This window comes from Pogoniulus pusillus, chromosome 11, assembly GCF_015220805.1.
Source record: "Pogoniulus pusillus isolate bPogPus1 chromosome 11, bPogPus1.pri, whole genome shotgun sequence".
Lineage (NCBI taxonomy): Eukaryota > Metazoa > Chordata > Aves > Piciformes > Lybiidae > Pogoniulus > Pogoniulus pusillus.
In genome coordinates, this window is record NC_087274.1 from 12,633,243 (window position 1) to 12,774,003 (window position 140,761).

The following is a 140,761-nucleotide window of genomic DNA, read 5'->3' on the forward strand; positions in this document are numbered from 1 at the left end:
AAAACCCACTTGGATGTGTTCCTGTGTGAACTGGTCTAGGGGTCCTGCTCTGGCAGGGGGGTTGGACTGGATGAGCTTTGGAGGCCCCTTCCAGCCCCTGACATTCTGTGATTCTGTCCTGTCACCACAGGTCTTTTTACAAAGTCCCTCTGCAGCTCTCCTGAAGGCCCTTTCAAATCCTGGCAGGCTGCTCTAAGCTCTCCCTGGAGCCTTCTCTTCTCCAGGCTGAGCGACCCTAACTCTCAATCTGTCTTCACAGGAGAGGTGCTCTAACCCTTGGATCATTTTTGTGCCCTCTTCTATGGACCCACTCCTAACAGTTCCATGTCATTGCTGTGTTGAGGGCTCCACAGCTGCTCTCAGTCCCCCATTTGGGCTCTCACAAGACCATTGACTTAGTAAAACCCACTTCTAGCCAAAAAAAAATCAGTTGCTGCAGGGTGCAGCCAACTTATTTCCCAGATCTTCATCCAAACAGCTCTTTCTGAAGTCTCAGGCTGGAACATGTCCCAGGCAGACAGTTGCTTGTTGCTTGGTGGTTTGGGTGTTTTTTTTTTGTGTGTGTGTGTCTGTAGCAAGAAGAAACATCATTTTTTAAGCCATGCAAACGAGGAACAAGATCCATGTATAAAATAAACAGACAGCCCATTTTTCACCTGTAATTGTTTCTTTGCCACATTAATAAAAAGATGGTGTGTATTATGGCTAATGAATATGCAAATGAGAGATGATTAATAACTCATTTGGAGAGAAATGGGAAGATTCATTTGCCTTCTGCAATTCCTCTGTGCTTCCCATCCTCTCTTCAGTGTCCTTGCAGCTCCTGACTCTTCATGCCTGAAGCCCTTTGCCACAACAAAACAGGAGACACATCATTGCCTGTATTAAACTCAAGGCCATGCCCAAAGCATTTGGGTTTTGTTACCTCTCTGAGGGCACCTGCGTGGTGCATGGAATAAATCTGCACCCACCCAAACACACTTGGGTTAAACAACTAAGCCTAGATGGAAAGGTGTAGGATCTGCATCCCAGATGGATAAATAAACCCCCTTGCCAAGGTGTCCTCCCATGGGAGAGCCATGGGGTGTGAACATGGGCAGGGCAAAGGCTTTTCATTGAAAAGCTCCTTTGATAGATGCTTTTTCCCATCCTCTGTGAGGTCTATGAGCAATAGACAATATAATAGGATTTGGGATTTAAGCTGGATGGTTTCTCTAGAAAATGTCTGATGGTGAAACATTTCCCTCTCTCCCCTCACCCATTGAACAAAGTCATGGAATAGTTTAGGTTGGAAGGGACCTCCAAAGCTCATCCAGTCCAATCCTCTCTGCAGACAGCAGGGACATCCTTCACTAGATCAGGTTGCTCAGACTTGTTGAGCCTCACCTGGAATATCTCCAGGGATGGAGCCTCAACTATCTCCCTGGGCAACCTGTTCCAGTGTTCCACCACCCTTATGGTGCAGAACATCCTCCTGACAACCAATCTAAATCTGATCTGCTCTCATTTCAAACCATTGCCTTTCTGTAAGCACCCTTCAGGTACTAGAAGGAGTCAATTAGGCCTCCCCAGAGCCTTCTCCAAGATGAACAATCCCACCTCCCTCATCCTGTCCTTGTAGCAGAGCTGTTCCATTTTTGTGGCCCTCCCCTGGACCTGCTCCATCAGGTCCATGTCCTTCCTGTGTTGAGGGCTCCAGAGCTGGATGCAGTACTGCAGGTTAGGTCTCACCACAACAAAGTGCCTCCTGTCCATGCTGCCTGTCCTGCACAAGTCACTTTCAACATTGTTCTATACTCTCTGACTCCACAACTTCAATATGGATCCCACCAAAACTCTTTGCCCTCAAAGGACTGATTGCCTGAGAGCTGCAGGTGAGATTTGTCTGAGCCCCTGGCATGCAGATTGCTTCCCTGGAGCACCAGGTTGCATTCACTGGGCAGCTGAAAAGCCAAAGGGGTGTCCAGCTCCAAGTGGACCCTGTCCTGCTCACTATCATCTCAGTGAGTTCTTCTCAATGCTGATCAATATCTAGAGGGTGAAGGGCAAGGCAATGGGGTCAGACTCTTAGTGACAGGACAAGGGGTGGAGGACATAAACTGGAACCCAGGAGGTTCCATCTGGACAGAAGGAGAAACTTCTTGGTTGTGAGGGTGCTGGAGCCCTGGAGCAGGCTGCACAGAGAGGTTGTGGAGTCTTCTTGTGTGGAGAGATTCAACCCCAGCTGGGCATTGTGTTTCTGGGCAAGCTGCTGTGGGTGCCCTGCTTTAGCAGAGGGGTTGGACTGTATGATCTCCACAGGTCCATCCAGGTTGGTCCTTCCAGCTCCTACCATACTGAGATGCTGTGATAGCAACACGTCCAGGGCTTGACATAGGAATCATCACAGGGATCAGGACTCACACAAACTGCTCTCCTCTGCAACACAGGGCAGCAAGAACCAATAAAGGCTATTTTGGGAGCCACACTGTTAAGCTGGGATGTAGCAGAAGTGGGCAAAGTCCTTTAGCTTGTGGTCTACAGAGAGAAGCCAAACTCCTCTGAGCATCAGTATATGTTGCTAGCTTCCCGTGCCTAGGTGGCCTCACAGAGCATTGCAGAGCTGCACAGGGCAGTGGGAACTGCCCCTCCAGGCTGTGGGCAGGACTCTCTGCCCCAACATTCCTGTTTCTCCAGAGTTTGTGGCAGGGGGCAGTGGTTGCCAATCAGAATCAAACATTCACACTGAGAATGCCCTGACTTGCTTGGTACACAGCAGTCAGGTGCAGGTGGTGGGGCCAAAGGGGTTGGCTTTGGTTGCACTGCAGTTTGGTGGCTTACACTGGGCTTATTCCTAGTAGTAGCACTATTGTAATGATTGTTAAGAATTATGATAATACTGATGATGATAAAATAACAATAATATAACAACTATAAGACTAAAAGCAATATAACAATGAACTAAAGGTAAATCAATAATAAATCAATAGTTACAGGTCAATAATGATAGTCTAGATGACTGGATAGGGCTGGGTGCTAGGTTGGACTGGATGATCTTGGAGGTCTCTTCCAACCTGGTTGATTCTATGATTCTTTACCTTTGGTAATAATAATGATGAGAATCATAATAATAGCAGTGGAAACCATAATGATAAAATAGTAATAGGAATAATAATAACGATAATAATAATGATATATCAATAGTAGTAATAATAATGATAATAATTATTATTATAAAATAATAGCAATAATAGTTTTAATAATAGTAATAATAGTTGCTACTATTATTATCATCATCATTTCAGTTTTGCGCATGGGTTGACTCTGCAGAGACAAGTGAGTTGGTGAGGGTCTTCAACTTCTTCCTTGGGACACACAAACCGTGTCTGAGCAGCCTTTCAAGGACCTTGCAGTAGTGCCTTTGAATGCTCTTTCTGCACCCTGAGCTCGACTAGCAGGGCACACACACCCTCTCGTGGCAGCAGCTTGACCTACAAAGAGCCCAGCTTCTGTCTTTAGACAAGCTTGATCACAGACTCAGAGAATGGTTTAGGTTGGAAGGGACCTTCCCACCCAGCTCCATCCATAATGGATGAGGCTTCAAATGCCCGGGAGAAGTCAGCAGCTGCAAATCCCTGCTCCTGTGCTGCTGGCGAAGGAAGCAAGCAATCAAAGCAAGGGAAGGAAACAGGTCTTTTGTCCATCCCCTTTTCAAGGGAGATTCCCTTTGAGAGGGGAGGGAAATTGATTCTAATAAATAAACAAATGGATTTGTGTAGTGGTTGAGCTCTGTGCCATGCTCACTCCCTCCATGTGTGCTTTCTTCAGTGAGCTCTGCTCCTGTGCATCAAGGGCAGATGTTTTTATATCCTGTAGGACATTTTTATATCCTGAATAGCTGAGAGAGTTGAGGTTGTTCAGCCTGGAAAAAGAAGGCTTCTGAAAGACCTTAGAGCAGCCTTCCAGTATATAAAGTACTGCAGAAGGGAGATTCAAACTAGATGTTAGGAAAGGGTTCTTTATAGTGAGGGTGGTGAGACACTGGCACAGGTTGCCCAGGGAGGCTGTGGCTGCTACCTCCCTGGAGGTGTTCAAGGCCAGGTTGGATGAGGCCTCGAGTGACCTGTTCTAGTGGAAGGTGTCCCTGCCTATGGCAGGGGGTTGGAACTGGATGAGCTTTAAGGTCACTCACAATCAAAACCATTCTATGATTCTATAATAAAGGAGGCTACAGGAAAGATGAGGAGAGACATTCTACAAGTGACAGGATGAGAGGGGCTAGACTGAAGCTGAGGAGGGCAGATTGAGACTAGAGACAAGGAAGAAATTCTTGACACTGAGGGTGGTGAGACACTGGCACAGGTTGCCCAGGGAGGCTGTAGATGTCCCATCCCTGGAGGTGATCAAGTGAGACCTTGAGCAACCTGGGCTAGTGGGAGGTGTCCCTGCCCATGGAACTGGATGACCTTGAAGCTTCCTTCCATCCCAAACCATTCTGTGACTTGATAATGTTTAATTGGAGCATGCAGCATGACCTCTCTCATATGTAAATGCCTTCAGCCTTCTGAGCAGAGCAACCTTCAATGTCACAGACTGAATCCAGGGAAGGTCTAATTTCCTGGGTGAACCTGGGCACAGACAAAACTGAGAGGCAGAGCTGGCTGCACCTTCCCCATCAAAAGGGAAATCTGGCTGGAGACATGTCACTGAAAAATTAAATGCCTTTTGCAGGCAAAAACAAAACCACACAATAAACCAAAAAATCCCCAACCAACCAAAGCCACAAGAACCCAAACATGATCATTTGTTCCAATTCTCCATTAAAAGCAAGAATGTTCCTTAAAGTAAATGGCAGTTGCAGAAAAGCAGCTGCTTGGTTTGTTTTCTGTAACCAAAAGCAGAAGATGGGTCTGGGGGGAGGGGGGAAGGGGGGGGAGGTTTGGAAAACCAAGCTGCTTTGGTCAGTCAAGCACAAACAAAAGGAAATGCTTGCAAGGACTAAAATTAATGTTCTCTGAACTTCCCAGAGTATAAAGAAAAGAAACGACTCAGTTGATTGAACTCAGCATCTGAGGGGCTTGTTGCTGCCTCAGATGCTGAGTGGTTGCTGCCTGCAGCATCCCCAACCTCAGGCAGCCCCTTCCTGCTCCTGGTGTGCTGTAGCCTCAGCAGGGTGGGATCGTGGCTCTGCCTCAGCAGGGCTGGGGGGTGGCAGCTTTGCCTCAGCAGGGCTAACTCATGAGCCCTGGCCTTGAAGGACCCCATCAGTAAGTTTGTTCAGCATGGAGAAGAGGAGGACCAGGGAAGACCTCATTGCTTTCTACAACTACCTGAAAGGAGGTTGCAGCCAGATAGGGTTGGTCCCAGGCATGCAGGAACAGAACATGAGGACGCAGCCTCAAGCTGTGCCAGGGCAGGACTTCAGAGATTACCTATCCCTGCTCCCCTGCCCTGGGCAGGGTTGCCTCTCAATTAGGCTTGGCTGCCCAAGGGTTCACCCAATCTGGCCTTCAACACCTTCAGGGAGGGGGCAGCCACAACAACTCTGGGCAACCTACTCCAGAGTCTCACCACCCTCATATTGGAGAACCTGGAGGTAAAAGATGATGTCCCTTATTATCAGGGTCTAAAGCCTCACAGCGACCTGTGGGATAAAGTGTAGAGGACTTCCTGAGTGTCTGCCTCTCTATGGAGAGGCCAAAATGTCAGGCATTGGAACAGGCTGCCCAGGGAGGTGGTGAAGTCACCATTCCTGGAGGGGCTTCAAAGATGTGTAGGTGTGGTGCTGAGAGGCCTAGCAGTGCTGTGTTAACAAATGGATTTGATCTTAAAAGATCCAACCAAAACAATTCTATGATTCTATGTCTTTGTCTCCCAAAAAAAGACATTTGATGTCTTCTCAGGGTTGGTCTCTTCTGCTAGGCACCCAGAGACAGAACAAGGGCACACAGTCTCAAGCTGTGCCAGGGCAGGTTCAGGCTGGGTGTTAGGAAGAAGTTCTTGACAGCAAGAGTGATTGGCATTGGAATGGGCTGCTTGGGGAGGTGGTGGAGTCACCATCCCTGGAGGTGTTTAAGAGGTGGCTGGATGAGGCCATGGTTTAGTTAATTAGAAGAACTGAGTGATAGGTTGGACTCAATGATCTCAGAGGTCTTTTCCACCCTGTGATTCTGTGACCAAAGCTACCTCTGGGCAGTAATCATCTCATGCAGATATTGGATCTGAAGCCCTTCCAAGCTGTCACCCAGCACTATGTGTATGGGGACCATTTGCTTTGCTGCTGGGTGCAAGAGGGACCCTGGAAGCCCCAAGCCCACCCTGGCCACAGCTCCACACTGGAGAAGAGGCTCTGCAAAAGCCATTTGTGATCACTTTGTATTTTCCTATTTACCTGGACCTGTGTTTCCACCTCACTGCTCTGTCTTTCCAAGGCTGATTGAGCAGATCACTCTGAGAGACATTTCCCTGGCTGACTCAGAGTGTTTCAGCCATTAGGAAAAGCAAAAGAACAGTAAGCAGATCAAGATATCTCCCTGGATCTTGGGTTCCCTCCTTGAGTTTTCAATTTGGACCAACAAAGCATCATCCAGAACCCAAACTCTTCCCTTGTTAATGTCCCTTTGCTGAATCAGGTTCTCAAGCAATCAATTAGCAAAGGAATAATTAAACCAATGACTTAGGGCAAAATGCTGTGTCCACAGGAAGGTCTCTGCTGTGTGACTCACAGGGCATTAATTCAGCCCTGGTTGTCTTAATGGGGTCCGACCTCCTGCCCCACGTCCAGCAACAATGAAGTGTGAATTAATCCAGCGTATTTCACGCACTGTCAACTCCTCCCATCCTGAGGCAGCACAGACCCCCAAAAGGTCAGCCCAGCTCTGTGGGGAGAGCAGATGTGGATGGTGTCGGCTTTACTGCAGCCCCTGGAAAGGGCTGAGGTGTGCTGCATGGGGCGCCCCAAGGCTCTTCCAGCACCAGGCAAAGCCTGGGACCTTCTCCCCTGCACAGTCCTGGGCTTTTTAACTCAACACCAAGACATATGGGCCCTGGCAGGGGAAAACTGTCATCAGCCTTCCCAGCACTTAGCTTGCCTTGACCTGTCCTCCCTGAAGGTCTGCAGGACCAAACATGGGCTGCTTCTTGGATACCCTTTACCACACCACCCAGGACTTCACATCTGAGGGATGAGTGAGCAGCACCAATCCCTTTGCTCTACGCCTCACAGCCATCACAGGAGGAGAGAGGTCCAGAGCTCGTATTCCCAGACCCTAGAAAACCTACATCTTGGAGGACACTGGTTCCATGGTCCTTTCTGAGCAGCAGGTTCACTCAGCCTGGTTGGAAGGATGCTTCAAAGGAAAGGATGGATGCAAACTCTGTTACCCATCCCTCCAGGTTTCCTCTGCTCAGAATCGAATCCAGGCTGGCAACATGTCTGTGCTCCTGCACTTTGAGAGGAGCTTTAATTAAGAGGTAAAATTATTAAAGCTGCAAGTTATTATAGCCTCAGGACCCCCAGCCCAGTGATATGAAGCAGATGGTCCAGGGGCAGGCAAAAGCCCTTTAATAAAGAAGCGTTTGCAATTCATGAGCATTAATTATGTCCACTTCTCTCATTTTCAAATGTTCTGCCTGTCAGCCCTGGTATTGTGTGGAAAGCAAGCATGATGAATTAGGCAAACCCCTTCTGGTTCAAGACATATTTCTTTGTGTGACCAAAATTAAAAGTATTATCTCCCAGAAGATAGAGGCAGTAGAATATTTAAGCACTTGGGGTAGCCCCAACACTTCTGCAGCCTTTTTTTCCTTTCCACTCCCTCAGCTTCCTTTTTTTAGGGGTCTGAAGGCACTGCTGGGATTTGGCCATCCCCAGGAGGCAGCAAGGCATGCATCATCTCAGTGTTTGGGATGTTGACTGAGGGCACTGAGGTGCTCCAAACAGCTGTTTAACGGAGAACTGGTGCCACCTTGGGCAAGTCACTTACCCTCTAGCTTCAGCCCCTGCTCACCCCAGCTATTATTTAGCATAAAACTGGAGCCCATTGTCTGTGTTCGGCTCTTGTCTGGGGCCAAACTACAGCAATTGCTCTGTCACCTGATGACCCCTCCCCAGCACAGCAAAGGGACTTGGAAAAAGAAAATATGTGGGCTGAGATGCAAAAAGGGTTTAATGAGACAGGGAAATGAACACCAATATGAAGCACATAAAGTCACACTCAGCACAGTGAGTCACACTAAACAGGAAAGAAGAGGGCAGGAGAAGGAAGAAGAACAGGTTCAGAGGGAACCAGAGCAAGAGCAGGAGCTCACAGCCTCAGCAAACTTGCACCTCTATGCCCAGTGTGATGTTTCTGGTCTGGGATACTGCTGTAGTCAATCTGTACCTGAAAGGGGCTGACAGAAATGATGGGGAGGGACTTTTGACAAAGGCTTGGGGTGCTAGGATGAGAGGCAATGGCTTTGAGCTGGAGGAGAGCAGATTCAGATGGAGATGAGGAAGAAATTCTTTCCAGTGAGGGTGGGGAGATACTGGAACAGGTTACCCAGGGAGGCTGTGGATGTCCCCACTCTGAAGGTGTTCCAAGCCACGTTGGATGGGGGCTTGAGCAACCTGGGCTAGTGGGAAGTGTCCCTGCTCACGGCAGGGGGGTTGGAACTGGATGATCTTGAAGCTCCCTTCCAACCCAACTTATTCAAGGACTCTAAAACTCAGATCAGCTGCCCTGGCTGATTCCAAGCTGCTAATGGCCTGCAGACCATGGCTGGGGCTCTGCCCTGGCAAAACCAGGACACCCAGTAAACCAAAGGGTGACCCCACTGAATTCCCTGCTCAGCTGCAGATTGCCATCAGCGCTGACACAGTTCCTCACCTGACTTCTGTGAGTGTGAAGTGCCACACTTGCAGCACCTGCTTGCCAGATGCTCTGTCCTGCCACCAGATCCCTGTCACTTCAATGGGACCTTGCACAGCTGCAGGCAGCTCTGCCAGTTCAAGCAATGCTGGGCTGAGGAAACCAAGGCGACAGCACAAGGTACAGCAGATGGGAGGCTAAAAGCCCTGCCTGGACCTCTTAAATCCCCACTCACAGTCATGATACCCACCTACTCTGGGTGGCAAAACAGCTGAAGGCTACAGGCAAAGCACCTGAGTGCTGTTAGGAATGGGCAACATCCAGGATCCAAAGATATGGACAGTCCTGGCACATCAGGGAGTCCTAATAAGCCACAGGAAAATGACAGCCTGTCTTACTCTTGTCTTTTGCTTTAGAATCCTGAAATCGTTTAGGTTGGAAGGGATCTTCAAAACTCATCCAGTACAACCCCCTGCAGTCAGCAGGGACATCTGCAACTAGCACAGGTTGCTCGCAGCCCCAGTCAACCTGACCTGCAATGGTGCCAGCCATGGGCATCCCCCACCTCTCTGGCCAATCTGGGACAGGCTCTCACCACATTCAGGATCAAACACTTCTCCTTTCTTTCCTGGCACAATCTCCCTCTTGGAGTTTCAAGCCATCACTCCTTGTCCTGTCAAAACAAGCCCTGTTCAGAAGTCTCTACCCAGCTTTCTGCTCAGCCTCTTGAAGCACTGCAAGGCCACCAGAAGGTCTCCTTGGAGCCTTCTCTTCTCCAGTCTCAACAAACCCAACTCTCCCAGCCTGGCCTCACAGCAGAGCCCTTGCAGCCCTGCCAGCATTGCTGTGGCCTCCTCTGGCCCTGCTCCAACAGGTCCCTGTCTGTGCTGTGCTGAGGACTCCAGAGCTGCCCCAGCACTGCAGGGGGGGTCTCAGCAGAGCACAGCAGAGGGGCAGAGCCACCTCTTTTTCATCCATTTCTCCCCTCATCTCTTTTTCATCTTGATCACTTGAAGCATTAAGACCACTTAAAACACAGCAGCAAACAATTCCTCCTCCCACCCTCAGCAAAGACATTTTCCATTCTGTGGCTCCAGTTCATAGCTCAAAACCTCTCCTTGCATTTTCCTGGGTACAAAGAGTTTTTCCATGCAGGAGAGGCCTCATGCCATGCCTGATATTACAAGGCTGGTGGGAAAGGATGAGGGATATTAACTTGCTCAGATTGCTCCCAGCCCTGGAGGGCATTAGATAACCCAGTCTGACCTTACAGCATGAAGCTGCCTGCCCTGCCAGTAATGGCTTCACCCCCACACAGCCTCGTTCAAAGGTGACATCGTTTACATTCAGAGAGATTTATTGGCACTTCCTTTTGCCCTGATTTAAGCCCCATTGTGGGATCATTTCATTTCTCCAGGCATTAGTCAGAGAAGCTCAAGACTGGAGGAAATAGTCTGCCCAAGTCCCCCATGGAGTCCCAGCAAGGGCTGAGCACCAGGCTTTGGGAGGGCACAAATCCATTCTGAAAATGGACCAATTCATCCCCAAAAGTGATCCCCCACACTGTGCCGACCACTGCTATGCACCAGCCTGAGCTGGTCTGTGAAGGGAATTCACAGCCTAGAGCCAGAAAGTTGATGCTTTAAAGTAAAATTGGTCCTGCCTGGGAACCCTTAATGCATAATAAGCAAAACCAAATGGTGGGGGTTGGCTTTATTCAGCCAGCCCAGAAGAGGAGGAGGATGCTGCGGGTGCTTGCTCTGTGCAGCGATGGCTCATTGGGTGGCTCATGCCTTGGTGCCTCTGCGCTGGTCTGGAGCATGAGTCTGCAGAAGAGAGGTGAGAGGGGACTTTAGCAATGTTTATAAATATGTGAAGGGTAGGGGCAAGAATAAGGGGCCAGGCTCTTTTCAGTGGTGTCCTGTGATAAGAAAGGGGCAAGGGACACCAACTGGAAGCCAGAAGGTTCCATCTGAACAGAAGGTACTGGAGGCCTGGAGCAGGCTACCCAGAGAGGTTGCAGAGTCTCCTTCTCTAGAGACTTTCAAAACTGGCCTGGATGTGTCCCTGTGTGCCCTGCCTAGGTGACCCTGCCTGGGCAGGGGACCTAGACTAGATGTAGTGGTCTCAAGGGACAAGTCCAGCCTTCCACCATGCAGCACAGGCTGGCAGGTACACACTGCTCCTACCCCTGCTTTGAAGTGAGGAAACCAACAGTAGTCTTGCCTTGCCCCAGGACATGGCCTTGCACAGAGCTGCCTTTAGCTTGGCTTTGTCAAACTCAGTCTCAGGCCTCTGTCGATGTGAACATGAGGAGCTCATGAGGAGCTCTCTCAGCACAGGAGGTCCCTAGGAGGCTGAACTCACCGCAGCCTGCTCTGAGTTCTGTAGGAGCCTACTGCCCTCTCCTGCAGGATCAGGGATTTTGTTCGTTTGCCTGTCCAGCTTCACGGGGGACTGGTTTTGCTTCATGATTTCATTTGGCTGTGATTTATTTATAGGTATGCTCATAAAATATGCAGCCTCTCTCTGAAACCTCTGTCCACATGAATGCTTGCAGGGAGTGGAATCATTGCCCTGTTTGCTGCTGGGCAGGAACAACCCCAGAAGTAACACTCCCTGTACCAGGACATTCAGGCATGCAGCACTTTGGGACTAACAGAAAATGTCATTCTTGTGTCCCCATCCCATCTCTGGCCACATCTGGATGCTTCTGATCCCTCCCTGCCAGAAGAAATGCAGCTGGTGCCACCATCTGGGCTCAAAGCACTTTGGACACTGTTGTCACTGCATGAAGACATCTCAGCATGATGACAGTTGTCCTTATGTGGTCCCAAGGCTTGCTCTGAGCCCCCTCAGGAAAAGAGAAGTTACTCACCTCTTCTCAGGAAATTTGGTGAGTGCACTTTTCTCTAGTGACCACCAAAACGTTGTGTTATTGGCTCAGGGGCATCCCAAATGGGCCTGAGGGGCAGGTGTGGGAAATACCTAACACAGACCAAAATGGCCATGAGATGAACCTGCTAGGAGCACCCAGGCAGAGCTCAGCCTTGATGCTTGCTGCCTGCTCTCTCCTGGGAGGGATCAGCCCCACAGCAATCCATTGAAGGCCGCTGAATAGACTCAGAAAAGCACCTAACAGAACATAGCCAGCAGACACCCAGGGCCCAAGGCAGACTTGATGCCCATCCCAGTGCCTGATACACCAAGCCAGGCTTGAGGGATGTGGCCCAGGATGACAATGCATTCTTGGAGAAGAACCTACAGACCAGGCAGAGCTCTCCTAGAAGACTGAAGTCAGCCCAACCCTTCCCAAATCAAGGACCAAAGCATAGACCTGCTGGGGATAAATGAAATACACAGAATCCTGGCATGGAAGGGGTTGGAAGGCAGCTCTGGGCATCATCCAGTCCAAGTCCCCTGCTAAAGCAGGGGCACACACAGCAGCTTGCCCACGATCACAATGCCCAGCTTGGGTTGAAAGCTCTCTACACAAGGAAAGATTGGGCAGCCTGCTCCAGGGCTCCAGCACCCTCACACCCAAGAATTTTCTCCTCCTGTTGAGATAGAATCTCCTGGGCTCCAGTATGTTCCCATTGCCCTTTGTCCTGGCACTGGATGCCACTGACAAGAGTTCGCCCCCATTTTCTTGGCCCACACTTTTTAGCTGTTGCTGAGCATTACTCAGATCCCCTCTGGGGCTGTTCTTCTGCAGGCTCTCAGCCCCAGGGCTCTCAGCCTTTGTTCCTCACGGAGCTGCTCCAGGCACCACAGCATCTTTGCAGCCTCTGCTGGACTCTCTCCAATAGTTCCCTGTCTCTCTTGAACTGGGGAGCCCAGAACTGGACCCAGAACTCTGAATGTGGCCTTACTAAGGCAAAGTAGAGAGGGAGGAGAATCTGCCTTGACCTGCAACAGTTACCCCCTGCCACCAGTGTGTTACTTACACACAGTGGTTGCCCTGAACATAGCTGCACTTGCAGTGACCTCTTGACACAGTTATCTCTCAGTTGCTTTGCCATGAGCCTGCTCAGCGTGTAAGGCCACAGTTCTGCTTTCCTAGCATGACACAGAGGCAGAGGGAGCCTCAGATCCCCAACACACACTCAAAGCAACCCCTACCCCCCCCTATTTTTGCAAAGTGAAACACCAACATACTTCATGCCAGCTCACTGCCAGATTCAGTCAGTTCCTGGGTCAGGCACACAAAAGGCTGCATAGGGCAGTGGGAAATTACACCCTGCAGAGCTTTAACAACCGTCTGAGCTGGGATCTTTCTGCTCCACCTGCTCCTTGGCTGCAAAGGGGTCAGGTGCAGCTCCACCAGCATGTCTGAGGGCACTGGGGCAAGGCTGGGATGCCCCTGGGCTCAGGAGGGATCTCTCATTAGGTGGGAATCAGAAAGAAGAAAATAAAAATTAGACACTGAACACAAGGAGAGGGAGGTGGAAGATAATTCATTACCCCAGTTTACTCCCAGCCCTATTAAGCATTCTCTAGCCCCTTGGTGTGGGCAGGAGGAAGCCCTGCCCTGCACCAGGGCAGATGGGCTCAGCTCCAAATCACCCCCAGATGCTTCATGGTCCATTAGAGGCAAGCGAGGCACAAGGCAGAGGGGTTAAAGATTACACCAAGGGCCAGGCCAGGGACACAGCAGGGAACTCCTCTGCTCATCTATATCATAGACACTAATTTGGTTTAATTGACTTCAAAGGCTTTCCCCTAGGCTGGGGCATAGAGGGCTGGGATCTATTTTGGTCTCAGAAGAGGTTTGAAAGGGGGCAGAGGCCTTTCTCTTGAAAGCATCCCAGAGAGAGAGCTTTGGGGGTTGATTATTTTCGGTTTTATTTTCACAAGGGCTGTCTCCAAAGGCAGATAAGAGGGAGCCCTGGGAAATGAAAGCCAGAACAAAAAAAGTATATTTGAAAGGAAACACCACTGGCCAAGACTGAAATGAAGCAGTTAAAGCACTCTAAAATAAAGCCTCTTTCCCACCCGATGCCTTCAGAGCAGCAATAAAAACCATCCTGCAAAGCACTGGCCACAGGTTCCCCTAGGAAGGCCTTCTGGGGAAAGATAAAGATGTTCAATTGTCTCCCAGGAAGAAAACAAACCAGGGACAACTCTGTGCTTTGATCCTTTCATCAGCCCAGGAGAAAGAGGCTTGTTAGTGCTGGGAGGCTTAGGGAGAAAGTAAACCCCAGCGAAGAGACACAGGACTGGGGTCAGGGAGCCATGGATGAAAGGGAAGTCTTGGAGTGTAACCATAGAATCATAGAATCATAGAATCAACCAGGTTGGAAGAGACCTCCAAGATCAGCCAGTCCAACCTAGCACCCAGCCCTGTCCAGTCAACCAGACCATGGCACTAAGTGCCTTATTCAGTCTTTTCTTGAGGACCTCCAGGGACGGTGCCTCCACCACCACCCTGGGCAGCCCATTCCAATGGGAAATCACTCTCTCATCAATTTACTCCTTCCAGTACTGTGCATGAGGCACAGCCCAAGGTCCCCAAAAGCTCCACCAGCTCCCAGCACAGCTCTGAGCATCTTTCTGCAAGTATGGGCAATCACAGCTGCCTTTTCTCCATCCCACTCCAGGGGAGGGGTAACCCCTCCTTGAGTAGAGGCAACACCAGACACAGTGAGATCCAAGGTTTGTGAAACCACAACAGAAACAGCCCCTGCAGGAACACGCCCAGAATGGTAGGATTTCAACTCCAGCATGGTCCACCTTTGGCTGACATCAGGTTTAGACCCACTGAACACTCCTGGGTGTCTCTGCAGCATCTCACAAAATCACAGAAACATAGAGGCTGGAAAAGACCTCCAGAGATCATCCAATCCAACCCCCCTGCCAAGCAGGATTACCTATGGTAGCTCACACAGGAATGCATCCAGGCAGTTCTTGAGAGTCTCCAGAGAAGGAAACTCCACAACCTCTCTGGGCAGTCTGTTCCAGGGCTCTGTCATCCTCACTTTAAAGAAGTTTCTCCTCGTGTTGAGGTGAAACCTTCTGTGTTCCAGTTTGAAGCTGTTGTTCTTTGTCTTATTGCTGCTGACCACTGAAAAAAGATTGGTCTCGTCCACTTGATACCCACCCCTCAGATATGTGCACACATTGTTCAGATCTCCTCTCAGTCTTCTCTTCTCCAGACTAAACAGTTCCAGGGCTCAGTATCTCTTTATAGGGGAGATGCTCAAGTCCTCTCGAGCATTTCAGACACCTCCTGACTTCAGTGCTTGCAGACACTGACTCAGCACTCAGCACTTGACCTAAACCAGCATCTGCTGACCACAGCTCGTCCCCACGATGGGAGAGGGGAGCTGCAGCAGAGGAAACACTCCATAAATCACCACGTTCAGGGAAGCATCAATAATCATGTTAAATAATTACGGAGGAAGAAGTTGACCAAGTGAGAACCGGAGGGCTGCAGGGTCAGTGCTGGAGGGCACAGATGGGAGGGAATGGTGCCGAGGGCAGGCTGGAGGATAAGGATGGCAGAGGGATGGGAGGCCTCAGGGGATGGGTAATGGGATGCAAAGAAAAAAGTGTGGCTAGATTCTGAAAGCAGGCTGAGACTACTCCAGTCTAGTCCTGAATGGGTGTAAAGAGACATTCACTAACCATATCCCAGCTCCAACCCAGATGGGAAAAATCCAGTCCTCAGTGTCTGGGAAAGCGTGACAGGGCAGGTGTGGAGAGGATGGGTTAAGGCAAAGCCCAGTGGTAGTGGTGTCAGAACATTTGTTTCAATTAACCTCATTAAAAAGTAGAGATAAAACCTGCTCAAATCATAAAATAATCCAAGACCATTGAGTCCAGCCATCAGCCTCACACCGCCACCACCACTAAACCACGGCCTGAAGTGAATGGAACATCTCCCACCTCTCTGGGCAGCCCAGGCCAGGCTCTCACCACCTTCAGCATCAACAGTTTCCCCTTCTCTCCAGCCCCAATCGTAGAATCGTAAAGTCATACCATGGTTTAGGGTGGAAGGGACCTCAAAGTCCATCCAGTTCCAAACCCCCACCATAGGCAGGGACACCTCCCACTAGAACAGGTCGCTCAAGGCCTCATCCAACCTGGCCTTGAACATCTCCAGGCAGGGAGCAGCCACAGCCTCCCTGGGCAACCTGTGCCAGTGTCTCACCACCCTCACTGCAAACAACTTCTTCCTAACATCCAGTTTCAATCTCCCCTCTGCCAGTTTAAAACTATTACTCCTCACCCTGTCACTACAAGACCTTGTCAATAGTCCCTCCCCAGCCCTCCTGTAGCCCCCTTCAGATACTGGAAGGCTGCTCCGAGGTGTCCTGGAAGCCTTCTCTTCTCCAGGCTGCAGAGCCCAAACTCTCATAGCCTGTCCTCATACCAGAGCTGTTGCAGCCCTCTGAGCATCTTGGTGGCCTCCTCTGGACTGGCTCCAACAGTTCCATGTCCTTCTTGTGCTGGAGGCTCCAGAGCTGCACACAGGACTGCAGGTGGGGTCTGAGGAGAGCAGAGCCAAGGGGCAGAATCCCCTCCCTTGCCCTGTGCCACACTGCTCTTGCTGCAGCCCAGCACAGGGTTGTGTCTGGGCTGCACTCACACTGCAGGCTCCTGTAGAGCTTTTCATCACCCCAGACCCCCAGGGCCTTTTCCTCAGGGCTGCTCTCAGCCATTTGCCACCCAGCCTGGAGCTGTGCTTGGGATTGCACCGACCCAGGCCTTGTTGAATGTCATGAGGTTGGCCTGGGCACACCTCTTCAGCTTGTCCAGGTCCCTCTGGGTGGCATCCCTGCCCTCTAGCAAGTCGACTGTGCCACACAGCTTGGTGCCATCTGCAAACTTGCTGAGGCTGCACTCGATTCCTCTGTCCATATCGCTGACAAAGATGCTAAACCGCACTGGTGCCAGCGCTGACTCCTCTTTGAGTTCCATCACTCCTTGTCCTGCCACAGCAAGCCCTGCTCAAAACTCTGGCCCCAGCTTTCTTCTCAGCACTGAAGGGCAGCAGTACGGTCCCCCGGAGCCTGTCCCTGCCCGCAGCCGGGTGCCCGTCGCGGTCCCGCCGCTACCTTGCGGCCACCAGGGGGCAGCGGCGGAGCGCGCCCGGCGCCAGGGCTCGGTTCGGCGCCGCGGCCGGAGCCCTGCGTGTCCCCCGCCTCTTCCGGAGCGGCGCGGAAGGGCGGAACCGAGGCAGGAAAGCGCCAAAGCGCCCGTCCGAGACTGCCAAGGGGGCTTTGGTGTGGGGACCGAGCGTGGCTGGCAGCTCCAGACCAGCAGTCGGTGGCGCAGCCACAGCTGAGAGCTGGGCAACGGCGCTGAGCTTCTGCAGCCCGACGGAGTCACCGCGAAGTGCTGAGGGGGCCACATCTCGGCGTCCCATCCAGCATGGTGGGGGGTGGAAGGCGCCTCTGAACATCACCGAGTCCGACCCCCCCAGCTGGACAGGGTCAGCCAGAGCAGGGCGACTCTGGTGCAACTCAGTGGCATTTCCCCTTTGGACTCTTTCCAAAGGGATTCAGACCTTAGGTTGCTGCCACTTCAGAGGTCATCTTGCTTGCGTTGCCTTCAGAAGTGCATCCCCATGGCCACGCAGCACTGAGATGCTGACAGAGGAACCCCTTGAGGTGTTGGCAGAGGCATCTGGCCAGGCTGGATCGGGACTGTCAGTTGTAGGAGGATAACAATGCCGAGTGCCGGGCCCTGCACTTGAGTCACACCAGCCCCATCTGAGTGCTCCAGGCTTGGGGCAGAGTGCCTGCAAAGTGCCCAGTAGGGAGCAGCCTGGAGGTGCTGGTCAGCAGTGGCTGGAGATGAGCCAGTGTGTACCCAGGCTGCCGAGAAGGCCACCAGCACCCTGGTCTGGATCAGCAATTGTGTGACCAGCAGGACCAGGGAAGTAGTTGTCCTCCTGTACCAGGCACTGGTGAGGCCAAACCTTGAGTACTGGGTTCATTTTTGGAGCCCTGACTCCCAAGATTGAGGTGCTGGAGTGGGTCCAGAGAAGGGCAACGTAGCTGGTGAAGGGTCTGGAGAAAGGGCTGGTGAGGGGACTGGGGTTGTTTAGGCTGGAGAAGAGGCTGAGGCGAGACCTCATTGTGCTCTACAGCTCCCTGCAAAGAGGTGGCAGTGAGGTGGGGGTTGGTCTCTTTTTCCTAGTATCAGATGATAGAGAGGAGATGTCCTGAAATTGTTCCAGGGGAGGTTTAGGCTGGAGATGAGGAAAAATTTCTGTGCTGCAAGAGTGGTCAGGGATTGGCAGAGGCTGCCCAGGGAGGTGATGGAGTCACCATTCCTAGAAGTGACCTTTAGTTTTCCTGTAAGAGGGGGGAAAAGCCCACCTGTGTTCCTGCCTGGTCCTCAGAAGGGAAATCCACATCTACTTAGCCAGCTATGCAGTGCTAAGCCTGGCAGGACCCAGGAGAAGCATGTGTCCCAGTGCTGCAGCTCACAAGGGCACGAATGCTGCCTCAGCAAGTGAGATATCCTCTTAGGCTTAGTCACAGCTCAGCAGAATGAGAGGGCTGGAGCTCAGTTGGAAGACCATGACCTGGAGCCCCAGCCATCAAGGCAGATGCCAGCAGGGTCACACCACTCTGCCCAGGCGGAGGAGACATGAGCCAACTCCTGCTCTTTTCCTTTGGGATGTGGCAGGGTTGAGGGCTTTGGGATGTGGCCTGTTGTTGATAACTGGCCTCGACAGACAGCCTTGCAAGGGCCATTGTGCTCCTGCCAGCAGCAGTTGCTTCATCAGCTCGGGTATTTAATAGCCAAATGAGAGCGCGAGCGGAAGTGTGGCTGCTTCCGTGCCAGCCATGAATGCTGCACACACTGCACACAATGTGCTAATCCTCCAGCCCCAGCTGCACCCCCAGGCTCTGGCTGTTTGGGTGCACAGGGCTGAAAGCCTTCTGCTGTTTGTGCTGGGTGGCAGAGCTGGCCAGATCCCCACAGGGCAGCTGATGCTGACCTGAACCATCCTTTGCACAGGAGATGGAGATGGGACAAGTGCAGTCGTGCCAGCTGCTGTCTGGCCGTTGTCTTTGGGCTTGGTGGACACCTCATGGGAGCATTGTTGGACAGAGGCAGAAAGATGAACAGGCACTAGCACTACAGCATGAGGAGCTGAGCTCAGTTCCTGGCCCCAGCATCACGTCTAGTACAGTCTTGCCTCTCTGACACAGGTACATCTGCCATGCAGACAGCCCAGAGACAGCCCAGAGACAGCCCAGAGCCTCTCAGCAGCATGAATTGCCCCACAAATTTGCTCCAAGTCATAAAATCCCAGAATGGTTTGGGATGGAAGAGATCTTCAAAGCCCATCTAGTCCAACATCCCTGCAGGCAGCAGTGAAAAGTGTAACTAGAGTAGGTTGCTCACAGCCCCAGTCAACACAACCTGCAATGGTGCCAGCCATGGGGCATCTACCACCTCTCTGGGTAACCTGGGCCAGGCTCTCACCACCCCCAAGATCAAACATTTCTCCCTTCCCTCCAGTCTGAATCTCCCTCTTTTAGTTTCAAACGATCCCCTTTTGTCCTCTCACAACAGGCCCTGCTCAAAACTCTGTCCCCAGCTTTCTGCTCAGCCCCTTGAAGCCCTGAAGGCCTCCCTGGAGCCTTCCCTTCTCCAGGCTGAACAACCCCACCACAGAAACCTTCCATGCAATGGCCACAGAAGCAGATTGGAGGAACTCAAGCTGGTTCTCAACACCACCACCCCCCCCCCAAAATGCCCAAAAAAGCAGAAGCAATTGAGTTATTCTGACTTTTATTTCATTGCTTCTTAGTCCACACAGTTGGTATAAAACCAGAAAAGCAAAGCAGGGGAAAAAAAAAAAGAAAGGAAAGAAAAAAAGGAAATAACTAAAAAAAACAAAAAAAACCAAAAACAGAGCCCCAAAGTGAAACAAAGACAACAACAGCAACACAGTGCCTGGAGTCCTCAGAGGGCAGCCTGGGGACTGTGCAGGTGCCCATTTAATTCATGGCCAGACACATCAGACACACAGACAGAGGACAGACACCTCGCTCCGGCAGCAAACACCACAGAGGGATTCTCGCCTGGAGCTCTTTCTGCTCCTCTTGAGCACGGAGAAAAGGGGCAGGGCGAGGGGAAAGTGGAGGGGAGAATAAAGGACCTCAGTTATAAATGCTTTATTAAAAATAATAGTAAGAGCAAATCTAAGTACAAAAAGCAGTTAGGAGCTCATTTATGTTACACAGAGTTATTTCTCGCCTCTAGCTTTTGTCGTTTGCCTGGCGGCTGTTAAGTGGATTTCCAGTGAAGAAGGTTAAATGGCTTTAGCACTATAAGGAATGGTAAATAGATAGCACCATTTCATACATCTGGTATTGGATTTCATAGCTATACTTGGGCCTGCTTCTTTCTCAGCTGTAGTTTAGCTCCACGGCAAGGAGGAAACACACTTCGCGTTGCCCCAGCAGCTTGGCACGGCATGGCACGGCATGGCACGGCTCGGCACGCACCCCCCCCGCCAGCCCCACAGAGAATCACAGCCCGTGTGGGTGAAGGGGTGGGGAAGGACAACAGCCCACGCTGGGCTGCAATCCCACCTAAGTGATTTAAAAGCCCAAATTCCCAGCGGGTGTGGCGCAAGGCAGTGGGATTTAGGCAGCTTTAAGTCATTTAGGCAGTAGGGGCAATCAAAAGCCTCCGCTCCGAAATCCTTCAAACCTTTGGGAAGTGTCTCCCGTCAGGTCTGGACGCGCACTTCCATTACCAAAGGTCACAGCATGTGGCAGGAGCAAGGCCCAACCCTTCAGCCGGTGTAAACAGGCGTCGCTCCCGTTTACACCGGCCCGAAACCAGTCAGAACTGGGCGTTTCTGACGGCTCCATGCGGGCTGGGACGGGGAAGGAGAGTTCAGGTCCAAGAGGATTTGTTTTTTTGCATGAGAGGAAAAGAAAATCATCACCGCGCTCTCGTTACGCTTGTTAGGAGCAATAGTTCCTTAGGCACTTGCTTTAGGCTTTAAAACATAGCGTAGGGTCAACAGAAGCAAACAGTACTATGTACATATATGTAAAAAGTGTTATAAATAGGTTTTTTTTAAACCATAGATACTATATACATCTTCAATTAACAGCTAACCCTTTGAGTGTTTCCTTTTCTTGCAGGGAAGGGGAGGGGGAGGTCGTTCTGGGTTTGGGTTCTGGGTTTATTCCTCTTTTTGGGGGGGGGGTTCTTTTTTGTTATTTTTTTGGTTGTTGTTGGTTTGTTTCTTTGTTTGTTTGTTTCTGGTTAATTTTCTTCTCTGTTTTCTCGTCTATTTTCCCTCGCCTCCATCTCCTCCTCGGACGCCGTCGTCAGTGCCCTGGTGACGCTGAGCTGCCTCCGCGCGGCCTCACTCGCGCTTCCGGAGGATGACGTAGATGATGCCGCTGGCGAGGGCCAAGGGGAAGGCCAGCCATGCCAGGATGTAGGCAAAGCCATAGGAGGTGTTTTCCGAGGCTTGGTGCCAGTCCGTGTGCCTCACTGTGAAGATGGCGGCGCCGCTCATCACGCAGAGTCCTGCCGGGGGAAGCACAGGTGGGGAAAGGGTTAGGATCATCACAGGATGTTAGGAGCTGGAAGGGACCTCTGGAGAACTTCGAGTCCAGCCGCCTTGCCAGAGCAGGGCCAGAGAATCACAGTATCACAGTATCATCAGGGTGGGAAGAGACCTCACAGATCATCAAGTCCAACCCTTTACCACAGAGCTCAAGGCTAGACCATGGCACCAAGTGCCACGTCCAACCTTGCCTTGAACAGCCCCAGGGACGGCGACTCCACCACCTCCCCGGGCAGCCCATTCCAGTGTCCAATGACTCTCTCAGTGAAGAACTTTCTCCTCACCTCCAGCCTAAATCTCCCCTGGCGCAGCCTGAGGCTGTGTCCTCTCGTTCTGGTGCTGGCCACCTGAGAGAAGAGAGCAACCTCCCCTGGCCACAACCACCCCTCAGGTAGTTGTAGACAGCAATAAGGTCACCCCTGAGCCTCCTCTTCTCCAGGCTAACCAATCCCAGCTCCCTCAGCCTCTCCTCGAATCTAGAGCAGGTCGCACAGAAACACGTCCAGACAGGGCTTGAAAGTCTCCACAAACTCTCTGGGCAGCCTGTTCCAGTGCTGCAGGACCCTTAAAGTCAAGAAGTTCTTCCTCATGTTGAGGTGGATCTTCCTGTGCTGCAGTTTCCATCCATTGCCCCTTGTCCTGTCCCAGGGCACAAATGAGCAGAGGCTGTCTCTGTCCCTTCTTTCCTAACCCCCAGCCCTCAGATATTTATAGACACTGATTAGATCCCCTCTCAGTCTTCTCCTTTCCAGACTAAAAGCCCCAAATCATTTTGGTTGGAGAAGACTTTCATCAGCCAGTCCAACCATTCTAACTCTGCCAAGGCTGGAGCTAAACCACGTCCCTCAGCACCACGTCTCTGTGTCTTTGAGGCACCTCCATGCATGGGGCTTCAGCCACCTCTCTGGGCAGACTGCTCCAGTTCTTTGAGAACCCTTTCAGTGAAGAAGTTTCTTCTAGTGTCCAATCTAAGCCTCCCCTGTGCATCTTGAGGCCATTTCTCTTGTTCTGTGTGAGAAAAGACCAACCCCCACAAATCATAGAATGGAATTGTTTTGGTTGGAGAAGACCTTCAAGATCATCCTGTCCAAACATTGTCCAACTCTCCCAAGGCTGCTGCTGAACCATGTCCCTCAGTACCACATCTCTGCCTCTTTTAAACACTTCCAGGGATGGGGATTCAACCAGCTCCCTGGACAGCCTGTCCCAGTCTTTGAGAACCCTTTCAGGGAGGAAGCTTCTTCTAACATCCAACCTAAACCTCACCTGGTGCAACTTGAGGCCATTTCCTCTTTTCCTAGCCCACAAGCAGGTTCCTGATGGGAACTCAGAGCCAGAGAGGATAATAACCCACCACCAGCATGGGAAACTGATTTTATTGTTGGCCTCTTGTATCTCATCTCCTGGAAGACTAGGGAGCGACTGGGGGTGTATGATGCTGGGAGCTCTGTCCTGGCTGTGGGTGAGTGGGAATATCTCTGCCAGGGTCAGCAAGTAAAGCAGGACCTCCTGGACCAAGTGAAGATGGAACCCCAGGGCCAAGCAAAGCTAAAGCCCACGGGGCAATCAAAGCTGGAGGCTCTTGACTAAGCAAAGCCAGAGCCCATGGGGCAAGCAAAGCAGGAGCCCTTGGAGCAAACAAAGTAGGAGCCCTTGGGTCAAGAAAGAAAAAGAGCTCTTGAAGCATTCCAAGCAGGAACCCCTGGAGCTGGAGCCCCTGGGGCAAGCAAAGCCAACATCACCTGGGCTAATCCATTCACAAGGCAAGCACTGGCCATGCCTCAGCTCCAGCTCCTGCTCCAAACCCACCCCACTCCCTTGGCTGGCTTATTTAAAACTCACACTGTAGCCTGAACAGCGCTACCAGAGCTGCTGCAAGAGGTCAGACACAAACTTCATTTCTTTCAAGGTTCAGAACTTTACCTTCTGCCCAGGCAACATAGCTGGGGACTATGGATGGTCTGGCCAGGCAGGTCTGTGCCCTGCCATCTCCTGTCAGCCTCCAGGGCTGAGTACCTCAACTACAAACCCTGCTCCCTGCAAGCCCCACTGTGCTTGTGGCTTGTCCCTCTTCCCCCGCTCCTGTTGTCCACCCTCTCCAGCCATGGCTTCCCCCAAGGGCTGTGGAGCCAAACCCAGCTCCGGTGAGCCACGTTTAAGCTTTGTTGCAAACCCAACCCATCAGCATTAGGCACTGGCCAGGGCTAACACAAAGCCACCTCTATTCCTGCCCTAAAACAAGCTCTTTCAGTCCAGCCCAGCACTCCTATTATACAGTGGTGGGGCTGTTGTTGGAGCCGAGTTCCAAACCTCCTGCATGGACCTCAGGACCACCTACATTTAAGCAGGGTGATATTTGAGCTGCAATTCCACTTGACACTGCTGCTTTTGTTCTGGCAAAGTGCAGAAGTGGGAACACGTTTCAGCAGGGCGCCGCTGCTGCACTTTCCATTCTCTGAGCACGGGAGCCAACTCCCACTGCCCCAGCCCATGCAAAGGCAGCACAACAATGGCCCTGGCCCAGGCTGGGGGGACAGGGCACAGGCGTCTGGCCACGCTGGTCACCTACAGATGGCAGAAAATACAGCAGTGATTGTCCTCCTGAGGAATGTGGCAGAGTGGAGGCGATGGGTTTAAGTCTGCTTCTGGAGCGTCTGCACTGGGTTGGGTCTGAGGATGTGCTCAGGAGGTGGAGGACTGCCTGTAGTCATGGACTGCCTGAAGTAAAGGGTAGCCTGCAGTCAAGGGCAGCCTGCAGCCAGGGACAGCCTGAAGTCAAGTGTAGCCTGCAGTCAAGGGCAGGCTGCAGTCAAGGACAGCTTGCAGGCAGAGACAGCCTGCAGTCAAGGGCAGGCTGCAGTCAAAGACAGCTTGCAGGCAGGGAAAACCTGCAGTCAAGGGCAGCCTGCAGCCAAGGGCAGCTTCTTTGCAACTTGCACCAAAAATACATCAGCAGGTGTGGGGCCCTGCACCTGGGGAGGAATAGCTCCCTGCACCACTATGGACAGGAGGGTGACTTCCTCTGCACAGGAAGACCTGGGAGTGCACGTGAATGAGTCTACCAGGAGCCAACAGTGTGCCCTCATGGCCAAGAAGGCAAAGAGTGTGGCCAGCAGGTTGAGGGACATTCTCCTCTCCTTCTGCTGTGCCCTGAAGCCACATCTGGAGTCAATTCTGGGCTCCACAGGTCAAGAGAGACCGGAAACTACTAAATAGGGTCCAGTGGAGGCTACAGAGGTGCTAAGGGGCCTGAAGCATCTCTGTAAGGGGACAGGCTGAGAGCCCTGGGGCTGTTAAGCCTGCAGAAGAGCAGCCTCAGAGGGGATCTGAGCAATGCTCAGCAAGAGCTCAAGGGTGAGGGGTAAGAGGCTGGGGCCAGACTCTTTGTCGGTGGTGCCCAATGCTGGGACAAGTGGCAATGGGCACAAAGTGGAACCCAGGAGGTTCTGTCTGAACAGGAGGAGAAACTTCTTGCTTGTGAGGGTGCTGGAGCCCTAGAGCAGGCTGCCCAGAGAGGTTGTGGAGTCTCCTTCTCTGGAGAGCTTCCAACACCAGATGGACATTGTGCTCCTGAGCAAGCTGCTGTGTGTGCCCCTGCTTTGTCATGACTGGATGATCCCCAGCGGGGCCTTCCAGCGCCACCATGCTGGGGTTCCATGATCTCCAGTTTAGATGGAGAGTACACTCTAGTCTTGCTTTGACTCCAGGAGGGCAAATGCTACCTAAAATCTCTTCCTGCTGATCAGCATTTGCTGCCCCAGCCCTGTAGATGAAGCAGGCTGGGTGCTGGTGCATGCCTGAGGTCTATTTCCAAGGCAGGGCTTTGAAAAAGGCTGTGGGACGTATGGAAGAGCCACAGCCTTTGATGCTCAGCCTACTCTCCACCCCACAACAACAGCAGCTCTAGGGTGGGGGGGATGAAAGAAAAGGGGGAAGAGTGCTGCTGAAGCTGGAGAGTGGGGTCAAGTTGGGTCAAACCGTAAGAGGCCTGAACCAGCATCCCTCCCATGCTGGACTTGCACAGCTATGAGAATTACTTGTGGATGTGATGGACCCACCGAGGTTGGAGGGGAGCTGTTGAAGGCCTTTTGATGACTTCATGACTGCTGAGCTGCCATCAGAGGAACATCAGCTGAGGATTCACTGTGCCCTGTCACTGCACAACATCCCCAACTGACCTCCTCTCCCTAGCTTGTTGAGCTACAGAGGAAATCATAGCAGGCAACAGCTCCTGCCCTTCCTGCTGGCTCTCAGGGCACTGCTGCCCACTTCTGCCACCCAGCAGTACCCAGTGGTTCTGCCCCTGGCACCCACTGGCACAGGTCCAGCAATGCTGGTGGGTAGGCTCCAAAATTGGAGACTCTCAGCTTTGCCAAGCTGCATGAGCCTAAGAGGAGTTTCAGGGCAACTTCTGGAAGAGCCTTCTCATCCCATCTCAGAAGGATGGAGGTCCTCTCCAGCTCTGCTGGAGCTGAGCATAAAGACAGATCTGCAGACCTGCAGCAGAGCTCCATGGTGCCAGGGCATTGCAGGGCATGGATGAACTGCAGAGCCCAAAGGACACAAGAATTTCCTCCAGTGGCTCTAGACAGTGGTGGCCTTCCACAGCAAGCTGCGAGCAGACCACATCAGGTTCAGCTGCTTTGACCAGAGCCCTCCACACCTCTAAGTGGGATCTCCAGTGCTGTCATTCTGTCCACTTTCCTACCAACAACCCTGAAACTTAGAGTCAAAGACCACAGCTGCCCTGAGCCCATTCCTCCAGCCTTAGCTAGGGAAAACAGCAAGGATGGTCATCCCTGCCCAGCTCTGCATGGCCCATTCAGATCTAAACCACAATGCCATAAGGAAGCCTCATGGAGATCAGGTCATACTTTTCCTGTCCTTCATGCTGGCTGAGGATGAATTTGAGCCCAGCCTCAGGTCCAACAAGAAAAGAGACAGTAGGTCTGTGGCCTGATGCTGCACCCCCTTAGGGCACAGCACAGACAGGAGGGTTGCAGTCTCATCTTCTCTTCCTCTGCAAATGAGGATTCCCCAGCAGTCACTCAGGAGAGAGAAACCTGCTGCTGGCAGATCTATTAGACAAGCTCTCAGGCAGATAACTGCATTATTAATGCCAATTTCCCCTCCTTGTCTCCGGGGCTGTAATGGGTTTCTACACATCCATCTTTCCGAGACAGTGAACTGATCTGAACTCACCACCTGCATCGTGACCAAGCAGCAGATACACTTAGGATAGCTTTCATGCCACACTTGCTAAGGCAGGTTAGCTCAAGGCTTTTCCAAGCTTGTGTGGAGGCCAGATGCTTAAAGGATGCCCAGAACCTTCATCTAAAGTCAGTGGATGAGTTTTCCCACTGATTCAGTGGCAGGACCTAGGGTGGCTTTCAGGTTAACACCTACATGATCGGTCTCCTCCCCGGACAGGCAGAACTGAGCCAGAACCTTGTTGCAGGATTTTGTTTTTCTAGTCTGGATGCTTGCAGATCTTCTCCACTGCTTTCACAGATGGAAAGGTAAATGGAGCCAGTGGCTTTACAGCATCTATATTTGGGAGAACCATGACGTAGGACATCAACCTTGGCTCATTGCCAGTGCAGAGTTCTTTAAGAGTTAAAATTAGTAGCTGAGAGGTCACAGCCAGCTGGCTCACCCTGCAGCTCCAGCGGCTCTTTGCTGCTGTGGAAAGCACCAGGCCCCCTCTTGCTAGGTTTATAAACAATCATTGGGTCCTCTTTCACCCAAAGAGGTTCTTCACTACTTCCCCCCACCCTGCCAGCAGTTGTGGGAACCTTGCCCAGCCCAGCAAATGTGGATCCAGAACCAGCATAACCACCCTGCACCCTCAGCACCCCACATCAAGCCGTGGGATGATCAGGCAGAGCCCTCAGCCTGGCAGCCCCCGTGCATGCCCTGCCTGTCCCACCACCCAGAACCACCAGCACAGCTTTGCCTCCAGCTAGGTGGGTCTGGCACCCTGCCTCTCCACAGCCTTCCTGGCTGAGGCAGTGTCCCTCTTACGCCTTCCACGATGCAGTGGCAGGGCTTGTATGTGGATTCACAGATCCATTGAGTTGGAAGTGACCCACAAAGGTCATCTTGTCTGAGACCCCCTGCAGTCAGCAGGGACCTTGGAAACTAGATCAGGCTGCTCAAGGCCACACACAGCTAATATGCCCTGACAGATGGATCCCATGCTGAGGTGGGATACATCCTGCCCTGACACTGCACAACAGACCAAACTGACCTTGTGCATCTCTTCTTGCCCTTACCTCCACTCCCAAGTTTCCCTGAGCCACAGAGAGAGTTGTAGTGCAGACCAGCCCCTGCCCTCCTTGGCTGTCAGGGCACTGCTGCCCACTTCTGCCCAGCAGTGTCAGACCTCAACAGACCCAAATTATTCATCCCACTTCCCCACCGCTAAGCCCCGCAGGAGACAAAGGAGTGGCCCTCCTGCTCTCAGGACCCAAGAGTGTGCTGCTTTGCACTGTGACACAAAAAGCCTTTCCCCCATCCATCACCCCTCACTTACCAGCAAGGATTTGGAAGAATGCAGTGATGTAAAACCGCCCTCCCTTGGTGAGTGTGAAGAGCTGGCAGAAGAACCAGAACAGGGACAAGACGCTGAAGATGACCGAGAGGATCATCATCGCTTGGACAGACTGCAGCCATTCTGGGGAAAGAAAGACAGGCAGACACCTCAGTGCTGGCACCACAGGCAGCGAGTGCCCCCTGCCCCATAGCCTTGGCAGCATCCCCTGTGCCACCATCCCACCCTTGTGTTTCCGAATAGCTGGGGGATGCAGCTGCCGACGAGGTCCTCAGCACAGGCACGATGCTGTTTCAGATGGAGGATGTGTCTGTGCATGGAGCAGGGTGCTGGGATAGAACAAGTGGCAGGACCAGGACCTTTCTCAGGGAGCAAGGACAATAAAATATTATCTGAAGCCTGCAGAATCACAGAATGGGTTGGGTTGGAAGGGATCTTCAAGATCATCCAGTTCCAACCCCCTGCCATGGGCAGGGACACCTGTCACCAGCAGAGGTTGCTCAAGGCTCCATCCAACCTGGCCTTGAACACCTGCAGGGAGAGAGCATCCACAGCCTCCCTGGGCAACCTGTGCCAGTGTCTCACCACTCCCACTGCCAAGAATTTCTTACTAATCTCCAGTCTCAATTTGCCCTCCTCCAGCTTCAGTCTATTCCCCCTCATCACAAGAAGCCTTTGCAGAAAGTCTCTGCCCAGCTTTCTTGTAAGCCTCCTTCGGGTACTGAAGGGACAAGCTTTAAGGCAGAGCTTCTCCCCCAGCTTCATCTCAGGGTGCTGAGTTGCAGCAGAAACACAAAAGCCACTAGTAACAAGCCTGAGCCACCCAGCCGAGAGGTAAAACAAATACACAGGGAGTGAGAAACCTTCTGCCCTTGTGAAGTCAAAGCTTTAGTGAAGAGCCTACCCCAGCTGCCAAATGCAGCTGCTTCCCAGAGCAGACCAGTTAAACCAGCCTCTGCATGAGTCACTGCCCAGCTATTTCCAGGCTCCGTGGGTGTGTAACTCCCCATGTTAAAAAACACCACCAAAAAGCCAACCAACAAACATAAACAAATAAACAAGCAAACTGCTGCCCCATCCCATGAGCTGCTGGAGCTTGACAGAGAGAGGCAGAGCCCTCACGGCGCCCCAGGATGGGGCCATGCTCACAAATATCTCCACCTTAGCCTTTCCATATAAAGTTAGAGCTCAAAATGAGGATTTGCAGCCATCCTTGAGAGGTCTTTAAGGATGCAGCATGGATTAATTCACCACAAAAGCTAGAGAGGGCTTGGTAGGGGTAAAGTGAGGCACAAACCACCCGGTGAGAGGCAGAACAAAAACCATGCTTTGTGCTGGATCCTTGGACAGGGGAGAATTAGGGAGCTTTGAGGTCCAAATCTGATGTTCCTGACACAGTTTTGTTCCCACAAGCTTCACTCCCCTGATGCAAGAAACAGCAAAGAGCTGCAGTGCAGCTCAACTTCCAAAGCAAGCAGGCTTCAACCTGGCAACCTTCAGCACCTGGTGTGGAAATGAGGCCATTTGGCACTACCCAGGGCAGTGTCTGCTCCGAAAGAAAGCATCACACTTCCCTACCAAGCCCTCACAAGCTGCACTTGCTGAGGGTGGAATTTGAACTGGAGTGCAAGGTGTAGCCCTGAGCTGGGCCAGCAGTGATGATCCAGGCCTCCCAGCAAAGCCATCCCTGCCTCTAGGAAAGCTGGGGAGGAACTTTTTAGGATGTCAGGGAGTGATAGGAGTGGAGGGAATGGAACAAAGCTAGAAATGGAGAGATTTAGACTGCATGTTAGGAGGAAGTTCTTCAGCATAAGGGTGGTGAGACCCTGGTGCCGGTTGCCCAGGGAGGTGATGGAACACCTGGAGGTGTCTAAGGCCAGGCTGGATGAGGCTATAGACAGCCTGATCTAGTGTGAGGTGTCCCTGCCCATGGCAGGGGGGTTGGAAATGGATGATCTTTGTGGTCCCTTCCAACCCTGATTGGTTCAATGATTCTACAGTCTCACAGAGCAGAGCTCTGAGCCTGCTCACATCCAGCCCTTTACTGACTCTTATTGGTCTCCTTTGTGAAAACAAGGGGCAGGATCCCCAGCTCAGCATTCAGAGACCCACAAGTGATAGGATGAGAGGATATAGCCACAAGTTGTGCCAAGGGAGGTTTAGAGGTCTGACATTAGGTAGAACTCTTCCCCAAAAGGGTTGTCAAGACCTGCCCTAAGCTGCCCAGGGCATTGATGGAGTCCCCATTCCTAGAGAGGTTCCAAAGCTGTGTAGATGTGGTGCTGAGGAACATGGTTTAGTGGTGACCTGACAGTGCTGGGTTAGTGGTTGGACTCTATGATCTGAAAGGTTTCTCTCAACCTAAATGGTTCACAGGGTCACAGAATCCCAGGTTGGGAGGGACCACAGAGATCCTTTGGCCACATCTATCCAGATCATAGTCCAGTTGAAATGAGCTGGCCCAGCAATGTCAAGCTGAGTTAAAACTCTCCAGTGCAGAGAAATCCACCACTTCCCTTGGGAGATGATTCCAGTGTCCAACTGTTCTAATGGGGACACATTTTCTTCTGTGGGAATGTCCCCAGCAGCAACTTGTCCCCATCACCCCTTGGTCTATTCCATGAGACTCCTTGTCCAAAGGGACGCTCCATCTTCTTGGTAGACACTCTTTGAGTGCTGCTCCAGGCAATAAGGTCTCCCCCAAGCCTTCTCTTCTCCAGGCTGAACAAATCCAGCTCTCAGCCTTTCTTCCTATGGCAGCTCTCCCACGATTCCATGACTCTTAAGTGCAAGTTGCTCTACTCCCATTAAACCCAAGCCCAGATGCCATCAAACTTCAGCTTTATAAGGCCAGGTAATTGCCTTTAATTCATTAGAAACCAGCACTAGAACTGCAGATGGGCTTGCTGCCTCCTCAACCCCACATGCTTTCAACATCATCTCTATTAGCTGTGTCCTACCTCCAGGCTTTGCAAACTGAAGTGAGTTCCTCCTCACCCTGCCCCAGGCAGGTCCAGCCCCATGAGCTGTTCTGCAGGGCTGTCATCACTGTTTACTCCCAGGCTGTTATTTGTGGTTTCTCCTGGGCAGCCAAGTCAGTTATTCCTTTTTTTTATTGTTGGGTTTTTTTTTTTCCTTTCTTCCTGCATCTCTTCAGCTCTGTGTTTATATCTTTGTTCTTCAGGAGGAGGAAGAAGAGGAAATGGAGTAGAGAGGACAGATAACACCCTGCATGCTGTTTCCGGAGAGGACCCACGGGGAGCATTTTTAGAGCCCTCGTAGGCAGTCAGAAACAAAGTAAAGGCTTTTACAGAACTCATTTGAGAATTTCCCTGAGCTCTACAAGCCCCAAATGTGCTCAGGCCACCACTTGAAAAGTGCAAGAAAAAGCCTTCAGCCCTGGGCTTCTGAAGCCCACATATCACTGTCCTAAAGCATAACAGGAAAGGAACCTAGAGCAGATACTGAACTTTAGAGTAGAAATTGAAACCTGAAGCAGAAATTGCAGCTGAACCCCTGTCAGAAAGGCTGGGGCTAACCCAACCCCTTCTCACCAAAGCCCCAGCAGGCTTCTTTGGAGGGAGGTTTTATACGCAGATATTTGGTACAGCTGAGCATGATAGATGGGACTGACAGAAGCATGCCCTTGACCAGGAGGTGGGTAGGTTCAGACTGGACATGAGGAGGAAGTTCTTCACCATCAGAGTGGTGTGGTGAGAGCCTGGAATGGGTTGCCCAGAGAGGTGGTTGAGGCTCCATCCCTGGAGGTGTTTAAGGCCAGGCTGGATGCGGTTCTGGCCAGCCTGATCTAGGGTAGGGTGTCCCTAGAACAGGGAACAGGCTGCTCAGGGGGGTTGTGGAGTCTCCCTCTTTGGAGATACTCAAAACCCACCTGGATGTGTTCCTGTGTGATCTGGTCTAGGTGATTCTGCTCTGGCAGGGGAGTTGGACTGGATGAGCTTTGGAGGTCCCTTCCAGCCCCTGACATTCTGTGATTCTGTCATCTACTGGCCCAGCAAAAGACATATCCTGAGCAGAGTGCTTCCAAAGCAGACACTTGGGCTTGAAGATCTGATGAAGAACTTGAATCCAACTTGTATCCTCATCTTTGATGCAGATGAGTCCCAGTCACAAACACTGGGGCTTGCCATGAATTTAAACCTTGACAGCAAACATCCCTTAAGAAGGTTGAAAAGAGCTGAAGATGCATAAATAGTAACTCTGATGTGTCACGATTCTGGGGCTGAACTTAAGCCCCACCACTTGAAGTGAACATCTCTGTTGAAGAGAACAGCATCATGGCTCATCAGGCACACCCAGCAGAGCTGCTGAGCTCCTCTAGGGAAAAAAAAAAACATTGCTCCATGACATTGCAGTTTTCTTCTGCTTTGGTCCCAGACCTCCTACCAGCACAGGGTAAAACCTTCTCCATTCACAATCTCAGTTGCTGGATGCTCAAGCTGAGAGAAGCAAATTTGCACCCAGTGTTTGCTCCTTTTCTGTCCTCCTATGTCCACTGCCTGCAGAGGACCATAGGGTGCTGGACTGAGGTATTCCTGAAAGTACCACCAGAAAAGGGAGACTTTAAGGAGCTACAAAGGTATTTGTAAGGGCCAGGGGATGAGTAGGTGGGAAACACCAGGGCTGTGAGGAGACAGTGAATGAACATAGTGGGTCCTGCCCAAGACTTCGTGGTCCTCTTTTGTAGCATCCTTCACAGGGACATGAAACCCTCAGAGCCTTCTTTTCTCCTCTTGTCTTTTCCTCACAGCTCTCCTCCTTTTTGCTTTCTCCTCAAAGCTTCATCCAAGAAGTCTCTGGGGCCGAGAGGTCTTTAGCTCTCCAGGGCAGACACATTCAGATGTCCCATCAGACCGCCAAAGCTCACACCCTGCAGAGGCAACTGTCAGTGGTGCCAAGGCTGAAAAACACTTTCCGTAAGCTCCACAGTGCCCAAACCAGTTCCTCTTCAAGCCCCTTGATGTGGTAGCTCTGACCTCCTTTTGGCTTGTGTGTGAATGAGCTGAGGTGCTTTCCTTTCTGGCTCAGGTCCTCCAAAGGCTTAGGTACCACTTCTGACTCATTTCAAGTCCAGGCAGCAGAAGCAGAGATGGGGAGCAGAGGTGCCCTGACCCACAGGAGTACACTCAGCCTGTGGCCACAGGGGCATCCAAGAGTCTCAGAGCCAAAACAACATTGGATTAAGACTTTTCCAGCACTGCACTCTGCAGTGGACTCCTCCACCCATTCTTCTGGCTTTGCAGTCATAGTTCACTCACAGGTTTGCTGCGTTTTTCCCTTTTACTCCTCTCCCATGGGCCTTTCACCAAGCAGGGAAGTTTGACTTGACCCTCCCTTTAAGCTGGCCACACCATTCCTGATGCAGGCCAGGGTGCCATTGGCCTCTCCTCACAGGGCTGTGCTCCAGCCTCGGTGCCCTTCTCTGGACACCTTCAAGCACCTCAACATCTTTCTTGAACTGAGTGGCTCAGCAGGTCCTATCTCCCTCAGCAGATGCCTGTCTCCCTTAGCAGATCCCTATCTCCCTTACAGGTTCCTGTATCTCTTAGCAGATCCCTGTCTCCCTTAGCAGACCCCTGTCTCCCTTACCAGGTCCCTGTCTCCCTTACCAGGTCCCTGTCCCCCTTGGCAGGTCCCTGTCTCCCTTGGCAGATCCCTGTCTCCCTTAGCAGATCCCTGCCTCCCTTGGCAGATCCCTGTCTCCCTTACCATGTCCCTGTCTCCCTTGGCAGATCCCTGTCTCCCTTACCATGTCCCTGTCTCCCTTACCATGTCCCTGCCTCCCTTGGCAGATCCCTGTCTCCCTTACCATGTCCCTATCACTCCTACCAAAACCAGAAGAAGAGCAGTAGGGTTAAAAAAAAAAAACCACAACCAACCAACCAAAAAAAAAAAGACTCAGTTGTGGAGAGAGAAGTCCATGTTTTGAGGAGAAAGAGAAGCTCCCTGTCTGGAAGTTTGGGGTGGGATCTACTGGAGGGGTGCTGGGCAGCCGAGGTGGGAGCGTGGCCGGTGGCAGCAGTGGACCCGGGCAGCTGGGGCTGGCGCTCAGCCGAGCCCCGCACACAGCCCTGGGGTTCAGAGCTGAATTCTTGAGATAAGTCTTTTCCAGGAATGTCTGACAGCACAAGCCAAGCAAAGATTGCAACATTTTTTCCATAGTTTTCATCCTCTTGGAAAAAAAGGGGAGGAGAAAGTAGCCCTTCTCTAAGAAGCAGAGGCAGAACCCAAAGCACAGAGCAAGGCGGCTGGCAGAGGTGCAGGAGTGGGCAGCGGCCACCCCACCTGCTGTTTCCTCCTCCCTTCCTGCTGCTTGCTGCCAGCAGAACCATCCAGCCCTCACTTACACGGGGGCCTTCAAGCCGTGCTGTGAGGAATGTGGGAGGTGGGAGCTCAGCCTCCATCCCGTGATCACAGAATATCACATGCAGCTGCGCTCCAACAGTCCTCCTGTGGCCAGCCCTTGAGTTGAGTGCTGTTATTCAGAGTCATAGAAAGGATGGAATGATTGGAAGGGACCTTAAAGATCATGGAGCAAAACTGGAGGTGGGTAGGTTCAGACTGGACATTAGGAGGAAGTTCTTCACCATCAGAGTGGTGAGACCCTGGAATGGGTTGCCCAGAGAAGTGGTTGAGGCCCCATCCCTGGGAGATGTTTAAGGCCAGGCTGGATGAGGCTCTGGCCAGCCTGGTCTAGGGTAGGGTGTCCCTGCCCATGGCAGGGGGGTTGGAACTAGATGATCCTTGTGGTCCCTTCCAACCCTGACTGATTCTATGACTGTATGTTCATCCAGTTCCAGCCCCAGTGCCCTGGGCTGGCACACCTTCCACTAGCCCAGGTTGCTTAAGGCTCCAGATAACCTGGCCTTGAACACTTCCAGGGTTGGAACCTCCACAGCTTCCCTGGGCAACCTGCTCCAGTGCTTCACCGCCCTCATGAGGAAGAATTTCTTCCTAATGTCTGAGCTAAATCCAGAACCTTCAAATTTGAAACTATTACCCCTCATCCCTCCACTCCATGCCCTTGTAAGAAGTCCCTCTCCATACCCACAAAATAATCTGTAAGAGGAGGATCATGGTCCCATATCTGCCCCAGCGCTAAATGCAAGCAAATTTGCTGGCACCTGCTTATAGCAAGCTCAGCTTCTTGTTGGGCATCCATGTAACAGCCATCCAAACAAAACGTGGGGGACAGGAGGCTCACCCACCTCTCACCATGCTGAGACCAAGAGGAGCATCTCAGGACAATAAACTCACTGCTCTGGTTCTATGGCAAAGCCCCCCCCAAGCCCCTATCTGTGCTGAAAACACAAGGACATAAAGGTGCTGGAGCTTGCCCAACAAAGAGCAACCAAGCTGGTGAAGGGTATCAAGTCCTGTGAGGAACAAATGAGGGAACTGGGGTTGCTTAGCCTTCAGAAGGCTGAGAGGAGACCTCATGGCCCTCTAGAGCTACATCAAAGAGGTTGGAGTGAGGAGGGGTTCAGACTCTTCTCACATGCAACCATTGACAGCCAAAAGGAGAGGTCCTTAAATTATGCCAGGGGAGATCCAGGTTGGCTATTAGCAAAAAAAATCCTTCTCAGTAAGGGTTCTCAAGCACTGGAACAGGCTGCCCAGGAAAGTGGTGGAGTCACCATCCCTGGAGGCATTTAAAAGCCACATGGATGTGGTGCTGGGGGATATGGCTTAGCAACAGTGGCAGGGTTGTGAGCTCTGAGAGCAGTTGGACTTGATGATCCCCTCAAAGGTTTCTCCCAGCCTCACCAGGTCTGTGATTTTATGGCTCAGCCCTACCTAATCCCACATCTCCTGAGTACCAAGCACCCCCCATCTCAGAAAGAGAGAAGGGAATTACCCACACTACAGCAGCTGCTGTGATGGCCAGAAGGAATAAACTGCCTCTGCATAAAGACCATGTCCTGCCAAGGTTCCTGAAGGAGGATTTCCCCGCCCCAGCCCCGAGCAGACCTTGGCATTCTGTGATTAACCATTAAGTACCGTTCTTGGCACGGGCAGGGAGAAGCAACCTCTTAAAGCTGTCCACAGCCCAGCACAGCATGCACAGCCTGTTTGGAGAGATTGAATTCAGGACGGTTTGTGGTATCTGCTGTGGGATCTGCCAAAGTTTTGAAAGTAAGCAAGTTCCTAGCAAAGGGAGGTTGAAGAGCACAGTGAGGAGCAGGCAGAAGACGAGTGTGAGCCTTGGAGGTGGCCCTGCTACAGCACCCTTGCCCTGTGCCCTCACTGTCACTCCATACAGTGCTGGCATCAGCTCCTCCAGCAGCACAGGGGTGAGTCAGGGTTAGAGGAAGGGCAAGGGTTAGGATAAAGGTTGAGGCTACCCCACCAAGGGGCTCAGAGATGGGCAGCAGGGAGGGAGGGTGCGGAGAGCCACTGGAAAAGATGCTGCACAGTGTCTTCATCCTGCTTTTACAAACCAACAGCCTAGGAAAACAATCTGTTCACAGCACCAGTGAACTCTGGGTGCCACAGTGTGGGTCCCACCAGATGAAAAGTGGTTCTCAGCAGCATGGCTCCCACACCCCTGCTGTAGGGTAGATAGGGGAGAAGCTTTTGCCCAAGCAAAATGCCCTTCTCCTGATGCCAAAGCAAAGCCTTCACATAAATAAGAGCTGGCAGAGGGCTCTTCAAGATCTGAGCACCACACAACTCAAAGAGCAGCCCACTGGGGCACCTTATCAACCTAACTCAGCAGCATTTTTAGCAGGGCCATCTTGAAAGAACCATCGCTGTAAAAGATCCAGAGAGAAGCCTGCCCTGAGCAGCTTCTGGCAGCAAGGCAACAGAGACTGGAAACACCCAGCAGGACAGACAGACGTGGAAGAAACCATCCCAGCCACCCTGTGGACACTGACAGCTCCCTGAACACAGAGCATCCTGCAAACATCCAGAAAGAGCCATGCAGGTTTGAAAAGCAAAAGATTTGGGGAGGCTTTAGAGCCCTCAGCCTTTGGGACTCCGGCGGGGTGGGGGCAGTCGCTGCCTTTTATTTCAAAGCGGCAAGGTCAGCAGATGTGGAGCACGCATGAATGGCCCTGAAGCAGCCTGCCTACGCTGCAGATAGCCAGCGCCAGCCAACTGCTGATGAAGGACATGGCTCCAGAAGGATCCCGGCCCTAGGATAGGATCCAGCAGCTTCCCGGCCGACCCGGACACCACCAGGCGTCAGCAGAGACCCGCGATGGTGGCTTCGCTCCCACCCAAACCAGAGCTGGGCTCCATGCGGGGAAACACAGAATCGTTTTGCTTGGAAAAGACCTTTAAGATCATCGAGTCCAGCCATTATCTAATTCTAGCAAGGTCTGGTGCAAAACCGTGTCCCTCAGCACCACATCTCTGCCTCAGCAGAGCCCAGCACAGAGAGACAATCCCTGTCCTTGGTCTGCTTGTCCAGCTTCCCACCGCTCCCCTCCACTGCTTCTATCCAGGGAAGAGGGAGCGGGAGCAGCAAGAGTCCACCTCCTTCCGTGGGGTAACCACGAGTGTTTTGCTGCCAGCAGGCTGCGGAGCAGTGTGACTTGAGTGCCCAAACCCCTCTGACAGGCTCCATCACCACCAGACCCTTAGAAAGCAGTGAGTGCTCTCCACTGTGACTGTTCCCTCCTCGCTGAGCCCACATGCCATCGGTTTGCTCCTTGGCAGGAGCGTGTTTCCGTCACAGTGTGGCTGTGCTCCCAGTGACATCTGTATGACTCAGAGCTGGTTTCACTGGGAATCACACTGTTTCCAGGGAAAAGGAAAAACCCAAGGCTAACTGGAAACAACTGGTGGATATAACACCACTGGCCTTAGTGCTGCCGTGCGGGGAAACTGAAGCACAGGCTTGCTTGGCTCCCTGAGCACTTATTTAGTCTTACTGGTGCCACTGTGCACCCTGGAAACTCTGTGTCATGATGTCTTAACAAGCACCTCCTCCCTCCTGACCTCAGCGAACAGCTCGCTGGGTGATATTGCTCAGCATGACTCCATCCTTCACCCAGCTTGGTCCAGAGGTCACCCCAGATGTGCAGGTGCCACAAAGGGGATGCAGAAAAGTCTGAGCGCACAGCACATCCCACACGTGCTGCTCAGCAGCAATCCACAGGGCATGGAGTGACGTCCAAAAACTCAGCCTGACAAAACAGAGGGGCCAGGGGTGTCCAGGCTGTCCGCAGGGGCACCACAGGCAGCTTCAAACACTCAACAACCACAGCAAAAGGGAGACCTGCTGAAAATGGCCTCTTCAATGCCAGTACTGCAAATCCCACTCCAAGGGCTGCCCTGTGGCTGCACATCCAAGTGTGATCAAAATGGGCTAAGAACAGATCACCAAAAATCACTTGAGCTGGTCATCTCTGCTGTGGCTGTGCCAAACACCCTGCCACGGTGCCACCAGGAGCTGCCCCACAGATGGAGGTCAGCAGGGCGGAGCAATGGGTAGTGGGTCTGGTACCCATGATAAGCCCCATTGCAACTTCAGAGAGAGTTAATGGGGAGGTGGAGCAAACCCCCCCCCCCCCCCCCCTTCGCTGGGGCAGCCTTGGGAAGGCACTGGAACACTCTTCCTCTGTCCTGGGACAGAGCAGAGGAGGCAAGGGGAAGGGATAAGAGGGAACAACTTCAGAGGTGATGCAAGAGGGACTCACAAATAACCTGCAAAGCCAAAACTCTCTGAATTTCCTATGTCTGGGGAGGAAGATAGAAGTGAGAACAGCAGCAGCAGCCCTGATGGCCACCAGGCACTCACCACTGGAGGACGATGCGGTGCAGCTCATGATGTTGTTATCATCCATGGAGCAGTTCTGCCAGAGGTCTGCCGCATGCCCATTGCCATTCACCAGCCATTGCTGCAAAGAGAGGCAGCCCAGTGAGCAGAGCCCTGGCAAGAGGCTCAGGCACCCACCTACCCACTCCCCCCACCCCCAAGCATTTGCCACCCAGCAGCCCCAGTGGGCACCAGCGCGCCTGTGCCTGGCTGGGCGCTCCCAGGCACGCGTTTTAATTTAGAAAGAGGTCTGGAAGGTCAGTACTGACGTTTGCTTTTTGCTGCTTTCACCTCAACGGCACCAGAAACAGAAGCTCTTTATTCTCCTTGAAGGTGGAGCAGGTCCCCCAGAGGGGCGGACGCACACTTCCTGCCCCTCCGCCGTCCTCGCCCGGTGCCTGGCCGGGATATTTGAATGTTTCCATGTGATTGCTAACCACTTGGAAGAGTTTGGTAACGTCTTCTACTACTGCTACCACCCAAAAAAAATCCACAAAAAACAAAACTCAAGGGAAAAAAAAAAAAGGGAGGAAGAAAAGAAGGAAAGAAGGGAGGAAAGGAGGGGAAGAAAAAAAACCCAAACAGAAAGAAGGATCTGGTAAGCCAGCTCAAACTCACCAGCTCCACAAAAATGCTGCCTGAAAACCAAGTCAGGCCCCTTCCCAGAGCTGCTGACGTGTTAGCTGGGCTCTGGATCTAGAACAGTGCTGGAACCCTCACTGCAGCATCCAGCCCTTCCCGCTGCTTCCAAAGCTTGAGCCTTGAAAAGGACCCATTTGGGCTGGGAGGCAGAAGCTGTGCCCAGTTCACAGCCCAGTGGAGCAGGACTGCTGGTGCTGAGGAGCCACTGCACAAACCAGCCCCGTTGCTCAAACTGGCCGTACTGGTCCTGCAGGCTGGAGCCCCGTTAGAAGGTGAAGCTCCCTGGGTGCAGTATCAACCCCACGGAGGGTGGTTTGGGTGCTCTGAGGCTGCCCCCTGATGTGCATCAGCGTGAGGATGATGCTGATGGGCTTCCACAGCCTTCTCCTCGCTGCTAACAGGGATCTCCTGAGCACCTGCTGCAGCACACAGGCCAAGTGACCCACCAGTTCTACCTGACAGCACTGGCATAGGAAGAGCTTTTGGTGCAAAACACTCCCAAGCCAGGGAGACCAGCGATGGGCAAGTAAAAGTTTCCTGCTAAAAGCCAGGCTGGAAAATAAACCACAGCTGAAAATGGCAGCTTCTGGCCTTGCCACACTACAGTGCCCTCACCCCCTGGTGCCCTGGTGCCTGAGGAAGGTCCGGACTTACGCTGACGATGGTGGAGACGAAGAGGAGCACCAGCACAGTGACATGGAGCACGATGATCCCCAGCAGCAAAAGCAGCATCTTGGCGGCGGTGGAGATCAGAACTGGAGAGGGAGAGAGATGCTGCTGGGTGTGTCTGTCTGCCTGTCTGTCTGCCCGGGAGGCCCAGCCCCGGGGGCAGCAGGAGGCGCTCGGCCGGTGGTAGGGACCCGCCCGGCCCCGGGGGATGCTCGGGCAGCGCCCGGCTCCTTCCTTCGGCCCCGCCAATGGACCTAGGCGGGGAGTGTCCGAGTCTTCTGCCCGGACCCACTCCTGGACCTGGACCCCGACCTTGCTCCCCCAAGACCAAGCGAGGTCCCCAAATCTCTCGCCGTCCCTGGAGACCCTCGAGGGGGCTTCCCCTCACCCCCAGGCCCTCACCTCTGAGAGCAGGGCTCCGATCCCTCTCCCAAAGGGGTCCGTGCTCCTCTGCACCCTCGGGGAGGGGTCAGTCTCGGCGCGTCGCACCCGACGGAATACCTCGGCCCCTCTCCTGGGAGGAGGGGGGAGTTCCTCTGCCCACCTACACATGAGACCACCGGAGGGGTGACCCTGTCAGCCCCTCTGCCCAGGAGAGGCTTTCACTGGTCTCTCTTCCCTGAAGTCCCCCGGGAAGGGGAACACACACAATCCCTCTTCCTCGGGGTCTCTATAGTCCATGTCTCCTCGGCACCCCCAGCAGAGCCTCTCTTGGACCCTCTGCTCCGGGGGAAGCTGGAGGGGGAGGGCTTTCCCCAGCCTCTCTCCTCTCGGAACCGTCGAAAAAGGAGGAGAGAACTGCCCTGATCCCCTTTCCCAAAAAGACTCCCGAAGGAGGATGGAAGAATTCTCCCCCAGTCCTTCTCCCTTGAGGACCCTCTCCTTCCTCTGTACTCCCTTCCCTGGAGAAGGTGGCAGCGCTGCGCCCCCCCCCCCCCCTCCCCCAGTCTCCCCCCGCTGTCGCTGTCCCCAGCCCTGGCCGTACTCACGTCGCGGCGGAGCCGAGAGCAGCGGCAGCAGGAGCGGGCAGCGGGAACGGGTCGGCGCTGTCAAGTTTCCCCTTTAACCGGGGCCACCGCCCCGCTTGCGTCTGCGGGACAGGGAGGGCCCCCGGGCCGCTCCTCCTATAAATGCGGCAGCGCCCTGGCTCCGGCACGCCTCTGCTTCCCCCTCCCAGAGCCCGCTGCAGCCACTGGCGGTCCCATCCCCACTTCTCATCCTCTTTCCCCATCCCCAGCTCCCTGTACTCTTTCCCCATCCCCACCACCTTTCCCATTTCCTGCCAGAGACATCCCCATTCCCATCCTCACCTCTGCCAGGGACATCCCCATCCCCATTCTCCCCACCTTTCTCACTCCCCATTCCCTGCCAGGGACATTCCTATCCCCATTCCCATCACACGCACACACGCAGGATCTCTCCCCATGGGCAGTGGAGAGATTCTGTGGGGACACCCTCTGACTTGGCTGCTTCCCGAGTACGTGGGACCCCCAGCGAGGACTCTCCGGCATGGGGTTCCCATGGGGGAGCAGGGGGACTGGGCATGGGGTGGGTTCTTTGGCCTGGAGCAGAGGATGCAGTGGGCAAGGGGCTATAGGAAGCCAGGGTGAACCCTGGGCAGGATCCTGTCCCGCGGCTGCTGGGTCTTTTCCTGAGGAGATAAGAAACTCCTTATCTGAGGGACTAGCAGGGAGCTCTGCTCTTCCAAGGGTGCGTGGGGAGGGGGAGATCATCAGCAAGCAGAGCTCTCTTGCAGCCCCTCACCCCGGAGGCGGTTTGGGATGGGCAGGAATCCGTGGGATAGGGTTTGGGGAAGGAGCTCCTCCTGGCTGCCCTGAGGTTAAGGAAACTGTCACCTCTGATTTACACGGCGTGGCTGTGTCCAGGAAAGCGACACTGTCACCGTTTGCTCCTGCGGTGACAAAGTGATTCCGGCTCTTGGGCTGGAGGGGAAAGCCAAATTCTGTGGAGCTCAGCAACTTCTCACTAAATGGAGGGTGAGTTTTGTCCAAAACGCTGGAAGAGGACTCAAGTGCTGAAGAGGAGTCCGGTGCTGGAGGACACAGCAGCCTCCCCTCGCCGCTCAGGCAATCTCTTGAGACAAACCTCACACACCTTCCCTCACCCCCTCAGCAGTCCCCGCAGGAGACCTCTGCAGCCTCCTGGGCGTCCTGAGCACTGGCTCCAGCCCCTCCAAACCACCTCTTCGTGCACCAGCTCCAAACTACTCCTGCTTTGTTGTGGAGCTGGGCATCCAGCCACCGAAACTGTAAATCTTGGGAGAAAAGAGGGAGAGGAGCGTGCTTGGCTCCTTGCTCCTGGCAGGAACAGGCATGTTCCCTGCAGCACGGGCTCTGCTCTGCTCCAAGTGGTCCCATCACACGCCTCAGCCAACGAGTGGGGAGCTCAGAGCACTCTGTGGGGGTCGGGGGGAGATGGGCCAGCAGCTGAAACGAGGCCCCCAGCCTCACAGCGTGCCCCAAGCTCCTGTTTCAGGACATGCCTGCACGCCCCGATGGGCTGCCGCTGAGCCAAACTCTGCTCCGGCAGCTCCAGCTCCGCTTCGTGCCCGGGCTGCATCCCCTCCTCCAGCCAGCACCCACCCGTGCCCGGGCAGCTGTGCCGCCGCCGCTGCACGTGCTGTCGGCAGCCGGTGCCATCCGTGACTGCAAGCCCCAGAGGACTGCAACATCTGGACCTCCATCAGGACATTCCTGGCTAATGAGGCTATTTTGGGCTGTTCTGGCTCTTCGGGCTGAGCGCCTGCGTTGCTTTCAGAGCACAGTCAGCCGCCACGCTCGGGGCTGCACAGGCACAGAGCCAAAAAGGTCTTGTCCCCGAGGACTGAGATCTGAGCTGCTGTTAGAGATCATCTTCTGGTTCAGGTTTGTAGGACTGAGACCTCAGCTGCTGTGTCTCTGGATAAGTTGTTCAAAACATTCATAGAATCATAGAATCATTTCAGTTGGAAAAGACCTGCAAGATCACCGAGTTCAAACTTCAGTCTGGCACCACCGTGGCTCAAAGTGCCATGTCCACAGGTTTCTTGGACATCTCCAGGGATGGGGACTCCACCACCTCCCTGGGCAGCCTCTGACAATCCCTGACCACTCTTGCAGCAAACAAATTTTTCCTCATCTTCAACCTAACCCTCCCCTGGCACAATTTCAGGCTACTTCCTCTCCTATCACCTGAGATTTGGGAGCAGAGCCCAACCCCTGCTCACTGCAATCTGCTTTCAGGGAGCTGTAGAGAGCAATGAGGTCTCCCCTCAGCATCCCCTTCTCCAGACTAACCACCCCCAGCTCCCTCAGCTGCTCCTCACCAGCCCTGTTCTCCAGACCCTTCCCCAGCTTTGATGCCCTTTTCTGGACACAGTTCAACACCTCAACATCTTTTTTGGAGTGAAGGCCCCAAAACTCACATGCTGTCCCAGGAGCAATGCTGATGGAGTTTGTGCTGCTCCAGGTAGCACAGTGAGCTTTCATGAAAGCATTGGAAGCAAATCTCCTCCTTTGCACCTTCCATCAACTGGAGGTGCTGGATGGTGACTGCCTGGGTCAGGAGAAGAACAAGGAAGCAGGAAAGTGAGAGTGTTTACAGCAAAGCCCTTGGGGATTTGCTGGAATTATGGTGGCATCAGCACCTGGCATGACACAAGCCAGGGAACTGAACAGTGATCCTATCAAGGGGCTCAAAAGCTGCCCAGCTACCCCAGCTGGGTCTCCATATGAGTGGAGTTGTCACCACCTAAACAAAAGCACCACAGTAAATCCCCAAAACGTTCTGTGTACAAACGGGGTTCACTATAGGCTGTGCTGGGAGTCCAGGAAGGTTGATGGGTTGGACAAACTCTGGGTGAAATTAGGTGGGTTTCTTCATTTGAATCCATTCCATGGGATCACTTAAACCTCTACTTGAATTTCTGGAGTAAAATAATGAGAATTCAGCAGGGGAGGTAGGGTTCCTATCAAGTTAAGGGGCTCAGATGCTACTCTGACAAGGCAGTGATAGACTGTGAGGGTTTAGAAGGTCCAAGGGAGGTTCTCCTCTCCCTCTGCTCTGCCCTAGGCAGGCCACATCTGGAGTCCTGCATTCAGTTTTGGTCCACTCAGCTCAAGAGAGACAGAGAGACTGGAGAGTGTCCAGCAGAGGCTCCAAGGATGCTGAGTGGCCTGGAGCAGTCTGTGAGGAGCAAAGGCAGAGAGCCCTGGGGCTGTTGAGCCTGAAGAAGAGCAGCCCCAGAGGGGATCTGAGCAATGCTCAGCAAGAGCTCAAGGCCAGGGATAGGGGCAAGAGGCTGGGGCCAGACTCTTGTCAGTGGTGCCAGTGCCAGGACAAGTGGCAATGGGCACAAAGTGGAAGCCAGGAGGTTCCACCTGAACAGGAGGAGAAACTTGGTTGTGAGAGTGCTGGAGCCCTGGAGCAGGCTGCACAGAGAGGCTGTGGAGTCTCCTTGTCTGGAGAGCTGCCAACCCCAGCTGGGCATTGTGCTCCTGGGCAAGCTGCTGTGGGTGCCCTGCTTTAGCAGGAGGGTTGAACTGGATGATCTCCAGGCCTCTCTTCCAACCCCACCATGCTGGGATTCTGTGACTTCGACGAAAAGAGTCTAAGCCTCTTGTAACTGATCTACAGCATCACCTGGACCAGCACATTATGAGCTCAGCCACCTCTGACCCACCTACCCTGTCCACTTCTCCAGGCCAGGCAAATGGAACCACTCTTAAACCAGACATCTTCAAACTACACAAAAAGCCAAGATTTCCTCCATGTGTCTTCTTGTGGCTGAACTTATTTAACCCCAAGAATTTGCTCTGTCATCACCATTTTAGGGATTGGCTTCCTCTTCCCTACCCTGAGACCATTAGCAATGGAGGAGCTGAAATGCAAAGGGGAAGGGGCAAGAACCTGCTCTGCCACCAGTGAGCCCACAGCTCATGTAAGGCTGGAAACAGAAGAACAAAGGGAAATAAAAGGTGGAGAGCAACAGATGGTTTGACTGGCATTTTATGGGGCATCTATAGTGCTCTACAAGCATTTAACAGAGTACTTCCAGCCAAAGGACTGGGGAAAGCTCTCACCTTGAGAAGACATCCTCTTTCTCCAGCACAAGGCAGGATGTGCACTGAGCATGGCTGGGGCTCAGCCAGGTGGGTGCTATGTCACAGGTAGGGTGTGATGCAGAGGTAGAGGTGCCGTGTCCCAAAAGGGAGTACTGTGTCCCAGGAAGGGCTGCCCTGCCCAGGAAGGGCTGCCATACCCAGGAAAGGATGTTGTGCCTCAGGAAGGGGTGTCTTGTCCCATGGCCCTAGAAAGGGGTGCTGTGTCCCAGAATGGGGTGCTGTGCCCCAGGAAGGGGTGCTGTGCCCCAGGAAGGTGTACTGTGCCCCAGAAAGGGGTACCAGGCCAGGAAGGGATGTTGTGCCCAGGAAGGGATACTATGCCCCAGAAAGGGGTGGCAGGAACCTCAGAGATCATCTGCTCTAATCCCCTTGCCATAAGCCTCTAAACTAGCACAGCTTGCCCAAGGCCTCTCATCCAATCTGGCCTTAAACACCTTTACAGGTGCAGGGAGGAGGCATCCACAACCACTCTGGGCAACCTATTGCAGAGTCTCACCACTTTGAGCTGCCTTTTTTGCCCACGCTGTTGAGGTTCACACTTTTTGGCTCAACATCTCCAGGTCTGACCCCTTTTTCTTTCTCCTCCAGGGTTCCAAGAGTGGGCACTGTTGCTCAAAGGGGGTGGTGCTGATCCATCCACTGCAGCTCCCTGCCGAGGGGCACAGTGGATGTTGGGAGGCTGCAAGGGCTTGAAGAACAAGTGGCACAAATCCATGTGAAACAAATCCATGGAGGGGAGATATGAAACTGAAGGACAGCCCCATCAGCTCAGGATGTCCTTGAGATGCTAATTGCTGGAAGCTGGGAAAACAGGCTGGGAAAGTGTCACAGAGTGCTTGCCTTGCTCTGCTGCTTTTCTCTAAGCATCTCCTGTTGGCTCTGTCAGAAGCTGAATCTGGAGCTTGCTGGGCTTTGATCAGAGCCAGCACAACCATTCCTAGGATCCTACACTGCCCACATTTTCCTTAGCATTTTGCCAGAGTTTTTTTTTCCCTTTTTATTTTTTTCCCCTGACTGCTCAGTGCTGTTTTGGGATTTCTCTCTCCCCAGAGCACAATAATCTGAGTTAGTTATGCAATATTCTCTTAACATGGGCTTCAGAGAGCTTTCAGTTCACCCAAAGGCCTGTCAGACTTCTCCAGGATGTTCAATGAGTTTTCTTAGACAACAGAAACACCCAAATCTGCTTTCTGAACACAGATTCACAGGTTGCATTGGGTTGGAAGGGACCCTCAAAGGTCATCTTTGCCAATCCCCCTGCAGTCAGCATCTCCAATTAGAGCAGGCTGCCTAGAGCCATATCAAGTCTGATCTTGGATGTGGCCTCAACCACATCCCTGGGCAACCTGTCCCAGCATTCCACCACCCTCATTGTGCAGAACTTCCTCCTGATGTCCAACCTAAATCTCTGCTCCAATTTCAAACCACTGCCCTTCATCCTATCCCCACAAACCCTCCTGAACAGTCCCTCCACAGCCTTCCTGTATGCTCACTTCAGATATTGAAATACTGCTCTAAGGTCTCCCTGGAGCCTTCTCTTCTCCAAGCTGATCAACTCCAACTCTCTCAGCCTGTCCCCATAGCAGAGATTCTCTAGCCCTCTGATCAGCTCTCTCAGCCTGTCCCCATAGCAGAGGTTCTCCAGCCCTCTGATAACTCCATCTCTCTCAGCCTGTCCCCATAGCAGAGGTGCTCCAGGCCTCTGAGCATCTTTGTGGCCACCTCTGGACCCCCTCCAGTAGATCCATGTCCTTCTTGTGGTTGGGTGTCCCCAGAGCTAGACAGAGTACTGCAGGTGGGGTCTACAGCAGAGCAGAGGGGCAGAATCCCCTCTCTCAAACACCTTCTTGCTAGACTGGCCTTGGCTGTCCAGCTGGATCCTGGGCTGACACAGAGCTTAGCTTGCAGCAAGCAATCCTCTCCTGGTTTTATGGATTTGTTTGCTTTCCTCCAGTCAGTAAATAAGGAGTTTACAAACCCATCTCTGCAGGGTTTATTGGGATGATGCAGGAGGGTGGTGGCAATGCACCTGTGGGATGCACAGGAATTTCTGCAGACCAACATTCTCAGCAACTTGGCTGATAAAGGTAGCAATAAACAGCCATAAAAGCAGGCAGGTCCTTCTACAGGATGAAGATCAAGAAAGAGTAACTCTGGAGACACAACATAGAAGTGAGCTGTGAAAGGGAACTTTGGTATGGTAGGAAAGCAAAGGCACAGAATGAATCTCAGATTGGTTTGGGCTTAAAGGGGCATTTAAACTCACACAGACCAACCCCCTGCAGTCAGCAGGGACATCTGCAACTAGAGCAGGTTGCTCACAGCCCCAGACAACCTGACCTGCAATGGTGCCAGCCATGGAGCATCTGCCACCACTCTGGGAAACCTGGGCCAGGCTGTCACCACCATCAGGGTCAAGCATTTCTTCCTTCTCTCCAGTCTCAATCTCCCTCTTTCAGTTTCAAACCATCCTCCCTTGTCCTGTCACAACAAGCCCTGCTCAAAACTGTTCCCAGCTTCCTGACAGCCCCCTTTCAGCACTGAAATGCCACCAGAAGGTCTCTCTGGAGCCTTCTCTTCTCTAGCCTCAACAAGCCCAACTCTCTCAGCCTGGCCTCACAGCAGAGCCTTTCCAGCCCTGCCAGCATTGCTGTGGCCTCCTCTGGCCCTGCTCCAACAGGTCCCTGTCTGTGCTGTGCTGAGGACTCCAGAGCTGGCCCCAGCACTGCAGGGAGGGTGTCAGCAGAGCAGAGGGGCAGAATCCTCTCCCTGCCCCTTCTGCCCACACATTGGTGGGCATCAGCCCAGGAGATGCTGGGGCTGGGCTGGCAGCAATCTCCAGCTTGTCACCCCACAGCACTCCAACCCGTTTGCCACAGGGCTGCTCCCCAGCCCTTCAACCCCAGCCTGGAGTGATACTGGGGAGTGCCCCAGCTGTGGTTCAGGACCTTGCTTCTCCCACATCAGTGGCAGGAAGGCAGGAGAGTTGTTAATGCACCTGGTAGACATCAAAGATAGAGGCTGCTCAGCTGCAGCCCCAAAACCAGCCCTGCCGAGATCAAACCAAGCAGCTTTACTCACCAGTAGCTCAGTCGTGGGAGGTAAATCCATCCTTGTGGAGGAGATCCTGCCACGAGCCACGTGTCTACTGGGATTTCACTCCAAAGCCACTCCCTGGAGACCCATGTTAGGAGAGTTTTGTGGCAGGGCTGACTCCTGTGATGGGAGTATGTGTAGAGGGTGTTGTGAGAGGGAGAATAAAGGAGTCAAACTGAAGCAGAGGTAGGATTAGACTGAAGTAGAGTTAGGTTTAGACAACTAAAGTGCTTGGTGGGGGAGGTTGGAGTGTCAGCCACCAGCAGAAGCTACCACAATATTGTCAGTTTATGGAAAACTGGCGTGGAGAGAATGAAAGCCCAGAGGGAGCTGGGAATTCTCTCATGTCTGGGAAATCTGCTGCAGGAAAGTGGAAAGTATTTGTGAGAGAAACGAGAGAAGCTGCAACTGACATTCCTCTGGTCGTGGCTCAGAGAGAGGAAAGAAAGGCACTGCCAGCTCAGGGTGAAGCAGCACGGAGAGGGTGGGATGGTCCAGCCGAAAGTCAGAGCTGGGTAATTGTGCCACCACAGAAATGCTGGGAATGAGGAGGAAAGCCTTAAAGGAGCTGGGTTAGTGGAGGGGGGATGGGGGAGAGAAGGGGGATGTGTGGTTGGGGTGCTCTGAAAACAGAGCTGGGGAAAATAGGAAACTTTGGGTGCTGGTTATCATCAGTGTGCCCTCGGAGGAAAGACAGAGCTCAGGGAGTTTATCTGACTCAGAAAGGAAAGTGGAAGTGAAATGAATGTAAAGCTCTTGCAGATGCCAGGGTTTTGTTTGGCTTACTTAAAAGCCTTTCAGAAAGGGACAGAAGGTGCCCCACTACTCAGAGCTCACCTGAACACAAATTCATGGGGCTTGTCTCTCAAAGAAAAGAATCCAGGAATCCTAGAATCCCAGCATGGGAGGGTTGGAAGTGACCTCTCAGTCCAACTCCTCTGCTAAAGCAGGGCACCCACAGCAGCTTGCTGGGCACAATGTCCAGATGGGGTTGGAAGCTCTCTACACAAGGAGGCTCCACAACTCTCTGGGCATCCTGCTCCTGGCCTCCAGCACTCTCACAACAAAGAAGTTTCTCCTCCTGTTCAGATGGAACCTCCTGGCTTCCAGTTTGTGCCCACTGCCCCTTGTCCTGGCACTGGCACCACTGTCAAGAGTCTGGCCCCCCACAGCTCTTTTAGCTCTTGCTGAGCATTGCTCAGATCCCTTCTGGTGCTGCTCTTCCACAGGCTCTCGGCCCCAGGGCTCTCAGCCTTTGCTTCAGGTCCCTTCAGTATCTATGTAGCCTCCACTGGGCTCTCTCCAGCAGTTCTCTGTCTCTCTTGAACAGGGGAGTCCAGAACTGGAGCCAGGACTCCAGATGTGGCCTCACTAGATCAGAGCAGAGGGGTAAGATAACCTCCCTCTACCTGCTGGCCACTCTCTTCTGAATGCACTCCAGGACCTCATTGGTCTTCTTGCCATGAGGGCACATTGCTGGCTCGTGGGGAAGTTCTCTACCAGCACTGCCAGGTCCTTCTCTGCAGAGCTGCTTCCCAGCAGGTCCTCCCTCACCTATCCTGCTGCAGGAGTTTGTTCCTCCCCAGGTGCAGGACCCCACACCTGCCCTTGTTGAACTTGACAAGGTTCCCTCTGCCCAGCTCTCCAGCCTGGCCAGGGCTCACTCAGTGATGAACAAAGGCTGTCAGCAGGGCTTGTGAGAGTCTTCAGCAAAGGCACATGAAGAGAGTAAAAACCCAATGGAGCATGAGGGCAGGTGAGGCTGCTAGCAGCAACTGCAAGGCCCTCTGAGTTCCACATGCCATCAGCTTATCCTGAGGAGAGAGGTACGTGGAGAAAGGGAAGGGGCAGTGAGCTGGGACAGCTTTTCCTGCTTACGTTGGCTCTTCCCTTCTGAAAGGGTGGCTGCTGTCTTTGGCAGACTCTGGCTCCAAGACACAAAGTAGAGGAAACCTATTTTTAGCCTCCAAGAGGCAAAAGTGCTAGTGAAGAAAAAAAAACCAAACCCACAACCCAACACAAAAACAGCCAAACAAACCCAACTGTTGAAGAATCCAATTGCTTCCTGTTTAGGGCTGCTGCTGTGAGCAGAGATCCTGCCAAGAGGATGAGGCTGGGCAGGACTTCGGTGCAGCTTGCAGCTCTCGGGGGCTGCCCCTGAGAGAGCAAGGAGGGCAGGCAGGTCTGGCTGGAGCTGTGCCAGAATCACTGAATGGTTTGGGCTGGAATCATAGAACCATAGAATCAACCAGGTTGGAAGAGACCTCTAAGCTCATCCAGCCCAGCCTAGCACCCAGCCCTGTCCAATCAACCAGACCATGGCACTAAATGCCTCATCCAGGCTTTCCTTGAACACCTCCAGGGATGGTGACTCCACCACCTCCCTGGGCAGCCCTTAAAAATCATCTTGTCTACCCTCTGGAGCCATCAGCAACATCCCCAACTCAATCAGGAAGCTCAGAGCCCCATCAAGCCTGACCTTGAATGTTTCCAGGGATGAGGCCATCACCACCTCCCTGGGCAACCTGTTGCAGTTCTTATCTGGGGATGAGAGATGAGAAAAGATGCTCCCAGCTCCTTCAAGCCCCTACACTGGTCCAGGAGGTCCTGCCCTGGGTTTCCAAGGGAGGAGAAGGGAATTGAGTTGCTGCACCTTTGGGATTTCTGCAGTCTAGAGGATTTAGGCTGAGATTACCTCTGCTTGGATTAAAAGATTGAAGCACCTAAGAGTCATCTGGGTGTAAGGAGACAATGAGCAGTGATGGTCACTCTGACCCTCAGATGAATTAAAGACTGATCCCTCCGAATAATTCAAACACTCAGGAAGTTAAGTCTGAGACAGGCAAGAAAGCAGCTCCCATGGGGGTCAGGGTGGCTGACTTAGGGACAAAAAGGATTCATTTCTTTATCTTAGAAGAGCTTTTGATGCTTCCACCAACAAACTACACACAAGAGGTTAAATTAGGCACACAGCCATGCTCACCAAAATTAAAGCCACAGCGTTTTCTTCCATCAGCTGGTGGAAAGCACTTCCTCATTTGCAAACCCCATCATTTCAGACCTTTCAGAACAGAAAACTTCTCAGTAGGCATCCACCTAAAAGGCATTTTTTTTCCTGCTGAGGGACAGGACACACTGCGATGCCTCAGGGGGCACTTTGTGTTTCTGCTGCTGCACCACTGAGAACACATCCTGGGTGTCAGCAGCTCCTTACTCTGACAAGAAGCTTTGCTTTCTCTGGTGTTTTCCATGTCAAACAGCACCAAAGGGAGGAAGGGCAAGAAGGCTGGTGGAGGGTCTGGAGAACAAGGCTTATGAGGAGCAACTGAGGAAGCTGGAGGTATTTAGTCTGGAGAAGATGAGTCTTAGGGGAGACCTCATTGCACTCTACAGCTCCCTGAAAGCAGGTTGCAGTGAGGTGGGGGTTGGGCTCTGCTCCCAAGTCTCAGGTGATAGGAGAGGAAATAGCCTGAAATTGTGCCAGGGGAGGTTTAGGTTGAAGATGAGGAAAAATTTGTTTGCTGCAAGAGTGGTCAGAGATTGTCAGAGGCTGCCCAGGGAGGTGGTGGAGTCCCCACCCCTGGAGGTGTTCAAGAAAGTGGGGCCACGGTTTAGTGGCCATGGCGCTGCTGGGTTGAAGGCTGGACTTGGAGGTCTTTTCCAGCTGAAACCATTCTATGTTCCTAAAATAGGACACTTTTTCTCCTACAATCCCAAGCTGACAGGGCAGGAAGGAATCCTCATGGATGGCTCTACTCCTGGCTGCACGCAGGGTATTTTCAGCTATCCCTTGGCACACCACGAATGAGCATGGAAAGAGGAAATCCAAAAGGGAAAGGGAAAAAAACCCCTATCGTGGTAGACCACATAACACACAAAGCCATCACTTCATTTCTGCTCAGGGTTCTCATCAGGAAGTGAAGCTCTCCTCACATCTTTGCAAAGCATCTCAGCCAAACTGGAAGGAGCTGCCAGCAGAGACACCACTGAGCCCAGCCTAAAGGTAGCCCAGCAGCCTTGCCGTGCTGGGGAAGGTCTTGCGCATCCCCATGCACTTCTCCTGGTCGATGAAGAGGGAGTTGGCCTTGATGGCCAGGTCGTGCTCCAGGACTGACTTGGAGTGCACCAGCATCTGCAGCGTGTCCTCAGCGTCTCTCAGCCGCTGCTGGAGGGTCTGGATTGTCTCGTCGATTTCAAGGACCTCGTTGACGAGGCTGGAAGGCAGCAAGAAATCCCTGTGAGCACTTCCAGCATGGGGGTGGTTTCTAGCAGGGCTCCTTGAGCACAGATTTTGGCCTGCTCAGAATAACTTGGACACAACATTTCTGGCAGGTGCATGGGAAAGCAGAAGGCAGAGTTCCACCAGACCTCAGCTTTACGGTGGGGTTTGCTCTGATGCTTTGGTGGCAAAGCACAGCCACATCTCCCAGAGCAGCTCATGCCACTAAGAAGAGGGACAAGCAGCTGTGGCTTCCTGTTCCTGTTTGGGTTTGTGGGTTTGTTAGTTGTTCCTCCTGTGCATTCCCTGTGCAGGGGTCCTCCCCTTACCCATGGGTGCACCCACAGCACAACAGGACAGCTGGGAGAGGCTCAAAGTGAATGTGAAACAGAGGGAGAGTGGAAACAAGAGCATGTGAGGTACTCAGCAGGCTCTGGGGCTGGGTTTACTTTGCTTTTAAAGGGCTTCACGGGAGCCATGCCCAGACGACTCTCAGGAGGAGGTGTGTGGCTTGGAGGGTGCTGCTGGGCACTTAGGACAGCCTCCTTCTCCAAAGCCCTTTGAGGTGCTGTCCCAAAGAGGCCACTAGGTTCCTGGAAGGATTTCCACTGTCTCCACGGGAGGGGAGGACAGCTCTGACTGCTTCTCCACGGAGTACACCCTTTTTGTGGCTACTCAAAAGGAAGGAGCTGACTGCTTTCAGCATCATGGAATCACAGAATTCATAGAGTTGGAAGGAAGCCTCAAAGGTCATCTTGTCCCACCCCCCTGAAGTCAGCAGGGACATCTCCAACTAAATCAAGTTGCTCAGGGGTCCACCAAGTTCAAGCTTGAATGTCTCCAAGAATGGGGCCTCAGCCACATCTCTGGACAACCTGTTCCAGTAGTTCACCATGAGCCTGTCAGAGAGTAAAAGGCTTAACCTTCAAAACTGAGCAGATCCAACTGCTGGGAAGCAAGCAGGAGAGAAGTTGAAGTTCACCCAGTTGGGACCACTCCAGCCCCTCGTGGGGTGGCATCAGGCTGTACCCAGCCATGGCATACAGCCCCCTCCCAGCAACCAAAGCCTGGCACACCTGCTCATTGCCTTTCACCATAGCAGTGCCCTCATGGAAGGACTATTTAGAAAAGAAGCCACAACTGATTTTGTCCCCCAGTGCCACAAGAAAAGTGTCCAGCAGGTCAAGGGAGGTTCTTCTCCCTCTCTACCCTGCCCTAGTGAGGCCACACCTGGAATACTGTGTCCAGTTTTGGCCTCCCCGGTTCAGGAGAGACAGTGACCTGCTGCAGGGAGCCCAGCAGAGAGCCACAAGGATCAATGGAGGAGTTGAACATCTCACATATGGAGAGAGACTGAGAGCCCTGGGGCTGTTTAGTCTGGAGAGGAGAAAACTAAGAGAAGATCTGATCAGAGTATAAAAATTTCTGAGGGGTGGGTGTCGAGTGGCTGGGACCAATCTCTTTTGGGTGGTCAGCAGCAATAAGACAAGGAGCAACAGCTACAAACTGGAACAGAGAAGGTTTCAGCTCAACATGAGGAGTAACTTCTATCCAGTGAGGGTGACAGAGCCCTGGAGCAGGCTGCCCAGAGAGGTTGTGGAGTCTCCTTCTCTGGAGGCTTTCAAAACCCACCTGGATTCATTCCTGTGTGAACTGCCCTAGGGGATCCTGCTTGGCAGGGGGGTTGGACTCAGTGATCTCTGGAGGTCCCTTCCAACCTTGAGTTTTGTGTGATTCTGTGATGCTCCCCAGGCGTGGGGCCCTTGCCAGTCCTGTGCTCTGTGCTCTGGCCTTACCGGAGCTGGGCAGGGTCGCGGCACAGCTCCACGTCTGGTCTCCGTGTGCGCTCATCCAGCCTGGTCTGAGCCACTTTCAGAGGAGGTCCTTTGTCCCTGATGGCTTTTCGGATGGCTTCTATGTTCATCTCCACCTGGAAGATTTCCTGCAGTGTCTGGTGAGAAAAGCAAACGCATGCAGCAGTTAGTAAGATGCTCTCAAAGTGACCACAGTGTCTCCCTTTTCTCCTGTCCACCTGCAGCTCAAAGAGCAGACCTTGGGCTCAGACCGTGGCCACTCTGCCACACGTAGTGAGGTGGGGGTTGGGCTCTTCTTCCTAGTCTCAGGTGATAGAAAGAGAGGAAATAGCCTGGAACTGTGCCAGGGGAGAGTTAGGTTAGACATGAGGACATTTTTTTTTGCTGCAGGAATGGTCAGGGATTGGCACAGGCTGGCCCAGGGAGGTGGTGGTGTCTCCATCCCTGGAGGTGCTCAAGAAATGTGTGGACATAGCACTTGGGGCCATGGTGGTGTTGGTTTGATGGTTGGACTGGATGATCTTGGAGGGATTTTCCAGCATTCTATAATTCTATATTGAGGTAGAGATCCAGCAGAGATTTCTCTTCATGGAAAGGCCTCTCTTTGCTGCTGCTGTTACATGGACTCATAGAAAAGTCTGAGTTGGAAGGGACCTTAAATATCCTCTACTTCTAACCCCCCCTGCCATGGGCAGGGACACCTTCCACTAGATCAGATTGCTCAGAGCCCCATCCAGCCTGCCTGTGACACTTCCAGGAATGGGGCATCTACCACCTCTCCTGGGCAACCTGTTCCAGTGCCTCACCACCTTCACAGTGAAGAACTCCATCCCAAGATCTGATCCAAATCTCCCCTCTTTCACTTCCAAACCCTTACCCCTCATCCTATCACTACACTTCCTGATAAAGGAGAAGGATTTGGAGCAGTGATGTGTCTGTTGCATCACCAGCCTCTCAAAATCACTGCTTGCAGGAACTGATCATCCATCAACGGCCACTATTAGAGGGAAAGTTTTTAATGGATCTCATTTAAGGATGTTGGCAGCAGCTCACAGGGCTGCAAGCCCAGGCCCTGTTCACATAATCAATACTGTGTTGAGCACAAGAAACTTTCCAGGAGACCCACCAGACCCAGCCAGGTGCCCATCACTAATGTCTACTTCCTCTGCTTGGCAGAGCAAACACACAGATACCCTGCAGCTGAGTGCTGAGACTGAAAGCAGATCCTCACAGGAGAAGTGAACCAGTGGACATCTCAGCAGGCAGTTCAGCAGAGATTCAACAAAGACCTTCTGCCAGGAATACAGCATTCCTGAAACAACTCCCAGGAGACCACAGAATCATTGAATGCTTAGGTTGGAAGGGACCTCAAAGGATGATTGGGGGACTTGAGCATCTTCTCTGTGGAGAGAGACTGAGAGTCCTGGGGCTGTTCAGTCTGGGGAAGAGAAGGCTGAGAACAGATCTGATCAATGTACACAAATATCTGAGGGGTGGGTGTCAAGTGGCTGGGGCCAATCTCTTTTGGGTGGTCAGCAGCAGTAAGACAAGGAGTAAGATAAACTGGAACAGAGGAGATTTCACCTCAATGTGAGGAGAAACTTCTTTAGAGTGAGGGTGACAGAGGCCTGGAACAGACTTCCCGGAGAGGTTGTGGAGTCTCCTTCTCTGGAGGCTTTCAAAACCTGCCTGGATGCATTCCTGTGTGAACTACCCTAAGGGATCCTGCTTGGCAGGGGGGGGGGTGGTCTTGATGATATTTGGTGGTTCATTCCAACATTTAAAGTTCTGTTACTCTGTTACTCTGTGACCTCTGTGGAGATCCCTACATCCTCAGTCTGGAGAAGAGAAGGCTGAGAAAGGGTCTTACTAATGTCTATAAAATATCTGAGGGGTGGGTGTCAAGAGGAAGGGGCCAGGCTCTTCTCAGTGACACCCTGTAATAGGACAAGCAATGATGGATACAAGCTACAGCCCAGAAAGTTCCACCACAGCATTTCAAAGCCTGCCTGGATGTGTTCCTGTGCGAACTACCCTGGGTGATCATGCCTTGGCAGGGGGGCTGGACTCAGTGATTTCTGTGGAGGTCCCTTCTAGCCTGTGAAGTTCTGTGATTCTGTGTCACCCTGAAAGAGAGGGGTGAGAATCATAGAATCATAGAACCAACCAGGTTGGAAGAGACCTCCAAGATCATCCAGTCCAACCTAGCACCCAGCCCTAGCCAGTCAACCAGACCATGGCACTAGGTGCCTCATCCAGGCTTTTCTTGAACACCCCCAGGGACAGCAACTCCATCACCTCCCTGGGCAGCCCATTCCAATGCCAATCACTCTCTCTGCCAACAACTTCCTCATCACATCCAGCCTATACTTCCCCTGGCACAACTTGAGACTGTGTCCCCTTGTTCTGTTGCTGGTTGCCTGGCAGAAGAGCCCAACCCCACCTGGCTACAACCTCCCTTCAGGTAGGGTTGAGGCTACCTTGGCCAGGTGGGTCTGAATCTTGCTCTTGGCGTCAGCCGTCTCGGCGATGCGGTTGGCGAAGGCAACGTTGCCGGCGTTGAACTGCCGCCACATCTGGTTGGCAGTCACCACCAGCAGGTTCTCCACACTGTCCCGCAGCTTGGCCGAGGCCGCCCGCTCGCTCTGCGACAGCAGGATGTTGTCATCTGTGAACTTGGCCCACGACTCTGGCACTGAGATCCTGGAGGGGGGATAAAAGGAGAGCCACCCCCCCCATAAACCCATGCTGCTGAAGCTGGCCATGGCTGAGTGTGGACCTTGCCAGGCAGCAGAGCAAAGACCAAATCTATGCTCTCCGTTTGTGCATGTGGGAGTGACAGATCTGGGCTCTCTTTGTTCAACAGCACTTCTCAAATGATGGCTTGCTCAAAGAGGGGAGGTTTCAACTGGATGTTAGGAAGAAGTTCTTTCCAGTGAGGGTGGTGAGACACTGGCACAGGTTGCCCAGGGAGGTTGTGGATCACAGCGTCACAGAATGTGATGTCCTTTGCCACTTTGGGCACATCCCTGTAAGTGCTGGGTCAGCTCACCATTCACTGACTGCAGAATCTAAGGTGACTTCACAGAATCACAGCATGGCAGGGGTTGGAAGGGAGCTCTGGAGATCATCCAGTCCAATCCCTCTGCTAAAGCAGAGCACCCACAGCAGCTTGCACAGCGTCGTAATAGCCAGGTGAGGTTGGGAATCTCTCCACAACCTCTCTGGGCAGCCTGCTCCAGGACTCCAGTACCCTCACAACAAGGAGATTTCTCCTCCTGTTCAGATGGAACCTCCTGGGTTTCAGTTTGTGCCCATTGCCCCTTGTCCTGGCACTGGGCATATGGACAAAAGATTGGTCCCATCCTCCTGGCACACACCCTCTGAGTATTGATAAGCTTACTCTTCTCCAGGCTAAAAAGCCTGGAGTCCCTCAGCCTTTCTTCTCAAGTGAGATGTTCCACTCCCCTGACCGTTTCTGTAGACCTTTGCTGTCCCCTCTCAAGTAGTTCCCTGTCCTTCTTGAACTGGATGGCCCAACCTGGACCCAGTACTCTAGCTGTGGCCTCACCAGGGCAGACTAGACCTGGAGGAGAACCTTCTTCAACTTGCTTGCCACACTCCTCCTGACACCCAAAAGCAGCTGAAGTCTCCCAGGACCATGCTCTCATTTCCTTCTCTTCTGTGCCATGTCAGTTCCCTGCCAGGCCCTCATGCAGGGTTGAGCCCCCTGGACTTTATGTCCACGAAGAGCACTCAGGCAAGCCCTGACACATCATTCACAAGCTCAACGAGCTGTGCAGAAGTGCTGGACTGAAGTCATTCCCAGACTGACCTCTGAACCCTGATGTAATGTTTAATGAGGTGGGACTTGCTTTCACCCACTGGAGAAGAGAAGAATCTAGGGAGACCTCAGAGCAGCCTTGCACTGCCTGAAAAGGGCCTAAAGAAAGCTGGGGAGGGGCTTTTTACAAGGGCTTGTAGTGAGAGGATGAAGGGACAATGATTTGAAAGCAGAGCAGAGTAGATGTAGATGGGCCACTGGGCAGAAGTTCTTTACCACAAAGGTGGTGAGACACTGAAACAGGTTGCCCAGGGGGGTGATGGAGGCCCCATCCCTAAAGACAGTCAAGGTCAGGCTTGAAGAGGCTCTGAGCAGCCTGATGTCATTAAAGATGTGCCTGCTTATTGCAGGGAGAGTTGCAGTAGACAGCCCTGAAAGGTCCCTTCCAAGCTAACATGGTCCCTTTACGATGAGAAACAGCCCCTCCAAGGCAGGTGTCTCCAGGTGGGATGGGTGTGCCACACAGGGACAGATACCTTTGCAGTGGGCTGGAGACAACCAGCTCCCTGCCAGGGAGAGGCACCATGCACCCTGGGCTGTGCCAGGGGACACTCACGTGGCATCGACCCGCTCCACCCCCCGGTAGTAGGCGATGCCATCGGAGGTGTTCCTCAGGTGGTGGCACTTGTCATCGATGCGGTGAGCCCTCTGCTTGTTGGCCAGGTCCCTCTCCAGCTCCTGCTGGGCTGCCCTGTTGGACCTTCAACACACAAAGAGCAGCCATCAGTGGGGATGTGTGGCTGGTTTGCTTTCCTCCCCATCCTGCCTCACAGGCTCACAGGATGTTAGAGGTTGGAAGGGACGCAAAGAGATCATCCAGTCCAACCCCCCTGCCAGAGCAGGACCATACAATCTAGCTCAGGGCACACAGGAACACATCCAGACAGGCCTTGAAATTCTTCAGAGAAGGAAACTCTACAACCTCTCTGGGCAGCCTGTGCCAGGGCTCTGGGAGCCTTACAGTCAAGAAGTTCCCCCTTGTGTTCAGCTGGAACCTCCTGTGCTGCAGCTTCCATCCATTGCTCCTTGTCCTATCCCAGGGAGCAAGTGAGCAGAGCCTGTCCCCCCCTCTGATGCCCAGCCCTCAGATAGTTATAAACATTGCTTAAATCCCCTCTCAGTCTTCTCTTCTCCAGACTAAATAGCCCCAGGTTCCTCAGCCTCTCCTCATCAGGCAGTGCTCCAGTCCCCTAAGCATCCTTACGGCCCTCCCTTGGACTCTCTCCAGCAGATCCCTCTCCCTCTCCCTGCCTCCCCTGTGTGCTCCCAGGAGCATCACTGCCCTCTTCCTGTGGAGCCCCCATGGGTTTTGGGCCTGCAGGGTGTGAGTAGAGGCAGGGCTCTGCTGAGGGTTCACATTGCAGCTGCAGCTGCAGCAGGATTAAGGAGCTCCTCCTTACGCCAGCTGGGCTTTCACCCTCTCCAGGAACTGCTGCATCCTCTCCTGGCAGGACTTGATGACATCGACTTCCTGGGCAAAAGCAAAGCATGACCCATCAGGATGCTGGGCAAAAGCAAAGCATGACCCATCAGGTGTGGGCATGCTGCTGCAGGGGGAATGCTCTCCCTGGCCCAGCAAGTTTGGGAGGTCAGAACAGTTTAGCACCTCAGCAGCACTAGAAAACAGGGCTGCAGAACCTGCTGAGGGAAGTTGAGGTAAAAATAACTTCAAGTCATGACCTATGTTGGCAAACTTACTGTCAAGAGCTCTTTCTCCACATCATCATGGACTAGATCAATGCCCATCCTCTTCTCCCGGTGGAGCAAACACTCCTGAGCAACCTGTTGGAGCAGGACAGAGTTAGGTTGGACATCAGGAGGAAGTTCTGCACAGTGAGGGTGATGAAATACTGGAACAGGTTGCCCAGGGCTGTGGTTGAGGTCTCACCCCTGGAAACATTCAAGGTCAGACTTGCTGTGGCCCTGGGCAGCCTGATCTAGCTGGAGGTGTCCCTGCTGGCTGCAGGGAGGTTGGACAAGATGACCTTTAAGGTCAACCCTTTGGTCAACCCTTCCAACCTGATGCAATCTCTGACAGGCCATCAGTGCTGGCCACAGGGGCAGGGTTGCTTTCGTGGTCCCCATGGCAAGCAACCTAAGAAAAGGAATTAGAGGTGGGTTCAGAGATAACAGGAGAGGGTCCAAAAAAGCAGCCAGGGCAGCTGGTTTAGCTGACAGCAAGCAGCTGAGCTGCAGCATCAGCATTCAGTCAACAGGAGGGAGCACACGTGGCCATGGTTGCCACCACAGCTGAAAGCAGGGCCTTCTGTCAGGCTTGCTGCTGACCTCACCAGAGCCCCAGAACAAGACATGGGCTTTTGTCTCCCAAACCAGGGGTTTGGTTATATCACTGCTAAAAATATTTGGTTAAGCAAATAGTGTTCTGATGTGCTCAGCGTGTGCTGAGAGGGGCTGCAGCAGATGGGAAGAGCTTTGTTTATTGCCAGCTTAACTAATGGGCCCTCAGTAAAAACTTTCTAGATGTTACAAAGCTGCAATGAAACTTAATGAGACATTTGACTGGCTGCAGATGTTTTGGCAGTAGGCTCCAGCTTGCAGCCTGCTGGACATGGTAGGAAACTGGACATGGAGCATAGGAATAGATGGTTACAAGCTCTTCAGGAAAGAAAGGCAGAGGAGAAGTGTGGGGAGGTCTTGCCCTCCACTTAAAGGACCACCTGGAATCCATTGAGCTCTGCTTTGGGACAGATGAGAAGAGGTGACAGAGAACTTCTGGGTGAAGGTTAAAGGGAAAGGGTCCAGAGGAGAGCCAGCTGGAGCAGCTTCCCTATGGGGACGGGTGACAGAGTTGGGGCTGGAAGTGACTTCGAAAGATCATCTGATCCAGCCCCCCTGCCAGAGCAGGATCACCCAGAGCAGATCACACAGGAATGCATCCAGGTGGGTTGTGAATATCTCCAGAGAGGGAGGCTCCACAACCCACCCAGGCAGCCTGTTCCAGTGTTCTGTCACCCTCACAGGGAAAAATTTCTTCCTCAGGTTCACATGGAACCTCCTACGCCTCAACTTCCACCCATTGTCCCTTGTTCTGCCCCTGGGCATCACCCAGCAGAGCCTGGCTCCAGCCTCCTGCCACTCACCCCTTGCATATTTATAAACATTGATGAGGTCACCACTTAGTGTCCTCCTCTCCAAGCTAAAGAACCTCAGCTCCCTCAGGCTCTCCTCATAAGGAAGATGTTCAACTTCCTTAATCATCTTTGTGGCTCTGTGCTGGACTCTCAAGCAGCTCCCTGTGCTTCTTGAGCTGAGGAGCCTTGAAATGGTAGAGTTTAAGCTCTTTGGGGCATCAGAGGGTGCCAAGCAAGCTTACTACTCTGGACTTCAAGAGAGCAGACTTCATCCTTTTCAGGGATCTACTTGGCAGAGTGTCATGGGATAAAGCCCTGGGGGGAAGAGGGGCCAAAGGAAGCTGGTCAGCACCTGGAGAGGAGCCTCTGTCTCGGCCAAGGCTCTCTCTAGTCGTTTCTTCATGCCCGTGAGCGCATTGGTCTCCCCAATCATCTCATCCAGCTCATGGAGGAGCTCTGACTTCCAAAAGTCTATGTCATTGACACGCACTCCCAGGTTTTTGGTGCTTTCCCCTTGGGTTTTGGTTGTCTGCTGGTGTTTGTCCTGAATCATGCGGGTGGTGTCCACCCTCAGCCGCTCCGCGTTGCGCCGGGAAGTCTCCGACTCTTTGTAGTTGGTCAGGTTGGACCTGTACCAATCGTCAGGGGTGTAGCGAGTGAAGAGGGTGGTTCTGTTGGAAATGTAAGGGAGACTCTGGCTGGGGGTTAACCCCTGGCAGCTTTTGGACAGGGGAGCCAAAGTTGGGTTGATGGCAGCTGCTTTATAGTAGGCATTGGGGATCCAGGGCAGGCTGGCGCTCTGGGGCAGAGGGTAGTAAGGAATACGGTTCTTGTAGCTGGAAGCCATCGTGCTGATGGCAGGCAGGAACCTGCTGGGTGTAGACCTTGGATGGGCAAAGGTAGCTGCTAAGGGAGAGCCAATCAGCTCCATTCTTGAATGCTGCTACGCAGGGAAGGAACCTGTGGGAAGGAGACAGAAGAAGACAACCTTGCTCAGTAAGTTCCTGCCTTACTTCTTTTACCAGGGCTTGTAGTAATAGGATGAGAGGGAATGGGTTGAAGCTGGAAAAGAGGAGATTGAGACTGGAGATTAGGAAGAAAGTCCTGACAGTGAGGGTGATGAGACACTGGAACAGGTTGCCCCAGGGAGGTTGAGGATGCTCCCTCCCTGGAGGTGTTCAAGGCCAGGTGGGATGAGGCCTTGAGCAACCTGGACTAGTGGGAGTCCCTGCCTCTGGCAGGGGGTGTTGGAACTGGACGCTCCTGAAGGTCCCTTCCAATCTAAACCACTCTGCGATTCTTAGAGCAACAGACGCAACTTACAGCCCAGTGACGCACACAGCACCCACACATGGACACTCTGGAGAGCAAATCCCTTCTGACAGCATCCCCAGCACTTGTATATACAAGGATTTGACTTTGTCTATCTAGCTTCAGATCTTGAAATGCAGAGAGAAACAAGTCCTGGCTGTGCCTTAAATCTGTCAATCCAGCTCGCAATTCTCCGCTGTTCATTTGTTTCTTTTGGCTGAGCTGTCTGCTGATCTTAGAGTAGTCCAGATGTCATTTTCTCTTTAAAAGTTCCATTACCAGCCCAAATAACTTTGGACACACAGCTGCTACCAGCCCACCACAATCTGTGGGTGAAGGGCTCCATCCTCACCACCTCTGTCTTCACTAGGATTAAAGGCTCGAATGAGGAGTCTACAGGTGAGCTTTGCAGGACTCCAGCCAAACTGGGAAGCGCACACACACACACCCCCCACATCAACCTAAAAGGAACCACAAAACAGCTATCCCTCGACGTGCAGAGAAAGAAAAAGGTCCATGGCTGACCCACAGAGACTTTTCAGAGCAGCTCATAAACACCAGCCTTGCAGCAACCCTCAGAGGAATGGCCACACAGAAAGAGTTCACAGAACTATGGAATGGTCTGGGTTGGAAGGGACCTCCTGGAGATGGAGTCCAACCCCCCCCCCCCATATAACTGCTTACAGCACTGTGGGTGCTGTTGCTCTTTTCAGGTTGAGGTTATCAGTTAATCATTGTCAGAAATATAATGCTGAGAGACACCAAATGCACCTAATGCATCGAATCACAGAATCCCAGGCTGGTTGAGAGGAGCTTCAGAGCTCATCCAGTCCAACCCCACTGCGGTCAGTAGGGACATCTGCAACTAGAGCAGGTTGCTCACAGCCACAAACAACCTGACCTGCAATCATAGAAACATTCAGGCTGGAAATAAAACCCCTCAGGATCACCAAGTCCAGCCCACAGCCCTACTCTGCAAGGTTCACCCTAAACCATGTCCCCAGGCACCACATGCAGACAACTTTTATACACCTCCAGGGTTGGTGACTCCACCACCTCCCTGAGCAGCACATTCCAAAGTGCTCTTGCTGGGAAAAATAATCTAGTCTAAAGCTCCCCAGCCTCAGCTTGAGGCTATTCCCTCTTGTTCTATCACTGGTTACCTGTGAGAAGAGACCAGCATCAGCCTCTCTACAATGTTCTTTCAAGTAGCTGTAGACAGCAATGAGGTCTGCCCTCAGCCTCCACTTTTTCACACTCACCGTCCCCAGCTCCTTCAGTCATTCCTCAGATTTATCCTCCAGGCCCTTCCCCAGCTTCGTTGCCCTCCTCTGCACTGGCTCCAGCACCTCAATATCCCTCTTGCAGTGAGGTGCCCAGAACTGAACACAACACTCGAGGTGTGGCCTCACCAGAGCTGAGCAGAAAGGGACAATCACCTCCCTGCTCCTGCTGGAAATTGGTTCCAGCCATAAGGCATACCCCACCTTTCTGGCCAGCTTAGGCCAGGCTCTCACCACCCTCAGGGGCAAACATTTCTTCCTTCTCTCCAGTCTGAATCTCCCTCTTTTAGTCCCAAACCATCCTCCCTTGTCCTGTCACAACAGGCCCTGCTAGAAAGATTCTCTCTCCAATTTAGAGAGAAGGATCCTCCAGTTCAGAGAAAATCTGAGGGCAAACAGTCAGCAGGGTACATTGTGCTTGGTATGAAGGTTTTGTGTCACAGGTGCCACCCCCTGACAGAATCAGTCCCTCTGGCTGTTGGCACCAGCTGCCATGTTGCAGGGATATGTCCCTTTCCCTACCACCACCCTGCCCCCACTGCTTCCAGCCTGGTCCAAAGCTCCAGTGAAAGATGAGGACACTGGTGTGCTACCATCAGACCCCAGATGGGAGAGGGGTTTAACATCCAGCCCATGCTAAATCCTGTTTGTCACAGCATGAAAACATCTCTTTTAAAATTAGATGTTTGCATGAAATAAACTCACTCTGTCCCAGAACAGCATCACCCACAGAAGCCATGACACAACCAGAGGTTTAGCTGCTCCTCCTGGGCTACCCTGAGCTCTTTGCATTGCTGGGTGAGCTGAGGGAGCTTATTTTGGTCATAAAACCCTTGGGAAGGAAACTTTCTTTCGTTTTAGTCCCCTCTGCCACAAAGGTGTCTCTCTCTGCTCAAGGGCAGGACCAAGGAGTCCTGATTTCCTATTGGAAAGCTTGAAGGTGCTAGAGGGAAGGCACAGAGACAGGCAAGCTCTGCCCATGAGCTGCTGTTGCTGGGCACTGGTGCTAACCCTCTTCATGCCAGGTGCTGCAGGCCATGGGCTCTTCCGCCCAGAATAAACTTCTCTGTGGCTCACAGGATCATAGAATCAGAGAATCACAGAATACAACTAGTTTGGAAGAGACCTCCAAGCTCAGCCAGTCCAACCTAGCACCCAGCCCTGGCCAATCAACCAGACCATGGCACTAAGTGCCTCATCCACTCTTATCTTGAACACCTCCGGGGATGGTGACTCCACCATCTCCCTGGGCAGCCCATTCCAATGCCAATCACTCTCTCGGTGAAGAACTTCCTCCTAACATCCAGCCTAGACCTCCCCTGGCACAACTGAGACTGTGTCCCCTTGTTCTGTTGCTGCTTGCCTGGCAGAAGAGCCCAACCCCACCTGGCTACAGCCTCCCTTCATGTAGCTGTAGAGAGCAGTGAGGTCTGCCCTGAGCCTCCTCTTCTCCAGGCTGTCAGAGGTTGGAAGGACCCAAAGAGATCATTGAGTCCAACCCCCCTGCCAGAGCAGGACCATACAATCTAGCTTAGGTCACACAGGAACACATCCAGGCAGGCCTTGAAAGCCTCCAGAGAAGGAGACTCCACAACCTCTCTGGGAAGCCAAATAGGGATGACAGTGACCTGGAGCAGGCTGCCCACAAAGTCTGTGCAGCCTCCTCCTGTGTGGAGATTCCAAACCCACTTGGCTATAGCAATTGTGGGCAAGCTGCTGTGGGTGCCTCTGCTGTAGACTGGATGATCTCCAGAGATCCAACCCTCACCATGCTGAGACTTTTGGAGCAGTGGGTGTCAGACCAAGCAATGAGCAAACAGCACACCTCATTACACCACAGCTTTCCTGCCCTCTAGCCATGGGGAGATCATAAAATCATTTTGGCAGGAGACCTTCAAGATCATCCAACCAAAATAATCTCAAGAGACTTTTCCCATCACTGATTCCATGATTTGGTCACTCTGATGGTCAGTGCCTCAAAATGCAGCTATGCAATAAAGGAGCAGCCAATGTAGGAGGGAACCAGATCCTTTAGTTAGGATAAATGAGAGAAAATTAGGGATGAGTCAGAGGGAGAAGTGCTCAGCCTGCAGCTGGGAAATTGCTGGGCTCTGGGGAGTGTTTTTGCCAGCCTTGCTCAGTTCTGGCCGTGCTGGCATGAGCTGCCCCAGTACCTGAGTGGGGAGCAGCAGGGTCTGCCCCTAGGACCCAGCCTGGCCCAGGAAGCTGTGGGACAGGCAGCAGGCAGCTCACAGCCGCAGATGTAGCCAGGAAGCTTTCGCAAACACCACTCCTCCTCCGAGCCAGTTTGGCAGAACCGAGGACAAAATGTCCATGCTCGGCTCCAACAAAAACCTCCCTCTGTGCTGGTTCCCACAAACCAGCCCCTTCAGCCCTTTTGTCCCTGCTAGAGGACAAAACAAGACCTGAGAAACAGCACTGAGAGGGTGGGAGACAGCTTCCCTGGCTCCCACCCCCACAGATAAATTATTCCCTTTGAGAAAGGGAGGAAAACCCCTTGGGAATAGACCAGGGTGAGTTTTCCCTCTGCTTCCAGATGAAATAAGTGCCCCCCATGTCCCCCTTGGGATAAGCCATCCCAGGGTGTCACTTTCTGCCCCTCCCCAATCACACCTCACCAGCCCCCCAGCAGCCAGTTTGGGTCCTTTTGGGTGGTGTAAGAGATACTGGGAGGGAAATACCTGGGGTCTAGGTCCTGTCCTCCCAGTGAAAGCACACACTCACCAGTAGCTGCTGGGCACTGGGTGAGCTCCAGGGGGCTGAGGTGCACTCACTGCTGTGCTGCGGTGCTCAGCAGTAGCACTGCCAGGCACTGTGGCATCCCTGGTGCCTGTTGCCATGGGCACTGGGTGCTCAGTGACCAGGTTCTATCTGGGCAACTCGCTGCTGCTGCTATGGCAACAATGCTCTGGATGGGCAACACAAAGCTGCTACTGGGCAAGCACATGTCCTCACATGGCATCTTGTTTTCTGCTCTGGACAACCTCCTGCTCTTGCTGGGCAACTTTGGGCAGCGCCATAGCAATTGTTGAGCATCTTTCATGTGATTTGGTTTTAGGTAGTCCTGCAAAGAGCAGAGAGTTGGCCCAGATTATCCTTATGGATTCCTGCCAGCTTGAGATATTCAATGATCCTATGAACTCAGTGGGCAGCTCAGTGCCACCCCTGGGCAACCTGATCCCCTGCACAACTCCTGGTGCCATCAATGGACAACCAAATGCAACCCTTTGGCATCCAAGTGACACCCCCGGGCAACCAAGTGCCATCAGCAGGCAGTCCAGTACTGCCCTTGGGCAGCCGAGTGCCACCCATAGGCATAGCCCTGAGGAGAGGGACTTGGGGGTGCTGGTGGGCAAGAAGCTCAATATGAGCTGTAAGTGAGCTCTTGCAGCCCAGAGACCAACCAGAGCCTGGGCTGCAGCAGAAGTGTGGGCAGCAGGGCAAGGGAAGTGATCCTCCCACTCTGCTCTGCACTGGTGAGACCCCACCTGGAGTACAGCATCCAGTTCTGGAGCCCCTGGGACAAGAGGGACATGGAGGTGCTGGAAGGTGTCCAGAGAAGGGCAATGAGGATGAGCAGAGGGCTGGAGCTGCTCTGCTGTGAGGAGAGACTGAGGGAGCTGGGGCTGTTCAGCCTGGAGAGGAGAAGGCTCCCAGGTGACCTTATTGTGGCCTTTCATATCTTAAGTGGGCTACAAGAAAGCTGAGGAGGGACTTTTTAGGATGTCAGGGAGTGATAGGAGTGGGGGGAATGGAACAAAGCTGGAAATGGGCAGATTCAGACTGGATGTTAGGAAGAAGTTCCTCACCATAAGGGTGGTGAGACCATAGAATGGGTTGCCCAAGGAGGTGGTGGAAGCCTCATCCCTGGAGGTGTTTAAGGCCAGGCTGGATGAGGCTCTGGACAGCCTGATCTAGAGTGAGGTGTCCCTGCCCATGGCAGGGGTTGGAACTGGGTGATCCTTGTGTTCCCTCCCAACCCTGACTGATTCTGTGATTCTAAAGCAGTGCTCCAGAGGGGCAAACCAATGCTCTCACCAGACAATCCAGTGCCAATACTGGTCCTCCTGGGCAGAGACCTCACTGAGGTGGATGAGTGCTCCAGGGTGAGTGCTGGCAGCCCAGGTGAGTAGATGTGTGGTGTCCCCAGGAGCACCACCACAGCACAGCACCAGCTCATCATACTCCAGCCACCCAGGGACACCAGCAGTGCGTCCTGGGAGAGGAACTACAGCTCCCAGTTACTTCAGGCTTTAGCCTGAGGAAAGGCACTGAAACAGGAGGGTCTTGTGGCACTGAAACAGGAGGGTCTTGTAGCCACGGTTAGCTCCAGAGAACCCAAGAGGGTTTCTCTCCAAGCTTTAAACCACCCAACACACCTATGAGCACCTCTCCCGCTTCATCCAGAGATGCTTTCGTTTCCCTCGCTTCACCGAGCTGTGTGCCGTGTGGCTGCCTCAGCGATGCTCAGGCTGCTGCATCTGGCTCCTCGAAGCCTTTTTCAGTTCCCTCTCATCATCCCAGCTCTGGCAGCTGTGGGCTGAGTCTGTCCCAGGATGTTTTACAGCTCCTGGTGAGCACAGTGCAGCCTGTCCCACTGCTGCTGCTCTCTGTGCACACAGGCACGGAGCTGGCCCTCGGGAGGAGGCCAGGCCAAGGATCTGCCACAAAGAATAACTCAGGCTTCTCCCGTGTACACAAAGCTCAGCACACTTTGATTTCACTTTAAACACACAGCTTGCTTTAGGAGAATCAACTTGAACATGCCAAAATCTGCTGCTCTGCCGAGCCCCTGCCTGCACTGCTGGGGCCAGCTCTGGAGTCCTCAGCACAGTACAGACAGGGACCTGTTGGAGCAGGGCCAGAGGAGCCCTCTTCTGCGAGGCCAGGCAGAGAGAGTTGGGCTTGTACAGCCTGGAGAAGAGAAGGCTCCAGGGAGACCTTCTGGTGGCCTTGCAGTGCTTCAAGAGGCTGAGCAGAAAGCTGGGGACTGACTTTTGAGCAGAGTCTGTTGTGCCAGGTCAAGGGAGGGTGGCTTGAACCAAAAGAGGGAGATTGTGTCAGGAGAGAAGGGAGAAATGTTTGACCCTGAGGATGGGGAGAGCCTGTCCCAGGTTGGCCAGAGAGGTGGGAGCTGCCCCATGGCTGGCACCATTGCAGGGCAGGTTGGTTAGGGCTGTGAGCAACCTGCTGTAGCTGCAGATGTCCCTGCTGATGACAGGGGGTTGGACTGGATGACATTTAAAGGCTCTTCCAACCTGAACCATTCTGTGATGCTATGACACAAAAAGCTCAGCACACAAGTTTCTCTCCTCCAGCTAGAACAGGTAGATTTCAATTCAAGCAAGGCAGCCTCTGCCCCTCAGCAGGACACACACCCTCAGGACAGCTTTCTGGTCCTTCACAGAATCCCAGCATGGCAGGGGTTGGAAGGGAGCCCTGGAGATCATCCAGTCCAGTCCCCCTGCTAAAGCAGGGCACCCACAGCAGCTTGCACAGGGTCATAATAGCCAGGTGAGGTTGGGAATCTCTCCAGACAAGGAGACTCCACAGCCTCTCTGGGCAGCCTGCTCCAGGCCTTCAGCACCCTCACAACAAAGAATTTTCTCCTCGTGTTCAGATGAAACCTCCTGGATTTCAGTTTGTGCCCACTGCCCCTTGTCCTGTCCCTGGGCACCACTGACAGGAGTCTGGCCCCAGCCTCTTGATCCTCACCCTGAAGATATTTGTTAACATTGATCAGATCCCCTTACAGCCTCCTCTTCTCTTTGCACACTCCCAGCCCCCAACCAGAGGGATTCTCACTCCCTGCCCTGCCCAGAGCTAATTTTGTTCAGATGAATCACTGCACTACAAGGGACACCACTAATTGTTGTAGGCAACCACAGGGCTTTTGAAGCATTTGCTACATGAAGCAATGAGAGTTAGGTAATATTGCAGATGGCCTCTGGCAGCTCTGCCAAGCACCAAGTCCAGGGAAGCACTCACAAGCCGCAGAGGGACAGCACCCACAAGCCACAGAGGTACAGCAGGAGACATTCTCCCTAGTCCCAGGTGATAGAAGGAGAGGAAATGGACTGAAATTGTGCCAGGGGAGGCTGGAGATTTCTTTGCTGCCAGAGTGGTCAGGGATTGGAAGAGGCTGCCCAGGGAGGTGGTGGAGTCACTATGCCTGGAGGTGTTGAAGAAATGTGTAGATGTGGTGCTTCAGGACATGGTTTAGTGGCCATGGTAGTTGGATTGCAGTTGGACTTGATGGCCCTGAGGGTCTTTTCCAACCTTAGTGATTGTATAGTTCTATGAAATGTGTGGATGTGGCAGTCAGGGACATGGCTTAATGGCCATGGTGGTGTTGGGTTGGTGGACTCGGATCTTAGTGGTCTTGTACTATCTAAACCATGATTTGATGATATCAAAGTGGATGGAGCTTTGGACTCTGCAGCAGTTCTTCAAGTGAAGGGCTGATGATGCACCTAAAGGCTACACAGAAGAGGAGAACTGACCTGGGTAAAGCAGACAAATTCACAGGCTAAGGACCCTGAAGCAAGAAGGCATCAGCTGCACACAGGAAGTCATCCCCAAGTCCCTCTGCTCAGGCTCCCACAGACTATTCCCATCCTCTCCACTCATTCAAGTGGCTTCCTTCATCATGACTGCAGCTCCAGCAGCAGCAAATCCACTGCAGTTGCTTCTTCTCCCAGTTCTCTTGGGACAGTTTTGATGGACACTTAGAACACAGCTTGTCCCCCAACCCCAACCACTTTAGCTCAGAACCAGACCAGAAAACCAAGGTGAAAACAGGAGGGTTGTGCTTGAGCAGAGAGGCCAATTCTCAGCACATCAGCCCAGGTTTGCTGCTGAGCTGCTAAACTGGAATCTCAAGGGATACTTTTAGATACCTAAGGACAAAATCTACTGCCAAAAGCTGTCAGTCTTTCTGTTGCAGCTCCACATTCTCACTGTCTATTAATAAAGCTGGAGCATGAGCAGCTCCTTCTGGAAACTCCCAGCTGCAGGTCTTTTATAGCATCCGTCGCGAGTCTAAACAGGCTCACAGATTGCACTGGCTGGGGAGGGACCCTCAAAGGTCATCCTGGCCAACCCCCCTCAGCCAGCAGGGACACATTCAACTGGAGCAGGTTGCTCAGGGCCACGTCAAACCTGACCTTGAATGTCTCCAGGGATGGGGCCTCAACTACATCCCCGGGCAGCCTGTTCCAGAGTCTCCCCACCCTCGCTGTGCAGAGCTTCCTCCTGATGTCCAACCTGAATCTGCTCTGCTCCAATTTCAAACCACTGCCTCTCATCCTATCCCCACCCCCACAGGCCTTTCTGAACAGCCCCTCCCCAGCCTGCCCACAGGTCCCCCTCAGATGTTGAAATGCTGCTCTATGGTCTCCCTGGAGCCTTCTCTTTTCCAGGCTGAACAAGTCCATCTCTCTCAGCCTGTCCCCATAGGAGAGCTTCTCCAGCCCTCTGATCAACTCCAGCTCTCTCAGCCTGTCCCCATAGCAGAGGTTCTCCAGCCCTCTGATCAACTCCAGCTCTCTCAGCCTGTCCCCATAACAGAGGTTCTCCAGCCCTCTGAGCATCTTTATGTCCTCCTCAGGACCCTCTCCAGCAGGTTCACATCTCTCTTGTGTTAGGGGTCCCATAACTGGACCCAGCCCTCCAGGTGTGGCCTCCCCAGGCCAGAGTCCCCAGAATATTCCTGCCCCTCCTATAACACTGCACCTGTGCGAAAGGTCTGTTCAACAGCAGAAGCACTCCCAAAAATCACATTAATTCATGGACAAGTGCAAAGAAATGGAATTCTTTGTGGTGCATCCTGTGCTGTCCTGCTGAGGGCCAAGATGCTCACAGGCAGTGCCTCCTCCCCTCTGGCCCAGGGCTACTTGAGGGATTCAAGCAGGCTTCAGGATTTTATCTATTTATGGATCCAAGGTGGTTGGCTCTCAGGAGCAAGCTGCAAGTGCAGCTGAGCCATAGCCACAGGCATGGTCCTGCAGCAGGCTCCATCTGGCCAGGAAGCACATGAGACTTGCCAGGTTTTTACTGGGTTTCCTGTGTTCTGCTGAAAACTGTGAGCTGGCCATAAAACCCGGAGGGCCAAGGACTCTGGAGATCAGGCCTGGGCTGGTGTGTGGAAAAAGATGGTGATGGTCATCACTGAGCCCCTTGCTGCCACACCAGAGCCTGGACACTGTACCTGGACAAGAGGAAGAGGAGGCTGGGCAGGTTGACAAGGAGAAGGAATCAGCTTTGGCCATGGGCAGACACTGGAGGTGATCTGGGGCTCTCCCTTCTTCTGTCAACAGCACCTTGAAGAGCTTTTGTCCTCTTCCCACAGCTGGGAAGTGTTTGTGCTGGCTCCTCCACAGCCCCATGTAGAACCTGCAAGTGTCACCATGCTGCTGGCTGGACATCTTAGAAATCCCAGCTCCCCACTGTGCTGCAGGCACCTCTCTGTGCTCTGCAGGTGGACAGCTGAGCCCCAGCCGACCAAACATCCACAGAAAAATAAAGAGCAGTGCCAAGTTCCAGCACTCATCTCTAGCCTGCAGGAAGACATTCAACTGCATTGCTCAAAGCCCCTAGGAAAAGGCTGGAGTGAAACCAGTGAGCCCCCCATTGTGTGGAGAGGAGGAGGCCATCTCATGCTGCCGTATCTCTGTCCTCCCACAAAGCTGCCCTGGAGCTCAGGATGCTCAGCAGCTACTTGTGACTTGTAGTGGAAACCCACTTGCCCCAGGCTGACCCTGACACCTTGAACAGGAGTCACCTCACTTAAGGTTAGATGTTGCAGTCAACCTAATTTCCCCTTAGAGCCAGCAGGAAGAAACAACCCTCTCCAGAGGCCATGATCTGAACTGTCTTAGATGGGATTTGTAAGGATTAGGCAAAGGCTGTAGTGAAAGGAGCAGTTCTTCTGTGACCCAGAAGAGATGCCCAACACAACAGACAACCTTGGATATCAAATTGACCCACAGCAGATGAACCTGGACTTGCTCAAAAGCACCCTTAGTGCTTCAGCAAGACCAGACCTGCTGAGAAAAAATAGATGCTCAGAGGGCTGGAGCAACTCTCCTACATAGACAGGCTGGGAGAGTTGGGGCTGTTCAGCCTGGAGAAGAGAAGGCTCCAGGGAGACCTTAGAGCTGCACTTCAATATCTGAAGGGGACCTCTAGGCAGGCTGGGGAGGGACTGTTCAGAAAGGCCTGTGGGGATAGGATGAGAGGCAATGGATTGAAAGTGGAGCAGGGCAGAGTTAGGTTGGACACCAGGAGGAAGTTCTGCACAGTGAGGGTGGGGGAATGCTGGAAGTGGTTGCCCAGGGATGTAGTTGAGGCCCCAACCCTGGAGATATTGAAGGAGAAACTTGCTGTGGTCCTTAGCAACCTGCTCTGGTAAGGTGTCCCTGCTGCCTGCAGGGGGGTTGGATGAGATGTTCTGTGAGGGTGCCTTAGAGCCTGATACTATCTGTGAAAACCTGCCCCTGAAGCTTTGGGTTTCAAAGATGACAAGCAAGGAAAACTGCCTCTAGGCTAAGGAGATCTCCCACCTCCAACCACGAGGCTCCTAAACAAAGAGAGAAACCAATAAAGAGATCAAAAAGTAGACTCAGTCTACCCAGAGCAGCGTTTGATTGAGCTTTCCAAACAATAAACGTGGCATGAATAAATCATCACAAATCCCTCCTTGAGCTCTCCTGATGAGTTACAACCAGCAAACCACAGCTGCTCAGAGCAGGCTGCTCTGCACAGCCACGAGGTTAAGGCACAGAGCATTCCTCTACTCACACAGCAACCATGACCTCAGAAGATTTACTGGTGGTGTTCTCAGCACTGCCCCAAGAAACTGTGGGGAAAAAGATCACAGTGAATGTGGGGAGAGTTTCCCTGCAGCCACTTCAATGCACCAGAGGGTTGTGGGGGAGGTCTGGATTTGCTCTCTCATGAAGTCATGAGAGATCCTAACCCCAGTTAGGGTTGGAAGGGACCCTCAAAGGGCATCTTCTGAAATCCCCCTGCAAGCAGGGACATGCCCAATTAGATCAGGCTGCTCAGAACCTTGAATGTCTACAGGAATGGAGTCTCCACCACCTCCCAGGGCAACCTGTTCTTGTGCTTCACCACCCTCATAGTGAAGATCTTCTTCCTAGTGTTCACTCTTCACTTCAGGAAACCCAAGGCTGCCAGGATGGTGTGCTGTAAAGTGCAGCCAACAAGCAAAGGCCTTGCTCACACCTTAATACTCACAGAACCTCAGTGTGTGAGGCTTGAAAGGGACCTGTGGAGCTCATCCAGTCCAATCCCTCTGCTAAAGCAGGGGGACCCACAGCAGCTTGCCCAGGACTGCATCCAGGAGGGGTTTGGAGTCTCACCCGGGAAGAAGACAATCAACTACACAAGCAATGAGGTGCACAAGTAAGTAGGAGACAGTCCAAAGGACACCTGCTGATTCCCAGTCACAGAAAAAGTCTAGACATTGGCATGAAAGAAAAGCTAGGCACATGCTAGAGCAGAGGCACAGAGCATCACACCACATTTCCAGCTCCTTGGAACATGTCAGGAGGCTGGACTGGACTTCTGTTCTTCTGAGCAAGTTCACACAAGGTTGCATTGTGGGGGTCACCTCCTTGGCTCACAGAAAACACCTCCTCCTCAGCTACCTTTAGCTTATATGCCCCATCTTGCTGTAGCCTTTCATGTAGGAGTGGTGAATCAACCACCCCAAGGGTTGACTTATTTCTGAGAAGCCCAAGCAAAACTTGTTCAGAGCTGCCAGCACTGTGCAGAGGGAGAAAGAAGGGAAATGACAGCAGTTTGTCTGTGCTCACCTGGAAATGTCCCAGCCATGAAAGCTTTTAGCCAGGTGCTGTTCATGGACACCACCACCAGCCCTGTTGTCTCGTCACGAGTTAGGTACAAAAGTGAGCCCCAAGATGAGGGAGGTGATTCTGCCTCTCCACTCTGCTCTTATTAGACCTTGCCTGCAACAACACATCCAGTTCTGGGGATATGGAACTGTTGGAGAGGGTCCAGAGGAGGCCACAGACGTGATCAGAGGACTGGAGGACCTCTGGTGTTGGGACAGCCTGGGAAAGCTGGGACTTTTCAGCCTGGAGAAGAGAAAGGAGACCTTAGAGCACCCTTCCAGTATCTGAAGGGGGCTAGAAGGGAGCTGGGGAGGGACAAGGGCTTGTAGTGACAGGACGAGGGGCAATGGCTTGGAACTGGAAGAGAGGAGATTGAGCCTGTTAGGACACTGGACATGGAGCATAGGAATAGATGGTTACAAGCTCTTCAGGAAAGAGAGGCAGAGGAGTGTGAAGGTGTTGCCTTCCACATAAAGGACCAGTCCATGGAGCTCCACTTTGGGACAGATGAAGAGGTGGTAGAGAGATTATGGGTGTGGGTTAAAGGAAAAGCAAGGGAAAGGGTCCAGAGGGCCAGCTGGAGCAGCTCCCCTATGGGGGCAGGTGAGAGAGCTGAGGCTGTTCAGCCTGGAGAAGAGAAGGCTGCAGGGAGACCTTAGAGCAGCCTTCGAGTACCTGATGGGGACTAGAGGAAAGCTGGGAAGGAACTTTTGGCAAGGGCTGGGAGTGCCAGCAGGAGGAGGAATGAAGCTTGAGTGGGGCAGATTGAGACTGGAGATGAGGGAGAAATTCTTTCCAGTGAGGGTGGTGAGACACTGGCACAGGTTGCCCAGGGAGGCTGTGGCTGCTCCCTCCCTGAAGGTGCTCAAGGCCAGGTCGGATGAGATCTTGAGCAACCTGGGCTAGTGGGAAGTGTCCCTGCCAACGGCAGGGAGGTTGGAACTGGATGATCTTGAAGGTCCCTTCCAACCCAGACCATTCCATGAGTGTGTGACCTGAGCAGATGACTGCTGTGACCAAGGCACACAGATGCCTCCGTGCTCAGCTGAAGCCAGCTGCCGGTGGCCTCGCACACGCTGCTCGTCCCTGAGCCAGATGTGAAAGCAATTAGCACAAGGGGAAGGCTCTCTCCCCGAGCCTGTGGGGCTTTTTATAGGTTAGTGTTTATTTTTGGACCTGCTTTCTGGAGGTGAGTTTTGGCAGGCCTCTCAAGGACTGCTTTCTGTCATGACTGGCCATTGTTTAAAGTTCTTTTATTGCTCTGGCAAGGGCTTGGGTTGGAAAGGGGAAAGGGATTCTAAAGGGATTCTATTCCTTCTTCTTCTTTTTTTTTTTCCCCCCCTGTCATCATATTCAGACTATTATTTCAGACAGCAAAAGGATGACAATGTCTGCAGAGCTGATAGGAGCAACCTCAGCTTCTGCCTCCTCAGGAAATAGCAAGGCTGAAGGCAGTCCTGCTGTGAAAGTGCCCAGAATGCTTGTCTGGAAATAAAAATAAAGTCAGCCCTCATGGAAATTGCTTTTAAAAGAAAGGAAGAAGAAAAAAAAGTCTCTTTCTCCTCACTCTTCAGCTCCCCGTGCAGCCCTGCCATGGGGCTCTTTCCATCACCACATAAACACCTCCCCCATGGCACTAAACCCTCTTGAAGGAGGGCTCTGCCTTGACATTGTCCCCTGGCATGATTCCTTACTCACCTTCTCACTGAACCCCAGCCTGGTGTGGGGTTGGAAGGGACCTCTGAAGATCATCTTCTCCAATGCTCCTGCTAAAGCAAGTTCATTCAGAGCAGGTTGCTCAGGATCACAATGTCCAGGCGGGTTTGGAATCTCTCCAGAGGAGACACCACAACCTCTCTGGGCAGCCTGCTCCACCACTCTGGCACCCTCACAGGGCTAACCATTAAACCAACACTGCCAAGTCCACCTCCAGACCATGTGCCTCAGCACCACATTGACACAGCTTCTAAGTCTCTCCAGAGATAGAGACTCCACCACTGCCCTCGGCAGCCTGTTCCATGTCTTGGCAACCCTCTTGGGGAAGGGCTTTACTTAATGTCCAACCCAAACCTCCCCTGGTGCAACTTCAGGCCATTGCCTCTTGTTCTGTTACTGTTACTTGGGGGAAGGGATCAACTCCACCTCATTGCAACCTCCTTTCAGGGAGTTGTAGACAACAACAAGGTCTCCCTCAGCCTCCTTTGCTCCAGAGTCAACACCTCCAGTTCTCTCAGCTGCTCCTCACCAGTCCTGCCCTCCAGACCCTGAAGTAGCTTCCTTGCCCTTCTGTGGACATGTTCCACACCTCCAAATCCTCCTTGAAGTGAGTGGCCCAAAGTCAACCCAGCACTCAAGGTGTGGCCTCACCAATGCCCAGCAGAGGGGCACAATCCCTGCCCTTCTCCTGCTGCCCACACTACTGTGAAGGCAAGAGACCTTTGAAGCTCATCGAGTCCTCCTGCAGTCTCTCCCCAGCTTTCTTGTCAGCCACCTTAAGTCCTGGAAGCTGTTTCCTTTGGCTTTCCCACCCAGTTTGTGCCTGGCCCCTCCAGCTATCCCAGCCCAAACCAGGATGCCAGAGATGGACACTCCGTGGACTGAATTTGGATCCCCTCCCAGTGCAGCCTGTGATGCTCAGGGCTCTTGCTGGTTTAGCTCAGCATCGCTCTCTGGTTTCCACACATCAGCAGCTGTGGGGCTGCAGAATTCCAGAGGAGATTTACTACTTCAAAACAAAGGGAACCCACTCCCATGCAAAGCTGGGAAGTCATCAGGTTTGTTACTTGACAGCATTTGGCAGAGAATTATTTCTGCTAGAAGGGGCAGATCAAGTTTCCTCCTAAACACCCTTTTCTCCTACCCCTTGCAAGGCTCCATCTGTCTACAGATGCCCCCAGATCACACCAAATTTACCCCAGTGCCCTCAAATACACACAAATCACCCCCAAATCACCCCAAACACCCATCATCACCCCCAAGATTAACCCAAATACCCTAAAATACATACAAATCACCCCAAAAATGATCCCAAACATCCATCATCACCCCCAAGATTAACCCAAACACCCTCAAATACCCACAAATCACCCAAAAAATCACCCCAAACACCCATCATCACCCCCAAGATTAACCCAAATACCCTCAAATACACACGAGTCACCCTAAAATCACTTCAGACACCCACAGATCGCCCCCAAGATTAACCCAAATGCCCTCAAATAGCCACACATCACCCCAAACACCCACAGTCACCCCCAAGACTAACCCAGATGCCCTCAAACCACCCCAAAAATCAACCCAAAATTACCTTAGTGACTCCCAAAAGGAACCCAAGTGTCCTCACATACCCTAAACACCTACAGTCACCCCCAAAATGAACCCAAATGCCCTCAGATACCCACAAATCACTCCCAACATGAATCCAAATGCCCTCAAAAATCCATAAAGCTCCCCCCAAATTACCCCAAACACCTACAAACACCCCCAAAAAGAACCCAAATGGCCTCAGATACCCACAAATCACCCCCAAGATGAGCCCAAGTGCCCTCACATACCCACAAAAGCCCCCCAAAATTACTCCAACACCTACAAACACCCCCAAAAGGAACCCAAATGCCCTCAGATACCCACAAATCACCCCCAAATTACCCCAAATTCCTACAAGCACCCCCCAAGATGAACCCAAATGCCCTCAGACACCCACAAATCCCCCCAAAACTGGTCCATCTGTCCCTCCCCCATAAGCAGCCAGCATGAGGAGCATTTCTTTCCTGCCATGCCCAGCCACAGACCTTTGGAACTATCAGGGAGCTTTCATGACATAAATATTTTGCCTCATCCTTTGTCTCATGTTGCATGGCATTTTGTCAGTCCTTGGAACCCTCTGGTCCACTCAGCCAGATGGAGTCCACAGTGCCTGTGAAAGACAAATGGGAAAGCAGGGTGGAGTCAGGGAGTTTCCTGCCCTGCAAGAGGCTCACAGCCCCAAACAGACTGCCCTGCAGTGGTGCCAGCCAGGAGGCATCTACCAGCACTCTGGGCAGCCTGGGCCAGGCTCTCACCACCCTCAGGGTCAAACATTTCTCCCTTGTCTCCAATCTCAATCTCCCTCTTTTAGCTTCAAACCACTCTCCTCTGTCCTGTCACAACAGACCCTGCTGAAAGTTCTCTCCCCAGCTTTCCAATTGTCCACTTTAAGCCACCAGAAGGTCTCCCTGGAGCCTTCTCCTCTCCAGCCTGAACAAGCCCAACTCTGAGCCTGGCCTCACAGCAGAGCCCTTCCAGCCCTGCCAGCATTGCTGTGGCCTCCTCTGGCCCTGCTCCAACAGGTCCCTGTCTGTGCTGAGGACTCCAGAGCTGGCCCCAGCCCTGCAGGGAGGGTCTCAGCAGTGCACAGCAGCAGGGCAGGATCCCCTCCCTGCCCCAGACTGGTTTGGGTTGAAAGGGACCTTCAAAGCTCATCCAGTCCAAGCCCCTGCAGTCAGCAGGGACATCTGCAGCTGCAGCAGGCTGCTCACAGCCCCATGCGACCTGCCCTGGAATGGTGCCAGCCGTGGGGCAGCTCCCACTTCTTTGGCCACCCTTGGCCAGGCTCTCACCCCTCTCAGGATCGTTTTTTCCCTTCTTTCCAGCCTGGATCTCCCTCTTCCAGCTAAAACTGAAGGCATCACCTTCTCCATCAGCACCCTGAGCAAGGTCTGTCCCCAAAGTGGCCACAAGTGAGACTTTTCTCATCCACACAGAGCTGCAACTGCAGGACCCATGGGTGAAGGTGAAGCTCCTCTGCTGAGCAGCACAGGGGCACTTTTGAAGGCACATCTCAGCAGAATGGGGTTTTTCCCCCCTCTCTTATCTCTGCAGAGAGTTTATTCCTCGATGTGCAAGCAGCAGGAAAGGAGGCATCTGGGGCTGGAGCAGCCCTTCCTGCAGCAGCAGTTCTGGCAGGAGCCCAGCTCCTTGCCTGGAGTTTTCACAAACAAGCACCAAAGGGGTTCAGGTTTGCAGCTTGGTGGAGCTCACATTTTTCCACCTTCTTATTTTTCCTCCTCCAGTCCACGAGATCCAGCTCCTGGGAGCTCTGCAGGGTTTTGTGCAAGCTATCTCTTGGATTCAGGGGGGGTTGTGGTTTTGTTACACCCACCTCGAGTTTTATTTGAGAAGGGCCCAAAATACAAAGTGAGTAATTGGCCAAACCCAGCAGGTTTTGCCTGGGTTTAGGCCAAACATTCTTCCACCCCACCTGAACACATAAATCATCTCAGTTGTAAAGCTGGCCTCTGGAAGCAGAGGCAGCTCATTCATATCCTTATACCTTAAACATCAACGTGGCAGGGAGGGGTTCTGCCCCCAAACCATCTTTCTCTGCCCACCGAGTGCCCAGGGATGCTGCACAACCAGCTCACCTGCAGAGGCATGCCCTAGGTATGAAGCATGACACCTTCCACCAGGAACAACCCCCCAAATGCTGATGTGGAACTAAAAGAGGAGAGCTTCAGACTAGAGAAAAGGGAGAAATGACTGACACTGAGGTGGCCCAGAGAGGTGGGAGATGCCCCACGGCTGGCACCATTGCAGCTCAGGCTGTTGGGGGCTGTGAGCAACCTGCTCTAGCTGCTGACTGCAGGGGCTTGGACTGGATGAGCTTTGAAGGTCCCTTCCAACCCAAACCAGTCTGGGGTTTTAAATCAGCATCACAATGTTTATAACTTGCAAGGTTTAAATTCCACTGCCAGCATTGAATGAAGGGAAATGAGGGCAGGAGGACCTGTCTGTGCTCTCAGCTTTTATTGTCTTGTTGGGACTTCCAGGGAAGTATTGGAGGATTTGTCTTAAAGCCACAATCCCTGGTGTCACAAAGCTGCATGAGAAACTCACCTCTCCTCCCACATTCCTTTCTGAACCTCATCCTTGCACAGCAAACGTGGCCAAAAGGAGGGGGTTGCTAAAGCCAAACCTCTTCCAACTATGCAAACCTCTGTTTCTGAAGGCAAAGGGGGTGGGAGGACAGAGCACAAAGTCACAGAATGGTTTGGGTTGGAAGACACATTCAGGATCATGGAGTCCAACTCTCAACCCAGCACTACCAGGTCACCATCAAACTGTGGCACTCAGCACCACATCTCTGCAGTTTTGAAACCCCTTCAGGGATGGGGACTCCACCACTGCCCTGGACAGGCTGGGCCAGGCCTTAACAACCCTTTTGGGAAAGAAATTGTTCCTCATGTCCAACCTAAACCAGTCCTGGTGAAGCTTGAGGCCATTTCCTCCTGTCCTGTCACTTGTTTCATGGGAGAAGGTGTTGACCTCACTCCAACCTCCTTTCAGGCAGTTGTAGGGAGCAATGAGGTCTCCCCTCAGCCTCCTTTTCTCTAAGTTGAACAGCCCTAGCTCCCTCAAAAGCTGTCCAGAAGCTTCTCCTTGTGCTCTAGACCCTTCACCAGCTTTGTTGCCTTTCTCTGGACTCCTTCAAGACCCTCAAGTCTATCCATCCTATCTCTTGTTGAACGTCCCAGGGACTGGAATACTCCACAACTACACTTTTTGAATTGAAAGAGGCAGAGAAAAGGAGACCTCCCCACCCCAGCCACACTCAACAGCCTTCCTGGTAGCACCTGATCAGAGGACAACTCACACTTCAGTAGGTTGCATCATCCAACCTCATTTTTTTCCTGTGGGATCCTTTTGCTTCTCTTCCAGGACACAGGGAGCAAGGCTGGGACATCATCCCCTTGCTCCAGGGTGCAACACTGTAGGTGTGCACCTTCCTGGGCTCCAATGGCAGCAGGGTGAAGGATGCTGATGTACATCCAGCACAGCTGAGAGGTCTCTAAGGGACAGCTCCATCAATCCAAAGGGCTGGAGAGCCACTCTGATCCCCATCCAAGGAGCCAGCAGCAGCTCCAAGCCACCTGTAGCACCTGATGAGAAGATAACTTACAGTTGAAGACACTTCAGTAGGTCAGGTCATCCAATCTCACTTTTCCCATGGGATCCCATTGCTGCTCTGCCAGGACACACCAAGCAAGGCTGGGACATCCTCTTTTTGCTCCAGGGAGCAGGTGTGCACCTTCCTGGGCTCCGTGGCAGCAGGATGCAGGATGCTGGTGTACATCAGGACAGCTGGGAGCTCTCCATTGGCCAAAACAGTTGGTGAGCCACCCTGGTCCCCATCCAAAGGGCCACCAGCAGCTCCAAGCCACCTCAAGCTTGGTAGCACCTGATGAGAAGACATCTTGTAGTGGAAGACACTTCATGGCATCCAACATCACTTTTCCCATGGGATGCCTTTGCTGTTCTGCCAGGACACACCAAGCAAAGCTGGGACATCCTCTCTTTGCTCCAGGGTGCAGCGCTGCAGGTGTGCACCTCTCTGGGCTCCAATGGCAGCAGGATGCAGGGTGCTGATGTACATCCAGCACAGCTGGGAGGTCACCATCAATCCGAGGGGGCTGCTGAGCCACTCTGCTCCCTATCCATGAGGCCAGCAGCAGCTCCAAGCCATGTCAGTGAGGTCGGATGCTCCAGGGGCGATCGCCCATGGTGAGAGCTGGGAGCCACCACGCCGTGACTGCAGGCTGGCTATTTAGGGAAAGCACTTCTTGTCTCCCCAGACCCTTTTTCCTCCTGACAGCATCCTGCCCAATGATGGGCTATTCTTAGAGACATCTATTTTGGGTTGGAATGCTGGAATTAAGCTCCTTCCTGCCTTTAAAGAAAACATGCCAAGGGAGATTTCGAAAGCTTCACCCTAGTTTGAAGGCTCTGCTCCGGCTGCTGAGCAAAGCAGATTTCTTTGTGAGCTTCCACATTTAATGGGAGGTGAGATGTGTCCCCACAGCCCCCCAGCAGCAAGACCACCCTCCTGAGGCTCTGGGAATCAGAGAATCATTTTGGTTGGAAGAGCTGGGGTGATATTTCCTTTGAGTGGGGCCAAGGAGCTGCCACAGGGTTCCTTTGTCCCCTCCTTCTTGGCAACATTTTGTATCAGCTCTGAATGGATTTAGGGGAAATATTTTCCTGCAAAATCTTTGGGTTTTGATTGGTTTGGGTTTTTTTTTTTGACAAAGGCTGATCCTGGCTTCTGGCACCAGCAGCCCCATGATGGCTTTAGCATCCACAGGCTGAACCTGTTGAAGGCAAAGCCAAGAGCTCTGATGAGCTCTTGGGCTCCTTATCCCACCTCAGGGCTTTGCAGCTTTCAAATTGAGTCACAGGCTCACAGGATGTCAGAAGGGACCCAAAGAGATCATGAGTCCAGCCCCCCTGCCACAGTCTAGCTCAGGTCACATAGGAACACATCCAGACAGGCCTTGAAAGGCTCCAGAGAAGGAGACTTCACAGCAGGGGGGTTGGAATTAGATGATCCTTGTGGTCCCTTCCAACACTGACTGATTGTGTGATTGCCTAGGGAACCTGTGCCAGTGCTCTGGGACTCTTACAGTAATGAAGTTCCCCCTTGTGTTGAGCTGGAACCTCCTGTGCTGCAGCTTCCATCCATTGCTCCTTGTCCAATTCCAGGGAGCAAGTGAGCAGAGCCTGTCCCCCACCTCCTGACCCCCAGCCCTCAGATATTTAGAAACATTTATTAGATCTCCTCTCACTCTTCTCTTCTCCAGACTAAACAGCCCCAGGTCCCTCAGCTTCTCCTCATCAGGCAGTGCTCCAGTCCCCTAAGCATCCTCATACAGCTGGACCCTCGCCGTCAGATCCCTGTCTCTCTTAAACTGGGCAGCCCAAACCTGACTCAAGATGAGGTGTCCCCAGAGCAGAGTAGAGGTGGAGGAGAACCTCCCTTGATCTGTTGGGCAACTCTTTCTAATGCACACCAGGATAGTCCCTCAGGAGGAGCCTGTCCACCCTCCTTCACTCCGTGTCCCCAGGCAGGCAGCATTTTAAAGCCTTGCTGTTATCCCAGGTTTGCTCCGAGTTATCTCCTACTCTATCTGCCTCCAGCGAATCATTAACACAGATTACATCCTGAGCAGAGCTGGCTGGGAACTGCAGTTTCCATTCCTTGGGAAATCCTGACATTAAGGGCTTGATTCTGAAGGGGAGGGGGGGGAAAAAGCCAACCCCAAACACAAACCTGGAATTCTTGTGTTTGCCAAACCCCAAACATTTCCTCCCAGCAATCAATTCAGGGCCATTAGAGTGTTTCACTTCAGCGACTCTTTTCATTCCCCTTTTCATTCCTCTGCAGCTGTACCTCACACACCACAAGCAGGTGCAATTAGGCAGCTGAAGGCAATATAATGTTCAAATTTACAGCCTGCATTGCAAGACTTTCAGTGAAGTGACAAAGCAGAATCATCCTGCATTCAAACCTGGAGTTTTGATAGTGTCCAAGCAAAATATTACAGCTTCTTGCTTTTGCTGCTGGAAAATGTTGTTGGAATCAGCACATTTCTACCACGTGGCTCAAGTTCAGTCAATCTGCTTTTGGGGATGGAAAGTTGGACTGAGAAGCATTTTTTCAGTGGCTTTCCTAGCCAAGGTGTTCCCATCCTACTCATTCCCAAAGCACTCTTCCCCCATCTTCTAGATGCTGGTGTTCAAACGCTGTGCTGAGACATAAGCAACGGACACAGAAATCAAGGTAATGATTTTCCAGTCTTGAAAATCAGAATCACAGAATGGAATCGTGGAATTGTCTTGGTTGGAAAGGACCTTCAAGGTTATCAAGTCCAACATTTAACCCAGCACTGCAAGGGCACCATCAAACCGTGACCCACAGCACCACATCTGCACAGCTTTGAAACCGCTTCAGGGATGGGGACTCCACCACTGCCCTGGGCAGCCTGGGCCAGACCTTGACAACTCTCAAGGGGAAGAAATCGTTGGTCTCTTCTGCCAGGCAATCAGCAGCAGAACAAGGGGACACAGTCTCAAGTTGTGCCAGGGGAAGTCTGGGCTGGATGTTAGGAGGAAGTTGTTGGCAGAGAGAGTGATTGGCATTGGAATGGGCTGCCCAGGGAGGTGGTGGAGTCACCATCCCTGGAGGTGTTCCAGACTGGATGAGGCACTTAGTGCCATGGTCTGGTTGACTGGATAGGGCTGGGTGCTAGGTTGGACTGGATGATCTTGGAGGTCTCTTCCAACCTGGTTGATTCTATGATTATGATTCATGTCCAACTTAAACCAGTCCTGGTGGAGCTTGAGGCCATTTCCTCTTGTCCTATCACTCGTTCCTTGGGAAATGAGACCAACCCCCAGCTGGCTCCAACCTCCTTTCAGGGAACTAGGGAGAGCAATGAGGTCTACCCTCAGCATCCTCTTCTCCAGATTAAACAAGCCCAGGTCCTTCAGCTGCTCCTCCCCAGCCCTATTCTCCAGACCCTTCACCAGCTTCTCTGCCCTTCTCTGAACCCACTCCAGCCTCTCAATGTTCTTCTTGGAATGAACAACCCAAAACTGAAGGCAGTGTTCAAGGTGTGGCTTCACCAGTGCCCAGTACAGGGAGACAATCACTGCCCTGGTCCTGCTGGCCACACCATTGCTGATCCAGGCCAGGATGCTGGTGGCCTTCTTGGCCACTGTGATGGCTTGGGCGTTACCCACCCCTCCATACACTCTTATGAGTTCGCCCAGACTGGACTCAGGCAGCTGGAAGTTAAGGAATGAAGCTTTGTATTCATGGCTTAGCAGGGATTTACAGTGTATCACAAATGCATACAGCTATAGACAGAAATATGCAAGTTAAAGGTAATGCAGAAACACAACAGCCCTCCCAGAAACCAGAGTCCCCAGGAGGGGCTCCCAACCAGCATTCCACCTTCTTCCCACCCCTCTATCTTATCCCAGAGTGTGTCTTACATGCAAGGAGGATCAGCAAGGGGGGGGGTTAGAAGCAGAATGATTAGTTGGATTACATGGCAGCAGAAGCCCAGGGAGAAGATACAGGCACTGACTCCAACAGATAGAGACTGTGTTATCTGTGTTTGTGTCCTTGCTTTTCTATGTCTCAGCACACCTCTGAGTGGAGTAGACATCACCACTGTTTTCTTTTCACAGCCTGCAATCTGTTTTTTTCTCATTAAAATATTCCAGTTAGCCTCAAACCAGCAGAGTCACCTGGGCACACATCGACTCATCTTCAGCCAGCACAATGAGGTCCTTTCCCACTGGGCAGTTTCCAGCCACTCTGCCCCAAGCCTGAAGCATTCATGGGGTTGCTGTGTTCGAAGTGCAGGACCTGGCACTTGGCCAAGTTGGACCTCACATCAAACCAGGCAGTCATTAGCAGTTCAGCAGAGACATTGCATCATCAGCTGACATGCTTAGTGCCGTCTCTTGGGCTTGACAGCTCAGCAGTGACCTGCGAGTCTGTCAGCCTTGGCCATTTGTAAGGTTCCTCAACAGTGAGATCCAGACATTGCACTTCAAAAAGACTCAATGACATCAGCCTGCACTTGTCAGGGTCAGGCTGAGTGAAGCCAGGTCAAGCTGGTGCCTTCCAGGAGCATCTCACCCTTACAATTCATCCCTCCCTCCCTCCCTCTCTCCCATCACCATGTCTGCTCTGCCCCTTCCCTGCCCACAGGGAAGATTTTCCTTCTCAGCCTTTGGCTAAACCCCAACCTTAGCAGGAGCTAAGCATAGGTTGGGTTTTATGCAGCTTGATCCAATTTTGGACATATATTCCTGCTTTAGATGATCTTTGAGGTCCCTTCCAGCCCAAGCCTTTCTGTGAGTCTAATCATAGGGCAAAGAGAACCAGGAGCCTCTCTCCAAGGTTGGGTTGATTTGGGTGCAGCCAGATTATGGGGACACATTGCTCACACAGGTTAGCTGGTGGCCAGCCAGCCCAACAAAAGCAGCAAGGATGGAGAACAAGGCAGGGCCCACTCCTGCTCTGGCTCTAGGAAAACCACAGTCAGCTGCAGGAACAGGATAAAACCAGGCTCTGCCCTTCTGCATGCAGAAAGACATCTGCAGCCCCAAAGCAACCAGCAGCACAGCCCCGGTGGGGCTGCAGCTCCAAGGAGGTGGCTTGGGCACAGCTCTGAAGCAGGTAAGGAGAACAATGTCCAAAGGTTTTCAGAAGTAAGCTCTGAGAAGAGAAAAAACATTGGCACAGAACTTCCCTTGGGCACAGCTGGGGCCCCACGCTGCGGTGCCAGGGAGCTTGCTGAGAGGCGATGTGGTTGGATGTACCAAGGTGCAGTGCTCCAACCCTGCTCTTCCCAACAGCTAAACTCTTCCTGGAAAGCTTCCAAAAAAGAGAAGAGGCAGCTGACAGACAGCATGGAAAACCTCAAAGCTAATGGCTGTACTTGGGCAAGATTCTAATCGAATAAAGCCACAACGGGCACGGGCAGACAGACCCAGCCAGACGCTGCTCTGAGCCCCACCTGCAATAAAGCCTAATCTCAGCGCTGGAGTCAGCTTCTCTGAGGGCTCATAAAGTACCATCCCATGTATAAAACACTCCACAAGGCTTGGGAGCAGCGCCAGAGCCAATGTCGTTCCTGCCTCCTGTGCAGAGAGGAGTTTCACCTCGGCTGGTGAAACGCTGCTATCTCACACGGCTGTGGAGATAAGGGGCAGAGTGCTGCCTCAGCACAAATCACACCTGCCACGGGGCTGAGTCGTCAGACAGCAGGGAGCCAGGTGAGCAGGCAGCAGTGAAGGGCTGGAGGAGACATCTTCCTAAGATGGGTCTGTGCAATCCCAAGCACAACTCCAGGCTGGGTGGGGAATGGCTGAGAGCAGCCCTGAGGAACATGACCTGGGGGTCTGGGGTGATGAAAAGCTCAACATGAGCCTGCAGTGTGAGTGCAGCGCAGACACAACCCTGTGCTGGGCTGCAGCAAGAGCAGTGTGGCCACAGGGCAAGGGAGGGGATTCTGCCCCTTGGCTCTGCTCTCCTCAGACCCCACCTGCAGTCCTGTGTGCAGCTCTGGAGCCCCCAGCACAAGAAGGACATGGAAGTGTTGGAGGCCATGAAGATGCTCAGAGGGCTGCAGCAGCTCTGCTATGAGGGCAGGCTGAGAGAGTTGGGGCTCTGCAAGCTGGAGAAGAGAAGGCTTCCAGGAGACCTTGGAGTGGCCTTGCAGGATCTGAAGGGGGCTACAGGAGGGCTGGGGAGGGACTATGGACAAGGTCTTGTAGTGACAGGATGAGGAGGAATGGGTTTGAACTGGCAGAGGGGAGATTGAAACTGGATGTTAGGAAGAAGTTGTTTGCAGTGAGGGTGGTGAGGCACTGGCACAGGTTGCCCAGGGAGGTTGTGGCTCTCCCTCTCTGGAGGTGTTCAAGGCCAGGCTGGATGAGGCCTTGAGCGACCTGTTCTAGTGGGAGGTGTCCCTGCCTATGGTGGGGGTTTGGAACTGGATGGACTTTGAGGTCCCTTCCAACCTAAACCTTTCTATGGTTCTACGATAAGAAAATCTTTTGAGGTGTCAAGGTAGAGCTGAGTAAAGAACTCTGTGTTGGAAAAGAAGAGGAGGAGGAAAAGGAGAAGGAGAAGAAAGAGAAGGAGGAGGAGAAGGAGGAGGAGGAGGAGAAAATGCTTTTTCTAGGCAAGCTCTTGGCACACCTCAAATATGCCTTTTAAGTAGACCACCACCAGAAAAAGAGATAGCCCTAAGTGGCTTGCAAATATGTGAGGAGTGTGCAGAGCACAGGGCAGGAACTGCAGGTCTGGGGAGGATCAGCAGGACCTGCCCAACCCCACACAGGGTCAGCTTTTGTTCGGTAGCTATTAGTACATTCCTGGTGAGCTAGGGGCTAAGAGAAGAGGCATCTCTTGTTCCAGCGTCCAGCTCCCAACCAGACCAGTGTGGGGATGATGGATGGCATCCCAAAAACAGGCTCAGAATGCAGTGGAACAGCTCTGGGAATGCAGGGAGGACACAGCAGCATCCACAGATAGGAGGGGAGGAGGCCACAGGGCTCCACGGGGGCAGGGCTGTGTCCCTGGCATGAGTTTTCTCTCTCCTCTCTTGGGCCACCTGCAGCAAAACCTCATGTGTCAGCTGCTGGCCCAGTCCTCACCATCTCCCATTGTGCTGGTGTCCACCAGGAGACATCTGCCTGGTGTCTAAGAATTGAAAGAGAGACAAATCCTTCCAGTGACTGTGAAGTGAGCCCAGCTGGGCAGCATGGGTGAGGCACCCAGCTCAAAAGGGCTAAAGCAGAAATAATTGCACAGGATCCCAGCACAGTGGGAGCTGGACGGGATCTCTAGGCATCATCCAGTCCAACCCCTCTGCTAAAGCAGGGCACCCACAGCAGCTTGCCCAGCATCACACTGCACAGCTGGGCTTGGAAGCTCTCCACACAAGGAGACTCCACAACCTCTCTGAGTAGCCTGCTCCAGGCCTCCAGCACCCTCACAACAAAGAAGTTTCTCCTGTCCAGAGGCAACCTCCTGAGTCCCAGTTTCTGACAACTGCCCCTTGTTCTATCACTGGAGAGGATTAAGAAGAGTCTGGCCCCATCCTCTCGGCCCTCACCCTTTAGCTATTGATCCCCACCGAGAACATCCCCTCTGGGCATTTAATGTCCCCACTGTCAGCATCTTGCACAATGTGCTGCTTCTTCTGATGGGTGTAGGAGGTCTCAGTCCTGCCCTGCACCCGACACATCTGTCTGACAACAAACAGTGGGACTCCCTCTGTGCCCAGCAGAATCAGTCTCTGCTGCCAGCAGAGATGAAATCAGGCAAAGGGAATTCCTGAGCTGCTCTCAATGTCCTTCCTCCAGGGGCTGGAGGGGGAGCATCTGCAGAGTGTTTTGGAACCCCCAAAGGACAACACAAAGAGACCAGCTTCAGGCAAAGCCCAAACTCCTCATGTCAGTGGAGAGGCTCTGGTTTAGAAGACACACATTTGGCTTCTACTTATCTCCTGCACTACTGAAAAATCAGGTTTGCCTTCTCCTGTGAGGTGCAAACCCAAACCCTGTGCTGCTCTCCTCTCTGATGTGCACAGAGCCAAGTGCCAAACGTGCACCCACCTGAAACCACAGACACTGCCTAGCTCCATACCACACTGCTCTTCAGCAGTACACTCCCTGCTTGATGTGGGGAGAGGTCTCTGCCTCCAGAGCCACAGCAGCTCAAAGTTACAGCTTCCCAAGGCACTCAGGTGCACAATGACAGCAGGGTCAGAGCTCACAGCCCCACCCCAGGAGTCCCACACAGCTCCCGGTGCCACCTTGGCTCCCAGCCACCACGTTCAATAGGGATGGCTGTGCTGTGTCACAGGCAAAATCAGAGACAGCTGGAGGCTGTCAGCCAGGGCAGGCCCTCAGTGATGCTCATGGGGACACACCTAGGCTGTCCCTACGTGACTCACGTGTCCCTCTGTGGCACAGGGATAGGCTGAAAGGTCTCTGCCAAACCAAGACATAATTCTGTAACTCATTAAGATGACACCAAGGGTAACCTGGGTATGTGAGGGCATCAGCTGGGCTGTGCCAAGTGGTCCCCAACGCTCACAGGGAGGAAGAAAGCAGCCCCTGCATGCAGCCCAGCACACAACTGCCACCAGAAAAGCCTTCCCCTGCTTTCTCCTGCCAGCACAGCTGCAGCCCTGTGGCATCACCCACATTTGGAGCAGATAGGTGGGAACATTAATACCATGGAATCACAAAACTGGGGGGGGACCCCCTTTCAGATCACTCAATCTAACCATTCTCTAACTCCAAGTCTAGTGCTAAACCATGTCCCTCAGCACCACATCTCTGCATCTGTAACAACACAGAGAGAGAAGAAAGAAATTCTCAGCCATCTGCTGATTAAACCTCACACTTCTCCAGCCCTGCCCTAAGTAAGTTGTGATTAAACTGTTGACACTGTGGTTAAAACACCCACGTTTAGCTAGCTTGGATTTTTCTGCAGCTAACAAAGTTGAATCGAATTCTCCTCACCTCTGTATAAAAGCAGCACAATAACAGCACAGACCTATGGGGTCAGTACCCAAAATCCAACAGAAACCTCCCAGAGACATGCAACTACCTACTGCTATCTGACATTCACAGCATCCCAGCATGGTGGGAGTTGGAATAGACCTCCAGAGATCATCCAATTCAACCTCCCTGCCAAAGGAGGACAGCCACAGCAGCTTGCCTGGGAGCACAAAGCCCAGCTGGGCTTGGAAGCTCTCCAGACAAGGAGACTCCACAACCTCTCTGAGCAGCCTGCTCCAGGCCTCCAGCACCCTCACAACAAAGCAGTTTTTCCTTCTGTTCAAATGGAACCTCCTGGCTTCCAGTTTGTGCCCATTGCCCCTTGTCCTAGCACTGGGCACCATTGACAAGAGTCTGGCCCCAGCCTCTTGCCCCCCACCCTTTCTCCCCTTGCTGAGCCTTGATCAGATCCCCTCTGGGGCTGCTCTTCTGCAGGCTCTCAGCCCCAGGGCTCTCAGCCTTTGCTCCTCACAGATGTTCCAGGCCCCTCAGCAGCTTTGTAGCCTCCACTGGACTCGCCCCAGTAGTTCCCTGTCTCTCTTGAATGGAGGAGCCCAGAACTGGAGCCAGGACTCCAGATGTGGCCTCCCTAGGGCAAAGTAGAGGTGAAGTAGAACTTCCCTTGTCTTGCAAATGGATTTACTGGGGCAATCACAGCCTGAGCACAAACTCCAAACTGTCCCATGAGTCACCAAGATGGGAAGGGCACAGGTTGCTCCCAAGGCTCTGGCACTCCTGAGGGACATCTCCTGCATGAAGATGGGTGACTCTAACCCCACCACTTCCAAAGGGCAGCCCAGGCACAGCCTTGGCCAGCTTCTCCAGGCACCCTGCCTGGGAGGTGTCTAATACTGTACCTGTAGTTCATTAGCCCTAAATCACTGTCTGGAGATACAGACAAGGTTGTAAAAGCCTGAGTCATGCAGCATCTTGGGGAGACTCCCAGGTCCTGCCGACAGATGTCTGCTTCCTAAAACATGTGTGAGCTGTCCCCATCTCTGGTGCTGCAGGGTGGGAGCAGGACAGATGCCACATCCACCCCACAAAGTGCTGCAAAAAGACCACAGAGCCCAGACTGGTTCGGGTCAAAGGGACCTCCCAAGCCCATCCAGGCCAACCCCCCACAGTCAGCAGGGATGTCTGCAGCTAGAGCAGGTTGCTCACAGCTCCAACCAACCTGACCTGCAGTGGTGCCACCTCTCTGGGCAGCCTGGGACAGGCTCTCAACACCCTCAGGGTCAAAGGTTTCTCTCTTCTCTCCAGTCTTAATTTCCCTCTTTCAGTTTCAAACCACCCCCCCTTGATCTGTCACAACAGACCCTGCTCAAAACTCTGTCCCCAGCTTTCTGATCAGCCTCTTGAAGCACTGAAAGACTGCAAGGTGGTTTCTCTTCTCCAGGCTGAACAAGCCCAACTCTCTCTGCCTGGCCTCATAAGGCCAGGGATGGGAGCTCTGAATTAGTCTTTCTTTGAGTTCAGTTGTTCTATTTGTGCAGTGTGCTGGGCAGAAGCAGCTCAGGCAGGTAGGATTTCCCTAGAGGAGATTCCTGCTCTCACAGGCTTGCAGAACCTCTCTCTGCCCAGAGAGGTTGTGGAGCCTCCTTCTGTGGAGAGTTTCAAAACCCACCTGCATGCATTCCTGCGTGGACCACCCTGGGTGGATTCTGCCTTGGCAGGAGGGTTGGACTGGATGACCTCTGGAGGTCCCTTCCCACCTCTAAGCTTCTGTGATTCTGTGATAATGCTTCCCTTTCAGGAGCCCAAAATCTCAGGAGATGGGGAAAGCCTGTTACAGGCTTCTGCTGTCAGACAGGGTGACAGAGGGGCACAGAAGATGGATGACAACTGCTGGGAGAAGGATCTGATCCTATCCACATAGCAGGAGCCAGCTCTGCTATGAGACATTACAGCACTTCCTGTGTTTGCTGCCTAGAAACACTGCAGGTGGCTTGGTGGCTCTGTGGCTTTTGCAAAGGACACAGGCAGACTCTGGGCAAAGGGCCCAAACACCACCTCCTGGCTGTGAGGGTAGGCACTGGTGGACCTCAAGGCTTGAGGAACTCCAGCTTTGGAGACAAAAAGCTTGGTGCTGGCCTCTGCCTCTCAAAGCTGGCAGAGCAGAGCGAGCTGGTTCCTTTGCTGCCATTTCATCCAGCTTTGGATTAAGGGTAAAGAGCAAGACCCTGCCAAGCCTTTGGGCTGAGCAGTTCCCATCTGATCACACATTCAGGAAGGCTGCAAGGGCCAGCACCCCGCAGGCAATGGCCAAAACAAATGGTTGTATTATCCAACAGTTTCCTCCCCTGAGACCTGAGCTGTGAAAGAGAAAATCGAGGCCAAGAAGCCTTAGGTGTGGAGCAGCAGCCCTAGGGAAAGAAAAGAGCCCAGGCATTGGGCTGCAGCACCTCTGGGTGTTCCCTTCCTCACCTGCATGTGACTCCAATCCCACCCAGGGCGGAACTCAGCTTTCTGGAGCAGAACCTGTTCCACCAAGGGGAAAAATAAAAGAGGAAACAACAAAATTAAGCCAGGGTGGAGGAGTCCCGAGGTGCCTGTAGATTGAGTTCTGCTCTTCAGTGCCGCCCAAGCGCGCTGCAGCCACCTCTCCTCCGGCACAACTGCTCCCAGCAGCTCCTCCCTGGCATCGATATTCCAGTCTGGTGCATCCCATACCCACCACAGAGCCCTCTCAGAAGCCATTGCAGGTCCATTTCCCACCACCTGCATGCTGAAACAACTTCTGGACATCTCCACACTCGCATCACAACCTGCTGACACTTCCTTGCTGTGAGGGTGCTGGAGCCCTGAAGCAGGCTGCCCTGAGAGGTTGTGGAGTCTTCTTCTCTGGAGAGGTTCAAAACCCACCTGGATGTGTCCCTGTGTGACCTGCCCTGGGTGATCCTGCTTTGCAGGGGGGTTGGACTGGATGATCTCTGGAGGCTCCTTCCAGCCCCTACCATTCTGTGATTCTGTCTGCAAGAGTGAAGAGGTGAGAGTGGTTTGGGTTCAGACGTGACAGCAGCAGTGCAGTGCTTGGAGTGCATGATCTTAAAGGTCTTTTTATTCTATGGTTCTACACCACCAGCTGGGAGAGGCTTTCACTTCCACAGAGGGAGGATAGGACTGCTGCATTAAGTGTTGGCTCTTCTGTAGCATGGTGGTCACCATCTAAATGCTTCCTGCTAATGGCTTTGCTCCACTGCAGGGAGGAAAATGAAACTGCACTGAAGCACTCACTGATCTCTTTGGGTCCCTTCCAACTCCTAGCGTCCTGTGAGCCTGTGACCTCCAGGGATGCTGACTCCACCACCTCCCTGGGCAGCCCATTCCAATGCCAATCACTCTCTCTGTGAGGAACTTCCTCCTAATATCCAGCCTAGACCTCCCCTGGTACAACTTGAGACTGTGTCCCCTCGTTCTGTTGCTCCTGTCTGTGAAAATCCTCCACATTGTCATTTACTCATCCCAGCAGCTCCTGGATTGATGGAAAGATGCTGAAGGCAGCACTTCTGCTGCAGCAGTACTGAAGGAGGCACAGCCACCTCCGGGGAAGAAGGGGCAGGTGTTATACAGCTGGAATCAAATCCACAAGCATTTGGCCACCGAAAATGGTCTTCACATCTCTGCTCTTGCTTTAAAAAGCCTCTCAGCAGGTGCGAAGGTCACAAGGACTTTGATCTTAGATTAGCAGCAAGGAATTGCCTCCCCCTAGCTCTATGCTGAGGAACTAGTTCAGTGTTTAAAAGGAGACTGGATGAGGCACTTAGCATCATGGTTTAGTTAATTGGAAGGTGTTGGGTGATAGGTTGGACTGGATGATCTGAAAGGTCTTTTCCACCCTGGTTAATTCTCTGAACCCCTCTGGGCAGGCTGCTCCAGGCCTCCAGCACTCTGACAGCACAGAAGTTCACCACATAGGAAGATCTGCACTGCAGACTTCTGGCTGGGAGGGAAGGAGCCATTTGGCTTAGCAAGGCTGGGAGCTGTTTTCGAGCGAGGAGCCCCTGCAGGAGCACGGAAGCTGCCCCACGTCCTGCATTTCCCAGCAGACAGCTCACACCCAGGCTGCCGCTGGCCCCGTGCAGGATGCCCAGATAAACTCTGTGCTGCCAGACGTGAGGTTTCCCTCTGCCACGCTTGCAGAGGGGAACAGAGAGGCCAGGAGCAGCACAAGCTCCTGGAGATGCCCCAGGGTTTGAAGCCAGGAGGCACAGCACATGGCAGAGTGCCAGCAGGAGATGCCATTCCCCACCCGGCATCGCTGCCCGCCCACAAAGCCTCCCCAAAGGTCACGTCTGCCTGCAAGGGATGGTGGCAGGGCTGGGTGCTGATCCCTGAAGCTGTGCCCTGGGGCTGTGCTGGCAGGACACAGCTGGAACAACAGCTGCAAGCAAAGAACAGAGTGCTCCAGGCAGCGGCTGAGCAGAGGGATGTGTGCCAGCACCCAGGGGTCACAGCTGGGCAAAGGAGACAGCAAAGGCAGTCTGTAAAGGAGAAGTGAGAAGCATCTGCCCCCACAGCACCTCCGTGTCCTGCCAGCCCTGGGAGAAACAGCAGGGCAGAGCCTACTGCTCTCTGCAACTCCCTGACAGGAGGTTGCAGTGAGGTGGGGTTGGGCTCCTCTCCCTAATATCAGGTGATAGAAGGAGAGGAAATGGCCTGAAATTGTGCCAGGGGAGGCTTAGGTTGGAGATGAGGAAAAATGTCTTTGCTGCAGGAGTCGTCAGGGATTGGCACAGGCTGCCCAGGCAGGTGGTGGAGTCCCCATCCCTGGAGGTGCTGAAGAAACCTGTGGCCATGGCACTTGGGGACATGGTTTAGTGGCCATGGTGGTGCTGGGTTGATGGTCATATCAGATGAGCTTAGAGGGATTTCCCAACCAAACAATTCCATGATTCCAAGAGCTGAGAAGACAAGAAGATGCTGCATCAGCCCTTGGAGCAGGGTATTACCCTTGAAGCAGTCAGCCTACTCCAGGAGAGCTTCTGATCCCTGTCTTTCCCCAGCACTGTGGACCAGGAGGATCTGCACAGTCTTCCTGACCCTGGTCACCTCATGCTGTGACAGCCTTGACACTCCGAGAACAGCAATTTGTGGGCACAAAATGAAGTTCCCAACTCTGGTTTTGTTTTGGTGAAACCTGGGACATCTTTCACCCTTCTCAGGTCTTCTGACCATCCCTTTCAGGAACACCTAAGGGCAGTGTGGACAGTGCACAAAGCTGGGCATGGCAAATCTCAACCCACAGCACACAGTGCTGGGTGCACCCGGGCACAGCTCCTGCCCCAGCTGGTGTTTCCAGTTCACAGAGGCTTCAAGAAGTTAACTCTGTCCAAAAATGTAACCCCAAAATCCTAGCAAACCTTTTCAACAGTTCAACTTTAGAGTTTGTTGTCACAGAATCACAGCAACACCCAGGTTGGCAAAGCCCCTCAGGAGCACCAAGTCCAACCTAGAACCCTACTCTACGAGATCTACCTTAAACCATAGCCCTAAGCACCACATCCAAACCACTCTTGAACACATCCAGGGTTGGTGACTCCATCACCTCCCAGGGCAGCTCATTCCAGTGCCTGGCTTATTTCCAAGAGCCATCACTAATTTATAAATACATGGGAATTCCTGGAGCTCAGGAGGCATCTCTCCTCCCCACCTCCAGAAGCCATGATGTGTGTTCCTATATTCCCCACTGCTATTTCCACCAGCAGACCTCACTCCACATCCTCCCTCTTCCTTACATGCTCTGCCTTATTAATAGCAAGCCTGCTGTCCCCACTCCAGCTCACCAAGGCCACCTTAAGATGGCAAGAGGCTCTCACAGCCAGTCCTGAGGGCTTTTCATTGCCTTCCCAGAGCTGGTTCAATTTGTGCAGCTGGAACATACACCTCTGTGACAGACAAACATCAGCAGAGGGAAAGGCAAATAGAGAGGCATCAGAAGCCGATGAAAATCATCCCACAGAGGCATCAGAAGCTGGTGAAAATCATCCCACAGAGGCATCAGAAGCTGGTGAAAATCGTCCCACAGAGGCTTTTCTGCCCATAAGTGTCCTGCAAATGCAGTCATCCCTGCACTAACCCAGGGAAGCATGGCCCAAGAAGATCCACCAAGGAGTACCTCTGAGGGTCCCTGCTGAAGTCACACTTGAAGTTTGGTCTTAAATAACTCAGAGGACCAGATCTGTCTTTCTTCCCTTTCACAGAGTCATAGAATAGAATCAGTCAGGGTTGGAAGGGACCACAAGGATCATGTAGTTCCAGCCCCCCTGCCATGGGCAAGGACACCCTGCCCTAGAGCAGGCTGGCCAGAGCCTCATCCAGCCTGGCCTTAAACACCTCCAGGGATGGGGCCTCAACCACCTCCCTGGGCAACCCATTCCAGGCTCTCACCACTCTCACAGTGAGGAATTTCCTTCTCACATCCACAGTTAGGAACTTCCTTCTCACATCCTATAGGCACTTTGAAAATCATTGAATGGTTTGGGTTGGAAGGGACCTTCCAAACTCATCTGGTCCAACTCCTGCAGTCAGCAGGGACATCTGCAACTAGAGCAGGTTGTTCAGACAACCTGACCTGCAATGGTGCCAGCCACGAGGCATCTCCCAAGTCTCTGGGCAACATGGGACAGGCTTTCATCACCCTCAGGGTCAAACATTTCTTCCTTCTCTCCAGTTTCAATCTTCTTTTAGTTAAAACCATCCTTGTCCTGGTACAACAGACCCTGCTCAAAAGTCAGTCCCCAGCTTTCTGCTCAGCCTGTTGAAGCACTGCAAGGCCACCAGAAGGTCTCCCCGGAGCCTTCTCTTCTCCAGCCTCAACAAGCCAAGCTCTCCCAGCCTGGCCTCACAGCAGAGCCCTTCCAGCCCTGCCAGCATTGCTGTGGCCTCTTCTGCTCCCACTGCAGCAGGTCCCTGTCTGTGCTGAGGACTCCAGAGCTGGCCCCAGCACTGCAAGGGGGCTGTCAAATAAGGAGACAGTTCCCTGGAGAGGTGGTGGTGGAATCAAAGGAGTCACACACAGACAGAGCCCAAACACCCTTCCTCCCCTCTGCTGCACACATATCATCCCTCCTCCTCCTCATCCTCTGGTCTTCTTGTGAAAGAAGAGAAACATCCCTCCAGCAAAGTGGGGAGCTGTGCTGTGGTTTTCCTTTCTCTGCAGGCTTTTTATAGCTTTCAGGGGAAAAAAAAAGCCCTGCAAGGTGAGAGGGTAATGTGAGGGGTAATGTGAGCAGCCTGCTCGTGGCCAGAGGCAAACCCTGCCCAGAGCAGCCAAGCACACAAACACAACCTTGCCATCAATGGACCTGGCTGACACAGCCCTGAGTTGTCCTCTGCTCTGTGCAGAGATCATCAGCTTGGGGGAAGAAGCTTCGTTTCTGGTGCTCTGTTCCAGCTGATGTGTCAGCCTTGCTCAGCTGATCACAGAATCATGGAATCAACCAGGTTGGAAGAGACCTCCAAGATCAGCCAGTCCAACCTAGCACCCAGCCCTATCCATTCAATTAGACCATGGCACTAAGTGCCTCATCCAGTCTTGAACACCTCTAGGGATGGTGACTCCACCACAAGGATCATCTAGTTCCAAACCCTACCCTAGATCAGGATGCCCACAGCCTCATCCAGCCTGGCCTTAAACGCCTCCAGGGACAGAGCCTCAACCACCTCTCTGGGCAACCCATTCCAGGCTGTCACCACTCTCATGATGAACAACTTCCTCCTCATGTCTGGTCTGAATCTCCCCACTCCAGCTTTGCTCCATTCCCCCCAGTCCTGTCACTCTCTGACAGCCTAAAAAGTCCCTCCCCAGCTGTTTTGTAGACCCTTTCAGATACTGAAAGGCCACAATAAGGTCACCTCAGAGCCTCCTCTTCTCCAGACTGAACAGCCCCAACTCTTTCAGTCTGTCCTCATAGGAGAGGTAACACTTGCTGGGGGTCTCCTGAAGGCTACAGCACACTGGGATCAAGTCCCACTTCCCACAGAATCACAGCATTAATCAGGTTGGAAAAGACCTTCCAGATCATCCAGTCCAATCTATCACTCAACACCTTCTAATTAACTAAGCCATGACACTAAGTGCCTCATCCAGCCACCTCTTAAACACCTCCAGGGATGGGGACTCCACCACCTCCCCAAGCAGCCCATTCCAATGCCAATCTCTCTTTCTGTGAAGAGCTTCTTCCTAACATCCAGCCTGAAGCTGCCCTGGCACAGCTTGAGGCTGTGTCCTCTTGTTCTGTTGCTGCTTGCCTGGCAGAAGAGCCCAACCCCACCTGGCTACAGCCTCCCTTCAGGTAGCTGTAGACAGCAATGAGGTCTGCCCTGAGCCTCCTCTTCTCCAGGCTGCACACCCCCAGCTCCCTCAGCCTCTCCTCACAGGGCTGTGCTCCAGCCCCTCCCCAGCCTTGATGTCCTTCTCTGGGCACATTCAAACACCTCAACATCTTTCTTAAGTTGAGGGCTCCAGAACTGGACACAGCACTCAAGGTGTGGCCCAACCAGTGCTGAGTACAGGGCAGAAGGACTGCCCTGGTCCTGCTGGCCACACCATTCCTGATACAGGCCAAGATGCCATTGGCCTCCTTGGGCACCTGGGCACACTGCTGGCTCTTGTTGAGCTGCTGCCAACCAGTACCCCCAGGTCCCTCTCTGCCTGGCTGCTCTCTAGCCACTCTGTCCCCAGCCTGCAGCTGCACTGGGGTGAGGCAACCATGGACAGGCTCCTTGGAGAGCTCTGTTCCCAAGAAAAGCTGTGTCAGCCACAGGCAATGGTGCACAGAAGGGGTGGGGAGGGACGGGGAGGGAAGGCGAGGTGGCTCGCCTGGAATTCAGGCAATGCAGCCATCAGTCTTGGAGGACTGAGCTGCTACAGGGAGGGGGAGGAAGAGTTTTCCAGGGCAAAAGTGCTTATTCATCACCAGAACTCGTTTGGAAATTGTCCAAAACCCAGCTGGTTGAAAAAGTGAAACTTCCCCACAGCATGTCCCTATTCTGACATAATTCTGAGGAAAGGTTCCTCCTCCCTGCAGGAGGTGGGAGCAGGGGCAGAAGTTCACTCTGGGGCTGGCCCTCCCTCTGTACTTCTTGGCTCTGCCTCTTTATCAGGAAACTTGTACCAGTCTCTGCCTGTCCTCTTGCAGGAGGAGGAATGAAGTTGTAGGGAAATGCAGGAGCTGGGAAAAATCTCTTCCTGTGAAGTTCTAGGTCCTGTCCTGGGCTGCCTCCCCCAGTCCCTGTGTTCACAAGTGTCCAGTTCTGAAAAGCCAAGCTTCAAATGCAGGAGCTCAAAACTCTCTTCCCTTAGAGCCCCAGGTCCTGTCCTGGGCTGCCTCCCCCAGTCCCTGTGTTCACAAGTGTCCAGCTCTGAAAAACCAAGCTTCAGATGCAGAGGCTCATCCTCCTGCCCAGCCCTCACCTGCTGCTGCCAGGAGCCCCAGGAGATGCTATCAGCCCCAAGATTCTGATGCATTCCCCTGACAGTGACATGCTTTGTCTCTGCTCTTCCATCTCCTACAGGATACCCTCAACCAAGCTGCTGTCACAAGCCAAGTGCAGCCAAAGAAGGGTTTTAAACTTTCCTGACATGTTCTTAACCACCAGCTCTGCTTCTCCCTCCATCTCTCTGCTCTTTCCGCAGTTTCAGACCCAGCTGGGTTTGCTGGCTGCTGACATCTCAACAGCATCAAGATGCAGCAACCTTCATGCCCCCAGCCTGGGACATCTTTGGTTCTCTACCAACCAAGCAGACCTCAGCCCAGCCTCTGGGGCTGGGTGAATTCAGCCAAGCTTGAAGGCCAGGCCCAGGGCGGTCTGACATCAAGGCAGACTGAGCTTAGCCTTTCATTAGACCTGGTTTGGTTTTCCCCCAAGAAACAGACGTTTCAGTCATTTCAGCCTGGCTGTGCTCACACCAGGAGGAGTTGGCTGTTGCAGGGGCAAGAACAGGTCTGGGGTCCTTAGCTGACTGCCCTCACCACAGAACATCTTCCCTAGGTGGAAATCAGTTTCAAAAGACAAGGGAAAGCAGAAAACCTCATTCATCCTACTGCATCATTACAGAGGCCCAGACTGGTTTGGGTTGCAAAGGGACCTTTAATGCTCATCCAGCCCAACCCCCTGCAGTCAGCAGGGACATCTGCAACTAGAGCAGGTTGCTCACAGCTCCCAATAACCTGCCAGCCATGGGGCATCTACCACCTCTCTGGCCAACCTGGGACAGGCTCTCACTACCCTCAGGATCAAACATTTCTTCCTTCTCTCTATTCTCAAGCTCCCTCTTCAAGTTTACAACTATGCCCCCTTGTCCTGTCACAACAGAGCCTGCTCAAAACTCTGTCCTCAGATTTCTCATCAGCCTCTTGAAGAACTGAATGGTTACCAGAAGGTTTCCCTGGAGCCTTCTCCTCTCCAGGCTGAAGAACCCAAACTTTTTCAGCCTGTCCTCACGGGTGAGATCTCTCTGGTCACCTTTGAGGCCTCCTCTGGGGAGGAGTAGCAGAGTTCACATAGCTGCAAGCACCAAGCTCACTGTGAAATCTCCCCAATCCCTCTGGCTAGAGGCTCTTCAGAGAGTCTACTCCCAACCAGCCCGTCCAAGCAGAATCCATTATTTCATGCTAAGCTGCAGCCAGAACCCTGCACAAACTGGACCAGCATCAAGTGGATTCCTTCAGCCTTTCTACTAACAAAGCAAGCAGTCAGATCCACTGCCTGGGGAGCAACCTGACCTCTGCTTGCTCCCACTTGACAAGCAAACAGCACTTTTCCAAGCCCAAAGCTGAGCAGACAGGCAAACACCACATCTGCTGTTACCTGGTGTCAAGGTCACTGTTACAACAAGTCTCTTCCAGCTCTTGCATCACCCAGGATTTATGGAGGCTCACCTGACTGTTGTTTCCTCATCATCCCATTACCAGACACTCCAGGGTGATTTTCTGGAGTTCCCACTGCCAGGCAGGCTGCCAGGCAAAGCATCACAAGTGATGGTGTCTGGTGTTGAGGTCACTGTTAGAAGCCTCCCCCAGCTCTTGCACAAGTCAGATTTTATGGAGGCTCACCCTGGCATTGTGAGGGAGGTTCTCCTCCCCCTCTGCTCTGCACTGGTGAGGACTCATCTACAGTGCTGGGTCCAGTTCTGGGCTTCAAGGAAGACAGAACTGCTTGAGAGGGTACAGCAAAGGGCTAAGATGATGAGGAGCCTGGAACACAGAATCATCTAATCAGTCAGGATTGGAAGGAACCACAAGGATCATCCAGTTCCAACTCCCCTGCCATGGGCAGGGACACCTCACACTAGATCAGGCTGTTCAGAGCCTCATCCAGCCTGGCTCTAAACACCTCCAGGGATGAGGCCACCACCTCCCTGGGCAGCTGCTTCCATGGTCTCACCACCCTCATGATTATAGAACCAAGCAGGTTGGAAGAGACCTCCAAGCTCATCCAGTCCAACCTAGCACCCAGCCCTAGCCAGTCAACCAGACCATGGCACTAAGTGCCTCATCCAGGCTTTTCTTGAACACCTCCAGGCATGGTGCTCTTCCTAACATCCAGTCTGAATCTACCCATTTCTAGCTTTGTTCCATTCCCCCACTCCTAGGACTCCCTGACATCCCAAAAGGTCCCTCTCCAGCTTTCTTGTAGCCCCCTTAAGATACTGAAACGCCACAATAAGGTCACCTTGGAGCCTTCTCTCTGGAATGAACAGCCCCAACTCCCTCAGTCTCTCCTCATAGGAGCATCTTTCTCACGAAGAAAGGGTGAAGGGACTTAGCCTTTTTAGTCTGGAGAAGACTGAGGAGGGATTTTACCAGTGCTTATCCATACTTTAAGGGTGGGTGTCAGGAGGATGGGGCAAATCTGCTTTCAGCAGGGCCCAGTGACAGGACAAGAGGTAACAGGCACAGATTTGAGCATAAATAAGTTCCATCTAAACCTCTTTGCTGGAGCAGGCTGCCCAAAGAGGTTGTGGAGTCTCCTTCTCTGGAGAGCTTCCAACCCCAGCTGGGCATTGTGGTCCTGGGCAAGCTGCTGTGGATGCTCTGCTTTAGCAGGGGTCTGGACTGGTTGATCTCCAGAGGTAACTTCCAGCTCCTATCATTCTGTGGTTCCACATCATTCCCACAATCAGATTGCCCAGGGAGGAGAGATTTTGGTGGAAGTGCTGACACACCTACATAGCCCCACCACAACCTGCAGCTGCACTTTTCCCTCTTCATGCCCCTTCATCTAGATGCTGGAAGGTGGGGAGTGCATCCCAGATTGGGCTTTATGGAGTGAATCATCAAGGCCAGAGCCCTGCTGGCTGGGGCTCAGCTCTCTGCTGGAAGGGACACTTCCATTACCCTCCTCACTCTCTGCCATTAACAAAGATTACTAGATATGCCCAAAGAAGCCTGGCCAGGATGGTTGGGGTAGCCATAAAGCATTTCTGTTCCCTGAGCACATTTTCCTCTCTACAGCCCTGCCAAAGGCCCTGTCTAACAGCAGAGCCTGCTCCCACCCCAAAGCAGATCAATGTCCCCTGGGTTGCTAGAGCATCTGCAAGGAAATCACAGATCCACAGTTTGCACTGGCTTGGGAGGGACCCTCAGAGGTCATCTTGTCCAACCCCCCTGCAGGCAGCAGGGACACCTCCACCTAGAACAGGTTTCTCAGGGCCATATCAAGTCTGACCTTGAATGTCTCCAGGGATGGGGCCTCCACCACATCTCTGGGTGACCTCTTCCAGTGTTTCACCACCCTCATTGTGCAGAACTTCCTCCTGATGTCCACCCTGACTGTGACTCTGGGCAACCTGATCTAGAGTGAAGTGTTCCTGCCCATGGCAGAGGGGTTGGAACTGGGTGATCCTTGAGGTCCTTTCCAACCCTGACAATTCTGTGATCCAACACAGTAAAACATGCAGGAAAGAGCAGCCTGCAGGGGAAGACCAAGAAGGGACAAAACACCTTGCACAGACACAGCTGGGACAAGCTCTTTCCTGCTCTGCAGCCCCAAGTGTAGGATGGAGTGGCAGACAGGCACATGACTGACTTGGAAACTCCCCAGTCTGCTGGCTGCCTTTAGCTGGCATGGGTGCTGTGGGTGGCTGGAATCTCATCTATCTCCTGAGCCTGCTAAAAGGGAGCTCAGGATGCCAGCACTAAGGGGGAAATCTTTTGACCACAGCACAGCAGAGTGGCCCTCTCCACACTCTGCTGCCAAGGAGTGACAGGTCCTCACATGAGGTCTGGGCACAAGCACCTCTCCCCAAAGCAGGAGTCCCTCAAGAATTGTCAACCTGGGTTGCAAATCAAAACACTGTTCCCAGCTGCTGCCTTTTGTGCCATCCTCCATCACAGCTCTGGCATCTCGATGGCATTTAGAGAGTTATGCTTGGAGAGCAGCAGGTCTGATTCTGGCTGCTGCTGACTGCCAAGTGCAGTCTGACATGTATGGAGAGGACCACAGGCTGAAATATAAATGCCACCACTCTTCACAGGAGGTTAGGGGCTGAAAGGGACCTTGAAAGATCATCTAGTCCAAGCCCCCTGCCATGGGCAGGGACATTTTCCACTAGATCAGGTTGCCCAGAGCCACATCCAGCCTGGCCTGAAAAACATCCAGGGATGAGGTTTCCATCACCTCCCCAGGCAACCTGTTCCAGTGTTTCAGCACCCTCATGATGAAGAACTTCTTCCTAATGTCTAATCTAAATCTCCCCTCCTCTAGCTTGGCTCCATTCCCCCCAGTCCTATCACTACCTGACATCATAAAAAGTCCCTCCCCAGCTTTCTTGTAGCCCCCTTCAGGAAAGCCACAGTGAGGTCCCTTGAGAGCCTTCTCTTCTCCAGACTGGAAAACTCAACTTCTCAGACTGTCTTCATAGGCAAGGGGGGTGGACTAGATTATCTTTCAAGGTCCCTGCATATGCAGCCTTTGACATCCCCCAGCAGAGTCAGTGCAGCCAAGCATGGAGTATGCAGGCAGATAGGGAGAGGTGGAAACGTTCACCATAAGGGCAGCTGGTCCAACCTTGACAGAAAAGGGCCAAATGATCTACTGACCTCTATCCTCTCTCCCTGATGGTGTTTGTGGGCTCCAAACTCCATTAGCAGTTCAAAGCTCCAACCCCCCTGCAGTGAATCCCCATTTCTGCACAGGGTGGGGGGAAAGCAGTTGGTGTCTCCTCAGCCCATGGCAGTGCCCCCAGCACAGCTCATCTCCAAGGATGTTCCTGCACTGCACTACAGCAGCCTGTGGAGGTTATCACAGGCTCACAGAAACACCCAGGTTGGCAAAGCCCCTCAGGATCACCAAGTCCATCCTCCAACCCTACTCTACAAGATCCACCTTAAACCATATCCCTAAGCACCACATCCAAACCACTCTTAAACACACCCAGGGTGGGTGACTCCACCACCTCCCTGGGCAGCTCATTCCAGTCCCTGACCACTCTCTCTGTGAAAAAACTCTTTCCTAATGTCCAATCTAAACCTCCCCAGTCTCAGCTTGAGGCCATTCCCCCTTGTTCTGTCTCCAGTTACCTGTGAGAAGAGCCCAGCTTTTTTCTAGTATCCAATCTAAACCTCCCCAGCCTCAGCTTGAGGCCATTCTCCCTTGTTCTGTCTCCTGTGAGAAGAGCCCAGCTCCAGCCTCTCCACAATGTCCCTTCAGGTAGCTGTAGACAGCAGTGAGGTCTCTCCTCAGCCTCCTCTTTCTCAAGCTGACCATCCCCAGCTCCCTTAGTCGCTCCCCACAAGATTTATTCTCTAGGTTGTTCAGCCTGAAGAAGAGAAGGCTCCAGGAAGACCTTCTGGTGGCCTTGCAGTGCTTCAAGGGGACAATCAGAAATCTGGGGACAGACTTTTGAGCAGGGTCTGTTACAGAATCACAGGGACACCCAGGTTGGCAAAACCCCCCAGGGTCACCAAGTCCAACCTAGAACCCTACTCTACAAGACTCACCTTAAACCTTGTCCTATTGTCACAGGACAAGGTGAGGGGGGAGGGGGGTGGGATGGTTTGGAACTGAAAGAGTTCAGAGTGGAGAGAAGGAAGAAATGTTTGACCCTGAGGGTGGAGAGAGCCTGGCCCAGGTTGCCCAGGGAGGTGGTAGAAGCCCCATGGCTGGCACCTTTGCAGGTCAGGTTGATCACAGGGGCTATGATCAACCTGCTCTACTTGCAGATGTCCCTGCTGACTGCAGGGAATGAAGTAGGTGAGATTTGAAGGTCCTTTCCACCCAAACCTTGATTTCCTAGAGGACACATTGCTCACTTTCAGTGCTATTCTTCCTCTCCAGACAATGCAGAGTCTCATACTAGCACAGCTAAAAAAATCCAGGAGAACATCCACCCCCCCTTCCCCAGGCTCACTGGGAAGAGATCTTTTATTTACCTATTTAAAAACTGAAAATCTGTGGTCAAAACCAAACCAGGAATCAGTTTGTGGTTTCCAGACTTCCAACAAGAAACTCTAACACCTCTAAGAAAGCATCGACTGTGTGCTGAGAGAGCTTCCAAAAAGCCCCTAACAGTTTTATTTAGCTTGTAAGGAACTTCTGTTAGGAGACAAGTGGAAAAATCCCTCCTTTGAACCTCAACTGCACACTCAAAGTTCCCATTGCAGGCCTACAGTTGGACTCAAAGAAGCAGATGCTACCCGCTGAAGACAGAGACTAAAGGTGCTTGAATGTGTCCAGAGAAGGGCACCAAAGCTGGTGAGGGGCTGGAGCACAGCCCTGTGAGGAGAGGCTGAGGGAGCTGGGGGTGTGCAGCCTGCAGAAGAGGAGGCTTAGGGCAGACCTCACTGCTCTCTGCAACTACCTGAAGGGAGGCTGTAGCCAGGTGGGGTTGGGCTCTTCTGCCAGGCAAGCAGCAACAGAACAAGAGGACACAGCCTCAAGCTGTGCCAGGGCAGGTTCAGGCTGGATGTTAGGAAGAAGTTCTTCACAGAAAGAGAGATTGGCACTGGAATGGGCTGCCCAGGGAGGTGGTGGAATCCCCATCCCTGGAGGTGAAAAGGAGGCTGGATGAGGCACTTAGTGCCAGGGTTTAGTTAATTAGAAGGGTTAGGTGATAGGTTGGATTGATGATCTCAGAGGTCTTTTCCAACCTGGTTCATTCTGTGATTCTGTGTCTATCCTTGGAGTCTTGTGAGAATGAGCTTTAGGAGCCCTAAGCTTTGCTCCTATGCTTATAGCTCAGCTGCAAGGTGGAGATAAGGAGGGCAGGGAGAGAGAAGAACCAGAATGATCAGCATGGAAAGACTGAAATGACAGCACTTTATAGAGTCATTAAGGTTGGAAGAGACCTCTACAGTTATCAAAGCCCAAACAGCAACCCAGCACCAACCATGGCCATTAAACCATGTCCCAGAGTGACATTTCCAGAGGTTTCTGGAACACCTCCAGGAATGGAGACTCCACCACCTCCCTGGGCAGCCTCTGCCAATGCCTGACCACTCTTGCAAAGAATTTTTTCCTGATCTCCAACCTAAACCCCCCCTGGTGCAATTGGAGGCCATTTAGGCTGTTCTTCTCATCATCTCCCATCCATACTACAATGTCCAGATGAACCTTGAACCCAACTCAAAGCAAGAACACAACAAAATCCCTGTAGAAGCATTGGCTTCACTGGAGCAGATGGGGTTTGGGAGCAGAACCACACTTCAAAGCTTTCCCTTGTACCAGTGGACAGCAGACAACACCTATGGCCTGCCCAGATGGCTTTCCTTCTCTCAGAGCTCAGGGAATGCAAACAGGGCTGGTGTACTAAACTAGCATAGGAGGAATCCAGATGCCACCACTGATGCAGAGGCTCTCACTGTCAGGTGAGACAGGGGTGAGGAGCAAGGAAGGCAGTGCCAAGCTGAGAGCTTGCAGCAAGCCTGCAGTCACAGCATGGGGAGCTTAGCAAGCTGGCACAGAACTAGGCAGTGTGAGACAAGCTGCGGGGATGAAGTTTATTGTTCCACTCAAGCAGCTTGTAGAGCAGGCTGAGGTCTGATGAGAAATGGTTTGAGGTGAGAGCGAGATCTCTGGCAGCACTTTGGAGACAGGGAGACTTGGAGCCCCACGTCATGGAGAGCACAGCAGAGCCTGCCAAGCTTTCAGCCTGTTGCTCATCAGGATTATTTTCCCTGCCTTTAAGGCTAAGTTGCAACAGCTAAACCCTCCTGGATCTTCAGAGAGGGATCCTGCAGGCACTGGGTACTACCCACTTGCAGAGAGTCTCACGACATGCAGGCATTATCAGCCTCACCTTTCTGCCCACACATCATCTTCAGGCAGATCTACTGCCCTAGGGGGTTCACTCCTCCAGAAGCCTACACTGAGCTGCTCCTCAAAGCATCAGGACAGATCTATAAACACAAACACAAAACCCCCAACCCTGCTGGCAAGCATCACACGAAGAAGCCCTTCAGGGCACCACCTCCTAACAGTTCAGACTGCAGAGCGCAGCGAAGGTTGTTCCCAAAGCTAACCACTGCTTCCTGCCAAGTGGCAGCAGGACAGGAGTCAGCTTAAGAAGCTCACCCAGGTTTTGCAGAGCTTTTGAAAAGGAGCTTTTTGAAAAGCTCTTCACCTGCCACCCACACCTGACCCCCCACTTCTGCCAAAGGAGCAGAGAAAACAGGAGGCTGGAAGCTTCCCCAGCACATTGTGTTAGCAGATCCAGAATGTCTTGCAAGCAAGGTCAGACCTCGAGAGGTGGTTCAGGAGACCTGCTGTGAGGCAACACCCTGAAAAAGTCTCAAAGCACTTGAAACTGTGTGCTGAAGGCTGCTGCCCAAATACCATGAACGGGGAAATGAAGGTCAAGTGAAGTGCAGTGATGTGCTCCTTCTGCAGCCAGCAGCCAGAACCCCAGCCTGGGTTGGGAGTGACCTTCAAAGCTCATCCAGTCCAACCCCCTGCAGCCAGCAGGGACATCTGCAACCAGAGCAGGTTGCTCACAGCCCCAAACAACCTGAGCTGCAATGGTGCCAGCCATGGGGTAGCTCCTACCTCTCTGGGCAACCTGAGATAGGCTCTCACCACACTCAGGGACAAACATTTCTCCCTTCTCTCTTTTAGTTTCAAACCACCTCCCCTTGTCCTGTCACAACAGTCCCTGCTCAGAATTCTGTCCCCAGCTTTCTGATCAGTCTCTTGAAGGCCACCAGAAGGTCTCCCTGGAGCCTTTTCTTCTCCAGGCTAAGCAAACCCAACTCTCTCAGCCTGACCCCACACCAGAGGGCTTCCAGCCCTGCCAGCATTGCTGTGGCCTCTTCTGGCCCTGCTCCAACAGGTCCCTCTCTGTGCTGAAGACTCCAGAGCTGACCCCAGCATTGTGGTGGGGTCCCAGTGAGCAACCTGATCCAGCCTCCTTGGTCACAGCCCTCATTGTACTTCAGAGTTGAGCACAAAACTGGGACTCAGACTCTAGTGTGCAGCATCCCAACACTGGAGATGCACACAACAGCTTGCTACAAGAGATCCAGCCCCTGAGCCTCCCAGGAAAGTTGTGTGTGCTTCACACCTGGACTGGAAAACCCTTGTAGCACTGCGGGGTGGTTGTGGGAGACAGAGGCTCCCACTGGGAAAAGGTCAGAGCCACCAAGAGCAGCCCTGAGGCTGTGAGCACGAGGGCCTGAGGGGGTAATGTGCTGTGTTGGGATTGGCAGGAGAGTGACAAAGAGAGCTTGTGCCCCTGCACAGAGCTATAAATATTCCTTTCTGAAAAGGCATAACTGGAAAAATGTCTAAATGTCTATTTTTGCCTCCTCTGCTTCACCCACTCCAAGCATTGACATCATACCAAGCTCCTACTGCCACAGGCTCATTCCCCAGACCCAGAGCAGCACAACTGCACCCAGAGTAAATGCTGGGCAAAGTGGGGGAGGGGGAAAGCATCTTTTTAGCAGCCTGGATGGACAGAGCAGCAGCTGGGGAGGGGGAATTCCTGCCTGGAAATGGGAGGTTCTCCCCTGGCTCTTTTAGTCCAGTAAAAATGAGTCAGCAAAGCCCAAGTCATATAATCATAAAATCAACCAGGTTGGAGGAGACCTCCAAGATCATCCAGTCCAACCTAGCACCCATTCCTATCCAGTCAACTAGACCAAGTCGAGGCTGTCACAGCTGTGTCCTAGGTTTTCCTGGGTCCAACACTGCTCCAAGAGGCTTCCAGCTACCCATGTTCAACCCTAGCAGCTGAACAACAAAAGGTTCTCTCCAGCCTCCCCATACTTCCACATAAGCCCCCAGAACCCAGCCCAACTCCACATCTCAGTCAGAACAAGGCAGTTTGCAGCAGGTTGTGACACCCCCACCCCCCGATGACACTTGCAGATGATCAGAGAGCAGGAGGCAGTGGCAGCTCCACCACCTCAGTAACTGGAGCATCTCCTCCCTGCATGTGCAGGTTGGTGAGGATGGGCTGAGCACCACTGGCTGCCTGGCATAACCCAGGAGCTGCTAACTGATTGCTGGCTGCACCTCAGTGCCTCCAGGACTCAAACACAAGCCCTTGCCGAGGTCCAATGCTCCCTCCCATGGCAGTGAACACTCCTCAGCCTGGAGCTGCTGTTGGCAGAGGCAGCTGCACGATGATGGATGAGTCAAGAGGCAAATGCAGACAACATCGTGGAGGAAGTGTTTTGGAAACACCTGGGGATTATCTGAGTGCCTTTGAGCTCTGCTCAACACCAACTCTTCTTCCTACCTGCTGTGCTCATGATCATACTGAAGCACTCCTGAGGTGAAAGGCTCTAAGGGATGTATCCTCCAAGAAAAAGCTCCACTTATGGGGTTAAAACATCAGCCTAGGGGCACTGAGACACCTCACGGACCTAATCTAGGGAGCAGACTGCAGCATCCTCCCACACTCTGCACCACATGCTGCTGGGAGCTCACCACTGTCTGAGCCCCCTGCCTTTCAGCAGATCTATCCAGATCGATGAGACCCTCAGGAAACAACTCTGAGGAACAGTAACCACCCTAAAACACTCAGCAGCTTCACATCCAACCAATCCATCACCCAGCTCCCACAGCAGTGCTCAAATCCTCACCAAGGCTCCCAAAACTGCAATGGCCACCATTCCCCTCAGCCTTCTCATCCCACTCTTGGCTGCTAGCACATATATGACCGTGCTGGGTCCTGCAGGAAATCAGCTCTTACTTTGCCTAAAGAAGGCAGGCAGCACCTGGCTTATGTCTACTATAATGACCTGAGCATCTGGCTCCAATACAGCAGGCAAGGAGCAGCCACAGCATAATGAAAGTCATTTAGTGCAGCAATTAGCTCAGAGCCCCCTGTTGTATATTATAATAATGAAGTAGGTGCTGCTGTATCTGTTGACAGATGCAGGGGGAGGGTCAGTTCCACCTCACCCCCAAGAGACACCCTCCCTTTCCTCCCACTCCTGCTCCCTGATGTTCCCCTGCTCTGTATCTTATGTTGCACTGATCAGTACCTCGCAGCACCTCACATAACCTTCAGGCCACTAAAAAGGCCTCCCCAAAGCCTTCTCTTCTCTAGGATGAATCATCACAGATTAGATCTGGTTGGAAGAGATCATCCTAGTTCATCCAGTTCAACTCTTGACTCGGTGCTGAAGGTCAACACTGAGCCATGTCCCCAAAGAGTGAGGATCACACACTGCTTGAACACCCCTCCAGGGATGGTGACTCCAGCGCTGCCCTGGGCAGACCATTCCAGTGTTTGAGAACCTTTCCAGGGAAAAAGAATTTCTTAGCACCCAGCCTGAACCTCCCCAGGCACAGCTTGAAACCATTTCCTCTGGTCCTGTTGCTTGTCATCAAGAAAAAACTGCCCCCTCCTCATTGCAACCTCCCTCCAGAGAAGGGCACCAAGGCTGGAGCACAGCCCTCTGTGGAGAGGCTGAGGGAGCTGGGGGTGTGCAGCCTGTTGAGAAGGAGGCTCAAGGGGGACCTTATTGCTCTCTGCAGCTACCTGAAGGGAGGTTACAGCCAGGTGGGGTTGGTCTCTTCTGCCAGGCTCCCAGGGACAGAACAAGAGGACACAGCTTCAAGCTGTGCCAGGGCAGGTTCAGGATGGATGTTAGGAGGAAGTTCTTCACAGCAAGAGAGATTGGCATTGGAATGGGCTGCCTGGGGAGGTGGTGGAGTCCCCATCCCTGGAGGTGTTTAAGAGGAGGCTGGATGAGGCACCTAGTGCCAGGGTTTAGTTAATTAGAAGGGTTAGGTGGTAGGTTGGATTGATGGTCTGGAAGGTCTTTTCCAACCTGATTAATTCTGTGATTTTGTGATTCAAATAGCTATAGAGAGCATCCTCTTCTCTAGAAGCCATCAAAGCCTTTACAGACAATGCCCATGCCCAGGAGGTCGAGTGCCAAGGGGGTGCAGGGGGACATTGCCTACAGCCCCCACCAGGAAATCCACAGCCTCTGCTCAACCTCCACACTCCCCGAAGCAGCAGGGAGGTCAGCACATCACATCAGCACCTCCCTGCTGCTTGTCACAGGGATCCTGGAGAGCAGGCAGAGGGAAGAGCTGGGGACTGAGCTTTATTTATTCCTTCTCAGTTCCATGGCTCAGGACCAAAACCAGATGGGACAGGACCCAGCGGAGGGCTGGGGACGCGCTGCAGGCGTGCAGGCGCCCGGCGCTCAGAACAAGGCAGGGAACACATTTATTTAGACATCCCCAGCAAGCAGGCATCTCCCTCTTTCTTTTTTTTTTCCTTTTCTTTTTTTAATCTTCTTTTGGTTCCATTTTCTAATCCTTTACTCTTCTCCCCCTCTCCCCCCTACCGCAGGCACCCAATGCTGCTTCCCAAAGCGTTCAGCTGACGAGCGGCACTGGTCCCACCTCAGCCAAAACACATCACACTGACAGCAGCAGTTGGGAACAGCAACGAATGCTCCTGATGGGCAGAGAAGTTGTTTAGAGCTTCAGAGAAGTTTTCCAGGGCAAATGGATTCCTCAAGCAGATTTAATTCTGGGTTGGCCTTCCCCACCCCCTCTCCACTGTCACATAAAGCCCACCTTGTTTCGCACGTTAGCTGTTGACATCACCCAACAGCAGATGAGTCCCTGCAGAAGGAGGATTTGATATCCAAAGGGATTACACTCCTGCAGGATGGGGGGGGGCTCCTGCTGTCTTCATGACAAAAATTCCCAACCAGATTTGCCAGAGTGAAGAATCCCAGACTGGTTTGGGTGGAAGGGACCTTCAAAGGTCACACAGTCCAACCCCCTGCAGCCAGCAGGGACATCTGCAGCTAGAGCAGGTTGCTCACAGCCCCAAACAGCCTGACCTGCAATGGTGCCAGCCATGAGGCAGCTCCTACCTCTCATGGCAACCTGAGGTAGGCTCTCACCACCCTCAGGGACAAACATTTCTCCCTTCTCTCCAGTCTGAATCCCCCTCTTTGAGTTTCAAATCATCCCCCCCTTGTCCTGGCACAACAGACTCTGCTCAAAACTGTCCCCAGCTTTCTGCTCAGCCTCTTGAAGCACTGTAAGGCCACCAGAAGGTCTCCCTGGAGCCTTCTGCAGGCTGAACAAGCCAAGCTCTCTCAGCCTGAGGGCTTCCAGCCCCCACATCATTGTTGAACTGCAGAAAACCATAGAATCATAGAATCAACCAGGTTGGAAGAGACCTCCAAGTTCATCCAGTCCAACCTATCCCCCAGCCCTATCCAGTCAACTAGACCGTGGCACACCCCCAGCAGAGCACCTACCTGGGGAGAGCAGCCCCTACCATTCTGTGGTTCCAAACTAAACAATTCCATACAGATTCAAGGAGAGAGAGGTCCATTTCCCAGTGCACTTTTCTTGTAGCCACCCAACTGCTCAACAGGATGCAGACTGAGACAGTCCCCAGGACCATTACCTCCAGCCAACCCCCCATGATAGCTGCTGCCACTCTGCACTGATGCCAGCCGGGTCACAAGGGGCAGGAGAGCAGAGAACTGGGCCCTGTGTGTGCTGGCCTCTGTGTGCGTGCAGGAAGCCACATGCCCTGCCCCTGTCCTGCAGCCTTTGTGGGGCACTCTGAAGCAGCAAACCAGCCAATGACTAACCATGCATGGGAAGCAGGTTCACCAGGAGAAGGTTCTGCTTTCCTCCAGATCCAGGAGCAGACAAGCCCCAAATGGCACACCACCACCTGCCCTGCTTTCACAGAATGCCAGCATGGTGATGCTGCTCTGGCAGGGGGGTTGGACTGAATGATTTTTCAAGGTCCCTTCCAGCCCCTGACACTCTGTGATTCTGTGATAGTGAGAGCTGGGAGAGACCTCTGGAGATCATCCAGTCCATCCCTGTGCCAGGGCAGGTTCACCTACAGCAGGTTGCACAGGATGGCATCCAGGTAAGTTTTGACTGACTCCAGAGATGGAGACTCCACCACCTCTCCAGGCAGCCTGTCCCAGTGCTCCACCAGCCTCAAAGTGAAGAAGTTCCTCCTCAAGTTTAGATGGAACTTCCTACACCCAAGATTGTACTTGTTACCTCTTGTCATCTCACTGGGTGTTCAAATAGGACTTTTAAGAAGAGACTGAGAAAGTTCAGTGCTGTTTGCAGGTGTCATTTAATGCACTCTGGAAAGCACCTGGGAGCATCTTCTCCTTGCTTCCTTTGTTTCTAGCTGCAGACAGATCATTTCTTCCTGCTGGCACGTGCCAGGGAGCCATATGAGCGTGCACACGAGGTAGGTTTCCTTGCAAAAATGACTCTGTTGCAAACTCTTGATGATGGCAAACTGCTCTCAGCCTTGGGCCTTCCCACAGGGTCCTTCTCAGCCCCAGAGGTGCAGCTGTTTCTACTCAGTTTCAGCAGCATTTGGGTTTCCTCCTCAGAGGCTGCTTCTTGAGGCTCTCTGTCTGGCTCTGGCTCTGGCGAGCAGCTGGATGCAGCCCTTCTCCTCCTTTCATCCTGCTCAACAAGCATCTTGACCACAGGGGCTGTGTAAGTGGTATAGGCAGGCCAGGACTGGTGGCACGGGATGAGGTGGGCAGGCAGACCGATGTTGGCTGAGGGTACCACATCCTCTGGAAGCCAAAACACAGACATCATGAGAGCTCAGCCAGTTACCTCCTGGCTTATCCCCTCTCTGGGAAAGGACAGAAGGAAGAATGCCTTTAGGGCCACCAAGGTTGCTCTTTGGAGCATGGCTGGGATCAGTGATGGCTTTGTTATGGTCATGGAGGGTCAGGCAGTGCCATACCAAGTAAGTACACCCTGGAGGTGTTCAAGAAAAGCCTGGATGAGGCACTTAGTGCCATGGTCTAGATGACTGGGTAGGGCTGGGTGCTAGGTTGGACTGGAAGATCTTGGAGGTCTCTTCCAACCTGGTTGATTCTATGATTCTATGACTCCAGCCCAAACCATTCAGTGATTCTGGCACAGCTCCAGCCAGACCTGCCTGCCCTCCTTGCTCTCCCAGGGGCAGCCCCCAAGAGCCGCAAGCTGCACCGAAGTCCTGCCCAGCCTCATCCTCTTGGCAGGAAGCAATTGGATTCTTTGTGTCTAGTTGACTGGCTAGGGCTGGGTGCTAAGTTGGACTGGCTGAGCTTGGAGGTCTCTTCCAACCTGCTTGATTCTCTGATTCTTGTTCTGCAAGGGTCAGTCCTTTGTGACCAAGCTCTGCACGTCAGGCAAACACTCAGAACAAATCCACCCAGGGGTTTGTTAGCACTTGAACGTTCAGCTGTGATGTCCCTGCAGCCTTCTCTTCTCCAGGCTGAACAGCTCCAGCTCTCCCTGTCTGTTCCCTTAGAGCTCCAGCCCACTGATCATCTCGGTGGCCTCCTCTGGACCTAATCCAACAGTCTGCTGTCTTTCTTATGCTGAGGACACCAGAACTGGCTGCAGCACGCCAGGAGGGCTCTCAAGGGAGCAGAGAGGAAGAATCCCCTCCTTCACCCTGCTTTAAGATCATGCAGTCCAACTATTCCCTAACTCTACCAAGCCTGGTGCTAAACCATGTCCCTCAGCACCACACCTGGCATGGGCAGCCCGGGCTCTTCCCAATGCTTACAAACAGCAGCAGCTTGGTGTGTTGTCAGGGGGAAAAAAAGAGCAAGGTTGTCCTTATTTTCCATACCAAAACCCTGTCACTGCTGTGAAGCTCCACGGTCTGGACCTCCACACACTCAGCTTCACGATCAGGAACAGCCAACCCTCCTCCCCCCCCAAAAGAGCTTGTTTTAAGTTGTGAGCTTTCAGACAGTGGCACACTCTGTGCTGCGAGCAAGTGTTTGTTTTGACAGGCTGAGATAGTCCATGTCGCTTCAAATGCCTGCCCTGACTCACCGCTTGGAGGCTTTTAACCCTTGCTACACAACCGGGTTGTATTTTATCTCACAGATTGCATGGGGTTGGGAGGGATTCTCACAGCTCATCTTATTCAAGCCCACTGCAGGCAGCAGGGACACCTCCAACCGGAGCAGGCTGCCCTCAGGGACACATCCAGGCTGCCCCCAAGGGACACATCCAGGCTGACCTTGTATACCTCCAGGGATGGGACCTCAACCACATCCCTTTGCAACCTCACAGAGCATAGGCTGGGGTCTGGAAAGGGCCTTGGGCTCATCTGTGTTGCCTATCTGCTGTAGCACATCTCCCAGGGCAGCAAGAGGGGGTTAGAATTTCCTAAATGGAAAGGGAAAATGTAGTGTGATGGACAGCAACTCAAGCTTGCATTGATTGATCAAGTGGAACATTTGATGACACAATAAATTGCTTGGGTACAAAGAGCCTCAGAGGAAGCCACAAGATCTACCTTCTAAGTCGTTGGAGTGCTGAGACAGAGGCTGATGCCAATCCCTGGCATTTCTCCTCTGACCTTTTTCTCCAGCCCTTCCCAAAGCAGCAATGACCAGAAAAACTCCAGGGAGAGGAGACACAAACCCCACCTTGACCACAGAGGCTGGATCTATCAGCAGGAAACTGCTTGCACTCCTGTGCAGGTCACCACAGAAGTGACCCCCCCTTGCTTCACACCATGTCCACACCTATGGCATGGCAGGAGACAGATGGCACAACGCTGGGAGCTGAAGATGGGAATGCAAAGCACTGGAGAGAAGATGCCAAGGGAAAGCCCAGAGCTGACAACAGCTCCGAGCAAAACGAGATGTGCTCAGCAGCCACCATTTGTTATTCACAGCTTGGGCTTGGCTGCTGGCCTAGAAGTGACTTCAGAGCCCAGGGAGAAGTGGCTCCACAACACCCCTGGGAATCCTCTGAGCATATCAGCTCCTTTGCTTCACAAGCACCTGCTAAGTGAGACCTGTCTCCAGGTCTCCAGGGCCGTCCTGCTACAGGCTTCGCCGAGCAGAACTGTGCCACCTTCCCTCCCACTGCAGCTTACTGCCTGCCACTGCCTCTGCCAGCCCTGCCTGGGGGCTGCCTGAAGCTGTCCACTGGGATTGGTTAGCCTGGAGAAGAGGAGGCTCAGGGGTGACCTTATTGCTGTCTACAACTACCTGAGGGGTGGTTGTGGCCAGGAGGAGGTTGCTCTCTTCTCTCAGGTGGCCAGCACCAGAACAAGAGGACACAGCCTCAGGCTGCACCAGGGGAGATTTAGGCTGGAGGTGAGGAGAAAGTTCTTCACTGAGAGAGTCATTGGACACTGGAATGGGCTGCCCAGGGAGGTGGTGGAGTCGCCGTCCCTGGGGCTGTTCAAGGCAGGATTGGATGTGGCACTTGGTGCCATGGTCTGGCCTTGAGCTCTGTGCTAAAGGGTTGGACTTGATGATCTGTGAGGTCTCTTCCAACCCTGATAATACTGTGATACTGTGATGTCTCCTCAGGAACTGCTCCAGTGGGAAGCTTTCCAACTCGCTCCTCTCCCATCCTGATGCCAGCTTGGGATCTCCCCAGCATGCACTGTGGTGGAATTTTCACCTTTCCTCCAGGTTGGTTTCCAGTGCCAAGCCTCACACAGTGTACCCAGATACCCCAGGGCAGGCCACTGCCAGCTCTGCTTGCAGCACCCTTTTGTCACAAGCCACCAGCCCAGCTGCAAGGCCACTTGCAGACTGATCACTAGGAAATATGGCTTCTTCCCCACAGGAAGGCAGCTCAGGGGGACTTGCCAATCTCTTGTGTTCAGGAGGAGCAAACACTTGCTGGGGGTCTCCTGAAGGCTACAGCACACCGGGATCAGGTCCCACTTCCCACAGAATCACAGCATTAATCAGGTTGGAAAAGACCTTCCAGATCATCCAGTCCAACCTATCACTCAACACCTTCTAATTAACTAAGCCATGGCACTAAGTGCCTCATCCAGCCTCCTTTTAAACACATCCAGGGATGGGGACTCCACCACCTCCCCAGGCAGCCCATTCCAGTGCCAATCTCTCTTGCTGTGAAGAACTTCTTCCTAGCATCCAGCCTGAACCTGCCCTGGCACAGCTTGAGGCTGTGTCCTCCTGTTCTGTTGCTGGGTGCCTGGCAGCAGAGACCAACCCCACCTGGCTACAACCTCCTTTCAGGTAGCAGTAGGCAGCAATAAGGTCCCCCTGAGCCTCCTCTGCTCAGGTTGAATGGATACCAGAGCAGAACACATCAGAGGGCAGTTTAGAAGAGCCTCTCTCAAACTGTGAGCCTTCTGAGGTGCTGAATGACCATGGCCAACACCAGAACTTCTACGCTGAAGTCCCCAAGAACTGTGATTCCTGTGAGAATAGGGACACCCAAATCAAATGCTTCAGCACTTCAAGACTTTGGCAGTCAAGGTCTACATTTCTGACTGCATCCCAAATGGCAGCACCAACCCAAGGTTCTTCCACAGGCAAAAAGGGGGATGGTGCTCATGAACAGGCACAGAAGTGATGCCACACAGAGGGTGACTTCCCTGTATTACCCAGAACAATAAAGCATCTCTGGGTTTTGTTCAGGCCAGCAGGTAAAGCTGTCCCAAATTCTCAGACATCAGCAACTCAAAGCTAGCAGGCTCTGCTGTATTCCTGCCCTTGTGTTACACAGACTTGTTTTGCTTGGAAGAGAAGTTTCAGATCATCCAATCCAACCATCCTCTGACTCTGCCAAGTCTGCTGCTAAGCCACAGCCCCCAGCTCCACATCTCCGCACCTGCAAAGCACCTCCAGGGATGGGGATTCAACCACCTCACTGGGGAGCCACTTCCAGTCTTTGAGAACCCTTTCAGGAAAGAAGTTTCTCCTAATGTCCAATTTCCTCTCGTCCTGTCACTTGTTACCAGGGAGAAGAAACCAACTCCCACCTCACTGCAACCTCCTTCTTTCTGCTGATTCTCTTTTCCTCTTCAGAATGGGAGGGAAACCTTCAAAGCAGCTCTGCTGCTCAAACCCTTGACCAATAAACCTCTCCTTGATGCTCCACAACTCCCTGCTGAGAGCACACAAGGGAGCAGGTAGCAGGGAAACAGCAACCTAACAGCCACCACTTGTTGCATTTTCTTTTCTCCAACTCCAGGTTGAGCTATTCTGGGTAATAAAAGGGAAAATTATCCTTGAAGAAAGGAGGGGGAAGGGTGTGGGGTGGGTGAGGGGGGAGGGTTGCCTTTTCTGAAAGCCATGGAAGCCATCAAGCAGCCAAGCAGCACTTTGCTGCATGCTACAGCTCAGGCAGGTTTGCATTCTCAGGGCTGCTGGCAGTGGGACAGTTTTCACACTCTGCTATTTAGAGAAACTGACCTGAACGCCAGCCAGAGCTGTCACCAATAAATCAGGTTGCTCTGACACAGCCCAGAGCAGGCAGTAAAAACCAAACAGGGGGAGGGAAATGAAATTACACATTGCAAAGGGAGCTTTTATTTTGTGTTTTTAGAAGTTCACAATAATTAGAACTTTTTTTTTTCCCCTTCTTCTTTTCTTTCCCTTTCTGTTTTTCCTCCCCCTTCTGTCTTTCATTTGGTTGGAAGCCAAACCCTGCTGACAAGCTCTGGGCCCCCCAGTCTCTGGTTCCCATTCATTTAGCTTTGGCCATGTGGTTCCCATATTCCTGGCTGGAGCCAACGTCTCCAAAGGCTGGGGAAAGGCACAAGAGTTGGTTGACTCTGGCCATGGGAAGCCAAGGAGCACTTCTCACACAGACCTTTACAGAAGCACAGCATTACCCAGGTTGGAAAAGACCTTCCAGATCATCCAGTCCAGCCTATTGCCTAACCCTTCTAATTAGCTAAACCATGGCACTAAGTGCCTCATCCAGCCCCCTCAAAAACACTTCTAGGGTTGGAGACTCCACCACCTCCCTGGGCAGCCCATTCCAGTGCCAATCACTCTTGCTGTGAAGAACTTCTTCCTAACATCCAGCCTGAACCTGCCCTGGCACAGCTTGAGGCTGTGTCCTCTTGTTCTGTCCCTGGATGCTTGGCAGAAGAGACCAACCCCACCTGGCTACATCCTCTTTTAATGCAGTGGTAGAGAGCAATGAGGTCTGCCCTGAGCCTCCTCTTCTGCAGGCTGCACACCCCCAGCTGCCTCAGCCTCTCCTCACAGGGCTGTGCTCCAGCCCCTCACCAGCCCTGGTGCCCTTTCCTGCAGCACCACAGCAGTCCACAGGGCAGCCCAGAATCACAGAAACATCCAGGTTAGCAAAGCCCCTCAGGATCACCAAGTCCAATCTAGAACCCTACTCAACAAGATTCACCTGAAACCATATCCCTAAGCACCACATCCACACAACTTTTAAACACATCCAGGGTTGGTGACTCCATCATCTCCCTGGGCAGCTCATTCCAGTGCCTCTCCATGAAAAACTTTTTTTTAGTATCCAATCTAAACCTCCCCAGTCTCAGCTTAGGGACATCCCCCCTTGTTCTGTCTCCAGTTACCTGTGAGAAGAGCCCAGCAGCAACCTCTCCACAATGTCCTTTCAGGTTGTAGACAGCAATGAGTTCTCCTCAGTGGGAATGGTCTTAGAATCCCAGAATGGTTCAAGTTGGAAGACCTTCAAGCTCAGCCAGTTCTAACCCCCTGCCATAGGCAGAGACACTTCCCACTAGAACAGGTTGCTCAAGGCCACATCCAACCTGGCCTTAAACACCTCCAGGGAGGGGACATCCACAACCTCCCTGGGCAACCTGTGCCAGGGTCTCACCACCCTCACTGGAAAGAAATTCTTCCTAATCTCCAGTGTCAATCTCCCCTCTGCCAGCTCAAAGCCATTGTCCCTCTTGTCCACATTGGACTTGGGATGAAGATCAGGGCACCTTGCACTGGGATTTCTCATTTCAGATGGCACATCTATTTTTGTACAACCAAACAGAAGAACTGGAAAGTGCTGATCTAAGTCGTTAAGACACCAGCAGATCATCAGCTGCTGTCCCTTCCTCTTCCCCATGCCCCAGGGTGTGTTTACAGCCATTCCTCCCTTTGGACACATCCTCACACTGTATTCCACAACCTTATCTTGGCCTGCATTGCTGGAGGGGATCTCAAAAAAAATCACAGAATGAGAGGGATTGGAAGGAAGCTCTGGAGATCCAGTCCAACCCCCCAGCCACAGCAGGTTCACCTAGAGCAGCTTGCACAAGATGGCATCCAGGCAGGGCTTGAACAACTTCAGAGGTGGTGACTCCTCCACCACCCCTCTGGTCAACCTGTTCCAGTGCTCTGGTTTCCTGCTTCCAGAGCTCCTGTCCAAAGGAACTGAGATGAAGGGCAATGAGTGCTCCTCTGCCAGAAGTCAGCTTCAGCCTTTACTAGTCCTACACAACACAACAGCAGCTTGCTGTCATCTTCAGCAGCATTTTGATTTGACCCTCAGCAAGAAGGCAGATTGCAAAATGAACTGCTGGGAACCAAATGAAGCTGATGAAAGGATAAGGAACAACAAAACTAGCCTTTATTCATTCATCTGACTTGACTCTTTGAAGTTCTCCATGAACTGCTTCCAACTCAGGCTCCTCCCCTTTCATGTGAACTGGGAAGCTGTGTGATGAAGATGGAAAGAGATGATCTCAGGCTCTGAAAGGGCTGAAGGAGGAAGAGATCAACAGAAGAGAGGGCAAAGCTGATTTGAGAATTCAGGGGAAGGGGAAAAACCCTTCTTGGGTGCTAGGACCACAGCAAAAAGCCAACAGAAGGTAGAATTAGCTTGGCAAGTTGCTTAGCTCTGCTTATTCCAGGATGGGCTTGTTGTAATACCAAGTGGAGGTGGCCAGTGCCCACCCAGTGCCTTCAAGAGGCTTTAGACCCACTGGAAATCCAACCATGGCATAAACTGTAGTGGCCCAAGAGTTATTAGATGATTGGCAAGGTCTTGCAATGACAGGATGAGGAGTAATGGGGTTAAAGTGGCAGAGGGGAGATTGAAACTGGATGTTAGGAAGAAGTTCTTTGCAGTGAGGGTGTTGAGACACTGGTGCAGGTTGCCCAGTGAGGTTGTGGAGCACAGAATCACCAAATGTGATCAAAGATCACATTTGGTGATTCTGTGCTCCACAACCTCCCTGGAGGTGTCCAAGGTCAGGTTGGATGAGGCCTTGAGGACCTGTTCTAGTCAGAGATGTCCCTGCCTATAGCAGGGGGTTGGAGCTAGATGAGTTTTGAGGTCTCTTCCAACCCAAATCATGATTCTATCAATGCAGGCAGCTCACATCCTCTCCACCACCTCCCCTCTCTCCAGAGCTGCCTTGGCAAGCACTGCTCTAAGCCCAGGATCCACATCCAGGTATCAGGACCAGCTTCCACTCCCCAAAGCCCCCTTTTAGGTGGCAGTGGAAGACAAGAGAAACACCAATCAGGATTTCCCTTGCAGCAGCACTCTGCATGCACCACATGCCCTGAGTTGCAGGGGAGATGTTTTGCAGCCTGCCCAGGCAAGGATCAGGTTGCAGGATCAGGGAGCAGCAGCACATGTGCGGTGTGGTTGAATGAACAATGAGCACAAGGAAGGCTGCTGGCAACTCACTCTTTGCTCCAATTCCTTTTTTCACTCTGCAGACACAACATTAAAGTCATTTTGTTTTCTTCTAAGTTTTTCTTCCTCTAAAGGGGAAGTGAACATGATAGAAGAGAAAAAAAAAAACCCAAGAAGGTGGACTCCAGGGTAGAGATCCTCAGGGTTACACCCAAGATACTCCAGAGTGGCTGTGCAAACAGCAACCAAAATAGCAGGGGTGGTGCCTCAGCTGCTGCCATCTGTGTAGGGCTATTAATTGGGGGTCACTTAGATCAGAGGAACATCTGACCTCTGGCAAGAGCAGAACAAGATATTGGGCCAGGCTGGTGTAAACAAGGATCATTCACCAGCCTCCAGTTGGTAACCTCCTCCAGCTTACAACTCAGAGCTGCAAGCAGAAGGTCACCCCCTGCCATCAGAAAGCAAAGAGCCCCTGGAATCAAGAGCACCTCAAACTGTCCATTGCTTTCCAAAGCCAGCTTCAGTAACCTGTCTCGCTGCTCTGGGCCACAGGTTGGGCTGAGGACAACTTCATGGGGCTTAACAAAGGCAAATTCTACACCTGGGGAAAAATAAGAGCCTGGGGTGAGCTTCTCTGCACAGAAGGACCTGGGGGAGCTGGTGCACAAAGTAGTTCCCCATGAGCCAGCAACGTGCCCTTGTGGACAAGAAGGCCAATGGTCTCCTGGGGTGCATGAAGAAGAGTAACCAGCAGGTCAAGGGTGGATTCCTTCCTCCTCTAACTCTGCCCTGTTGAGGCCACATTTGGAGTATTGGAGCCAGTTGTGGGCCCCCCAGTTCAAGAGAGACAGGGAACTACTGGAAATAGTCCAGTGAAGGCTGCAAGGATGCTGAGTGGCCTGGAGCATCTCTGTGAGGAGCAAAGGCTGAGCCCTGGGGCTGAGAGCCTGCAGAAGAGCAGCCCCAGAGGGCATCTGAGCAATGCTCAGCAAGAGCTAAAGGAGCTGTGGGGGGCAAGAGGCTGGGGCCAGACTCCTGTCAGTGGTGCCCAGTGCCAGGACAAGGGGCAATGGGCACAAACTGGAAGCCAGGAGGTTCCACCTGAACAAGAGGAGAGAGCTCTTTGTGGTGAGGGTGCTGGAGGCCCAGAGCAGGCTGCCCAGAGAGGTTGTGGAGTCTTCTTCTCTGGAGAGTTTCCAAGCCCAGCTGAGCATTGCAATCCAGAGCAACCTGCTCGGGGTGACTGTGTGACGTCCCTCCTGGCTCTCCACCCACCAAAGCCTGGCCAGGAGGAGGATGAGGGGGCTGGGCTGTGGGTCCTGCAGGCACCAGGGAGCTGGGGGCTCAGCCAGGGCTGAGCCACGCAGCAGAAAGTGCTTGTTTATGTGAAAACACAAGGAGGCAAATAGTTGACATTAAGATTTCGGGGAGGCTGTGGGACTGGGCTATTTCTTTCAGCCCTCACACAAAGGGACCTTTTTTTTTGTCTGGCTGTAAAACAGAAAGGATATTGAAGGGTCTCTGGAATTTCTGGGCATTTTTTCCCCTTGGAGACGCAATGGCCTGCACACCAAAGCCACTGAGGAAGGAGGATGGAAAGGACAAGATGTTCATATGTGGCTCTGCATCCCCCTCCTGTCCTCCTGCTGCCGCAGCCCCACACCCCAAACCCCTGACCCCCACAAGAAGCCCTTTCTGCTTTCAACAGGCAAAGCAATGAAACCCAGAGATGCCTCCTCAGGGAGCTGTGCCTGGAGGGATGAGAACACTGCAGGAAACCATTCACTGAACGCATCCCACCTCGGAGAGGGGACTGCAGCTCCCAGTCCTGCGGGTGTCCAGTCTGTCACAGATCCCAGGAGGGTTGGAGGTGGAAGGGACCTTCCAAGCTCACCCAATCCAACCCCTCTGCAGGCAGCAGGGACATCTGCAACTAGAGCAGGTTGCTCACAGCCCCAAGCAGCCTGACCTGCAATGGTGCCAGCCATGGGGCAGCTCCTACCTCTCAGGGCAGCCTGGCACAGGCTCTCACCACCCTCAGGGTCAAACATTTCTTCCTTCTCTCCAGAATCTCTCTCTTTTACTTCAAACCATCGCCCTCCTTGTCCTGGCATGACAGGCCCTGCTCAGAAGTCTGTCCCCAGCTTTCCAATGGTCCCCTTGAAGCACTGCAAGGCCATCAGGTCTCCCTGGAGCCTTCTCTTCTCCAGGCTCCAGATCTCTCAGCCTGGCCTCACAGCAGAGGATTTACAACCCTTCCACCACTGCTGTGGCCTCCTCTGGCCATGCTCCAACAAGTCCCTGTCCCTGGTGTGCTTAGGACTCCAGAGATGGCCTCACTGCCCCTTGTCCTGTCACTGGGCAGCACTGACAAGAGTCTAGCCCCATTCTCTTGCCCCTCCATCCCTTAGCTCTTGCTGAGCACTGAGAAGATCCCCTCTCAGGTGGCTCCTCTCCCAGCTGAGCAGCCCCAGTGCCAGCAGAAAGCAGCAATAGTGGTGGGCATGGAGAGGAACAGGGTGGCACTGTGCTGGCACCTGAGCAGCCCAGCTGGTGCTGGCCAGAGGATGCCCAAGGACCTCCTGTTGTGGGGAGCTGGCAGGACAATATTTTAGCAGTTAACTGAGACTCCAAGGGAGGAAAGTTAAAACACAGAGAGCATCTGCAGCCACCCCTGACTTTAGAGGGGCAGCTGGTCCAAGCCATATTGGCACCGGGCATCACTCCCAACACACTGGTTACAGCCTACCCTAGCTCCAGCCAGCTCTCTCCAGCCACCTGCTCCACGGCTTCAGTGCCTTATGTTTCCCAGCTCACAGGCTTTTTCCTATGGACAATCAGTCACTTTTAACCCTTGATGAGCTGCTCCACAAAAGCCCAGACAGAGAAAAGCCACCTCCTGCAGCAAGCAAGAGCAGCCCCTTTTAGGTCCCCCATATCCAGCCTTCAGCCTTCTCTCCAGCCAGTTTCACACCTCTGATTCCCTTGGGGCACCTCAGGGTGCCCCTGAGGAGGGGAGGTGCATCCTCAGGCTGGAATTAACCTCCTTGTCCACTGGGAACAAGGCCAGGCTCAGGCAGCAGCCGCAGCCTCTGGGGTGAGGAGGGGGAGTGCACTGGGCGAACAATGGGCACTTTGTTGGCCAGGGAAGGGAGACACCAGAGCCATAAAAGTCCCACACTAAGCTGATGGGGACGGTCCAAACCCATCAGCCAGTTTGTCCTTCACTTCCTGGAGGCCCCAGCAAGAAATTCTGGCATGGCCACTTCAAGCTTAGCTTGAAGAAAACTCACTTCCAGCCCCTGAGAAAGCTTTTCGTACTGGTTGGAACTCCCTTAATTCCCAGATTGAGTTTCCTTAATAAATCCCAGATTGTTCAACTTCCATAACTCTGGTTTATGAGCTCAGGCAGCAGTTAACCCTTTGCAGCCCCCAAACAGAGTGGAACATCTCCTCACCCTCATGTTTTATTTGGTTTTGGTGCCTTTTTCAGGACACCCTCCAGATTGGGGTGGGAGGCAAAAACCCATCATGGGTGAAGTTCTGAGCCCCCCAGTTCAAGAGAGACAGAGAACTACTGGAAAGAGTCCAGTGGAGGCTACAAAGATGCTGAGGGGCCTGGAACATCTGTGAGGAGGAAAGACTGAGAGCCCTGGGGCTGAGAGCCTGCAGAAGAGCAGCATCAGAGGGCATCTGAGCAATGCTCAGCAAGAGCTAAAGGAGCAGTGGGAGGCAAGAGGCTGGGGCCAGACTCTTGTCAGTGGTGCCCACGGACAGGACCAGTGGCAATGGGCACAGACTGGAAGCCAGGAGGTTTCACATGAACAAGAGGAGAAACTTTGTTGCGAGGGTGCTGGAGGCCTGAAGCAGGCTGCCCAGAGAGGCTGTGGAGTCTGCATCTGTGGAGAGCTTCCAGCCTCAGCTGGGCATTGTGATCCTGGGCAAGCTGCTGTGGGTGCCCTGCTTTAGCCAGGGGAGTTGGACTGGGTGATTCCCACATGTCCTTTTCAACATGCTGTGAACTCTGTGATTTGCTGAGGCCAGTGACAAACTGGTCCCAACACAAGCATCCTCCCAAGCTGCATTCCCCACCCAGCCCATACCAACCCTCACACCTCACCTGACTGACCCTGGCTCTAAGCAGTCCTGCTGTCGGTTTCCACCTAACCCAAGCCATAGTGAAAGCACCCCTGGGCCACCCTGTACAATGCAGCCTCATGCCCACCTATCCACCCCACCCCCCAGTTCTGATGCTTGCAAACATGCTGGTAACAACAAACCCACTGCACTGAAGCCACACACCTTGAGCCACAGCCAGAGCTTCCCGTTGGAAGCCTGAGGAGATGCTCTACTCAAGAGTGAGGAAGAGCCAGGACACCTCATGTGTTTATGAACATTTCTTGAGACCTTCTAGCCTAAGCTCCATTGACTCAGCAAGATTTTGCCTGGCAATGAGCTGGCCTGGGGAGTCATTTTAGTGCAGCTCCTGTTGGAATGACTCTTGCAAGTCTCCCACAGCTCACACTGACTAAGCAATGCAGAAGACCTCGTTCTGAGTTGGATCTTCCAAAATGTTGACTCACACATTTGATTTCATCCATCTAAACCTTCCCAGAGAAGTTAGGGAACAGCATCTCCACATAGAAAACAAGATACTGAAGTGGGAACTTCCATAGGTGTCCTACACTTCTTCCCTCCACCAACACAGGACCAAAGAATCATTTGGCTTGGAAAAGACCTTTCAGATTGAGTCCAAACCTCCTCTAACTCTACCAAGGCTGCTGCTAAACCATGTTCCTCAGCACATCTCTGCCTCTCCAACACATCCAGGGATGGGGATTCAACCACCTCCCTGGGCAGCCTGTTCCAGCCTTTGAGATCCCTTTCAGTCAAGAAGTTTCTCCTAACATCCAATGTTGACACAGGCATGGGACACTCCTGCAGTAGGTTTGCTGGAAACCCCACCCTAAATCCTGCTGTTTGTGATTTTCAAGTCACATGAGGCTATCCTTTCTCATGCTGGCTCTAAACTAATCCCCCAGGAATGCCATGGCTCCTTCCCAAGTGCTCTGGCTGGTGACTGGGAGCACAGAGAGCACCAGGACACGTGGTGGCAAGGTGCACACTGTGAGGCCATCCTGTGACCACTCTCAAGGGCTGCCTTGTTTCTGACAGCCAACAGCCAATGTATTTGGAAAGCTTTCCACAGAAATCTCTTCCCTTGCCAGCTGCCCAGCCCCAAAATTCACTCTTGTCCTTAATCAGCAACAAGCAATCAGAAATCATTCCAGCACTTACCATGTGCAGCACTGGAGCCCTCTGACATAAGAAGGACATGGAAGTGTCAGAGCAAGTCCAGAGGAGGCCACCAAGATGCTCAGAGGGCTGCAGCAGCTCTGCTATGAAGACAGGCTATGAGAGTTGGGGCTCTGCAGCCTGGAGAAGAGAAGGCTTCCAAGAGAGCTTGGAAGCCTTCCAGTATCTGAAAGGGGCTGCAGGAGGGCTGGGGAGGGACTATTGACAAGGTCTTGTAATGACAGGATGAGGAGGAATGGGTTTGAACTGGCAGAGGGGAGATTGAAACTGGATGTTAGGAAGAAGTTCTCTGCAGTGAGGGTGGTGAGACACTGGCACAGGTTGCCCAGGGAGGTTGTGGATCACAAAATGTGATTCTGTGATCCACAACCTCCCTGGAGGTGTTCAGGACCAGGTTGGATGAGGCCTTGAGTGACCTGTTCTAGTGGGATGTGTCCCTGCCTATGGTGGAGGGTTGGAACTGGATGGACTTTGAGGTCCCTTCCAACCTAAACCTCTCTTCCCATTACGGGATGCTAGGGAGCCCCTTCTGGCTCCAACCTCCATTCGGAGCTGCAGAGAGCAAGGAGGTCTCCCTTCAGCCTCCTCTTCTCCAGGCTGAACAACCCCAGTTCCCTCAGCTGCTCTTCATCTGTTCCCCAGACCCTTCAGCAGCTTCACTCCCTTTCTCTGGACCCAACTCCAGCAAATCCATGCACTTCCAGTAGTGATGTGTCCAGTATTTGCCACAGGGATTAGACAACCTGCTCACAGCCTGCTTACTGTCAGGTTGTCCTCAACACCCCAAACACACAAACAAGTCACACAGCTAAGAGATCTGAGCCAGATCCTGACCCAGCATCACCCAGTGCAGCACTGGTGGAGGCACAGCATCAGGACAGCAGATCAGATCCTGACCCAGCATCACCCAGTGCAGCACTGGTGGAGTCACAGCATCAGGACAGCAGATCAGATCCTGACCCAACATCACCCAGTGCAGCACTGGTGGAGTCACAGCACCAGGACAGCAGATCAGATCCTGACCCAGCATCACCCAGTGCAGCACTGGTGGAGTCACAGCAAGGAGCTGAGCTGGCTGAAAATGAGTTGGGAGGGGAAAAGCTTCGACTAAAAACCACTCTGCTGGAATAAACCTTTTTGTTTGGTTGTTTTTTGGAGCTGTCCTTGACAAGGTGACAAACTCCCAACTGGAAAATATCCACTCTGCATCAAGAAGCTGATGAGGCAAGAGAGCAGAAAACTGCTTTTTGGTGAACATGATCTCTCAAAAGGGAAGGTTTGCACTGTTTGCTTTCATTTTGTCATTAACCTCCTTAGCACAGGCAAACATTTCCCAGCCAGCTCCAGTGATGCTGCTCTGCCAGCCCCAGAAGTGACACCATGCCTCAAACATGACATTCCTGACACAGGGTGCACTGCTGGCCCAAGCTCACCCCAACATGCTCCTGGCTGGGGTTTCACATGGCCCCAGACTGCCTCCCACTGAGCAGCACCTCGCTGAGCTGGAGACACACAGGACAGAGCCTTAGAGCTGTTTGGATTGGAAGAGACCTTTCAGACCAAGTCCAGCACTGCAGGGCACCACTAAACCATGCCCCTCAGAGGGCATCACATCTACATGGCTTTGACACCCCTTCAGTGATGGGGACTCCACCACTGCCCTGGGCAGCTTGGGCCAAGGCTTGACAACTCTTCTGGGGAAGAAACTGTTCCTCGTGTCCAACCTAAACCTTTCCTGGAGCAACTTGAGGTCATTTTCTCTTGGCCTATCACTTGTACCTTGGCAGGAGAGACCAACCCTCACCTGGCTCCAATCTCTGTTCAGAGAGGCCATTCTTGGAGTGAGTGGCCCAGAACTGATCCCAGTCCTCAAGATACACCCTTACCAGTGCTGATGTGCCATTGCCCAAACATCTCCACAACTCCACAAGCAGCTTTGTGCACAAAAGTCTGCTCCAGTAACATCCCAGCCTCCTCCTGGCTTTAGTGGACAGAGGATTACAAACTCCAGCCCTTCATGACCAAGCTGCCCTTTCAAATGGAGCAGGAGTGGATCACAGAATCACCAAGGCTGGAAAAGACCTCTGGGATCATCAACCTAATGCCACCATATCAGCAAAACCCTGCCCCCAAGTGCCACATCCAGCCTCCTCTTAAACACCTCCAGGGATGGGGACTCCATCACAGCATTAACCAGGTTGGAAAAGATCTCTAGGATCATCCAGTCCACTCTATCACCTAACCCTTTGAATTAACTAAACCATGGCACTAAGTGCCTCATCCAGCCTCCTCTTAAACACCTCCAGGGATGGGCACTCCACCACCTCCCTGGGCAGTCCATCCCAGTGCCTAATCACCCTTGCTATGAGGAAGTGCTTCCTAATACCCAACCTAACCACCCCCTGGTGCAACTTCAGGCCATGCCCTCTTGCCCTGTCACAAGTTGCCTGGGAGCAGAGCCTGACCTCCACCTGACTACAACTTCCCTTCAGGTAGCCACAGAGAGCGATTAGGTCCCCCTTTAAGTGTCCTCTTCCCCAGACTGAACACTGCCAGCTCCTTCAGCCTCTCCTCATCAGACTGGATGGACAAGTGCACCTCAGCCCCGCCCCGGCCCTGCAAGGCGCAGGCTGTGAGAGCCCCTCGCACAGCCCCCTCCCTCCCGTGCCCTGCGTGCCCTGCAGATGCCACCGAGGAGCACCAGGCTGTGTGCTGTGTGCTCACGTCTGCCTGTCCGTGAGATGTCCTGGGCACTGCATGCAACGTGAGCCAGGGCTGAAGTGGCATCTGTTTTTAGCAGGAAGATGCTGCAGGGCTGTGACCCCCACCCGCCACGCCAGCAATGCCAGCAGGAATGTTCAGCATCCGGGCAGATCAGCCCCAGGGACAGGAATATCAGCTCTGGACAATTAATCTCCCAGGAGAAGAGAACATCCCCACCCAAGCCTGCCTTTGGGAAACCCAGGATGACCCAAGATGGAGCTCCTGGTCCCTCACTCCTAAAAAGCAATCAAGAGGAGAACAAAAGTGAGGGCATAAAAGGAAGCCCTGCAGAGAGCTGCCAGGGATGTAACTCAGGAAGGGGCCAGCAGTGTGTGCGAGCAGCAGGACCAGGGAGTGCAGAGTTTGTCCATGTGGATTGCAACAAGTTTTGGAGCATGCACTCCAAGAGGACATTGAGGAGCTGGAGCATGTCCAGAGAAGAGCAACAAAGCTGGGGAGAAGTCTGGGGAACAGAGCTGGGGAGGAGCAGCTGAAGGAACTGGGAGGGTTTAGTTTGGAGAAGAGGAGGCTGAGGAGAGACTTCATTGCTCTCTACAGCTCCCTGGACAGAGATTGGAGGCAGGCGAGGGTTGGTCTCTCCTCCCAAGAAACAAGTGATAGGACAAGAGGAAAGAGGTTGCAGTGAGGCAGGGGTTGGTCTCTTCTCCCTAGTCACAGAGGAAATGGCCTGAAATTGTGCCAGAGGAGGTTTAGGTTGGAGATGAGGAAAAATTTGTTTGCTGCAAGAGTGGTCAGAGATTGGCAGAGGCTGCCCAGGGAGGTGGTGGAGTCCCCATCCCTGGAGGTGTTCAAGAATCTTGCAGACATGGCACTTGGGGACATGGTTTGATGGCAGTGGTGGTGTTAGGTTGATGGTTGGTCCTGATCTTAAAGGTCTTTTCTCACCAAAACAATTCTGTGATTCTATAAGAACACAACCAACCCCAAAGAGACCTCCACAGGCACCTGTGGACCAGGACACACTGACCCAGTGCACACCAGCTCCAGGGTTTTGTAACTGGAGAGCAGCTCCTTTAGACAGCAGCAACTTGCTGACAGCTGTGGAAATGCAGGGGTAAGGGAAGAAAAGATTGATGTCTGAGGGTCATGAGCTGGATCTAGGAGAGAAGGAGGTCAAGGCTAGAGCTGAGGGTGCTCACACACCCCTCAGACATACACACAGACTTGGAGGATGCACTGCTAGAGACGGCCAGCAGTGCAGAATAAACAAGGAGCACATCCAAGATGATCTGCAGGGCTTTGTGGTGAGCTCTAGAGCAACTGCCAGGGAAACTCTTCATCCTCCTTCTGCAGTGAGCTGCTGCATGCAAGCTGTTCCAGCAGCAGGACCCAGCCTTGGCTCCATCTGGTGTGACAGGGGCCACCAGGCAGCTGCTCAGTGGTGACAGAGGTCCCAGCAGGACACACAAGCTCTCATGCTGAAGTCTTCACATCAGCCATCCACAGCTTAGCTGTGCACTGCTCTTCTACAAGGATCCTCACAGCATGTGCCTGCAAGCCTCCTGCATTCCTCACACGTTCCTGCAAGGAAGCTTTAAATGTGATTTCCAAGGGAAACCAACACCAGAGGAGCCTGGACAGCAGTAAGAGGAGAAAGAGGAGTGCTCCTCACTGAGTTAATCACAGCATTCTTCTTCCTGAGCTGTGATCAAGAAATAGATTCCTTTGCATTCTTGTGTAGCTACCCTGGAGAACAGCTCAGCCCCCTGCAGCGCTCACTTCACTCTTAACACCCCCTGCTTGCTTCTGCCACCCTCCTCAGTTCACAGACTATGAAAGTGACGCTCAGAACATCACCTTCCCAGAGGTGCAGAGCCAAAAACAGAAGCAAGGAGTTGCTACAGCAAGCGTCTCACAGGGCTGCCCTGTCCCTGAGCTGCAGGAAAGGGATGTGGCAGATAATCACTCCATGAAGCTGGAGCACTGCCAAGGACAGGCACCCTCAAATGAGGGCAGAGGCCACTCTGCCCAAAAGCATCCAGAGTTCTGTTGCCAGCCATGACACACTGAGCTGGAGTGGTCTTAGCAAAAAGTTAAGCCCACACCAACATTCTAGGCATCCAGAGTCAAGTCCCAACAGCCACCTGTGGGAGCCAACCCTAAGCATAGAATCATTAAGGCTGGAAAAGACCTCCCAGATCAAGTGCAACCATCAACCTAGCACCACCATGCCCACTAAACCATGGCCCACAGTGCTATGCCTAAACATTGCTTGAACTCCTCCAGGGACAGTGACTCCACCACCTCCCTGGGCAGCCTGTTCCAATCCTTGACCACTCCTTCAGGGAAGAAATTGTTCCTCATGGTCCACCTAAACCTCCCCTGGTGCAACTGGATGCCCTTTTCTCTTGCCCTGTCACTTATTATTTGGGAGAAGAGACCAACAACCAGACCAATCTGGCCTCCTTTCAGGGAGTTGTAAAGAGCAATGAAGTCTACCTACAGCCTCCTTTTCTCCAGGCTGAACAGCTCCAGTTGCCTCAGCTGCTCCTCACCAGACCTGTTCTCCAGAACGAGCAGCATTTAGCTTCCCCAGTCACCCATTGGGCTTCAGACACTCCACAGTCAGAGGGGCCAACCCAGAGGGGCATTTGGATCCAATTAGTTCTCCTAATCCACCCTGACAGACAGCCAGGGCTGAAGCTGTTCCAGCTGCACACATGGCTTAGAGCAGGAGAGGCACAAGTCCCTCAGAACATCTTCTCCTGCCTGTGTTTCACAACAGGGCTGCTCCTCTCTCGGAAAGGAACATCTCTCCAGCACTACAAAGTTTTCCTTCTCGGCTCAGGGCTCCCCTGCTGCTGCCTCCTCTCTCTCCAGCCATGCTTGACCAGGCCCTCTGCTGCTGTAGCAGCACAGCAAGCCTGCAGGTCAGGCAGGATTCAATTCATTCCTTCACTTATTTATTTTTTTAAGGGCCAAGCAAGATCAGGCTGCAGAGCGCCAGCAGGCTCACAGACACCTCCCTGTTCCACAGCAAACTGAGCCTTTGCCACATCCCAGCTGCAGCCAGGAGCCAGAGCTGGGAGGAACCTCACACCCCACCAAGGCAGACACAGGAACCAGTGTTTAGCGCCAGCATTGGGACCCTCAGCACCCCCCATGGGTTGGAGCACACCTGAGATTGTGACCCTCGTTTTGGGGAGGGAAATGCTTCTTTGCTCAGTTTTACCAGCTCCTACTCCTGTTATAGGATTTCCTGAGGTCAGCAGATGAAGCCAGTCCAGACCCCAAACATCCTGTGATGGGGCCAGCACAGGTTTGGGCACAACTGTCCTCCTTCCTTCTGCCCCCACTGCTCCACAGCACCACTGCCAGCACACCCAGGAGACATCACAGCCCAGGCTGCTGCATGGCCCTGGAAAGAGTTTATTTCAGACTCTTCTCCATAGTCCAGAGCAAGGTACTGCCCTTCCTGCTCAGAGAGCATGTTAGCTGACACAGCAGAGGACAACACCAAAGGAAAAGAGAACACAGAATGCTTTGAGTGGGAAAGAACCATTTAAGTCCATCTGGTCTGGTGCAGGGTTCTGCACTTTGGCCACAACAACCCCAAGCACCTCCTGCAGGCTGGGGACAGAGTGGCTGAGAGCAGCCAGGCAGAAAAGGACCTCAGGGTGCTGATAGAGAGTAGCTGAAGATGAGTCAGCAGTGTGCCCAGGTGGGCAGCAGAGCCAATGGCATCCTGACCTGCATCAGGAACAGTGTGGCCAGTAGGACAAGGGAGGTTATTCTGCCCCTGTACTCAGCACTGGTCAGGCCACACCTTGAGTGCTGTGTCCAGTTCTGGGCTCCTCAATTCAAGAGAGATGTTGAGGTGCTGGAAGGTTTCCACAGGAGGGCAACAAAGCTGGTGAGGGCCTGGAGCACAGCCCTGTGAGGAGAGGCTGAGGGAGCTGGGGGGGTGCAGCCTGCAGAAGAGGAGGCTCAGGGCAGACCTCATTGCTGTCTACAGCTACCTGAAGGGAGGCTGTAGCCAGGTGGGGTTGGTCTCTTCTGCCAGGCAACCAGTAACAGAACAAGGGGACACAGTCTCAAGCTGTGCTGGGGGAGGTCTAGGCTGGATGTTAGGAGGAAGTTATTGCCAGAGTGATTGGCATTGGAATGGGCTGCCCAGGGAGGTGGTGGAGTCACCATCTCTGGAGGTGTCCAAGCAAAGCCTGGATGAGGCACTTAGTGCCATGGTCTGGTTGATTGGACAGGGCTGGGTGCTAGGTTGGACTGGCTGAGCTTGGAGGTCTCTTCCAACCTGCTTGATTCTATGATTCGAGGGTCCAAGCACCCCCACAGTGAGGAGGGACACAGCAGATTGCTCAGAACCCTGTTAGTGGGAGTCAGGAAGGTTTGTGGAGTCCAGCCATGGAGCTCACGCATCTGGATCTTTCTCTGGGCCAGAAGTTCAAACAGATCTGAAGATTTGGCCTGAGCCCTCAACTGTTGTTCATCTCCATGTGTGGGTAGAGAAGGATCAGAGGTGAATCAAGATTGGTCCCAAGTGGTGTCCGAGTGAGTGGGGATGGTCTGGGAGGCAGCATCGACTGTCAGAGCATCCAACCCCCCAGCTCCCTCCAGCTGACCCATGGTCATTCCAGAAGTACTTAGAGCAGCTGTCCAGTTCTGGGCCCACCAGTTCAAGAAGGACATAGAACTGCTTGAGAGAGTGCAGCACAGAGCCACAAAGATGCTGAAGGGAATGGAACATCTCTGTTATGAGGAGAGCCTGAGGGAGCTGGGGCTGTGCTGCTTGGAGAGGAGACTGAGAGGTGACCTCAGCAGTGTTTATAAAGACATAAAGGTGAGGAGGCTGGAGCCAGGCTCTGCTGAGTGATGCCCAGTGACAGCACAAGGGGCAATGGTGGAAGGTGAGGCATAGGAAGTTTCATTTAAACATGAGGAGGAAATGTTTTCCCTATGAGGGTGACAGAACCCTGGAACAGGCTGCCCAGGGGGGTTGTAGAGTCTCCCTCTATAAAGATAGTCAAAACCTGCCTGGATGTGCTCCTGTGTGATCTGCTCTAGGTGAGCCTGCTGTGGCAGGAGGGTTGGACTGGGTGAGCTTTGGAGGTCCCCTCCAGCCCTTGACATTCTGTGATTAGAGCAGCCTCCAAGCCTCCAGGCTGCCTTAAAAATGAGGAAAAGAAGTCAGGGCATCTCCATTTCTTGCTCATGCTTCAGTTCTTGTTTAACACGACTTCTGGAGCTGATTTTAATGCAGCACAAACTTGAAGAGGCACAGACATTCCTTTCAGCCAGAGCAGCCAGGGCTGTGCTGAACTCACCAAGCCTCTGCAGAGTTCCTAACTCCAGCTCCGTCCATGCCAGACCACAGAGGCACAGGAGGAAGAGAGGGCCCAGGGCTTATCCAGCAGGTCACCAATCCAACATCTGCTTCCCATGTTCCCCTGGGCAGGCCTCCAAGTGCACAACGTATATACATCTGTCTGTCTGTCTGCACACAGCACATGCCATCTGCCTCCTCCAGCGCTGCTGCCCAGTGACCCCAGCAGAGCTTGGAGGAGCAGAGTGAAAAGCAGCTCCCCAAGACTCACACCTCATCTCCTGGGACAAAGCAGGGCTGCAAGAGAGCAGCTGTGAGCAGAGCAAGTTGTGATCCCCACCCATGAAGCAGGACTGTAAAGCAGCCCAGCCTCACCCAGTGAAAACCACAGCAGAGCCACCAAGAACATCCTTCCCCATGCAGCAGCACTCCTGCAGCCCCAGCCCAGCAGACAGCCTTGTTAGAACCCTTCAGCCCTGGGGGCAACAGGAACATCTATAGGGCTGAAGGAACCAGGGCAGGAAAGTGCCATTGGAATGGGCTGCCCAGGGAGGTGGTGGAGTCGCTGTCCCTGGAGGTGTTCAAGAAAGGACTGGATGGGGCACTCAGTGCCATGGTCTAGTTGATTGGATAGGGCTGGGTGCTAGGTTGGACTGGATAATCCTGCAGGTCTCTTCCAATCTGGTTGATTCTATCTCTCTATGATTCTATGAGGAGAAACTTCTTTACAGTGTGGGTGACAAAGCCCTGGAACCAGAGAGGTTGTGGAGTCTCCTTCTCTGGAGGCTTTCCAAACCTGCCTGGGTGCATTATTGTGTGAACTGCCCTAGGGGATCCTGCTTTGGCAGGGGGGGTGGACTCAATGATCTCTGGAGGTCCCTTCCAACCCCTAAGGCTCTGTGATTCTGTGGTCAGCAATGCCAAGCCCTCTGCTGCTCCCCACTACAGCAGGTCCTTGTGCACCCTCTGGCCAGCACAAAGCCAGCCTGTGCCCTAGGGCCTGCCCTCGCCATGCTCACAGGGGTTACTGCCTTTGACTGGCACTGGGGCTGCTGAGCCTGGAGAAGAGCAGCCCCAGAGGGGAACTGAGCAATGCTCAGCAAGTGCTCAAGGGTAGGGGGCAAGAGGATGGGGCCAGACTCTTTGTCAGTGGTGTTCAGAAACAGGACAAGGGGCAATGGGCACAAACTGGAACCCAGGAGTTTTTATCTGAGCAGGAGGAGAAAGTCCTTTGTTGTGAGGCTTCTGGAAGCCTGGAGCAGGCTGCTCAGAGAGGCTGTGGAGTCTCCTTGCCTGGAGAGCTTCCAATCCCAGCTGGGCATTGTGCTGCTGGGCAAGCTGCCTTGGGTGGCTTTGCTTTAGCAGGAGGGGTTGGACTGGATGATCTCCAGAGGTCACATCCAAGCCCACCATGCTGGGCTTCATTGCCCAGAAAGATGATAGGAGATATTACAGTAAGGTCCTGTGAGCTTGAGAGAGCAACTAAGAACTCGAGAGAGAGTCACTAATCTACCAAAGACCATGCTACAAGGCTGTGGGGCACAGTGAGCAGCATCAGCCATCCTTTGAGCTATGAGAGCTTCTCTCCTGCGCTGAGCATCTGCTCACTACCAGGGAAGAGTCACACTGCCTGCACTGGCATACCAAGTCCACGTAAATACATAAGTACAAGAAGAGAGGAAAGGTCCAGGGAAGAGTGAAACACCAGAAATCATCCTATAAACTCCATCAGCACCTTGCTGGTTTGATTGCTACCTGTAGCTGTGCACCTTACACACCCACAAGTAGATTCATAGATTCATAGAACAAGTTGGCTTCAAGATCATCCCGTTCCAACCCCCTGCCATGAGCAGGGACACCTCCCACTGGCCCAGGATGCTCAAGGCCTCATCCAGCCTGGCCTTGAACACCTCTAGGGAGGGAGCATCCACAGCCTCCCTGGGCAACCTGTGCCAGTGTCTCCCCACCCTCACTGTCAAGAATTTCTTCCTTATCTCTAACAAGGGCATCCGGATGGCTCTGCAGAAAGCAGTCAAGATCGATGCCCATGCCACATGTACCACACCAAGCCATGTGTAAAGTCACCCTGCTGCAGATACATCCTCCCTGGCTGTCATCACCGACACCAGACTGACACCTCAGACAGTGAAGCCTCCAGCAGCCAGCCTGAAATGAGCCACTGATGGCTGTAATGAACCACTAATCACACCTAATTGCTGGGGTTCAGTGGGGAAGGAGTTTCCACCTGGGGAAGTTGCCACAGGCAACTGAAACGAGTCTCACTGTCTTCTGCTGAGCTCCCAGACTAAAACTTGCTGTGTTCAGGTATTTCAGGGAATTCATGACACATTTCCTGAGAGAGCATCTCCTGACTTCAAGGTGAGCTGGAAAGATCCAGGGTGAACTGAAAGCTCCCCCCCTCAAAGCCCTGGAGGACACACGCAGTGAGCTCTGACCCCAGAACATCCATCTCTGATCCCAGCACATCCAGCAGAACTGAGCAACAACTTCACACACGACATTACACACGAAATTAAAACCCTGCACTCGATTGGAAGGCTACAAGAAATCATTAAATGCAGCACAACCACAAGCTCCCAGCTCATGGCCAGCTCCAGACACACATTACTGAGATTCTGGCATTCAAGTGGAAGTCTCATCCCCGTGGATATTTGAATTACAAGCAAGAAGCCTCAAAGGTTTGGGTTTGTTTGGTGTTTTTTGCAGGAAACCAATCTGAGAGTGATGCCCACACAGGAGGTGCACACAGCAGGTTCCCTCCAGCTCTCTCCCACCCTGGCACAGGCCCACCCCCAGCCCTGGGCAGCCCTTACCTGCGGGCAGGCTTCTGAAGGTGTTGATTGAAGGTGCCTTCATCCTTGTGAAGTGGTCAAACCCCTCCTGCATCCTTTTGTTCTCACTGAACACAGCGTGGGGGCACAAAAAAGCAAACAAACCTGCACCACAGCATGCTCAGTGGCCAAAACGTTGGGCAGTTGATTATCTTTGTATATCCCAAGGACAGCCAGGCCAGGAGCAGGGTGCAGGAAGCTGCCCAGCTGCCAACAAACACTGTGTTACTATGGAGCTGCTCTCTGGTGCCTCACGCACACTACCCAGCTCCAAGAGCCTGCCCTCAGAGGGGGTCCCAGCCTGCTCATGGCTGTCACCCAGAGCTCACTGCTCCAGGGCAGTGCTGGGCAGGCTGCAGAGTCCTGAATTTGGAAGGACCTCCCCCGATATTAGAGCTGATCAGTAAAGCTAAGCCCTGTGCTGTCGAGTTGTGGTTGCTCTGCTGTAGACACTTCACAACCCTCCCCCTTGCCCAGAGCATCCTATGAACTCCATCATCACCTCACTTGTTTGATTCCTACACTCAAGTGTGCACCTTCCACACCCACAAGCAGGTTCATTGGTGCTTTGGACCCCAGAGAACTGGGCAGTGGTGTGCACATCCCCACCAAGGCTGTGGAGCAGCACCAGGCCCTGGCACAGCCACAGGGCATCAGCTGAGCACATGGTGCCATCTGTGGACCGACTGGCAGAGCCCTTGGGCTGCTAAATCCTCTGGTTTGGCCTCCGTGTGTTTTAGAAGCATCCAGCCCAGCAGCAGGAGCTGCAGCCTGCTGAAGCAGGAGGTGGACCCCACGGCAGATGTACTGAAGGAACACAGAAGGAGAAGTTTTGCAATAGCAGCAGCAAGAACGAGCTGACCTCATAGATATTTTCTACACAAAGCTTTGGGGAGCTTGTGATTCCTTCCAGAGCTTCCACTCTGCTTCCTATGACAAACTGCAGAAGAAGAAGTCTGTGGGAGGAGGCTGGGCAGGAGCCTGATCACCAGGGAGTTACTGGAGGGGGTTCAGCTTGTCCCTGATCCTCCTCCTCTCTGTAGTGCCTTGAATTTGTGTGCTGTGAGCCCTGAGCTGCTGTGATTCCCTTCTCATAGTCCCTGCATGAGGACAAGGGACAGGGAGAGAATGGGGAGAGGACCAGGAAGGGCCAGAAAGAGGATCAGGAGGAGATGAGGAGGGGGTCACTTCCCTGAGCAGTCCCTACAGCTGTCATGGCATGTCCCATCAGGGCAGCCCTTGCTGTGAGGGCCTTCAGCCATGAAGTAGCTGCTTCCTAGCTCAAACACCAAGCTGACATGGAAAGCAGTTGGTCTTCACCTGCAGCAGGTGGTTGAGCATTCCATGTGGGAAGCTGAGAGTAATTCCATAGCCGACTGCAGATGGGAAAGGGATTCAGCTGCTCGTGGCTTGCCTGGGTTGAGTAATAGCTCTGGCAAGAAGCAGACGAGTTTGGGAAGTGTGTAATGCTGCATCCCTTGCCATGAGAGCCCCAGAGGGCTGCCTGTCCACCAAGGGGAGGGGTGGACAGACCACCCACCCTCGGGCTTTCCCATGAGGCTGGGCCACATCCTGCCCCAAAACGCGTGGGTCCTGCCTCCTCCCGGCCAGCCTCCCCTCCCTCGTGGGTCACCCGAGGCTGCTGGAGGAAGCGGTGTGGCCCTTCTGCCTCCTCAAATGAAGAGTGAAAGCTCAGCTGGTTGGGGAGGAGGGAGAGGACATCTTCATCCTATTTAGCAGCAGACTTTAGTGACCACAACCTTGAGCTGTGCAGCCAGAGAGCAGGAGGGAAACGCCTATGGTGGAGGCAGAGGGTGGGAGCTGGAAGGTGCCAAGGTCAGAGGTGGAATGAAATAGGGAGGATGCTCCCAAAAAGACAGAAAGCAGAAACCAGCAAATTCATCTGAGCCCAGGAATTCCACCCAAACCAGTCCCAGGAGCAGAGAACGGGGCCAGTCACCACCCCAGAGCAGCCCCTCTCATGGGACAGGCAGAGTTTTGGGGCTATGTGAGCCATCCCCATCCCCATCCTCATCCTGGGTGGCTGTTCCTGGCCACCTTGTGACTCCTCCGTGCCCAGGCAGCAG

At 52.9% G+C, this 140,761-nt stretch overlaps 2 protein-coding genes across 3 annotated transcripts; both read right to left on the reverse strand.

The window, feature by feature from the left end:
- Positions 1-19,572: 19,572 nt before the first annotated feature.
- Positions 19,573-41,123, reverse strand: PMP22 (peripheral myelin protein 22). Its single transcript, XM_064151773.1, has 5 exons — positions 41,036-41,123; positions 40,032-40,132; positions 38,718-38,817; positions 27,929-28,069; positions 19,573-21,353 (listed from the first exon to the last, which is right to left on the reverse strand). Exons 2-5 carry the CDS (start codon positions 40,107-40,109, stop codon positions 21,187-21,189), a joined length of 486 nt encoding a protein of 161 aa, XP_064007843.1. The 5' UTR covers positions 40,110-40,132; positions 41,036-41,123; the 3' UTR covers positions 19,573-21,186.
- An 11,029-nt stretch (positions 41,124-52,152) lies between these two features.
- Positions 52,153-74,771, reverse strand: TEKT3 (tektin 3). 2 transcript variants are annotated; one of them, XM_064151774.1, is made up of 8 exons: positions 74,691-74,771; positions 61,587-62,194; positions 59,841-59,924; positions 59,543-59,613; positions 58,699-58,842; positions 56,779-57,001; positions 54,281-54,435; positions 52,153-52,479 (listed from the first exon to the last, which is right to left on the reverse strand). In XM_064151774.1, exons 2-8 carry the CDS (start codon positions 62,163-62,165, stop codon positions 52,263-52,265), a joined length of 1,473 nt encoding a protein of 490 aa, XP_064007844.1. In that variant the 5' UTR covers positions 62,166-62,194; positions 74,691-74,771; the 3' UTR covers positions 52,153-52,262. The 2 variants fall into 2 exon arrangements, with proteins under 2 accessions (XP_064007844.1, XP_064007845.1); XM_064151775.1 differs by lacking the exon at positions 74,691-74,771 and adding an exon at positions 66,574-66,604.
- Positions 74,772-140,761: the final 65,990 nt, after the last annotated feature.

What these genes read in the sequence shown, in the direction of transcription:
- PMP22 (XM_064151773.1), bottom strand. Translation starts at nt 40,109, where the DNA reads ATGCTGCTTTTGCTGCTGGGGATCATCGTGCTCCATGTCACTGTGCTG. An exon ending in TCGTCTCCACCATCGTCAGC is followed by an intron (nt 38,818 to 40,031) that starts GTAAGTCCGGAC and finishes CTCTCTTTGCAG; the next exon opens with CAATGGCTGGTGAATGGCAA. An exon ending in CACCGCATCGTCCTCCAGTG is followed by an intron (nt 28,070 to 38,717) that starts GTGAGTGCCTGG and finishes TTCTTTCCCCAG; the next exon opens with AATGGCTGCAGTCTGTCCAA.
- TEKT3 (XM_064151774.1), bottom strand. Translation starts at nt 62,165, where the DNA reads ATGGAGCTGATTGGCTCTCCCTTAGCAGCTACCTTTGCCCATCCAAGG. An exon ending in TGGAGAAAGAGCTCTTGACA is followed by an intron (nt 59,614 to 59,840) that starts GTAAGTTTGCCA and finishes GCTTTTGCCCAG; the next exon opens with GAAGTCGATGTCATCAAGTC. An exon ending in GTGGAGCGGGTCGATGCCAC is followed by an intron (nt 57,002 to 58,698) that starts GTGAGTGTCCCC and finishes TCCCCCCTCCAG; the next exon opens with GATCTCAGTGCCAGAGTCGT.